This window comes from Molothrus aeneus, chromosome 4 (assembly GCF_037042795.1).
Source record: "Molothrus aeneus isolate 106 chromosome 4, BPBGC_Maene_1.0, whole genome shotgun sequence".
In the NCBI taxonomy this organism is placed as follows: Eukaryota; Metazoa; Chordata; class Aves; order Passeriformes; family Icteridae; genus Molothrus; species Molothrus aeneus.
Window position 1 is genome coordinate 65,064,977 of NC_089649.1, and position 117,122 is coordinate 65,182,098.

Sequence of the window (117,122 nt, forward strand, 5' to 3'; positions counted from 1 at the left end):
AGTTTGTCATGCATGTTGGTACTAAATACAGTGGTACCTTAAAAATACAGAAATAGTAGTTTTACATTGAAATCATGGCCAGTAGCTAGTTGATACATTTATATTTGATTTGAATAAGCTGAGCTGCTGAATCAGTAAGATGCTCATGTGCAAAGCATAGTAAACTAATTTTTCTATCACAGTTTTCTTTGCAATTAACATTATCACAAAACAAATATAAAATACAATCTAGCACTTAATAACTTTTTATAAATTAATCTCCATCAGAAAAAAATAGCTGTAATAAGATTTTAGCAGTGCTGTACTTTGTGACAGCACCAGTTTTCTCAGCACAAGAATTGCACTGGGTAAAAAAAAATTATTATAAATGTGGTGGCACTATTTTTGTAAATCCTGTACAGTTTATGATCTGTACAGGTCTGTTTATGATATTTGTCATATCATACCATTTGTTTAAAAGAAAAATAAGTTTCCTCATTTTGCTAATAATGGATGTTTCAAATTTAATACTTAACATGCAGAGGCTTGCCTTGCCTATTAGGATGAAAATCAGGGTTTTCATTCAAAACAGGTTCAGGAGAGTAAACAATTTTCTAGGAAAAAGAACATATCCCTTTGTGCATTATATTTTTAAATGCATTAGGAGTGGTAGCCTGAACATGTAGGAGCTTCTTGTGTATTTAAAGTACTGAAACCAACAAAGCTGAAGGAAACTAATCACTCTGACCTGCTTTTCTGGGAATACAAGGTCTCAGAATGAAATCTACCATTCCTCTGGAGAGAAGATCCATGCACTTGGCAAAGAAAGCAAGCTGGTGCCAAATTCTTGTCTTCTGACTTTGTTATAATAAAAGTTCACGTGGCACTTTAAAGTTGTGCCTAATCAAGAATACAATTTTGCTCAAAGCAATGAATTACATTTTAGGACAGGGTGTTTCCAAAGAATAATTGTTGTTCCAACAATCTGCAGCAGGGACCTTTGCAATCCTGCTGCTGTGAGCAGATGTGCAGTGTGATGCAAAATCAAAATGCTGTACAGTTGCAGTTCACCAGCTAAAATCCTAATTCCTTGCCTCCTCTGTGTTGATTTTTTTCCCCCAAAACCAAACCACAACCAAAACAAACCCCTAAAGCAGTAACAAGCAAACGAGGTTGAGTTTTTCACCTGACAGATGTATGCCGGTGGGAGGGTTTAGTGCAATGCCTGTGTGGTGGCACTGCACTCCTTGGCTGCTGTGACAGCCTCAGACGATGGGGAACCGAGAGCTCCTCTCTGAGGTGTCAGGCACAATGATGTCATATTTTGCAGTGGAACAAACAGAACATGGTAAGGATGGAATACTGCAGAGCTTGCAGACATCTTTCCAGAAATGTTTATGCCTTAATCTGCTGGAATTCACCATAAAATGGCTTGTAAAGGCAATATGCTATCTAAGCAGCCTCTCCAGTTCTAGGAAACAGATGCAAAACAACTGCTCCTAGAATGGAAAAAAAGGGTAAGGTAAGCCTTAATTATGTTTTGACTGAACACAACCAAAAAAAAAAAAAGATGAATCAGAGGAAAACAATCTTGACCCAAAAGGAGCTGCAAAAGCAAATGCTGAAGGACACGGGTCTGAGGTTGGGTGGGGAAAGGGGTTGTTAGAAATTTTGATGATATATTTGTAGAAGGCTGTTGTTTAATCTCTGCCCTAAGAGCTGATGGATGGTCTAACAGATGAAAATTTGTTTCTCTTCAGAGGCTTGTTCTTTCAAAATGAGAATTTTAAGTGCACAGTGTTCTGACCTGAAATATTTCAATTCTAGCCTGAATTCCTATGCCAGCGGGGATTATGAGATCATGCTGTCTGTCAACTCCTCTTTCGTCCATCTGTTCCCCTCCTCCTTTTCTTGATAACTTCTGAACCTTCTGGCTAATTTTCACCAAATTTGACAAAGCAGAGATAGAATGGAGCCTTGCAATTAATAATCCATGATGAAAACTTTAATGGAAATTCCCATGTCTGGGTAGAAAGAAAAATAAATTATTATTTCCTGCATTGAACATGGCCAAATTGAGCTCTTCCCTGTTTTCAAGAGGTGGCCACTGGCCAGCACGGATGTAGCTCCAAACCTGCTCCAGAATGAGATGTAGTGCTGCTTCCCCAGGTGAACAGATGGGGACATAGGTTTGGGAAAGGCCACAAAGGAGGGGGGACATCATAGCTGTGTGAGTCTGGAAAGAGGGAGAGGAAGCAGCCACACAGGGAACTGAAGGCATCAGTTGCAGCAATCCAGGCAGACAATTTGACAGACAAAAGACAGGCAAACTTTAATCAGATGTATTTGTGGACTTCATTGGTAGAGCTGCCTTTGGACAGCAGGATTTTAGGAATTTTTCTAGGTGTTTAAAATTTGCTTTTGTGCAGGCATTTTTTTACATGAGTTACATTGATATTTATAAAAAAAAAAAAAAAAACCAAACCAAAACCCCAAACCACAACACTGTAAAGCACAAGTCTGCAAAATACCACTGTAGGAGAAGTTCATTTTGGTGCAAGTAACTGACTGAACTGAAACAGCAGGGCATTATGAAATAAGCTGGTGAATGTTTTTGTTCCTTCCCTGTTGGACAGACACAATGCACTCTATCTGCAAGATGATTTAAAAATTCAGCCAGCCTAAGTTGCAGCTGCAGATCAGACTGTAATCTGATGGGGAGGAATTCAACACTACAGCTCTTTTTGCCCATGAGAACTCACTGCCAGGTCAGGGTTTAGTCTAAAAAGGTCTTGCACAGACCACATTATACCAGAAACCAACATTCTGCACTTTGCAAGTGATACAGGTGCTGAATTTGATCAAAGAAGCCTAACGTGAGCTTGCCTTAGCTGTGCTAAGCTGCAAGATTGCTCATTTCCCTGTGTTGGTTCATTTCAACAATTGCATTAAGTGAGATTAGAGAAGCTGGACATTTAGGACAAGTAGTGGGAGGGCTCAACCACCTACATATGGGCTGGGTCAATGCTTCATCAGGGTGAAATGTAGAGATAACATTTCTGGATACAATAAATTATTTCTTTTTAGAATAACTGGCCCTATGAACCACAACAAAAAGAAATGCCATTCTGCATTTAGTCTTCAGCAGTGCAGAGGATCTAATTCAAGAGCTATTAGTGGGTGAGCTGCTCAATAGTAGCAACCACAATATAATTAAACTTAACACTAAGATGAATGCAAGACAAATAAAGCAAATAGATACTCAATTTTAAGAAAATGACTTATGCAAAAATGGGGAAAAATGCCAAAAAAACCCCTAAATGAGCAGTTCCAAACCAAGGAGCCTGCAAACATCCATAAGGCTAAAAATACAGTTCTAGAAGCCAAGGTAAAATGTCTGACATAAATAAAAAAACATGGCGTAAACCTCCTCCCCCCTTGTGTGACTCAATGAGAACTTTAGGGAGGCTGTTGCAAGGCACATGGGGAAGCCCAGAAAAACGTGGCATGAGAAATGTAAAGAGGAAGTGAAGGCAGCTAAACTCGAGGAGTGGCTGATAAAGGATGCTCAGAGCGTTAGTGACAAGTTTACATGACACTCGTTTGAGAGCCAGCCTTTGCAATGCAGAGGTGCTGCCATCCGTGGCCAGAGCGTTCTGGTAACTTCATGGGCAGCAGCAGCCAAAAAGCCAGGAAAAAAACAGGGAGCTTTGTAAGGAAAGCACTGGAAATGAGGATTCCATAGGAAACCTTGGTACACCCATGCCCTGAGGACTCTGGTCTCAGCATCCTGAGCGAGGCACAGCGATGCTGTGAAAGGTTCAGACGAAGCTGCTGGGGACAATGCGGGGAATGGAGCACTGGAACAATGCGGGGAATGGAGCACTGCCTCTACAGAGGCCAAATTTTGGGACTGTCCAAACTAGAGAGGAAAAAGCTAAAGGAAAATGCTCTGGGGGTTTGTAAATTGCCATGAATATCAGGGGTAACGTACATGCAGAAGTGGCAGTGACCAAATCCTGAAATGCAAGTACCAGGATCATTTGATGGGTTTTAGAGAGAGCTATAAAACAATTAGGAAAGTGCCTTTTCAAGGAGCACTTAATGATGTTCTGGGATGTTGCCTTGTGAAGTTATGTATGAGCATGTTCAAAAAGGCACCAGGCAAATCCAGGGACCTTGAGCCCATGAATTACTGAAAAGACTAAGCAGGGTTGAAAACCAGCAACGCTGGGTATGGATATTAAAGTGCTCGCCGCTAGCCATGTCTGGGCTTCAAAGGAAGCTGAAGGGCACAGCGGTCAAGGCTGGACGACATCAATTGCGCTCAGGTCTGCCCCATCCTCCCCTCCCGTGTGCTGGGAAGGGAAAACAGCGAGCAAGGGCCGCGGAGAGGGGAAGGGACGGGCCCGAGGGCGGCTGAGGGACCGCACCGAGTGATCCCGCCCCAGCCGAGCGTCCTGAGGGGAAGGGCGGCTCATCCGTTGGAGCCCCGCCCACATGACGTCACCGGTCAGCGGGCCGCGCGCGAGGCGGAAAGCTGCGCGCGTGCGCGGGAGGCCCAGTGGGCGGAGCGGGCGCGCGCGCAAGCGCGGTGGAGGGAGAGGGGCGGGGACGCCGCGCGCGCGGCGGGCGGTTCGAGCTGCGGGCGCTTCCCTGAACCTCCCCTGAAACCTCCCCTCAGCCTTCCCGCCGCCGCCCCTCACCCTCTCTGAGCTTCTTTCCAACCCTCCCGTAGCCTTCCCTCCGCCTTTCCTCTTCTTTCCCTCAGCCCTCCCTGAGGCTCCCTTCAGCCTTCCCGCCATTTCCCGCCTCGCTCCCCTCCCCTCGAGCCGCCGCTGCGGCGGAGCAGAGCTCTGGGGTGAGTATGGAGCGGTGCTGCGGGCTCGGGACTCGCTGCCGGCGGGGCGGGATCAGCCGCCGCCACCGCGCCCCCGCTCCCCTCCGACCTCTCCTCCCGGCCGGGGTCCCTGTGTGGCCGGAGGCCGCGGCTGCCCCGGGGCGGGACGTGGTCCCTGAGGGCTCCACTTGTGCGGCCCGCGCGGGGCCGGGCATCGCGGGGGCTCCCTCAGGGTGCCGAGCTGTTGTTTGTGGTGTTTGATGGCAGTGGCAGTGCCGCGGTGGCCCAGCGTGCTGCGCACAGGGTTGTGTGGGGGGCCATTATTTCACAGAATCACAGAATCAGTAAGGTTGGAAGGGACCTTTGGAGACCATCCAGTCCAGCCCTGCTGCAGGGTCACCTGGAGCGGGTTACCCAGGAACGCGTCCACGTTGTTTTGGAATGTCTCCAGAGGGGGATTTCACGACCTCTCCGGGCAGCCTGTTCCAGTGCCCTGCCACCCTCAGCGTAAAGTTCGAACTCATGCTAAAGTCAAACTCCTTGTGTTTTAGTTTATAGCCATTACTCCTTGTCAGTGGGCTCCACTGAAAAGAGGGTGGCAGCGTCCTCTTGGCGCCCATATTTATGTGTTTTGAGGACAGCCGTTTTAAGCACGTTGGGCCGAGGACGCTTGGGGCGCTGCCCTGTGACACGGGACTCGCACAACGTTCTGTGGCATCTGCAGTGTCTGAGCTAAGTCAGACACATGGGGAGCTTTAGAGGAATGGCTTTACTTGTTCAGCTCTCCAGGCTGGCAGAGTGGGCTTCTCAGGGGGAATGTATGTTTTAGAAAAAAAGCATTAGGTAGTATCAAACTAAAAAAAGTCCCTTAGTGTTACTAGGGTATTGCAGGCAAGGCCTCCTGACTGTTGATAACTTATCCAATATTCTTTGCTGTCTGTTACACACACTTTAGGATCCCAAAGCTGATTATTTGTCTGCTCAGAAACAGAAAAGCAGCAAACTCCCTTTTCATGTAAGTTGTGACCGTTTCACAAGGGTATTTTTACATTTATTTTAATTTAAATTTTTTATAATTGATAAAAAAATCTGCAGTTTTATGTTGAGGTGTTATATGTTAAAGCATTTCTTGTTCCATTTTCAGAGGAAACTTTAAACCAAAGGTTTAGAAGACAAGATTCTGCTTGCTGTTGGGGTAAAAAAAACCCTTATAGCCAAGATGTTGAAATGCTGTGCAACATCACTGTAGTTTTGTTTTTAGAACAAACTGAAAACCCTGATATTTTGGAAGATTTAAAATAATTGTGGGTGGTTTTTTAAATGAATATGCAGAAAACCATGTAAGTAAAATCACTTTTGCAGGCCAATGAATTGCTCAGTATTAACACCTGTTGCTTTTAAATTAATGATACTATACTGTTTCCATAATAAGTTTATGTGAATTAAGGAAAAACATAGGTGCTTGCAATGATCTGGGATGTAATTGATACAAAAATATGTCCTGATTTAACCAACAAAATATATTAAGATATCTGAAATTAAAATTGATGTCAAGTCTTTGAATAGCCACTTTAGTCCAAAACAGCCTTCAGGGGTTTTTTGTTTGATTTTTGGTTTTTTTTGTGATCTGACACTTCCTTTTTCCTGTACAGACTCATTTTATTAAAATACTGAATATCCATTTTAAATGGCAAAAAAATTAAAGCTGGAATAATACCTCAGATTTTTTCATGTATTTGGATCTTTTCTGCTTACAAAAATATTTCCATCATGAGCTGTGGAAAGGATTTTGTGGAAACTCTTAAAAAAATTGGATATCCAAAGGCTGATGAGCTTAATGGAGAAGATTTTGACTGGATGTTTGAGTCTTCAGAAGACAAATCATTTTTGGAATGGTTTTGTGGAAACCTAAATGGGCAGCACGTGGTACCTGAAGAAGAACTGCAAGATTTTGATAATCTTCTCCAGCATGGTAAGGCTGTTTTGGAAGGAAATGCACTGGATGATGTCCTTAAAACCTTGGAGCCCACAGGTTCAACAAGCAGTAGCCAAGAGGAAGATGAGGAAGAAGTGAAGAAATTAGAGGATGAACTTCAGACTCTTCAGAAGTTAAAAAACCTTCAAATTCATCGGCATAATAAGCTCCAGCTGTTGGTTGCTACAAACAGCCACTTGTTACAAACGTTCCAAAGCAGAGAGGAAGAAGCACGGAAGGAAAGGAAAGAAGGACTGGAAGTGTTTACTGCAGCAAATAATAAGATTGACAATGAACTGCAGTCTCTTATAGCTGCAGTGAAGGAATTTGCCTCTTTCTTCACTGCTTCAGATTCAGAACAAGGGTCAGATGCACATCCACTGTTTTTTTCACAAATTTCTTTGGACAGATATTTGTCTGTGGAAGAACAAAACACTGCAGCACTTACATCACACTTAAAAAAGCTTTTTTATGAAGGTATGCCTAAATGTGCTGAAAAGTCACATGAAGACATCTTTCAGCTTGAAGATTTAATCAAGCAAGTCCCTTTTGATGAGGCTAACGAAATGTGTGAAGAGAGGCAAGAGATAGCCAGGCTCCAGGCATCGTATATCTGTGGTCAGAACCAGCTAATTCAGCTGCAGGCTGAAGAGGAAGGCATCAATTCAGCTATCAAGTGTGCAGAGAGCCTGCTGCAGTCCTTGGACAAGGTAAGGTAAAAAGGTGATACAAGGTGCTGGAGTTCTAAACAGACAGGCAAGTTCCACTGGACCTAGTGAAAGGAATTGCTGAGTGACTGTTATTTCAGTTGTTTTTATGTAGTGAAATTGCACTTGGATGAAGCTTTAGTCTTGCTCACAAAACTGCTCTTGTGAAATATCTTCAATTTCCATAGTTAGAAGTTCTTCAGTGTGGTAGAGTACCTTTAATTCTATTTTTCAGCATTACTACCTTTAAAATCCTAGAATTTATAGTAACTTTCTAGTTTAGTTTAACTTTGAATTTTCAAATTAGACCTGGCTCTTTGTACAGTAACCAGAATCTTAGCTTTGGTTGCAGTTTTGTGGTATCAGGGAGCCAATATGATAAATGTATTCCTGTTTATATTGCACAGCATAAGCTTAAAAAGTTTTAGTTCATTCACTCTGACAACTCAAGTATTTGTACCAAATAAATGAATCTGAGAGTTAAAGCCCCAGAAGTCTTTCAACAAGTGAGTGACAGGCAGATGTGGTTAGTGGAATTTGTGAAGAAATCATAATGAAAGGAAAGGTATTTGCTTATGCCAGACATGGTATAACTTGAGGCATCATGTCAGTTTGTATATTTTCATTTATGGATGACTAGTATATAGGACTTGATTGATTAGGGTAATTTGGAAAAGATTGATTCTGCCAGCAGTGTTGATATCTGACTGAGTATAAAAAATTATGTTTGCTTGTGAGATTTCAGTTAGGCATGCTTGAAACAGGTGCTAGGTAAAATGCAGCTCTTTTATTTTTAACACAATAAACTGTTTCCTGACCCTGTGATAGAATGAAATTACTTTTTACTGAAATATATTTGTTATCTACTTTGTTAATCTGTATTTGCATTATTTTGTAAAATTCTGTAAAACTACTGTGGAGTTATCATTTAATTTTGTAGCTAAATGTAACATAAATACATGAATCTTATATGAACTGAAGAAATGTTTGGGATGTGGCTTGGCAGGAACCATGAAGAAATTCACAAATATTTTGTTTTATGCAGGATATTGGACAACAGGAAAACTTTGATGCTAAAATATCTAGTTTAAGTGCTGAAATTTCAGCAATTAAACAAGATATAGCTCGGATAAATAATGAAGAGCTGCTTCCCCTTCTTAAGAAGAAAGCACAGCTTTTGACTGCACCAGTGGTGAAAGAATACTTAGATCACCAAATTGCTCGGCAGGACTGTTATGCTGCAATTCAAGATAAAATAGGCAGGCATTTGATAAGACAGAAAACATCATTTGAACTTATTCAGCTGGCTTGTGAACTGGAGATGAAGAAACACCAGGAGTTCAGCTGCCAGCTTGAGAATTTGGTAGAATCTCTGAAACAAAGCACTGATGAGTTAGAGCAGAGACTACAGGCGATGGCTGAACAAAGTGAGCAGGCAAAGCCAAGGAGCACTATTAGCCCAGAGGATGGTTTAGCTTGCAGGTAAGTGTTAGAGTCACTGTTGGGCTTTCTTTGAAATAATACTGGGGACATGAAGGCTCAGGCAAGGCAAGCCTTGCCTGCTGCCAAGTTCTTACTTACTTGCTGTAGCTAATTAGAATTTTGAATTTTTCAAGAACTGACGCTTTCAACATGTGAAACTTGTTTCTTGCATGTCCTTTGAAATTCTTTGCAGGTTTGCCTGAGGAAAAACCGTTCAATTATCAGTCTTTTTAATATTGCTGAAGGATTCCTAATTAATATCCATAACATGAAGAATGTTTAACCCCAAGCCTGTCTTATCTAGCACCTCCTGATAACTCTAGAGGTGTAGATGTTAATAGCAGTGATTTCCCAGGCTGTGTGCACGGCCGGCAAAAACCCCCCGTGTGGTAGGAGAGAGGAATGACTCCTTCGGACTGTGACGTGTTCAGCTCGTTTTTGCTTGATTTGCCATCTGCTTTGAGTGTCCTGGTACCCATGCAGGAGTCTGGTTTTTCACCATCAAAATAATTAAGTCTCCTTAAAGTTCAGGTGATACACTTAAGGATGTGTGCTGTGCTGCTCCTCTATCAAGACTAAACCTTTTGATGTGATATATTGTATAATTGTAGGTGTGTTACTGTCAGACTTTTCCTCCTTCTTTAGAATGATGCTTTAAGTGTGTTTGTTTTCAATAAATGATAAGTGATAGCTGAATATGGTTAGGCACAGTGAATAACTGGAAGAATTAGGCAGCATTAATTTTACTCCTATTGTGTGTTTGTGTCAGCTTGTTACATTTTTCTTCAGGTTTATTATAAAGTCTCCAAATCACTGAATATTTCTGGCTACTTTTTTTTTTTTTAGATAAAGAGCAGTTAAGTTGAAAGATTTAAAAACCTTATAGGCTTTGTAAACAGAAGACACTTGAAAGACATTCAGTTACTTCTGAAATATACCTCCTTCTCTTAATAAAGCCAGTCTGATTTTGTATCAGGGATTAGCTCCTGGAGATTTTGTTATGCAGAGGTGGTAGTAACATTTGGACTATGTCAAGTTGTCTGTAATCTTACTGAGCCCATTCCTGATACAGTTATGGGTACACTTTGCTGTAGTGTGCAATGCTGTCTTTTGCATGACTTGTAACTAATTAGAGCATTTCTTAGCAGTCTCTTCATAGAGAGATAGAAAACAGGAAATACTTCAGTAAGCTTGAAAATGTTACAAAGATGGTTCTTATTTCTCATTGGCTGTTAAGTCTGCTTTCATTCAGCGCTTAAAAAAACCCCATCTTATTTTGTTCTTGAAGTGTCAGGAAATAGTTGGCAAAAGCACACTGTCAACTTCTATTTGCATTCATGATGTACTTACTAACTGTTACTTTAATATTTCATTGCTACTAATTTGATATTGAAATATTTTGGATTCCTATTAATCACTGCTATGTATAGATGGAATCCTGAAATCCGTGGGAGACAAAGTAGTGTTGTAAAAGTGCCCTCAGCAGAACTTACCTTACTCATCCTCTGACTTCTCAACACAGACATGTTCTCTTAACTAATGATGATAGAGTGCTTAGGAAAGTTATAATATTTGTGTGTCTAACTTCACTTGTTACAGGCTGTATCAGCTCCTGGAAGGAGGAAGTAAAAAACAACAATTGTTTAAGACATACAAAAGCCTGGAGCAGATGGCTCAGAAGTTAAAGCAGGACTGTGCCTCAGTGGAAGATCAGCTGGCAGCATCTGCTCAGGAGCAGTCTCTCCTCTTGTCCAGCCTAGAGGGCCATGTGGATGCCCTTCGTGGTGCTCTCTATTGTGGAACAAATCGGATCCAGCTCCGCAGTCCAGTGAGCCCTTAATGATTGCTTTCAAATGACTGCATTGTTTGTCATGTTCTTTTACTGATAAAAGGATAGTGTGAAGGCTCTAGACATTAAAACTGTCCCCACTTATTAGCAACAAATTTAGTAACATAATGATGATGGATGCTGAACATTTACATTGTTCTTGGCTAATGTTGGGTTTTTATAAATGCTGGCAGGTAATATTTTTTTGGTTTCTGAGCAAACAGTTGGATCTAACTGAATTTCTTTCAAAGGCATGTGCAGTCCTGTATTCCCTGTAAGTCTGTGGTGTGGGGGATCCTTTGAGTGGGTAGGGTGTCACTGGAAAACTCATTTAAGTTGCTCTTTATTTCATATGGGCTCTCTGCCCTGTTACCTGTAAGACCCCAGTAGTATGGTTTGGCCCCTTAAAAGCCTGGCCATGGCTGGTCATTTGGACAAAATAGAAATACCAGAATTTTGAAGGACACCTGTAGTAGGACAATCCTCCTACACACCTCTCAGGTATTATGCTTAGAACATCTTTTAAATAGGAGCAGGATTTGTTAAATGCACCTTGTTATGGTTTTTAAGTCCTTGTAGATACCTCAAAAATGCATCAAGGGAAATCTTCTGTTACATAATACTTTCTTGGTTAATTATATACAAATATATTTAACATTCATCTGTCAAATGAATTTACAGCATATAGAACAGTTTTTATTTAAAAATGAGACTGTAATTGGAACAGTATGTATTTAGGGATTGCACATTATTAAATAAAATACCTTACTATTGATTTAAGTTACTTCTTAAAATATGACATCTTGTTCTACTGCTACTGTTTCTCAAGGAAAGTAATTCCTTTAATATGGGAATAATGTGCAAGTAGATGATTACTCTGCTTATACTGAACTATTACAGGAATGCCAGCTGGGAAAGTTGTAGCTGGTATTTAATGATTTAATTGCAAAATTGATTTGGCTTTCTGTTTTGCTTTTTTTCTGTTTGTTTGTTCCCTTTTAAGATTTGACTAGCAATGAAGAGTTGTAATTGATAGAAAATGTAATTCACTCATGTCTCTAGGTCAGGTTCAGATTCTTGTGGTCTTAACTCATTTGGTCAGCAACTAAATGAAATTACATTTGCATAATACAATATGAGTTCTGTTACACGGAGCTCAAAAATGATATACATTGAATGGAATCCCTTATTGTCTTTGTTTCTGTTTTTTTGTTATTATTTTTTGGTTACAAACAAATGGCTTCCCAAAGCAAAAAACCTTTCATATTTCTACTTCAGCTGGTATATTAATAATAGAAAAGTAATAATATTTTGTCTTTTATTTTTTGTTAGGAACTTACTGAGCAGTTTCACCAACTGGAATTGGATTTAGATGAACTAAATAATCTCCTTAAGGATCTGGTTGCTGATCTGAAGTCGAAGAGAAGCTTTTTAGAGTCCAATAGGCTGCTTCAGATGGAAAGAGACTTGTATGTGTATTTTTTCAAAGATGAAGGGCAGTTGAAAGAGATGGTGGAGAGGCTTGAGCAGCAGTCCCAGGCTAAAGCCAGTGGTCTGGAAGATGAGAATTTTACAACAAGTGCAGTTCTTAATGTCTAAACAGCAATGTACTCTTTAGAAAGGAAAATGTTAATGTAAACTGTCTACGAGTTTATGGAATAATAAGCATTAGCTTGTCAAGGCTGACACTTACCTGTCACTGCAGTGACTCTTACTGCCACTGTTACCAGCTGAGATTGTGCTGCTCTATGGCTTCTTCTGCCCCCTGAATTCAATCCCTGTTTTGTCAGAACTCTTGGATATGAAGTAATTGTTGGTTGTTTGAAAGAAGTGTGTTCAGGCTGCTCTTCTGCTGGCCTGTGTGTTCATTTCTTCTGCACACAGCATAGCTTCAATAGGAACGTGAACCCTTGAGTCTTTCTGCGTGCTAAGAACTTTTTGAACTGCAAAATGAACATGGAGAAGGCATTCCAGATTTTGGAACAAGGATGTAATGTGCTCATACTGAAGAGGAGAATTCTCAAAGGCAGCAGATATTCCATGATTGTTTCCCTTACAGTTCTTCTAAGAAGACTTGGTTTTGTTAGAAATGTGTTGGAATATGTACCAGAATCTGTTTTAACTACCAAGACCATCTGTTTCAAGACCATTCCAATATCTCTTAATTTAACTTAAGGCCTATCTTCTCCATTGAAACCAGTCTATACTTATTGTGGCTTGTCAATGAACAAGAATTTTAAATTTATCTTTTGTACTTCTGAGTTTGCCTTATAATTTATAATGATAGGCATTTCAATTCAGAGTGCTGATGCTTTCATACTTGTGCTTTCATGTGCATTGTTAGCCCGTTTATCAAATTTTTATATAGCTTCCTAATATACCAATGGAACTAAATAGGCTTTTATAGTATGATAACTTCCAGTCTTTTACATTTTGATGGGATCAGCTGTGCTTGCTTTCAAGCACTGTACATATTGATGAAGGTTAGTATATTTGTTTAAATTCACTACCAGTAGTCTTAAAACTATTTTGATGGCACTCTTTTAACTTCTATGTGATTATAACTTATTTTTAAATGTGTTATTTTTTTAACTTACTGGTTGGGTATCTTTATGTCTGGATTTCATGCTGCTTAACTCTATACTTTGTGTACATTATTAAATGCCAAACTCTATCAATTCAGTTCAGTGTGGTTAATATTTGTGAGTTTTTCTAGGCCTGTTCTCAGGCATGGTGTCTTGTTTGTATTTAGTCTCATTTTGATCTGCCCCTGGGGCTGGGACTGCTGCTTCCCAGCTTGGGAAGGCAGGGAGCTCTTTACCCTCTGTAGGAAAGAAGTGTTGCTCTTAGGCATAGAAGTTGGGAGGAGTTGAGTGCAGGGAAGGATTGTACTTCTGACTCCTGGAATGTCAGGGAAAAGAAAGCCATTGCACCTCTCACTCTTTCCTTCACATGCTTCTAATTAGAACTCGATGGATATAGCCAGTGCTCATGCAGAGTGATGGGTGTTCCTCTGAATTAGATGCAAATATTTGCACTTTTAAGTATTGAAAGTTGCAAGGTACCTGTGGTCTTGAGCCAAGAAAAATATTTCCGTGTAGGCAGAGGGACTGTTGTTTGCTGATGGTTAAGTTTGACAGTCAGTTCATGCACTGGGTCCAGTGGGAGAAGATCAGAGTAACAGCACTCCAGCTCCCCACTTGTATGGGAATAATTGAGCAACAGCAGCTTTTGCTAGAGTGATCGATTTGTACAGCTTGGATCCTTGCAGTACTTTTTAAAATGTTGGATATTTCTCTTGTGTTTGTGACAAGTTTTACACGTTCTTCTGTCTAACTGTCAAACAACAACAAGTCATCAGCATGGACACTGTTACCTGTGATTCTCCAGAGTGTGGTGTACCTAGGGATTCTGCCAAGCATTTTGTAGGTATTAGAGAATATGGACAGGTCGGCTGGAAAACCAGCTCCTGTTCAGAAAAGGATAACAGTTACAACAACAGTAGCTGGGGTCAAAGCTTGTAGGGACTATAAATGTTACTGACCAGTTCCTTAAATTACCAAGTAGCTATTTTAAAGTTATTAATATATGGAAGTATTTGAATGCATCAATTATACAAAATTTAAAAAAGTAGAGGTCTTTTATGATAAATATTTTCTGAAACAGCACATAACCAATGGCTGTATATTGTGATAGTGTTGCTTGTTTCTTTAATCTTGTGTTGGCTTAATTTTGGCAATTACTGGAAAGTTTACTATGTCTTTCCTGATGAAATCCAAGCACTAGTGACAGTAAATGTATCCATGTGCTAGATACAGACTACTTTAAAGATGCTGGGAGGGGAAAAGTATCTCAGACATACACACTTGTTTTATTTGTCAGATTTTATTTTCTTTCAGTACAAGCTAACTGTACTTAGGACTGCTGATTTTTTAATTGGGGTATTAAAGCACTATTTCAAAGAAGTTTGTTTTTATAAATTATATTTTTATTTCAAATACAGTACTGATAGGCATGTCTGAGAGCAAATGTAATTTTCCATTGAGAATGAATGGCTAAACATGTTCACTATATTTTGTCTTCAATTTCAACAGAATATAAGTGAGGATTACTCATGGCCCTGATTAATTCATAATTTGTGTGTTCTGTGTTTAGGTTAACCTTAGAAATGGAGCGGTACATAGGATGTGAGATTTCTAAAGTGCCTTTATCTAATATTGCTCAGAGGATTATGACAGCTTTGCAGTCTATTCCTGTAGAAGCTCAGACTAACAGAGAAAATAACCAGAGTGAGTAAAACTTAGCCTGTGTTTTTCTGTTGAAAAGTTGAAACACAACGGTATCAAACCTTTAGTCCCTGTTTTTAAATAGGTGACAAGAAAAGGTGAGACTTCAGGTTTACAGGTCTAGAAAAGGAATTAAGCTGTGACTGTGACATTTGCTGGGACTTTTCCAATTCAATAATGTTATGTGAGTGCAAGGAATGGTGCCATCAGTTTAATTTTTTCTCTTTCTGTTTCTCCTATGTCGTACAGAATTATATGGGAATTTCAGACTGTCCCTTAAGTACTACAATGTTGTAAATTAGATGCATATGTTAACTTGACTCTGGACTAGATATTTAAAGATCACTGGAGGTACTAGGAACTTAACAGGAAACCTGTGAGCTCTCCAGACTCATGTCTGTCCTTCAAACACATATTCATTAGCAGTGTGCTCCTTGTGAAATTCTAGGGGGAAGAGTGAACAAAAGTCCCAGTGAAAGAACAAATGTGGCAATGTTACAAGTACCTCAGCAGTTCCAGAGTATTGTGGGCACTAAGGAGGTTTTGCAAGGTGCAGGTTTTATTCTCAGTTCTGTGCAAATCACAGGCAGTCAAATTATGGCTCTGGAAAGAAGTAGGAAGTTAAGAGTTTTGCTTACTTTCAGTTGTCTGTTTTCTCCTGACAGCTAGATCCTGGAATATTATCTGATCAATGGGCTTTAAATCTAACATTTATTCTGTGTACATCGTGGTTTTTGCAGCCACTGTTGTATATCAATTGTGGTTCAGGCTCCTCTTTCAGTAAAATATTGGATCAGTGGAGCCTGGTGATGTAGCAGTGACAAAGGTAATAGTCCATCACTGTGTAAATCACTGATACACATTTAAAGAAATGTGGGATGAGTTAATATAAAATGTTGCATTATATATGGTACATCTGGGACCAAAACCCAGGTGATTTTAAAGAAAATTCTAGCTCTTTTTAGCCTCAGCTTGATATTTTACTTCTCTTGCTACCTTGGTCATTGCCTATACATATATATTTATATATATATATGTATATATAGCTTTGGTGTGGGTCTGTAAAAAGAAGTTTATCTCTCTTAAAAAACCAAAAACAACTGCAAACCTCTGATGTTAGTGATCTGTTTCAGACTGCATTTAACTGTATTTTATAGAGAGATTTTGAAATTTTTAATTCTACTTAATGGAAAAAATGTTTGTCTTTAGAAGGTAAATATTGGGCTCAAATAGAAAAGATATCTGCAATGTTGACCTAATTGGTGAAATTCTGTGGTTATCCTGGCTGTGGAGCTCCAATCTTTCCATCAAGCCTTGAGGAGTTGGAAGGCAGGGATGGGTTTCTGCTGCCATCTGGTGACACTTTGGCATAATTCAGAAACTGGAAGTTGCAGATCTCTTCAATACCTGTCATACTGATTGTTGTGTACTGTAGGAGAGAAATGTAATGCTCATCATCTTCTCTGGGGGTTGGATTTGTCAAGGAAAAGTGTCTAGCTTTAAAACAATTAAAAGCACTGAATGTAAACTCAAATACTATCATTCTTAATGTTGTAATACTATCATTCTCATTGTTGTAGAAAGTGTTGAGAAAACAAAGGTAAAATGTTTGAAGCTACAAACACAGCTGTGCCATTTTGGCTGTTCTAACAGCTTAGGTTAGAATTTTGAGCTGGAGCTCAATGTCTGATTATACACTTACACCACCATGCATAAATAAGCTTATTTTCTTCAGTAGACAAAGGTCTTGATTGTCCAGAGAAGTGTTTTTTTAAAAACAGTTCTAGTAAATTGAAATAGGTTACCTTATGCTTTTTTTGATATTAGTTAACACCATTGTTGTTTCAGAAAGTATCTTGCTGCTGATAATGCCAATTCATAGCTGACAGCAGCAGTTTGGTGTTGTACCCAGTGTGGGGAGACAAAACACATACTCTGGCTGTGAGGTGTCTTCTGGCTGGGCAATAGAGAATCAAGAGATAAAGGAATCCTAACTGCAAGCTCTGGGGAGACCTGTGCTTGAGGTGCCTGTTTCTGTGCCCACTGAGATAATTACTGCTAGCCTGTTATCCCTGGCTCCTTCCTTCCAGGCTTCACTTGCTTCTCCTCTTCTTGGGACTTGTGGGCAGTGTTAAGGCAGAAAAGAAATGCGTGTCCTAATGGTTTCACTTGTCATGCCTGTTCTGTTGCAAGATGAGCAATGTGAAAAAATGATCCCCTGCAGGTGAAACATGGTCAGTTTGTAAAGCATGATGTGCTAAACTCAGATACAAATAATGCTTTATAGAATAAAAGTTTTGTGGAATACTGCTGAATTCCAAGAAAACAGTTAAGCTGTGTAAAGTTTCTAGAGTTTGGATTTTTCTTTTTTTTTTCCTTCGTGCTCCTACCCCTAGCTTTACTATGACCAAAATGAGTTGTGTTTCTTTGAAAGAGGCAAATTCACATAATTATGGTATTCCTCTGAATACCATGGAAAAGGTTTTTCTGCTTTGTAGTGCATTTTAAATAATTTTTTTTCTTACTTGTGACAGAACAGTCTTTTAAATATGCATATTTTGGAACCTGCAAGGCTCCTGTCTGCATGAATACTAACTTGATAAATGGTTGTTGAGGGAAATTTTTTTACACTTCTTTCAGGTTTGGTATAACTGTCAGTAATATAACCCTGTATGAAACATAAGATATATGGGCTACTTGCAGACTGATTTGTATTGTGAATTGTTTCTTCTTTTTTAAAGGTATAGAGAAGACAAAGGAAAATAAACTAGGTGATAAGGATGCACATCTGAGAAATGAAAAGGCAAGCATTTTGTAAGATTGAAAACCACTAAAAGCAGTCTTTTGTAGCAGGTTTGAAGTTACAGATTGGTTCTTTCATAACAAGCTTTATCATGATACATTTTATGCAGTCATAGTTCAGGTAACTTCCTCTGTCTTATTTTACACTTGGCCTATATTTACCTATGAGAGTCTGGGCCCAACTTCTGTTCCCTTTTTACAAGAAGTTGGACTTTTGTGACAGATTGATCAGAAATGAGGTTGCCACATTCAGACAGTCAGCAGAGTTTAGAAATGTTCTCAGACTCCTGTTACTGAACAATCATAAAGTGAGCTGATTTGTATGAAAAATTACTTTGTATTAGGAAGCTTAATTTTGGGTTTAATCATTTCTCTGAATTTGGTTTGGTGTGCATGTGAATGAGTGCCAGTGCAGGAGTGGGAGCAGGTAACTGTGGCAGCCCCAGCCCAGGCTTTGCTTGTAAAATCCATCGAGTTGATTGATGAGTTGCAGATGCTGCAACTAATCCCAGCTGCAAATTTCACAACCTTCCTTACTCTGACTCTGCTCCATGTTGCACACTTCAATTCCATTCAGGTTGCTCAGGATGCAGAAAACTGATGCCTTGTGTGGAATGAGATAGTTTCCTACAAATTATACTGGCTCACAGGCAGCTGTGGGTGCACATGGAAAGGAGTGGAACCCCTTTTTGTAATGATGACACTCTAATTTTGACTTGCTGCATCTAATGAGATCTTCCTACATTGACATAAATTATGAAACTACATCCTGGGAGTCATTTTCTCTACTTCCAGCCATGTCATTATTTCTAATAGAAGGTCAGTTCTTCACAGAAGCTGCTGTTTCTCTCTGTGGTTAATTGCAGTTCCAGCTGTATTATTCTGACTTGATAATTAAATTCCTTTGTTTATATTTTTTGAATCTTTAAAAGAGAATTGCTTATTCCTGGTTCTATAATTACTAGAGTGTCCTAATTTAAATTCTGCTGTGTTAAATGATAAAACTATTTGCAGTTTGTCTGGAGAATACACTTGAGAGAATTAGTTGTCTTTCTATGGCTCTTAAACATTTGGCTCTTCTGTGACAGGATTTTTCACCTTCTGGTAACTTTATAGTGCCCACCTTTTGATTAGCATTGCAAAAATCCAATAATTTGTCTTCATTTGGAACAGCTACTATTCATTTTGGTAGTAGCAGAAGCTGAATTAGCTTCCTTTTCCTGTTTACTTAGAGTGTTAGAATTACCTTGTAATTGTACTTTTGCTGGAGTATAATTAGAGTAGATCTTGTGAAGTATGATCTAAGTCTTAAGCCTTTTTCACCACTTGACTCTGTACTTCTAAGGTTTGGGAATATGGGACCTGGTTTGAGGGATATTGTGAAACCCTAAAAAAGCCCCAAACTTACTGGCTTTGTCATTCTGGCTTGCTCAATCAATTCAGATGGGATGGAGGTGGACAGTAGCCTTTGATCAGTGACAAATGTCATCTTGGGGACTGGAGGGAGCCCTGTACAGGAGGACTTTGTGCTTCTTTGAAGGGAGGAGGTCTCAGTTTTTGCAGTGGTAATGACAGCAGATGAACTGAATGAGGCTGGGCTAGAAGAGACCAAAATACAGTAATTATGAGAGATTGCAGTTACTTTCCAGTGGAGTTGATGAATATTAAGCTTATGCATGATGCTCCAACAGAAAATTAGGAGACAACTGCTTTGTGGAACAGTTAGAGAACTCATGAGAAAAATTTGTTTTTATTTGATTCTGTGTGAGATCAGGTCCAAAAGCTTCCCTGCTGACAAGTGCTCTTACAGAGACTATAATCTTTTGGAGACATTGAAAGATAGGTAAGACAGTAATGATTAATTTTCAACAAGAAAACTATATAAAATTGAAGAAGCTTTTAAAAGAAATTATATGGAATTGCCCTCCAAATCCAGAACATTTGTAGGTAGTATAGGGATTCATTCAAAGTAGAATGTTGATGATTTGAAATGAATACTAAATTGTGTCTGGAAAAAGTAGTATGGCTAAGAGGCAGTATGAAGGAGACTACAGAAAATGGCATCATGCAAAATGTGAGCTAAGCAGAATTTGTATTATTCTATACTTGCCTGAATTGACTAAGTTCAATGAAATATACAATGGCATAGTTCAAAATAACTTTGAGGAAAAGCTTGCAAATGCATCACTAATACATGATTTTTTCAAATGCCTCTGGAGCAGAAATCTTGCCAGCTCCTCTAAGGCCTATTTGTGATTGAGGCATAAAAAGGATCGAGGGAAGATGCAAATCTGTACATCTGTAAATAGTTAAACACATTTACCTTGGGGAATCTTGGAAGGGTCACTGATTGCCATTCCAGAGAAATAAAATCAAGGCAGAGGATCTATTTCAGCTGAGGAGTTTGTAGAAGAAACTAGCAAAATAAATAGTAAGAAAGCACTAGGGCCAGTAGCATAGCAAGGAAATTTCTGAAGGAAATAAGGATGGAGGAGTAGAATTCCAGCACTACCATGCAGCATCTTGCTGAATGCTGTTTAGTAGCATGCTGCTTTAGAGGGATCCAGGGACTGTCTAGAGTAGGAAAAACTGTTCTGGGTATAGTGGATTAAACAGAATAGAATGCAATATTTATTCATACAGTTCATAATACTGCAGTGCAACTTTCTTATGTCTTTTTTATGTCTTGCAATCCTGTAAGTTGCTTGAAAGGATTCAGCTGATTCACATACTTGAGATTCTAAAGCAGTCATTAAAGTCCCGTGCCAAAAGTTCTGTAACAAATGAAACTGTCCTGAAAAGTGCTCTGAATGCTGAAGCTAAAGATGAAGGGTCTCTTCCCTCTTCAGACAATAATAACCTTGTCACTATGGAAGACAGGCTAACTGGACTAGATACCTCTTACAGTTGTTAATTTGCCATTTTTAGTGTTGGACTAATAGTAGGTTAAAAAAAGAAGTGGTTGTGGATGCAAATGGTGTATGTCAACAAAATCTCTACTGATCCATATTTGAATTTTGGTTTATGTGATGTGGTTCCCCTAAACTGGCTCTGTTTTGTTAGTATCAACAGTTTTTCATAGAATTTTGCTTTCTTGAAAGCTTATCTAAAGTAACTGAGTGCAATTTTTAGTTTCTCCTTGTAAGTCAAATAGTTGGTTTGCTAAAAATTTCTGATTTTCCCAGGAGGATTATGATTCCAGAATTGCCACATTAAAAACAACTGTCAGCACTGAAAAAGGAATTGCTGGTCAGATGGTCAGGACAGTGCATATGGATGAAATACTTGGCTGTCAAGATACCCAAATATTGAGCTGTTACCAGGATTCAGGCTTCCCAAAATGGGAATATCAAGAAAGGAGTCTTTCAGTAGAAGAAAAAACCCTGAAGGATGGGAAAAACAAAATAGTTATTCCTCTTAAAAGAAAGCAAAATGTATCTACATCTTGTTCAGAGAAAACAAGAAAATTGCATGTAAATACCTCCATGTTACATGAAAGAAGATACAGCTGTACTCCTGGACAAATAAAGTCTTCTGGAAAGTATCCTTGTGATATCAGCAGTTTAGGATGTGAAGAAAAAAGCAAACTCCTTACCACTATAGAACAGGCAGCAGCTTTTATCACTACTATGATATTTCAAGATGGTTCTTCCCAGCTCAGCTCAGAGCAGGTTAGTGAAGGATGGGTTTTGTTTAGAGTCACTTCTGTAGAACCATTTGAATGTGCATGTGAGTGATAATCACAAACCCGTGCTCATTGGCAACACTTTTGTGTATGACATACCAAAAATTACATTTTACATTACATTTTATTTTCAACTACCAAGTAAAACTTAGAGAAAATGAAACCACTAGGATTTTTGTTTCAAGGCTGAAACACTTGCCTGCTCCTCTACTGTGTCAATGGTGTATGTAGTAACTGTAGTGTACATAATAGATTTCCTATTGTAAAATACTTGGGAATTTTTCTTTATAGGATTGCACAAAATCTGTCAGAGGAAACACTATTGTAATTATGCTTAACAGGCCTCTACCTCATCAGTCAAAGGAGTTGTTGTGCTGGTGAAGAATCAGACTGATCAGCCTTGTCCTCCAGGTCACACTTCAACTGGCTGTTCTTGGAATGCTGCAAATGAAAATGATAAATTAATTTATTTAAAAACTGAACAGTCATCTCTCTGGGAACGAGAACCAGCTCACAAGAAATTTTCTTGGTGAGAGCATGAAGGAAAAAATACTCTTGTTTTACTTATGCTTTCAGCAGTAATGATGTTGGTTACCTAGCACAGGCCTGATCTTTCTGTGTCAGGCTCGTTGAATTTCATTTTGGCTGTGTTAGTTCTGTATCAAGTCTGGGCTAATGGAAACCAAATAACAATTCCTTTGGGCTCAGCATATCACTGACTGCAGCCTTTTCAGAACTAGGTTGGGATCCTGGGAGGAACTGTTTACATTCACCTGCAAATCCTTTATGAACTGTTAAAGCTGGACAGCACCAAAGAATATGTTTTGTCCAGGTTTATCTTTCTTGTATTTTATCTTCCATTTCCTGAACTGCATTTCTTAACTACTACATTTTTGATGGACATTATTGTGATAAACACCCTTTCTGAGCTTTGTTAATACTTTAAATCTTTTTAGCACATTTTTTTAATGGTTTTTGACATTCCAGATGAAGTTTTACTAATATTCAGTAATAATACAATATAATTTTGGAAGTAAAGGCTTTGTGTATCTGCTTAATACTTATACTAAATTTTAATAAAAAGCTGGACCATGTTTTAAACTTCCAGTTATTATAACCAAAGTCCATTTTTATTCCTATTAACTTGAAAATCATAACCCAAAAAGGCAAAAATGAGAACTGAATCTGATTCCTAGGTGTAATACTCTAGCATGTTAAAACTCCATCAGAATATTTTATGACTTTCAGTGATTGCTGTCTTATTGTAAACTGCCAAATTTGGATTATTAAATTACAAAACATTAATTTCAAGATGCAGGACTTGGTTCTTAGTTCTAGTTCTACTTGAAATTGTGGCATGAAACAAGGCATGGCTTTGCTTCTCCAGCTGTAATATTGGGGTTACATGACAAGTACTTTAATAACATGTTGTCAGCTTGAATATAGGTTGTTGGGAACTGAGAATAACATATCAGTAAAGCATGTACATGTGAACAGTAAAGATTTGATAAGCTGATTAAGAGTATTAGTATTTAGATGAAACCTGTGGGTAATTATTTATTGTAAGAATAGTGCAATTGTTTAAAAATGGATCTATAATGCATACAGCAATACCTTGTGAGCTGTGTGATTTCTAATATGTCCAAACCCTGGAGCTGTGGTCTCATACCATTAAAATGCTTTATAAAAACTACTAGTATTCTATATTGCCCAAAATATAACTTACTAAAAAAAATTACACACGTAGTTGGTAAATCTATCTACTAATATATATGTAGTTGGTAATATCTATTTAAAAGATCATGAATGAGGGCATTATAGACATTTTCAAGAGGTATGGAAATACTTTACAAAGATGAAACATTTTGAATTTAAACAGCATATTAACACAGGGCAGTTTTGGCAATTTAAATAGTTTAGTAACTTTAAAATCAGTGTTTTATAATGCTATGTCAGTTTATCCTCTGTGATCTTATTTGGGTATATTGGAGCACTACAGGGATGCCAGTTGGTGTTTTGGATTAAGGTTGCACCTCAAGAGTTGAACAAGGATTTGTTTTCTTTATGTACATGTGATAAAGCATATCTGCTAGGATGTTTTAATTTCTTATAGAGCATAGCTTTGAGGGTTACTGAATTGAGAATTTAATATTCAAATGCAGTATTCTGTTCTTACAGGAATAAGGAAATGTCTTGGGTTAACTGTTTAGTATTAGGAGCTAATTAAAAAAACAAAGTAAATAGATTGACTAAATCTAGGAGCAGTATAGTGTGTGTTAATGAACTACTTCTGTGCAGGGAAGTGTTGTTCCAAATGCTGCAGTGCAAAGTTCCAATAATTTGCTTCAATGCAAAAGATTTCCTGAGGACTCTACTTCAAATTTATGGTAATGAAATCAGCTGGAAACAAGGCAAGTATTGAATCTATGATCTCATCCTGTCATCTCTGTGCTATTGGTGTTTCTGTTAAAATCACTGAGTGTAGAAATAACTAAATTTACTAAGTAATATATTACTTACTAAATTAAGTTATATATTGAAAAACAGAGTTTAGTATGATACAAAAGAACACCTTTCTTGGAGGAGGTTGTGACCTTGGCATGTCAAGCTCATGGATTCTTCTCAGAGTAGGAATTAAATCATTGACTTAAGGATAGCTTCCAGTGGAAACAAAGGCTCTCAACACAGTCCTGACTATAGCTGAAAAGGTCAAAGTACTTCATGTTTCATATTTCCTAGGAAAAAACTTCTTCTGCTAAAAGGAAGGGCTAAAATAAATCCCAGAGATGCTCATAGTTGTCAGAATTAGGAATCACTTAAATGGGCCCATGTTCTTTTGATAGAAACAAGTAAGACTCTTTTCTGTGGATTTAAAAGCAATTGCTAACAACAAGCATAAGATGTAAATATAATGTCTTTTTTGTTTTGGTTTTTTTGGGGATTTTTTTGTTTATTTTTGGTTCCATATATCAAATTGTTGAGATGTTAGGGCATGGGTTGGGCTCAATGATCTTTAAGGTCTCTTCTAACCTAGTCATTCTGTGAATTCTGTGAAATTACTGCTGAGTGAGTTACAAAAGTACATGTGACCTTTCAGGAAGGGCTGTCTCTATGGAGAATCATCAGCTTGTGTTCAGCATCTGAAAAGTTTCATTAAATCACAGTGAGGGTCTGTACAAAATCCAGCACTGGGAATGGCAAAGGTGGAAAGGAAATGCTGTAATGGGACTGGCAATAGTGACAGTTAATAACTTGTACACACAGGAAGTATTTGATAGTACCTGATCCATGGGATTTGAATCTGAAGTTTCTAGTAACCAAACCAATTTTTGTTTAGGCTTTTAAACTTTGAAACTTCATGCTTCCTCACACATTATTTCTGCTATGAAAAAAACAAGCACACAAAGCTCCAACAAAACAAACAAAACCCCTAAAATTCTCTTTAGAGTAGTCCTGTAGCTGTAACTGCATTATGGACATGACAATTTGCTTCCAGGTAACTGAGTCTACAAGGTTGTGTAGCATGGAGTTCTCTATAAATGTCCCTGTAGGTCATGGTTTGAATTTAGTTAGGAGTTACTGAAGAGGATACTTAGGTTTATTTTTGAACATATCACAAAGCAGTCTAGTTATTAGTTTCTCCTGTTCTTTGTAGAAGTGCAGGACACATGTTGAGATTGTAGTTCAAAGGAAAGTGAAACAGCACTGGGCTTGGCCCATCCTATCCATCTGTGTGAGCATGGGGGTGCAGTGTAAGCACATATGATGCTAAAGGACAAAAGGTTCTGAGTTTTGGCAACAGGGCGTTGTGCACCCATGTGTGAATTCATATATACATTAACAGTCTGGGTCTGATTGCTAGGAAGTAAGTCTCTCCCTGATCCCCAACAGCAATTTTGTGGATATCAGTCAAGTTAACAACAATAAGAAAACTACCAGAGGAAGACTCATAAAAAAACCTTCAGCTTGAAGTTTTTCAGTTCTAAGAAATGAAAGTTTTTACAGTAAATCTAAGGAGCCAAAAGTTTACTTATATTTGAAAACTTGAAAAAAATCAACTAACCAAAAAAATCCACCCCAACCTCACAAAACAACACTCTTCAAAAATGTGCAATACTACACTTTCTCCTGTGTAGTCGTGTTATTGACTATGTGTTACAGCTGTGAATTCAATATTTGATATTTTTGTAGAGTAAATACTTGTCCTTATGGTGTGTATGTGCAGGAAAGATGGGCAAAACTTTACAGCTATTTTTCAGTATGGGAGGTATTTTAAATATTTTGAATAACTTGTTTTTGTAGTTGCCAATAGTGTCGTGTTAGATCCAAGGATTGCAGCATGGCTGATAAACCCCAGTGACACAGTTCCTTCCTTTGAGTGTTTAATACAGAAGTATTTTGAAAAGCCTTTTTCAAAGGGAGCAGAGAATACAGATACAGGCACTTTGAGAAATGTATCTGTAAGTAGTTTGTTTTCAATTGTTTGGGTTAAAAAGGGATGGGAATGATAATAGAATTACTTTTTCTTAGAAGATATTGCAAAAGAAGATGGATAATGGACAGATTTTATAATGGAAGATTTTATAATGGAAAAGAATATTCTATTAATGTGACGTTGGAAATTGAAAGAAGGGGGAGAAGGGGAGGTTTTACTACATCTACCAAGATGGGAGCTCATTCTCCAGGAACAGCTGTAAAATTTTCCTTTAAAAGTGTAAAGTTCAGTATCAACATGAATTAGTATAGAGTTTTATATTTTTTCTCTTTACCTTCCTGTGAAATGATTTCCAAATCTCCAAAATATCTAATGCTGTGTTTGTTCTCCAGTTCCTGTGCACTTGTAGCCTGTATTTAGTTGATTGTTATTAACAATTTTGCTAAATTTCACAGCTGGTACACACCACATCATAGGCTGAGAAACAGCAGGGGGTCAAATGTGAACCTTCAAGCATTTGTATGAAAAAAATCTGTGAATTTTAATTCTGAGTGTGAGAGAATGCATGATGAATTTTTTTTCCTTGCACTATGGAAAGATCTTCCTGTATTGTATCAAATGTCCTCTGTATTTCTACTGAAATGTATTTCCTGAATGTTATAAAATATTTGTATCTGTTTTGGGCTATGGGGATCTACTGTGGACACATTAGCTTTCAGAGGTTGTTTGAAGGATAAGATGATGTAGAAGAACCTAAATAATGTGATTTTTTTCTGCCATTCACTTTTCAGTGGCCTTGCTCATTCAGACCAAGTATTGTACAATGATTGTAAGACTTGTAGGACACAAATCTGCAGATGCCAAGTGGGCTTGGAGCATAGGCAGGGTTGGTTGTACTGGCACTTACCCATCAGTGTAGACATTTCTGAGAAAAGCAGAGGCAGCTTACTTGAAAGCATTGGCTGTAAACTGCACTTGTTCAGAAGCTACTTCATGAATTAAGTTATTAGTGTAGGAATAGACAAGCAAATAGACAGAAGTTACCTATGGTTCTTTTATGTGTGATGGCCTTGCTGTGAGTCAGCATCCTTAATCTTGTCTCTTCCCTTAGCTTGACTCAGACTTTTGTTCTTCAGATGTCCCATCTGTTGTTGATTATTTTTCAACTTTGTTATCCTGATTTCCAGCTCTGAGTTAAATACTGAAATTTTATTTCCTTCCTGTCCTACTTCAGGTCTAGTTTGTTTCCTTGCCACAGCCATCTCCAGTGACTTGTTCTCTCAATTCCCAGTTAATGTCTCCTTGTGACATCCTGTGACTATTCCCCCCCGCCATTCCTTATTCCTTAATTTGTCACCTGCACTCTCTCACTTCCTTTTTGGCTTCTCTCTCTTTGCTCAGTGAGTTCCAGTTCTTCCTGTGTCTCCTGGTTCTTTGCCAGGTTTATCTCTTCAATCTTCTTGCTCTGTTTTTACTGGTAGATTCCCAACAGTTGTCTATACTGCCAGAGGGATCTGTGGTAAGTGATAAATCATCTTGTGCCTCACTGCTTCAGTGGAGCTCCCTGTCTTGTGCTAGTCTTGTCCACCCACCACAGTACTTGGAATGACTGCTGGTTTATTCTGTAGCCCACAGCTCACCCACACACCTCTAGCACAAGGATGTGCTGCTTGCTGCTTGTCTGTGTATTTGGTGCTGTGCCAAAGTGCTCATGGTCCACACTCCCTGAAACATTTGCTGGAACAGGTGCTAAACATTCTGCTGGTCTTGTCATCGCTGCATTTACTGCTGAGGAATTTTGGTGTCAGTTGAAGCCTGTCACTGGCCTCTCTTCCACCTCCAGGAAGGGATCAAGCAAGCTGTCTGTATTTCACAGACAGCTCGTTTGTTCCAGAACAAGTTGGTATGGACAAGGTTTCTTGGAGACAAAATGGTGACTTTTCACTGCAGTATGTACTAGACTGTTTTAGAGCAAGGATCATCACCAGTGGATCTGCATATCTCAGTTTTGAAGAGAGCCCCTGCATCTTACCTTCCAGGCCTGTTGTTTCTCAGTCTTTATTAAGTTTATTTTTAATGGTCATGTTACTGCAGCTAACAATCTCAGTATTTGTATACATTTCAAATGGTATTCTAGCCAATTGAAGGAGGTGACCTGGTGTTGTGTGGAACACCTCTGGAACAGAAAGGAAGGAAATGAACAGTTCTGGCACAAGAGTGGCAGTACTTATATGAGAAAAAGAATGAAAGGATTTTTTCCTCATTTTAAAAGTAGTAAGGGAACTCTGACTTCAGTGTCAAAGGCAGTTTATCAATATTATATTTCTCTGTACTTGATGCAAAATGTAAATACAGGAACAGGCAAAATCTGGAATGTTCTTAATTAAAAAAAAGTGCTGTGTTCATAATCTAGTGCTGTGATTTGGGTTTGACAGAGATCTAACAATGTTTCTGAAATGTTAACAGAAGGTAGAAAAGTGTGTTTTCACAATTTATACCTTTTGAAAAGATATATTGCTAAAAATATTTAGAGTATTGTTAGCAATAAAGTTATTGATTTGTTTTTATTTATTTATATCAGTATCAAGACTTAGGTGTGAACTTGGAGAAACTCTATAATGTAATGATGGACCTTGCTCATGGCTTAAAGGTAAGAAAAAAAGAATTTGCTCAGGAATAACTATGTAAGTATTGAATTAAAGAGAGTTAATGATGTATTTCTCATTCAAATTAGAATAATAGAATGCTTCAGTCCTTAGTGGTTTACATTGGCAGTCAACATTTAAAATAAATTGCCCATCAAATTTGCCATTTTTTCTAGAAGAAGATGGTGTCAAGGTTAATCTTTAGGAGAAACTTTTCCTCTGCTACATTTAACTAAATGAAGATTCTGAGAGCAGGAAAGGTTTAGAATATTGAGTTTTATTTTAGTATTTGATATCTATATATTACTGTCTAAAAAGTGTTAAAAGAGGCAGAACGTTTAGCTATTTTTTTCTATGTATTCCTTGCTTATGAAAACTCTCAGCATATCTTTTGTTCTAGGTTGTGTTAACCAAGCACTGGTCACATGCTGGGTGGGACAGGCTGCCCAGAGAGGTGGTTGATGGCCCATCCTGTCAGTGTTTGAGAGGCAATTGCACAGTGCCCTTATCATGTACTTTAAATTTTAGTCAGCCCTAAATTGACCAGGCAACGTGACTAGATAGTCATTGTAGGTCCCTTCCAAGTGAACTATTTTATTCTATTTTACCCCTTATTGCAGTCCAGAATGCTTCTCAAGAAATCTGTTGGGGTGTGTGAAAAGTAGATTTCCAGGTATAGAATCCAGGGATAGAATTTAGGGATACACCCAGGTTCTGGTAGAAGAGGCATCACAGTTTCCCTGGGATTGTTTTTGGGGTTGCTGGTAGCAGGTGTAGGGCTTAGACCATGAGGAGATGGAGCCATGTTAATGTGGATATCAGCAGTGTGGTGAGCAGTCCATGAAGGGAGGCAGCAGGGAAACACCAAAGGCCCAGGAACACTGAAGCTGAGCCCACAAGTTTTTAGACAAGTCAGGTTGCTTCAGTGATTAGAAAAACATCAGACTTTCTGTTCTCTGTAAGTAGTTTGGGGACATGACCCTTTCAACTCTTATTTTCTCCCTAATGAAAACAGAATTATGAATTATGAATGGTTGCCTAATCGTTCAAGTGAAGAAAGGAAAAAGGGTAACTGTGTGTCCTATTATAATGAAGCTTGCTTTAAGAATAAACTGTTTAGAAAAAAAATGTATATATATTTCTTTACTAGCATTCTTATACAAAATAGTTACTATTGCAAAATTCATATTCCCCACAAAGAGAAGTGACAGCATTTAGAAACTATAATTTACACTAAGTAGCATTTCATGCCACTGACACGTGTTGTCATGTAAAAAGGGAATACACAGAAAGTGAAATACTGCTCACTGGGAAATACTGAAAAATGTATTTATAACTTACTTTACAGGCTCAAGGTTTGTGGAACTTATTTTGCACATTAGAGCTTCCACTTATCAAAATTCTTGCAGGTATGAAAAGTTCAGTTCAAAATATGAATCTTCACTATTTTCACACAGCTGCTGACTATGCCTAAGTAGAATGTAATTCCTCTGAATATGAAATGTTATCTTAGCCTCATAACAGCTGTGTGAGATTGAGTTTCCATTTTATAGACCAAGAAAAATATAAGATTGAAATTGTGAATTATAAATGTTCTTAACCTAAAATTGTATTTACAGTGATGGAAACACACAAAATATATGTGAACAAACAAGAACTGAAAAAAACATCAGAGATTCTAGGGGTAAATTTTGTATTAATTTTTTTTTCTTGAAAATTATATAGCATCATCTTTGTGCTTTTACTGAGAATAACTAATTAAAAAGAGAAGGAACTTTTGTCACTTTTTATGTAACAGTGTGATGTTTTTAGTATATCATTATAAAGGATTATATTTACATTTTAGGATACTTCCCTATTTATTTGCACAAGTAAAAGACACATTTGAGTCATCAGCCTTACCGCAGAACTGAAATTGCATTGCAAAATGCACAGGTCCTTTTGGGTTATGTGTTGTAGAGTAAAAATGACAATGACTCTTTCTGAACCTACGGTTTTCAGTACCCATCTTCCTGAGAAGTGATAGACTCCTCTTCCTCTTTTGATGAACAATACACTCTTTAAATGAGTGTTCTTTGATAAAAATAGCTGCAAGAGGATCCTATTTTGTAACATAAAATTTGACTAGATAATCATACTGGTCACAGATTACTAATTTATCAGAATAATTTGTATAGCTGTGTTTCTCACAGATCTCTATAGGCTTCAGTAACCTGAATTCTTTAACCACAAATGTTGGTACTTCTTACTACAATAAATCCCCTTCCCTGATCACAAAGCAATATAAATTAAGTAGTGTATAAGCAATCTACTCAACCAAATGTTGATAGCCAGCAATGATTACACAATATCAAGTACTCCATTTTTAAATAAAGGTCCAATATTCTCATTAACCTTGGAAGCAGCAGATATTGAAGAAAATAATAGTGCAAGCAGAATAATTTTGATGTTGTAATTTATAGCTGCGGCTCAAAGAGCTTGAACAGGAAGCTCATGAGGCTGCTGGAGAACGATTCCTTCTGACCAGCAGCTGTCAGCTCCGAGAGGTATCATTTGTTCTGCTATTTCTACTTAAGGTGTATGTTCTAGAGATTTATTGATACAGGAGAACTGTAAAGCATATATATCCTTACCACTTCTGACTTATTCTATATTAATTATTTTCTGGTTTTAATGAAGGACATATCAGTTTTTTGATAAATATGGCAATGTTGAATAATCCGTATTTGAATGTATGTACATAAATTATACTTTTTTTTTAGTAACGTCAGTGCTTCAATAGCTCAAAAATAAAGATTTTCAATTCTGTGTTAGTTCTCTTTCCTACAGTATGCTCTATTTACCTTGTAACCTGTTTTCCGTTTAAGTTCAAGCACCCAATAATTTTCCTTTCTATTTCAACACTTGAAACACTGAAAGATTTATTGTCTTTTTCTTACCTTAGGTACTATTTGATAAGTTAAAGCTGCATACGCTGTGTGAGAAACTTCACAGAACTGAAATACAACAGCTCGTATCCACCTCAGAAGTTGTGGTGAGACAGGGGAGGGTTTTAAAATCAGCTGTATGATTTAGCAAAACTTTTAAGTTATATTCCTGTGAAATCATGATTTTTCTAGATTTTTTCTAATGATTGTGCTTTATTTTTGTATTGTACTATTTGTGCTACAGTTATTGTGCCAGAAAAGAGACTTGCACTTCATGGTGGGGAAAAACAAACCAGCTACTGAAGGTCTCACCTGAGCCTCCTTTTCTCCAGGTTAAACATCCCCAGCTCCTACAGTTGTTCCTTATCAGACTTGTGCTCCAGACCCTTTTCCAGCTCAGCTGTGCTTCTCTGGACTCGCTCCAGCACCTCAATGTCCTTTTTGAAATGAAGGGTCCAAAACAGAGCACAATACTCACTGCTGAGTACAGAGTGACAGTGGTCTGGTCCTGCTGGCCACAGCACTGCTGATCCAGGCCAGCTGCCATTGGCCTTCTTGGCCACCTGGGCACACCTGGCTCATGTTCAGCCACTCTCACCCAGCACCCCCAGGTCCTTTTCCACGGGGCCCTTTCCAGGCACTCTGCCCCACCTGTGGCACTGCAGGGGTTGTTGTGACCCAGGGGCAGGACCCAGCACTTGGCCTTGTTGGACCTCAGAGCCCTGGGCCCACTGATCCAGCCTGTCCAGATCCCTCTGCTGAGCCTTCCTGCCCTCCAGCAGATCAACTCTTCCACCCAGTTTGGTGTCATCTGCAAACTGACTGAGGGTGCTTTGATCCTGTTGTCAGATCATTAAAAAATCATTTTGTGAAGATAATAATAGCAATGGAGAGTCTTCTCAGAAGAGAAAAAGCCTCTGTGCAGCTGCACCTGTTTCTGATTTGGTGCCATGATTGAATTGCTCTAGTTTATATAGGAATTACTGTAAAGTGCACAACTCATTGCTGAACATGAACATCTTTGGGGAAGGTGGAAGGGTAATATTTATTTCTTAAGAAGGAAATTCCACTTTTCAGTCAAGTGTCTGAACTACCAAATATGATCTCCAGTAACCTCAACAGTATAACCATAAAACCCACACAGTACTCAAGGAGAAGGAGGTTTCATAGATCAGACATGTAATCTTGGAGGGTGACAGAGAGCCTTGGGAAGTGGGAGGCATCAGCAAAATAGAATTCATGTCACCTTTTTGTGGGAACATAGGATTTGTAGCTATAATCAAAGCAACGCTTTTATGTAGTCCAGTATTCTCTTTCCAAAACTGCTGAGACTTGGTTATTTAGAGAAAGGTAGGATGAAACTGCAGGAGATAAATAGTAGACAATAAATCTGAAGATATTAGTTTCTCCCTCATAGCAAGAAAAAACCTTATATTTTAAATATAATTTTTAGTACAGTTACATCTTTTTTCATCCTGGGCAATTGTAGTTCCAGAAGTTTTTTTGTTGTACTTATAAATATCCAATCTCAATTTAATAATAATTTAATTCTTTTTCTCAACAGAATTTTTGGCCATTTCCAATCAAAGTAATCAGAAATATCCTTTATTTTATTGGTTTTTAATTTGACAGTTTGAATTTCTCTTGAAGTTTTCCTGGAACTTTTATTAAGGCATGAACAGGAGAAATTCTCCTCTTGTATTGTGTGTATATAAATATGTACATGTGTATATATGTATTATTTTGTCTACTTCCATCATGTTCTTTCTTGCATTGGTGCTGTATAGCACAAAAAACAAACAAAGGGCCATAAATAATACACACACATTTCAAAGTTGCTGTGGAAAAGTTTTTATGTCTATGTGTCTTTTTGTGTCTGGGACAGGAGTGAAAATGAAATGAGAAGGAATAACCTCCATCCTTCCTAATGAAAGCCTCCTTGGGCCTGGGCTGGGATTGCTTGAAGGACATCATCCTTCAGCCAGTATTTTGTCCATTCAGCTTGTCAAGAAAATTTCTTCCTCCAAAATGGATTCTGTTAAAGTTTGTTTAATAATATAACTTCAAGAAAAATATGTCAGTAATTTTCATTCTTGACTTTGCAGCTAAATAAATTGCAAGATCTTCATCCCTTGCCTAAGATAATTTTAGAATACCGCCAGGTGAGCTGATATTTTTTTCACAGAAGGTAGTTGCATTGAAGCAAAATTTGGCAAGACAGATACCAAATTCATAGTTAAATAAATATGTTGGCTCTAGTGAAACTTCATTCAAATACTAATTTGAAGTCAGTATTCTTAAGAATTTTAAATTTTAATGGTTATAGTTGCTTGCTCCATGTTAGATTATAGCTAGCAAACAACTTGTACAACGTTGCAAAGACAATTGGAAAATTTCACTGTTAAATTTGTGTAGTGCTATAAAGCATACTTAGGGCAAAATGTCTATTGTTTGAGTTCTGAAGAAATGCTTTGCATAAAGTGAGAGACATAACTGTTTATGGGGAATTTTGGGATGACAAGCCTCCTGAAAATCCTAAATAAACTAGTTTGTCTGCTCCCACACTTAATCATTAGGTTGTCAGTGAATGAGCTTCCAAGAACTAAAAAAACAAAAAAAAAGTTTAAAAGTTTGTGGGTTTGTGTTTGGTTTTGATTTTTTTTTTTAATTTGTTTGTGGTTTTTTGTGTGTGTGGTTTTCATGTAATTTGTTGACCTGGGGACATAAGATATAAAATAATAAATTCCAATAATTCATTTAATAATATCTGCAAAGCTCTGTCTTTAGATTACAACCAAGCACTTACCTAACTTACAGGAGTAGGTTAAGCTGTCAGTGAGTATAAATCCATTATTTACTTGGATAAAGCTGTCTTTAAAAAAAAGGCTACAAGCAGAATGCATTTGGAAATTAGGAGCTTTAATTTGAAAAATCCCTTATTTTTGTAAGTAAACATTTATCTTAAATTTTATGTATTTTAGGTTCATAAGATGAAATCAACTTATGTGGATGGACTACAAACGTGCATGAAAAAGGTAGAAATATATAAAATAACTTGTAAAATCCTAAAAAGATGTGAAATTATTGCAGTTTACCGTTTAAGAAGTTTTATACATGGAAAACTTAACAGTATTTCTTTTGTATTTTCTTGTTTTGATTGCAGTGAATTTTTATTACTGATACTTATATTAAATAAGATATAGTTCTATGTCTTCATTCTTTATTTTTTTCTGTTTTTCACTTTACTTGATTACAGGGATTCATTTCCTCTACTTGGAATCAAACAGGAACTGTGACTGGCAGACTTTCAGCCAAACATCCTGTAAGTGAGGTTATTGGAAGATTTGCATTTTAATTGAAATGAGAAATAAATATTACTTGTACAAAATATGTAGTATCTTTAATACAGGAAATGTTTGTTTTCATGTAAATCTAGCAGTTGCTGTATTGTATCTAAATGGTGGACAGAAAAAGGTTATTAAAAGGGGATTTTACTGTGGGACATCTGTTCTTAGGCATATTTTGTGGTGTCTGTGATTAGAATTAACATTGTTACCTGTAGTAGAGGAGTACAAGAGCCATGCATGTACCTTGGATATTTCTTGTCATGAATTCTGGTGTTCACGAAGCACTCCTTGTAAAGCATCAGTGAGCCCTGGAGAGTGGGTATTACAGAGAGGAAAGGAAGCTCTCTTCTTCTGGAATTTGGCTTCAGGCCTCATAGCAGGAAAGGGCTCAGCTGGCAGTGCTGGTGCTCTGGAAGTCTCGCTTATATGGCTGTGACACCTGGGCTCTTTGTGCTTCCTCTCTTGTCTATGATGATCTCCATGTACATGCCTGAAACGTGTTTTATTTGACTTTATGGACTGCTACAGGCTTGGGTTACTTTTTGTTTTTCTTTTTTTTTTTCCTTTCCAAAAGTGGCCTTTCAAGGGCTTACTTGAATGTGTTCTATGATCCCATTTCTCTTGGTGTTTATGATACCCACTGACCACTGGCTGTCGGTCAAAGGCCTTTGTGTTCCCCTCTTGTCACAACCCATGGCTGCATGGATGAGAGTGCAGGACCTGGTGTGGGACAAGATTGGGGCTGCAGAGCTCCAGGGGCTCGAGGCATAGGTGAGAGAACAGCAGAAGAAAAGTAGTGACTGTCCATCTGGGGAAAGTTTCTGTTTGGTTTAACCATGGCCTTTTCTGCCAAAGACCTGCCCTCTGTCCCTGTGGGTGACTGGGGACAGATGCAGAGATGGGACTTGTCTCAATAAAGGCTCGAGGGAATCTGTGAGGCTGTTATCCTTCTAACTTGTGCCCCAAAGTGTTGTCAGTTCCTATCCATGCAGATTTGGGTACTGCTTATCTCTGTGCAGGACCCAACCTTAAGCTTCACAGATACAAATGGGATTAGGAGGTTTCTGCAGGCTTGGAGAAAAGCCATGGTGTTCCACAGCTCTTTGTGGGAGCACAGATTTAACCTTAATTTGTGAGCACTTTGCATGGATGGCTGGTGTGGTTCCTGGCAAGTCCTGCCTGGAACGGTGACTTTGGGTTTCTGACAGAAACCTGTTCTGGGGAGTTCTCACCCTCACCACACTGGTGACTTCCTGAGCTTTCCTTTCACCTGTCTTCACAGTTCATGTTTCATTTGGATCTTCCTACCCTCATGGTACATATTTCCACACAATTTGTCATCAAACAATTTATAGGAAGTGCTTATGCTTTTTGCTGAGTAAAAATCAGTGTTTAGGATTCTGAATTAACAACAGAATGGGGAAGTGTTACTGCTGCTCTCATTTCTCATGCACCCAGATGGGAAAAAGTGAGAGGAAGAGATGATCATGAAGGTCACAGTTTGCTGAATTCTCTGGAGTGATGCACAGGCATTTCCAAGTCAGAGCTGAACAAACAGCTGTCTTGAAAAACCACATACAACACAAAGTGACCTTAGGCCCATCATAGTAAAAAGGACATGAAATCTATTTTTCTTAAAAGTTGTTTTTGTTCAAAATAATGCTGCTAAAGTTAGCATCCAGGGTTGCCTAAGGCTGGCTTTTCCTTCTAAAGAAAAACATTGGCATGGCTTTTTTTGTTTGAAATGTTTATGGAACTTATACCATCTGTTTCTGAATAATTTATTGATATGGAAGATATACTGCAGTGCCCAGTCACTTTGCTAAGTGTTAAAAGATTGGTAAGGTTCTTGCCAGAAATCATAAATATTGGAGATATTTTTACGGTTACTATGATATTATGTCAAATTTTAGCTGAATTTTTTGCTGAGGCAATTTATTTTTAACTGTTTTAAAATGCTTTAATAAGTGATTAAAGCAAAAGATAAGTGTGAATCACATTCTTTGAAAATTCAAATGGAAAAACATCCCATATTCTGCAGTGCTTCTGAGAGATTGGACTCCTAACAAAGATTTCTTTATCTTTCTTTTGTTTTGTAAAGAGGATGGATCTATCTGTCCTCTGTCCTTTAAGCCATTTAATGGAGTCCAAGAGGGATTTACTTGTAGGTTTGAGGGGAAATGACTAGACATTGGATACAGAGCAGAATTTCTTTTTTAGATAAACTCTGTCATCTTCTTTCAGACAGTTCCACATTTGATATATGGATGAGGTATATTTTTGGCTTTATGTGGGTTTTTCTCAATAGATAAGTTTATTCACATGAATTTTTATTACTTTTGTGTTGTAACAACTTAGAGGGGGTTTCTTAGCAGCACTTTACTTCAGTGGCTCTCCATGTGTTCATCTATTTTAGTTTAACTTTACACTTCATTTCTTCTCATTTGGTTTCTTCCTGTACAAAATGTGTGCTGTATAAATCATGTGTTTTTCACAAATAACTGTTAATGTATTTTTGCTAAACAATAACATGTATTATTGCATTTGATCTTGCAGTCTCCTGTTACTGCATTGTAGATGTCTATTTGCTACTTTTGGAAAACTTGAGTATCTGAAACCTAAAAGTAATTGTAAACCCTACAAATTATTTTCTAATGTATCCATGTGCTAGTTTGTTGGGTTTTTTTTCTCTGTGATGGATTGCTTATGACTGTTAGGGGAATTTCATTAGGTTTATTATTTGAATGTGTTATTTTCAAATTGTTTTTGTATAAATGTATTAGTCTTGTCTACATTAGGGTGCTTTTTGATTATATTACTCATAGATAACTTTTCTCTTATATATATTTATGTCATTCATAAAAGCTTGTTTATGTTCTCCAAACCCACCTGGAAATATCTCTTTTCAGTCTCTCATGTTTTAAAGCAGAAATAAGTCAAGACACAAGTGGAAAAGCATAAACCCAATTAAGATCAAGCCCCTTTCAGAATGAAAGGAGAGAAATACTAACTTGAGATATAAAGATTGCATAAAATTAGATGTTATAATTTGGTTTAAGATGTAAATTTCAGTGCTAGAATCAGATATTCTGTGTTAAGGTTTCTTTCCTCCAGGCTTCTGCAGCAGAGAGAACTGAAATGCTGCTAATGAGTTTATGCTTCTCTACTTCAGAAGATGTTTGTGTCATTAAATTGAAAAGCACAAAGTGGTGGGCTTCAGGGAGCGTTTCCTTCCTTTTAGTAACAAAAAGTTATGCTGAAGATAAATAAAAAATTTTCACCTTCTTGGAGAAAGTGGGAAAAAAAAGTATTCCTGCCTTTCCTCAGGAAAAATACGTTTATAGCTTGTCCAAGAAGGCAAAGGAATGAAATAATATAACCTATCAGTCAAAGAAACATGTTAGCCTATAATTTGGAAATCAGGAATGTAATTTTGAAAGGGAAACTAATTAGGGCATATTAAATGTTAACATGCTTAAGGAAGGATCATAAAGAACCTGAAATATTGCATATATCTCAATCTCTTCAACAGATATAAGATTTTCTGGCGGTGAATGCACAATAGAGAATTGCATGCTTGTTTATTGGAAAATGAGTGTTGCAAGTAGTGTTTGGAATATGAATAATGAATTTAGCATCTGGTTTTCATTCTAAGGGGAGAGACTCCCTTGAAGTAGAGGCCCCTCTGAGCAATTGCCATCCAAAATGAGTCTGTTCTCTCAATTAACTTAGCAAACCAGTATTTCTGATTAGCCTTACTGTATCCGTGTTATTTCCCCTCTGGGCTGTTTTTTGGAGTGAAAAATTTTCTAATTTTCTCTGAGATAAAATGGAAATGTGGTTTTGGCATAGTTTTGGGATTCTGGACAGTGTGGATGGGATGCTGCTTGTTTGTCTCCCTTTTGTAGCACAATCCCAATAGGTTTTCCATTTTGGCATCCCCACATGTGCACTCCCAGCAGGGTGGTCTGACAGAATTGTGCTACCAAAGCTGTTGTGGCAGCTCCAAATTTCAGGCATTTTGTCCAAGACTTTATTAAGGCTGCAGGCTGATGTGTGCTACTATAAATATTCGTTTTGGAAGTTTGAAGTCTGTGGTTACAATTGGATTCCAGCAGAAACAGGATGTTCTGCAAGGTGTTCCAATAGTGATGTGATTCTGCGCTGTCTTGTTTTATCCCTGCCCCTTTCTTTCTCAGCTTCTAGAAGGTTTGGCAGAGGCTGGTGCAATGTGAGGAATCAGACACCAAGTCTGGGAGCAGGAATATTTTTATTTTTTTTTAACCCCCTCCCCAGAATGAGCCAAGGCCTTGGCTGCTTTTGAAACTGCACTGATAGGAATAAGATTTCTGTAAACTTGCTTTCCAAAACATTTGCTTTCCAAATGCACTGTCCAACTGAGAAGATTATTTACTTAAAATGAAGAAATGATATGGGCTTTAGCTTTTCATTGATCTTGGAGTGTGTTTTCTATTTTTTTTTTAAAGTATGTTTATTGGAAAGCACTGGGGATAGAGACATGTCAGACACATTACAGGTTCATATAAAACATTGTCTAAAACTTCTATAATGTCATCTAGGCTAACAAAATCAGTTTTTGGTAAGTATTCCCTAATGTGGGCTTTGCTTATAACAAGGGTGGGTTGTCTTAGCAGATATGAGAATGTGTCTGTTCTTTCTTGGGCCTTTGAATTAAAGCAATTTAATGCTGTATTTTCTAGTCAGTACAAACCCCTGTCACTCAGATGAGCTGATGTGCTGTTAGAGAAAGCCAGAGTGTGCTTGCTGATTGTTGTGGTTGATTGGTGTTCTCTGAGCATCTTTTGCATTCAGAGCATATTTTTGTGCCATATTTCTTTTCAGTATGTTTATTCCAATACTCTTGAGTCATATGGTGGTTATTACTGCACTAATAGCACTAAAATAGTATCTCATTTTATGAGTAGAGTTATGATGTTTTTATAGCCACTTTTGTTGTTGCTTTGTTTTGGTGGTTTTTTTTTAAGTGATCTTAATGAAGGCCTCAAGAAACTACATTTACAGTTTTGGAGACAGAAATTCTCTATTTCCTCTTCCTCACTCATCACAGCTGAAGTTCTATGTACAGTTTAAGTACAGGAAAATTGTACTTAAAAATGAGTGAATGGGCATGTTGACAAGACTTTGGTCCAATGACATTTCCAGGATGAAATTTTGCACTACCTTAACATTGCAATAGAAAGTTCTTAGGTATCACTGTGGCAGCTGTAGTGTGGAAAGTCACTGTTGGTCACATTGTAAAACTCATATCTGATGCTCCAGAACATCATTGTCTTGGTTTATTACCCAAATGCAGAAACAAGGTTTGCTCTTTGTTCTCTCAGCATCCTTTTCTATGATATATGCACATCTTTGGCATTCTTTGTTCTAGTGCTCCTGTTTTGTGTAGATTCATTTACCTCATGGTGAGTGGGTGTATCCAATACATGGACAACATTTTATAGCATAATTTGGCTCACTAAAGCTTGTAGCATCATCTGGGCTGTCATTCTTTAAAACAAGCAGTTCAATCCTGTCCTCTTCTCTTCTGTTTGGGATCATCTTTGCATGTATAATTGTTCTGTGTATTATTTAAAGAAAGGTAATGTGCAGCTGGTATAAATCTGCTTCCTTGCAGTAATAGCATAAAAGATACTTGCATTTTGTTTATGCAGGATAAGGTAGTCTGTCATTATTTCTTCTACAAACTAAACATAAGCACAGAAATAAACAGAGCAATTAAAATTGGCTGCTCAGAAATGAAAGATTCTATACAACTTGGAAAAATATCAGCCAGAGTATTTTTAGCACATTATGAAATATTGATATGGAGGCTGAACTCTTCCTTCACCATCCTTTAGTTTCTGGCAAAAGAAATTCTCACAGAAGCTTAGATTTGTAGAAATGGGGAAAAAAATGTTCCTCTAAAATCTTCCTATGCTTGAGAGATGACAGCACTGCATACTTCCACTTGTTTCTTTAAAATTAGAAGCTAATATATTTCAATCCAGTATGTATAAATTAAATTGTCAGCACTGACCATTTACTTCTATTGAGTGGGCATTGCTAAGGTTGTTGATTATGTGCTGATTAATTTTATCCTTTAAATGACCTTTGCCAGTGATCTTTTGGGAGTGCTCCAGGTAAAAGCCAAAGCTGTGATCATGTTTTAGAAATTCGTCTTGGAATAAAGCTACTGCCACTGCCAGGTTATTTTTCTCTATAATATGATTGGAGCACAGAGCTAACGAGAATCAGAATTAAAATCATCCTTGCTAAAAAGCTTGTTTTGATTAATGTAGCTTTTACTACCTTACAGATTCAAAGGTGTTTTAATGTAAAGTCATTATAGTAATATCTATTACTGGAAGTATTCTGTTACATGAGTTAGTCTATGCACTTTGGGGTGTTTCTTGGAATTTTATTAAGTCTGATTCCATGTAATCTGAGAATAGTTTAAGTGCAATATTAGCATGGAGTTCAGCTTGCAAGAAACAATTAGCGTCATTCACTGATGTCTGTAATAGTCATTGTTCTGCTGCTGCTTATCCATTCATATTTCAACTCCTGTCTGGGCACTTCTCTAGTGCCTGAGGCTGGCATGTGCAGCATCCCCTGATGTCCCCACTGGTCACAGTCACTGGGCCTCTGTAAGCTCTCAGGAGTTGCATGGAGCCCATGTCCTGCTGAGGTAATTTTTACTGTCCTCATCCATAAGACATAAGATTGCTGAATCTTCAGCAATGTGCACAAATACATATGTGATCCTTATATTAAATATCTCTGTGTCTATTTGTTCTTAAGTTTTCTGTTGGAACTTCTTGAGAATTGATTAAGATTTTAGAAATTCTGCCTGATGTTTTTTTTGGTTTTCATATGAAGCACTCCATTAGAGGGAGTTTTAGACATACACTGTAGGAACTACTCAGGGCTTGGAGACTTATGTTCTGACAGGACATTTAAAATAAAAATCTCAGACACACAAATTATGTCTTGTCTTACAAGCTCTCAAAAGGAGGAAGTGTTACTATATTTCTCTGATGGTTGCATTCCTGTTTGCAAAGACAAAATACAGTCTTAACTCCATCTCAGCATAGATTTCATGTTTGAATAGAGCAAAAGTATTTAAATAGTTTATTTTGCTCTGTAGTGTTCTTCTACTGTACAACTGTCTTCCAATTTGTATCTAGGAAAAAATTAAAATATCTGAGAGGTCTGACAAGAGCAGAAATGAAGAATGATTAAAAAATGGTTTATAGGGGAAGATCAAAGGTTACATAGATTGAAAGAGACTTCTTGTCTTGGATGGACCAGGTTTCACACAGTGATGATTTTCCAAAGCTTTGTCATTGGCATTCCAAAGAAATTCAGGAAAATTATCTCAGTAACTCTACATTCCTATTATATTCATCTTTCTCTGCTGACAATCATTTTTATTTCTGTGTCATTAATTTTCCATTAAGTGGAAAATTTGCCCATTCTTTATTTCCTCAGCAACCTTTCATAAAGCCTCAGGAAACTTTGTGCAGAGTTTTGGATATGGATGTGCTCTCTCAAGTTGGGAACAACAGTGGAAAAAACCAGTGGTTTGGATAACAGTTGCTGAAGATGGACAGAATAGGACAGAGTTCATCTTGCTGTCACCCCTGTGGCCTTGCTGTCCATTGTTCTTCTGTCCCAGCATGACCATCCTCTGACTCTTGGGAATTTACAGTTAAGGGCCACCTCTGTAAAGTCAGGGACTGTCCTTCCCTCACTGGAAGCAAACAGACATTACTTAGATTTCCTTAACTCCTTCAACCAGCCTCCTGTTCACAGCCTTTTAAGAGGAATTCCCTGCTAACATATGGTCAGTAAATTCCTCAATATGTGGAACAATCTTGTTTGAGATGCTAAATTTTACCCTTTTCATAAAACAACTGTTCCATCTTTGCTTTTAACAGTAAATGCTCCAACCTGGAAATCTTGTAATTTTTTGTGTGGTTAGAGGCCTGGTATTTGTACCTATGGACAATATTCCCTTGACACTGTTTGCTTTAAAGCTATAATATGCAGCTAATCTAAAACTATACAATATTTACTATCCCCAGCTGCCACTCAAGGAGTTATCTCTAAGCCTTAGCACTGTTTTTTTCCACCAAAACCAAGTCATATCTCCTTGGGGTTCATCCCAGAGTTTGATCTTCCCATATTAATGAATATTACTGTAACAGAGTTAGTATTCTGTGTATAATTTTCTTTCAGGAAAATAACATTAAATAAGTAATAAAATATAGTCAGTTTGTATATGGGAAACAAGCAGTCTTTTTCTCTTGAAAGATACAAAGAGCTGTGTATATACAAACTTCCTTGCTTGCTGTGCAAAGGTGAAAATTTGTTACAGAACACAGATTTTAATCAAATCAGTGAGTAATTTATTTTTTTTTATTTTAAAAATAACTCATCAAAACCTTTTTCATGTGCTGCTAAATCTGTATTACCTGAGATCATTGTCAGGTGTAAATTTCAAGGAATATGGCAGAAAGATAATGAGTTGTAGGAAATCAAACACTATTCTTAGAGCCTACTCTCTGAAGTAAGAAGTCACGAATTTTGGTTGCCCTTTTTCCCTTCCTTATGATCACATCTTTCAAAGCTGATTAAGCTTGTGGGAATGGGATGAATAACTTCTAAGTTTCCCACTTGTCTGATGTCTATAAAATCTTGATAATTCTTTGCTGCTGGTAAGGCAAGAGGGTAGTGCCCTACCTTCGATTGATTATTCTCTGCTGAAAAGTGTAAACTAGTACCAAAAATGAAGGAATCCTTTTCCAGAAGTCTGTGTGATTCTGTGGTTTTTGACAAGGAAAATAGATGTCCTTAATTTTCCCCAAACCACTAGATGGCGATTACAGACAAGCCAAAGTTTGCTAAGGAATTGCTGTACCCATCCATACCAGGCTGGCATTGCTATGGTGACTTTGTTCATTTTCCTATTTTCTGTGTTTATTGAGATCCATGGCATATTTTAAAAATTAGATCTTCAGACTGTCTTGAAATTGTGTTTCATATAGAAGTCATAAAAATAGCTGTTTATTCCTTTAGAACTATTAATTAATGCTAGTGTGGGCAATAATTAAATGTGGCAATTTTCCAAAAGGTTTATTTAAATTATTTTTGCTGTGTAATTTCTCATGAGTGAGTTGCCTCCAGCTTTGGAGGTGCCAGATAAATTGAGTGAGTTTGATGTTGTGAGTGGCCTCAGGACTCAGTCTTTTCATTCTGCATTGCAAAGATGCTCTTCTAGGCAGGGTGCAGTTTTCCTTGCTAGTTCTCCAATACCTCTGGCCTTTAACAATGGAGCAAGTGAAGTGTTGATGGTCAAGGAAGCAGTTCACTGAACCTGTGCTTAAAATTCTTCTCAAACTGATTAAATGAGATGTGAAAGCACAATTTATCACCAGGTGTGGTCCCATTTAGAACAATGAAAGACAATTGAAAAAGAAGGAAAAGGAGTGAGAGAATTTTGAAGAAGCAAATAAACCAGAGGAAAGAGTAAAGAATAACAAGAATTAAAAAAAAAAAGGCAATTGGAAATAAAAAAAAAAAAAGGCAGATAAAAATGTGTAATGTAAAGCTCAAAGGAGTTGTCATCCAACTATCTATTAGCATTGTGATGAAGTCTGGTCTTACAGACCAAAGTCTTGCTTCTGCTCTAAAAGTATTACAGTGCTAGTCATCAAACAGATGCTGTGGATTTAAAAGCTTACTTTGTGTTTCATTGTGTAGAGCTGAGTTGGTGTTCAAAGAGAATAGTTGTGGCCTAATTATTCTAATAAACTTTCTGGAGAAGAAGTTGCTAATAGAAATCACAGGAACTTTTGACTTGTAATGCTTCAGTTTTTGCTGGACTGCTATATTTCATGAGAAAAACTAGAATTTTGCTGTTCTGAACTTTTTTCAAATGGAAAAGAAAATCTGTGTATTTCTCAAGTATGAGGAAATAATTGGTTTCCTGAAGCAACATCTATTAGAGCTATTAAATCTTAAAAGATCACAGTCCCAGTAAATGTTATTGTTTACAAGAAATGCAACTAGCTTTTGCTCTTTGTTGGCACTGGTAGCCACTGTAAAACAATAATTAATTCCTTTATTTTGCTCTGGTGTTTGGCACTGTGCCTCACTAACAGCAGGTGGATTGGTCACCACATCAAAGGATATGTACATAACTTTACCTGTCCAGCTCCTTCCTTCTATCTGTTTGGTCTAACTCCTTGGCTATTTTTTAACTTCCCTTGTGACACATCCCTTCTGAATACATTTATAAATGGGTATTCTTATCTTAGTAGGAAGTTTTGTCTCTGTTCTTATTTTTAAGTAAGCTCTTAGAACAGTGAGGGAATTAGAATCAAATGCCCACAGAATAGTCAGCAGCCACCTCTGTGCATGCCCATTTATTTCAGTAACTACCTGTTACATTGCTTTGTTCCCTTCCCTGCAGTTTGTAGGGCTCCAGAATGACATATTCCATAAAGCTTTAGAAATGCAGATCTGGGTAATTATAGATTAGTGAGCCATTTTCCAGTAAAAAGAAAAAAAGCTTATAACTATTGATGCCTTTGTATACAGACATGGATGTGTATTCTGAGTCACTAGGGTTGACTGAGGTTACTTGTTCAAAATAACAATTTATGCTATTAATAATGTAAATGGGGAGGAGGAGAGATGTAGGGGTTAGCTGAATCCCTATAAAAAACTGAAAGGGGAATCAGAGTATAGGAAATACAAACAACAACCCTACTTGATGTAGAGTAAGAATTGAAATGCACCACCAGCCTCTGTGATTAGGTGAAATCTAACTTCACTGACTTCAAAGGTAATTTATCTAATATATGTCTGTATACTGTAGTCCTTGGAAGGAACTGAAATAATATACTGGTTTTAATCTAGGAAGGAATGAAAATATCAGTGGCAAATGAAGATACAGAATTTTGGATACCAGAAATAGAAAGCTCAGCAGAGTTGAACTGACTGAGAAGAAACTCATAAAACTGGGGAACTGCTTGTTTGATTTTGATTAGGGATTGTTTCATTGGTAATTCTACTCTCCTTGCATATAGTAACTTTCCTTGTGGATTAGAGCATTGCTTATTGAGGCTTGAAGCTGTGTTTGTCAGGCTTCAGCCAAAATCCTTCAGTTCTGAGCCTCCTTGCCAGGACTGCTGGAGATTGTCTATTGAGGATTTGAATATCTCCAAGGGTAGAGCTTTCAGAACTTCTCTGGGCAGCCTGTTCCAGTGTTTGACCACTGACACAGCAGAAAAGTTTTTCCTACATTCAAGTGGAATTTCCTGTAATGGTTTCTGATTGTCACCTCTTGTCCTGTCATTGGGCATCAGTGAGAAGAACCTGGCTTCATCCTCTTTACATGCTCCCATCAGGCACCCCAAGGAGAGGACAAGGATCAGTCTCTTGGCCTGCTGGTGATGCTCCTCCTGATGCAGCCCAGGGTGCTGTTGGCCTTCCTGAGTACAAAGCTCATTGCTGGCTCACGTTCAGCTTGTTCTTCACCATGATCCACAGGTTATGTTCTGCAGAGCTGCTTTCCAGACTGAGAACCCTGTGGGACCCCGACAGCCTGTGTCTCCAGCTGCCTGAGGTCCCTCTGAATCACTCATCTGCCATGTCAAGCACTGCTCAGGGTTTTGGATTGCCTGCCATCTTGCTGAGGTTGCATCGGTCCTGTGATCCAGGTCACAGATGGGGCTGCTGGGCCTTATTTGCCCCTGGGCTGCTCCAGCAGTGACTGACCTCGAGCTGTGTGACTGCACCTTTGTGCCACTCACCAAAGCCATTTGGAGCTGCAGTTCAGCTGAGTTTCAGTCCACCTCACTGTCCACTATCTAACTTGTACTTCAGCAGCTTCTCTGAGGCTTTTATGAGTGAGTGTTTTGAAAGCCTTGCTGGAGTCAAGGTAAACAACATCTGCTGCTCTCCCTGCATCCACAGAGCTGCTTTCTGCATTGCACAAGGTGTCACTGCTTAAACATGATTTCCCCATTCTAAATCCATGGTGACTACCCCAGATCATCTACTTGACTTTAATATGTTTGCAGATGTTTTCTAGGTTCATTTGTGCCATCATCTTCCTGGGAACTGAGGAGAAGCTCATTGGCCTGTAGTTTTCTGCATCTTCCTTCTTATCCTTGTGGAAGATAATAGTGACAGCTGCTTTCTTCAGAAATCTCCTCTGATCATCACAGCCTTTCAGACCTGTTGAATCTGGGATTTGGGCTTCATCTATCCTTCTGTCAGTTGAAAGCTAATTTTGGATTACAGTGTTGTTTTTATATGTTTTTATTTTTTTTAAAAATAATGCTAGGACTTTCTTGTTAATTATCTACTAGAATAGCTTAATCTTTTTTTTTTAAACCCCTACTCAGAAACAGTAAAGAGAGGTATTATAATAGTTAACTTTCACAACCATCTTTTCCACCACACCTTTTCAAGCATTCCTTCTTGTCTGTTGAAACATGATTTTTCAGAGAGGGCAATTTTGTTTCTTTGTATGTTCTAACAAGATGTGGATACCCTTTTTTAACAATAGGGCATAACATTCACATCTCAGATTGGATGATCTGTGAAGTTTTTGCAGAAAGACTTGAAATGTACACATAAAAACAAAACTACAGGTTATATTATGTAGCCCAAAGTGGTTGTGATCATGTGCCCAAACCACATTAATTTTCCACTTTTGATACAGTAAAAGAGTCACCTGACTCAAGCAGAGGAAATCTTGATATTTAGAAGACTCTTGTGAGATTGTCTCCTTATTTCTCTATTCCTTTAAATGTCTGGAGTAAATTAATTTAATAAAATTTGATCTCAATATCAGAATACCTCATGTTCAGGGGAACCTTAGGAACAACTTGTCAGTATTTGTCTTATACAGATAGGTTGAACTATCCACCTGGAGATTCCTGTCCTGGCTGTAGATTCTACCCTCAACAGCCAGTAGAGGTAGAATCCCTGGCTGTAGAGGGATTTTACATAGCCTGTTTAAACCAGCAACTTGCCTAAAATTAATTAGTCTAAAATTAGACAAGAGGGATGTGCTAAACTATTCCAATAGCTTAAAGATGAACATTACAACTCTCATGTTTCTTGAGTTACCTCTTTTCCAAAGATCTAGTCAAATTATGAGGTGTTAACTAATTTACAAGTGAAAAGACATTTTGCACTTGTAATTACTTACTGGTGTTTTCCAGAATTATTAATGACACTTTTAAAACTGAGTTTAAGGTAGACTTTGTTCATATGCCCTCAATGTAAATAAGATAGCAATGTACTGATTGATTTTTACAATGTTGATAGATTTTGAAATCCTTTTTTTTTTTTAAATTCACTTTGTTCAGGATTTTGAAGCTAATGAGACAAGGAAAAATATCAGTGAGAGTAACTAGAAACAATTTTAACCTGTGCTGGAAATTACCTGATTAAGTACATGTCACAATACCAGTGTAGAGTCAAATGAAAAGCCCCTCTCCATCCTCTGTTAGAATGGTTCTATAAATCAGAGTTAAAATATATTTTAATGTGTGTAAAATTAGGCTCCCACATTCATTCATGTCCAGGTACATAGTAAAGGACTAAATTTTCTGAGTTTCTGAGGATCTACTAGATTCCATGGCCACTTGGACTGCATATTATTCATAGGAATGAGCACTGCTTCTCCCCAGCTTCTCATTACTAGAAATCAATAGCTGCCAATGGGAGTGTTAGTTTTGTGTACAGATTAAATAACTGCTTGCTTCAAAAAATGATTTTAAAATATGCATTACCATAAGCATTGACACAACTGTATTTTTAAATGTTTCTAGATACTAAAAAATAAAAAATTCCAGTTGGCAAGTGTTTCTTCTGAGTATTGATGGACTGAGAGCAGTGTTGCTAGTTTTTACCCATGCTGTGAAAATATTCTGTATTTTGTGTGGTATTTTCCTCTCTCTCTCTGTAGGGTGTTCAACTTGAATACATTTAATTGTACATCTTTAAGGGTGCTACTAATTCTAGGAATGGCACTGTTGTGGTTTGGGGGTTTTGTTCTTTTGCTTCTGCTTTAGATTTCAATAGCTTTTGCTGTCTGATTACATCCCTCTTAAGTTTAAAATAACAATTTTGAGTTGAAAATTGCATAGAAAATGATCATTCTGATTTGGAAATTATATAGCACTATTCCCACTCTCTGAACTTTCAGTGTTACATAATATTAATATGTTCCTCTAATTCCTGAACCACTTGCAAATTAATTACATGGAATGACAAAATCAGAGCTTGATACACATTCTCTTGCCATGTGTTGCTTTTCTAGATAAAGAGGCATAATGACACAAAATAACAGCAAGGAGTTGTTGTGTGCATCTTTGATGCTTTACTGGAGGTGTATGAACCCAGATCTTGAAAAAAAATCTGCTGCTGATCCTAGACCTACATGTTGGTTGATAAAATTAGCTCTAGTTTTTAACCTGTACTGATGTGATGTAGACAATAAATGGCTCCTTATTTATCATGCATTTAAAAAAAGTAGAAATAGATAACAGAAAAAAATCTTAGAGGCTGAAGAATATTCAGCTCCTTTAGCCTGCAGGCAAGATTCACATGTGTTCTTTTCTCAGAAGTAATGCAATATAACTAAAAGACACAGGTTAAAACAAGAAGAAAATTCTTTTTTTATTGGACTGCTAATTATCTTCTATGGTGCATCCAGAGATTAGGCTTTGAAATGGCCACAAGTGAGTAATTGTTCTTAGAACCCTCCAATTTTTATGGAAGAGTAAATATTCAAAAGTGTATACAGATGCAGAGTGTGAAGATTCCTTGGAAGGCAAAGTGGTTAATCTTTCTTATTATATGGGGAAAAGTTGTTGGCACTAGTATCACTAATGCTGGTAATAAACTGTTCCTAAACATATTTTAATGAATTTTTACTTACTAAGCATTTTTATTCTTCCTGTTTGTAGAACATTCAGGGTATCTCTAAACATCCAGTTACAATTGCAAAGAAACAGTACATAAAAGGTAAACTGTGTTTTTATTAAGGTGAAAAGACAGTTTTATCTAATTATTTTACTGTGTGGTATTACATTTTGAAGCAAGCTGAGAGGTCCAGCATTAAATATCAGATGATCAATTACATTAACATTTAAACCAATTACTTTTTCTGGTTGTTCCTGAAAAAAAATATTTGGTGTTTTAGCCCTGATTTAAATAGTTACAAGCTTTTAGATTTATTTTGCTTCCCTCACTTTTTCCAAATGAAATGATACATCTTAAATATCCTAGGGATGATTTTGTGTATTTAGCTCATAAGGCTTTGCCTGAGTCAATGTTTAAGCTGGGCCATTTTAATCATACTCACAACTAAACACCAGTAGTTAGTCAGATGTGTTGTTTTTGATAACAGATGTGTTAAGGCAGATGATTTAAGGCAGATGGTTCAGAGAGAATCAAAGTGAAGTCTAGAAAAGCATGAGCCAAGCGATAAAGAGAGAAGCCCACAGGAGCAGACTCAAATATGAGAAAGGTTTTGGAACACACGTTCTCCTCCTGGAATGCCTGCAGCCACAGCTGGCCAGTGCTGCTCAATGTTTCTCTGCTAAGGGCAAGCTTTGCCTTTTCACAGCTATTCACTCCCTGTGTTGGAAATAATACAGGTCATTAAACAGGAGGCTAGGGAAGATAATGTAAAATTTTGACAGCAGTTTTATTTTATCTACATGAGTCATTTTTATAAGTATTTTTTAAAAGTTGCTATTAAAAATTGTGTCAGCAGGGGCAGCATAAACCTGAGGTGCTGGACATAACTGTAGCATATGAAACTTTCTGGAGACTTTGTTAATCATCTTATATGCTTCTCAAAAATGAATTTCTAAGTTTTTCCTGTATCAAGACACATTTTTTCTATTTTCTTCACTTTTATGCTGTCCAGATTCTGTCACATTTCAAACCACTATCCCTCCCTACACTATGTCAAGTGATATTCCCTGGATGCACTCAGTTTCTAGTACCTTGTGTTAGTGTTTGATCATATTATTGGGGATTTCTGTCATTACAGTTTGGATGCCTATGACAGCTGTATGTTCTCAATATTATATTCCCCTACCATCTCAGAATTTGGTTATTATCACATTGCTGCAGCATGTTCAAAGATACAAAAATACATTTTTTTACTTATTTTTCTAGGTCATTCTTTATGAGCATATCCTTTATTAAGTGATCTGTGAATAATTTTAGTTATTGTATATATTTGATAGCTTGTGTTTAGGAAAGGTTTTGGATTTGAGAAAGGAAGTAAGCAGTGCTGCAAAGAATGGTGGAGGTAAAGTTGTACATGACTGATACAGTGAAATAATTGTGGTGCTGGCAGTTGGTGCTCTGCTAGTTTGCTTACACTGCCATTTCTCTGGTGTCAGCTGTGTATTTGGTATAAACCTTCTATGGTTTGCAGCACAATACTTTTGAACTGCAGTTTGGGATTTAAATGTGTATCTCCTCTCTAGGAAAAGAAGAGGACATAATAACTATTTCCCCAAGAACTCTGTTTGTTTCAAAAAAAGGATGTACATTTTTAGCAGCAGGTAAGAGAGAGTGAATTATTATTCTCATACATATTAATAGTCACAGTTCTCTCATGTCTTTTTCCCCTCTCCTTTGGATGACATATTTTACAAGGCTGTCAAATCCCTGAGTAACAATTAATTTTGTTATGTGATGTGTGTTCCTTATTATGTTTTGGAAGTGGATGATGTTTTAGCCTTGTGAGTAGAAACAGCTAATAAGATTAATTGACACATGAAGATAATGAAGGATTGAGACACTTTGTGATCCATAGCTGGAATATAGCATCTTCAGGATGAGCTTCTTACAGGCATTTGCCTTTTTTGAGAATGAAGAAATGATTGACTACTCCAGGCTTACATTTTAATTTGCGATAGACTGGTTAAAATGCAGGTATGTTTTTATTTTAGAGCAATAGATACATTTTAACACTGTTTTCTAGACTTTTCCCATATTGAGTTAAGGATCCTTGCTGACTTATCATCTGAACCAGAACTTCTGAAACTGTTCCAAGAACCTGAAATCACTGATATCTTTACTACACTGGCTTCTCAGTGGTAAGATTAAATGTTGCATATTTTAATAGTAATTAGACAAAATATTAAGAATAACCTAAGCTATTGTATTACTGCATAATGATAACAAAAGACAGTATTTTGTTACAGTATCTATTGTTCATACTATTTTAACACTATGAATTCCCTTCTGTCTTTTTGAGCCTTCTGTTCTCTACATATCAAAATGCTGCAATCCGACTGGCCAGTATGAGCCTTGTGGCTAAAGCTGATGCAATGAAATATTGTGAAGAGTGGTTGCTGATAACTTCCTCCTTTTATCATTTTTAACCAATTCTTTTAAAAAATCCAGAGCAGCACTTAGAGAGGTTATCCATCTGAAAAAACAGAACTGCTTTTCTCAGTAGATGTACAAGCATTTTTGAAATTTATTTAGATATCCAATAGAAGTATTGGAATCAAATTATATGTACTTAAGAGACAGAGACTAAAGCTCATGGGATTTCTTTTGAACTAATAGGGTTTAGTGCTTCCATAATCTGGAATGATTTGGAAAAAGTGCTACACCAATCGTTCAAAAAAAGGTAGATTAAAAAAATCTCCATATCTATATAATTGTTTACTGATCTCTTCAGTATGCCAATTAAAATATTAACTATCAAAAAAGATAGAATATTAGTCACTTAGCTGTTGAAGGTATTTTATATTGTTGTTTATATCATGGTGATGCCTAAAATCCTCACTTGAGACTACTACTCCATTGCACTCAAAAGTGCATGAGCATTCAATAAGTGCCAGGATAGATGTCAAGAAACTTTTGGTTTCAACAGATAGGTCAGAAAAAGATTGAGTAAAATGCTGTAACATAAAGCTGTTTGAACAAAATGAAGTTCAGGTAAATAGTTTGCAATTTACTTATTTTCTTTGTCTCCCCCTCTCTTTTATCTTTTCATCTCCATTTTAGTTGGATGATTATTAGCTGAAAATGCAAGCAAAAATACCTATGATTGATTGAGCTCAGTTCTCATCCTACAGTTTCTAAATTTTTGCAGGCATAGTCTTCCCAAATATGGTATTTCCTACACACTTCCGTAGTTCACAGAATCTTAGAATCCTAGAATGCTTTGGGTTGGAAGGGACCTTAAAGACCACCAGTTTCCAGTTCCCCTTCCACAGGCAGGGACACCTTCCTCTGTCCCAGGTTGCTCCAAGCCCCATTCAAAGTGGCCTTGAATGCACCCAGGGCTGGGGCATATTTGTTAATAAGCTCTGAATTTGTACAAAGAAACAAAATGGAGCTCATATTTTATTTATTCTGCTGCCAACAACTGAATCAGTGCTTGAGACACGTGCATTCTGGGAGAACAAAACTCCAGACCACAAACATTCCATCAAATATATCTATGGAAAGATCACCTTTCTTTTAAAGTTTCTTAGAAGCTTCTCTTGATACTGTAATCAATTCTTAGCTCTAACACGGTATCGCTGGAACCTCATGATGGAGGTAAATCCTTATTTTAGTTTGATGATTTATTGGAAATGTATGCATGAAGATGAGTCAAATTTTGTCTCAGCTCTGGGCACAGCTCCAGAATACCATTCTATTCAGCAATCTCACGGCTCTTGGCAGCCGTCAACCTCTTGCAGTTGCTACACGGTAACTTTAAATTTAATGAAGAATTACAGGCAAATATTTTTATCAGACAGAATTGTCATGGTGTGCCTACAAAATCATTACATAATGATTCTACTGACTCTACTCTCAAGCTTCAGTAAAGCTAATGCTTGGAAGAAACTTCCTATTGAATCTGTTAGATGACTTATGAATCACAGAAACACGAAGGGCATGTTTAATCTCATCTAACCTTGGACATCTGTCACATACTTGGAGAGATTCATTTGGCAGACTGCTGATATGCCCTATGTAATAAGATCAGTTGCACAATAAAAGCGTTGAGTTCTCACCATTGAGAACAAAGTAGGTCTGGGGTGGCCATGGCCAGCTTAAATGTGGGCATCTGTATTTGTTCTGACAAATTGAATTCCTCCTGTTGGGTCAGTTCCTGCTGAACTCAGCTTGGATTTTTGAATGTTGTCCTTAATTTCTTTGGCACCAAAGAGAAGATATAAAATTACAGGCTTCACAAATGCTTTCTCATTCCAGATATCTATTCATCTTTCATAGTCTGCTATTGATAAATAAAATCTTTAGGGCCAAAAATTAGTCAATTGACTTTATTGTAGTTGATTCTACTGACTGGTATTAGAATCAGTTATGAGAAGAACAAAATAAACAACAAATCTTTTATCTCTTCTTGGTCATCTGGTTTTCTCTGGGTCTTAATCCTTTAAAATCTGTGCAACTGATACACCAATGGCCATAGCAAAAGTTTCATTCTGTTTGAAGGAATTGCATGTTGTTACTATTTGTAAGTCTTTCCTGACATATTTTGTACAATTGGAAAAACCTTTACAAAAGAATGTTTTTTCTCTACCAGATCTATAAAGAATGGATTGGTTTCTGGAGCTCCCTCTCCAAGGACAAAAAATTAGGTTAGTGTTAGTATCTAGTAGCATATCAGCTTCTGAATGCATGTCAGGTGGTATCTTTTAGCAGGTTTTCTGTATCTAAAAATCCTTAGTCTGATAAATATTAAATCATAAATAGATAAGAATACATTATTGGATAGAAATCTGAGCCACACTCCAGAGTCCAGCCAAGTTTTGTATCAGTTTATTCACTTATTTTTTCTAAACTTCATAGCTTCTTCACTGAAACATGACTCTGGTCCTTAGCTGCCTTTCAGCTGCCTTCAAATGAAATCCAACCTTTTAAAAAACTTTCACAGGCTTTTTATAGCATTTGGCAGGAAATACACATGGGTGGGCAGTTTCTGCAAAGAGGTGAACTCTATGAGTTCCTGATTAAATTAAGATCTCTTATGTATAAAGGCTTTCCTTTCACAATTTGCTTTGGTATTCTGTGCTGTGACTCAGCCTGTCTCTGGTGCCTTAGAGATGCATTTCTCTTGGAACCCTGCTGGATCCATGTTTCTGCTGAGCATCATTCATATGGAATCTTTACCCTGGTCAGCAGAGCAGGTAGAGGTGTGTGTGTGTCAGCCCAGGCTGTGTCTGTACATGGTAGTAAAGCGCTGAGTGCCAAGCTAAAATTCACTCATGTGCAACACACTACCCAAACCAACCCCAGTGAGAGGCAAGGCTCCTGCCAGGCTGGGCTGGGATCTTGTGCTGCTCTGGTGAGCTTGCAGAGACAGCTCATTTCAGGAGTAACTCAGCTCCAGCATTCTGTGCCTCCCTGCTCTGGGCTCAGCTGTTTGCTGGAGACACTGCTTGCTGTAGAGTGCTTTTGAAGTGTTGTGTATTCCCTTCGGCAGAACTGTCTTGAAGTGGCTATTCAGCTAAAACTGTCAGAAGCTGCAGTTAACTTCCACAGAACCACAGAATGGTTTGTGTTGGATGAGGCCTTTAAAGATTATCTAGTCCATCCCCTTGCTATGGGCAGGGACATCTTCCACTAGACCAGCTTGCTCATCTCTGCCTTGTACAGCCAATACATTTTCTGGTCATCTAACGTAGTTACCCCAGCTAAAACTAAGGTGATAGAGATTTTGATGCTCACTTGTATATGCTTAGTGCTCTTCCCCCTGTTTTCTGTGATGATGATTGTAAGGCATTACCAAATTATTTTACAGTGAGTCCTCTGTTATGTCCTACAAAGAAAAAGCCTTAAAGACAGGTCAACACCTGCTATTACAACAACACCAAGAGTGCATTACGTTAATGACACACTGAACACTTGGCAAAGTTTCAAGGCTTGCCTAAACTTTTAAAAATTCATTATATAATGGATTCTAGCTACCTGCAAGTTCACCTTGCGTTATGTTGCCTTGATGCCTTATGACAGTCATAATTCTTTTCCATCCAAATCATCATCCCAATGCTGAAGGTGATGAGAGCTGTCCTGGCAGCTGTCTGACCAGCCAAGAGACCTAACTACCATTAGACATCCTGATGACAACAAGCCTCAGTGTGAACTTTCTCTCACTTCTTTAGCTTTTACAAAATAAATGAAAAATAAATAATTGTATTTAAAATGCTGTTGATGTGCATATCTTAAAACCACTTTCAAAAATAGATGCTGAAAAATAAATTTAGTCTTTTAGCTAATCTGTACTTTGCAAAATTTAGTAATTCCTGGTGTAATGATTAGCTGTCTCTTTCAAACTGTTCTTTTGTCACCCTTCTCAGTAGGTTGTTGTTCCTCCATCATAGTATATACTCATATTGGCAACATTGAGTCAAAAAACAGAAGTATCTTGATTTAGCTAAGCACTTAAACATATCATAGTATGATGTATTTCATATAGGGGTTTCATCCTATCTGACTTCTGCCTACTTTACTGCTTGAGTGCTTTTTTAAATTAGGATAGTACTGCTTCAGAGTTGCTATGATTGGAGCATTCATTCATACTTAAAATATTTGGGTAAGTCCTTTCTTTGTTTCTTTAGAATTTGTCTCTGACAACTGGAGATCCCTAGTAGTGACAAGCTCAGCTGCATCCAGCAGAGCACAGTACTGCCCTCTATTAGGGGTCCTGAGGGCAGCCTGGCCATACAAATGCAACTCTGTTATTTATGGCTCTGAACAAGCTTAGTCAATTTAAGCTTGAAGATGTTGTCACTGTGATCCATTATTTGCTGCAGATATTCCTAATATCTGGAAAGTATATTTATGTTCTATGTTTTATGTTCTGAAGCCTGAAATAGAACACTGATGTGTCTGTCATAAAGGGCCTAGCAGATTTATGAGACCATTTTGCCCTTTCTAAACTATAACTATGAACTAAGATGGTAAAACTTGTAGACTTTATATTCTCATAAACCAAGAGGTTCAGAGGAAAAGACCCTGTAAGAAGATTTGTTGCAAATGGATTGAAGTGAAAGTCCAATACTCCCATATCCAGAAATTTAGGAAAGGGAATACCCAGGTGAATTATAGTCTCTAGGGATAATACTAGCATATGAAACAAAGAACATTCTCTTGACCACATTACTTCTCTGAGATTTAATAATATTTCTAGATTGTTTTTATTGATTTACTGCTATCTTCTCATGGTAAATATACATTTTCTTTAGATGATATTTGCTATTTGAGAAGGGGAGAAATTAACAAAGATATTTAGTAAGTTGTTTACAGTATGATCTACTTGCAAGCATGAATTTATTACTGCTATAAATGGTGAGTGTTTAATTGTGTGAGAGTAGAAAGATAATTGTCCCTGTGCACAAACTTTCCCATGCCGTGATAAATTACCTGGGTATTTTCTGTGCTATAGATTTTCTGTAGATCCAGTGTAATGATACCCAAGTTGGTCTATGCCTCAGAAAAATGCCTTTAATAGATAACATTGTTAAACAGTTGTACTCTAACTCTTTCAGTATGGAAATCAGAGAACACACAAAAAGTTTGCCTGTTTGCAGCGAGTTTTCCTTAAATTCTAAAAGTTAAAAGAATAGGGGAGTAGAAAAATTTAAATAATCTCTATATAGTAATACTTACACATTACTATATAGTAGAGGAGTAGGTCTAATACTGTTCAGTATACAGATGTGTTGTGTATTAAAAGCTATAATAATCTGATACCTGCTGCCATTCCAGTATGAAAATGGGCATCCTCTTTAAAGTATCAATGTCTAGCTCTGAACTGTAATTTAACCTATGCACATTAACTACTGATAGTGAATTAAAGTAACAAGGTAGTTAGTGCATACTCTTTAAGGGTGGTATTTGCTCTGATTGTACCAATGAAAGGATGGTTTGTGGCAGTTGTGTGCAAAGCTTACACTCATGGCAGTGTTTGAAAGAAGGCTGGAGAATTTGATAGTGGTCTAGTTGCTCCTGTTTCACATTGAGATCTGAGTTTTGTAAGATCCAAACCACAATACTCCCTTCTCTCTCATCTGTCATCTGCTCCCTCATATTCATGCTATTAGTGCTTTCTTTTGTGTGGTGATGGAGAGCAGCATGAATACCTGTGCTTCTTCCAGGTATTGAATTTACCTTCTAGTAAGTACTGGACATAATAATTGTTCACCTGAGTCTGTGTGGCTTTCAGAGAGTTTAAGAAATTGGCTCCAGAGAAGAGGATATATCTCATTATGTCTTTGTAGCCATAGCAGTTTATATCTAAAATAAAGAAATGTGTAATTATCCTGTAAATATTCCAAGGGATTTATAAATTCTTTACCACCAATCATTTTGAAAAACATTTATTTCCATTTTTATAGTGTAAGCTTGGTTGGCTGATGCTTTTAAGACATGGAAAGGTCTTTAGCTTATACTATCCATGCCACAATGAGAGGAACTTGAACATTTCAAATAACCTTGGGAACTGTTTATGAAATGTTCTGAACATGAAAGTCCATCTCTCCTCAGCTGGTATTTCTGTGGTATCATGGTGATATCTGTTCTGAACTGTTTTGTTAGAGACTGACATGCTGGTTTTGGAAATTACTTAAGAAAAAGCCTAGAGAGAAACAAAGCACAGAATTACTTGAAATTAGCATATTGAAAGAAGAAAAGGCTTTTTGTTTTGTTTTGGGGTGATTTTTTTTTAATAAGTTCAGCCATACTTGTATAGAAAGACGACAGTGTAGGAAGATTTGGTTTGTTCACAGAATGTCTTCCTGCAGGAAGTGTGGAATTTTATTTCTTTACCACCTGCAAAACAGAGGGCTCACAGAGCTGATTATATCCAGTGATGGCCAGGTGAGCCAAACTGTTGCATACTGGCAGTTGGTCTGGTAGGAATTGGGACAAAATAAGGACTCTTGTTTTTCCAGCCTCTTGGCAATTCAGGATACTTCCTGACAATAGCTCTATATCTGCTGATGCCCTGCTGAGTTCTGAAGAACACAGGAAATAGGCAGAGGTATTTTGAATATTCCTGAAATTAATCAAAATAAGTCCCCATGGGCTGAATCGTACAAAAAGATAACTGGGTCTGTTTGGAAAAGATAAGGTCAGGTATGCACAAAGGCTTGGTGGTAGGCTGACTAAATATATACACACCTGCCCATATCCATTTCATATGACTTTGTTTCAAATACCTTCTTTGTATTAAATAGATTAAAGATTAATCCTCCACAAAATAGTATTTTTTCAGGTTAATTCATATAACTGTATGGTATAGCAGATATGGAATTCAGTTGGGCTGCCTACTCAAATAGCAAGAGGAAAGACCAGTTAATCAGGGATAAGTTAAATAGATTTCTGGGAAGTGAACACCACATCTGCAGCTGAATAGTTTTTAAACAGATAGGAGTATTTGTCCTTCTATATTAATTTTATGAAAATATTATCAACAAGCTTGAACAGAGTCATTATTAATCAAGAGATGTCACCTGTGTGTTTGTTAGGTGATTAAGGAATAATTAAATAATCATGCTTATCCAGGTGGATTTCTACTAAGGAAACAGGAAGAGCTTTAGCTTTCCTCCTGTCCCCATTAGCAGACATAGAGTTACAAGCTGCAGCCACAGGGTTACACAGCTCCCTATACCCCAAGCAGAGCTCTTTTAGTTTTGTTCTTTGTCTAAATAATGAGCTATACCAGTTTAGGGTTCTTAGAGCCCCATATTTGTCTAAAGATTTTTTAGATAATCCAGGCTATTTCATACAATTGCTATTTCATACACTTCTAATCTAGGACATGAGGTCTCTTGGATTCATTCATTTCTTCCCTTTTTATGAACTTAATGTCAAGTCTGAAATGAATTTGAGTTAATTCATTCCACTTTATCCATTGCAAAATGGCAAAATCTTTGGTTTTGGAGTTGCAATGAAGAAGAGACATTCCATGCCACTGAGTACATATAAAATGGTGGAACTTTTGCAGTATTAAGACAAATTACAATCATGTCTACTCTTTACTGGGGAGTATTTAGGGTACTTCTAGAATCCTTTAAAGAGAGTGGAGAAAAGTTTTCCTGTGTGTTACATGGCAGCCCCCTTAAATAAGTGTAACTGAGCATCTCTGCTGAAGTCTCCCTTTAGAAGTGTGTGACTGTTGTGATCCTTCAGCTCTGAAGTTTGGTTCTGTAACTCAGCCTGTATTGATTCACTGTAAATCAGGAGGTGCTAAGCTCAGTGCTGCCTTCTAGGACACTCACTAAGGTTTAATATAACATTTCTTTCATTAACATTTAATTGGCTGGCTTTCTAATCCTGTTACAATTTTTAGTTAGTTTCAAGGCTTCTACTTACTTTCCTTTGGTGAAACAGATTCTGAAGAAGCATTTTTTGCTATATATATATAATTTCTATTCTGATCAATAGCTAAGATATCTCTCATCTTGTATCTTTATTTAGAGTGATACTGATAAAAAGTGTGGAATCAGTAATTTTTTTCTTATATGCTGTTAAGAGAGACACAATTTCAGTTTGAATGGGAAGGCATGCTCTTTCAAATCAAGTCACAAATTCAGGGACAGGTACTATGTACAGGTACTTTTCATTATGAATCTGCTATTTAATAACTTGTTTGGTAAAGAAGTTGTGAGTGAGGCTGTACCACTTGCGGCTCCTGCAGCTGCTGTATGTGGTAAAAGGGGAAGATGTTCACTTTGCCTTCTCAGAATCAGAGTTTTAAAATGTTTTAAGCTCCAAGTTCAACACCTCATGAGTGTTGGTAGGGAATATTTTAACAGTGTCACTTTTGCAGCAAACAGATTTCTATGTGTTTTGAAAGCTCATTTGCAGTACTTGATATTAATGAAATTTAACACTTGTCTTACTTTGCACTCTGACAGTCTGTATGACAACCTGTGGAAATTTCACCTTGTACTTTACACTGCCTTGTAAAAGTGCAACTGTGGCTTTAGTTTAGACTGGCAGATGAAGCAGAGGGAATAAAGTCTTCAAGAAGCATAATGGTTTTTGGTTTTAGCAGCTTTAAATAAATCAGGCAGTTAACTATAAGTTTAAGCAGACAGCTTAATTTTAGGTCACATTGGGAGCTTATTATTATTGCACATTAAATGCTTTCTTAGCCTTCTAGAGTAAATGAAAAATAAAGTTTTACAATTGCCACCACCACAACTAACACAGAAACTAGAGAGAAAGCAAGCTCTGAGGAGGCTGGATAGTCCTCAGCTGTTTTGTGGTGTCTGATAACTTTTGGCTTTGCTTATTTCATAGAAAGGTTTTGTTGTGTATGAAACTTATCTGCAAACAGTCATGTCCTTCTAGAGTGACTTTGATAAAATGCTCTGTTTTATGAGCACACTCCAGAGCTCAGTAAAATATTTCCTTTTATTTCATTTAACTCAACTTCAACTCTAGTGCCAAGCTAAATTTTGATGAAATCAAGAATGTCACGGCAATTCATTCTTCACTTTTACTTTTGCCTTTAGTTCAGTGTTGACCCAAGGCATAGCAGAAATTTAAGCTGAAAGAGGTGTTTATAGAGAAGATTGAAAAAGATGGGATAGGAAGTTTCTTATCCGTCTCTGCAGAATTTGTTCAAGACCCTTATATATAGCATGACTGATTTCTTCCTTTTTTGATTGCCTGGCCAAGATGTTTCAAAGTCTGTGTCTTATTTTTTTTCTGTATTGTGTGGATGCAGTTTGTTGTAATATGACATCTCCTCCTTCCCCTGCCTATTTTTCCTGAGCAAACTATACATTGTTGGAACAATATGATAACTCTATATTTTGTTCTGTGTAATATCTGAGATGGCATTAATCATCTTTTGATTATATGTTAAGAACTCAGTTCTTTCTGTTTCACTTTTCCAGTATTTATCTAAAGGCTGCTCTGAAGTCCCTCTATTTCTTTGAGACTTTTGATAGGTCCAAGATGTGTAATTATTTGATGCTCTGCTGCAGCTGCCTGTGTCATCTCCCAAAATGGCTGCTGTTCTGTCGTAACCATTTGAAGCTGCTTGAAGAAAAGCTTTAAAAGTGATTTGTGATAAGTAAAGAAAGAACTCCAAGGGCATTAATTTGCATTTGATCCCTGTTGTTTTATATAAATGGCCTCTGAGTAATTTTATGCCATCCCAGTTTGCATAGACCTCTTAATCCATTAACATTTATTTGTTCTTTCAGTGATGGTGCCCATCACTGTGGATGCTCACACGAGCACCTGATGTGAGGACTTAGTTACCCTGACTTCCTTCTCTTCTGTGCTCATAGACCCAGAGAGACCCTAAAATAAGACTGCCTTCATGGCTTTGAAATAAAAAAAGGCTATGGATATGTGAGGTGAAAGCCCTTTTTTCTTTTTTTCCTATGGGGTGAAGGAGAGACAAGGTGAAGGTTGCAGGGTAAAGGTGTGCTCTATGTCAGTGTCAGGGACTTCCTGCTCCAGCTGACATATGTCCAGAATCGGGCATTTTTACAGAAAAATCTTCTAAGTGTCCTTTTTCTAATGAAGAGCACTGAAAACAAGTGCTGTCTAATTTATCTCTTCAGTATCTGATACCTGAAACAGCAGCATGCCAGTAAATATCTTCATAAAGATAATGGATCACTTCAGTCCCAGATTAATCTTTCAGCAAGTTGTTACTGATGATAGCTATAATTTATGACATAACCTTGTTGCAATTGCTTTATCTGGTTCCCTGCTACTTTAAAATGTAACAACAGAAGACTCCTGACCCTCTTGGCAAACTGCAAAGTAATGTCTTTATCTTCTTTAAAATACATGAAAGTTAGATACCATGCTCTTTAAAAGGAGGCTGAGGACTAATGAAATAAATCTTCATGCAGTGGATTATAGAGGCTACTCACACAAAATAAATTATTTTATGATTAGCTACTGGAAGAAGTTTTAAAATGCTAAAGTGCTTCTGGATTCTTGCAAAAGTGTTTTATAGGGGTTATAAAGATTTTCCTGGTGCTAAATACATATAAAAGAAATTAAACCACAATTTGGTAGGGTGGCATATCCAAAGGGAAAAGAGACAAAATGACAAAAATGTTTTAGAGTTTGCTGTAGTCTGGGAAGGAGGACATCAAGCTGACAGCTGTAGTCTTTAATTCAAAGAAGCTGAACACAAATAAAAACTTTTAAAAAACCCTCTTAACTAAATGAAACACAATGTTAAATTCCTGAATTGTGTGTTGTGACTCTCTCCCGTCTGACCCATGATTACATGACCCTTACATTTATGTGGAAGATCCTCCAGCATGTGCAGTGGCTCCTGCAAGACAGCTCTGCCTCTCCTGATGCCAGGGTAGGGTTAAATATATATGGATATAAATGTAATACTATGTAATAGTATGTATTGCCCTTCAGGTGAGGAGGAAGAGATGTGAGGGATCTGGTGTCCTATGCTGTGAGGAGTTTCTTGGTGTTATTCTGTAACCTTTTATCTCACTTATGCAAACCAGGTAATGATAAAATTGCAAATACAGGCATTTGCCATAACCTTTGAATCAGACATGAGAAGTGTTTAGAAGTGACAGATAAAAAATGCAACAAAGAACTAATATATACTTAGGTTACAACAGAAAGGTTTATCTTTCTGTTACTCTTGCCCTGCTGTTTCCCTTCTGGCAAGATGTTAGTCTGCATTTTAGTCTTTGTAGATGCTTTTTTTCATAGAATCCTAGAATCCTACAATGTTTGTGTTGGGAGGGACCTGGAAGACTATATAGTCACAGCCCCCTACCATGGACAGGGGACAACTTCACTAGGCCAGGATGCTCAGAGCCCATCCAGCCTGGCTGTGAACACCTGCAGAAATAGGGAGTCCACAGCTTCTCTGTGGAGAGGTTTCTTTCATATTTTTAGAAAAGTATCTTAGCTGTATTTCCACTCTTCTGGGCAGTCTAGAAAAATTTCATTTTTCATCCTGCTGTCTCCATGCTCCTGTGTGAAAGATAATCTCATTACTCTTTTTTGAACATAGTTGTGTAAATGCCTCATAGTTATAGAAAGCATAGAAACCATACATTTTACATTTCTGTATGAAAAAAGATGGGCTAATTTTACATATCTTATGTCTAGCTCTTGATTGATACAACACAAAAGTAGTGATATATTTTGATATGACAATGTCTTCAGGGAAACTGTTTCCCAGCCTCTTCATTTTCTGTATTTTGTAGCAGAGATTAGCCAGGCAAAAGTAATTCCAAGTTAGCTTCTGCATATTACCTTACAAATATCTGAGACAAAGTATGTCTGAGCCTTGTCAGCATTTTCCATGAGTCATGGAATAGCAGCTTTCAAAAAAATTGTTTATTCTTGCTCATTGCATTAGCAGTGGATGAGCTGGGTTACAGGTAGCCAATTTTTTTTCTGTATGTCTTGAATACTCATATACTTTGTTATATATATATCTCTGTTATATACATATAAATATATATATGTGAAACAGAGTATATGTATTCTGACTGTCTCAGATATAAGGTCTGCTAAACTGAAACAGTGAACTTTCAGAATTTACATGATGTACCCAATGGTGATACTGCTGTAAAACTGGGCTTTTCTAATTTTTCTGATTACGTAAAATTCCATACCTATTTCATATCCCAACACAAAGTTCCAGCCACAAACTTACAGAATATAAAACTCTCATCTGCTATTAAACAGCAACAGGTGATGGAAAATGAGATTTATATAGTTCACTGATGAAAACATAAAAAGCTGTAAGAGCCATCAGATGAACAAATGTGTACTCACTCATACGTTGACTCATTCATTGGACATTAATGACCGCATATAAAATGAATTTTATGCCACTCCATCTCATTTCCCACACCAACAATTCACAGCTTGGACTTGGATGAATTGGCAGATGCAAGAGAGCAGCCAAGGGTTTGTGGCTATTATGAGTGAGCATAGCTTGGCTGGAGTGTAATGCAGATCAAGGCAGCACATGCCTGCCAGATATTGTGTTTGAGGAGTTTGTTCTGCCTTTTCCTGTGCATAAACAGTTGCCTTCCGTCCCCACACAGCGTTTCCCAGAAATTCTGGAATGTCTTATCGCATTCTTTTAAGACTGATTTCCTCCCATTTCTACCTGTTCTCAAGGTTTTATTTTGCCATTGCTCATACATTATGCCCTGTGGCCTCTTTAATCTTAATGGGTATTTTATGTGTTTATGTTGTGTGAGCTCATTTCTGTATACTAAAATTCATGTTAGTTTTTTAGTATTCCATACAGGTAAAAAATTAATCCATTGAGATGTCTACTCTGTATTAAATGTGCTGTTCCAGTTTGCAGTTAAACTTTGTTAAAATTACAGCTATGATTGCTGTATCTTTTTTGGGTATAAAGAAACTTGGTGTTCATATGTATTAGAGACTTAAGACTGAATTCAGTAGAAACTCTTTGACGTGTCCATTAGACCCCATTAATAAATGAAAATGTATAGTGAATTTTGGAGAAATTATGATAATATTCAAAGTATTTTCTCTTAAAAAGTAAGAAATTATATATTCTTCCTTTTGTTTCGTATCTTAACTTTGTTTCTTAATCATAATTTCATGTTATCCTTCTTCACTGTTTGCTAGAAAATTTTTTCTCCATGTTTTTTACTCTCAGAATTAGGCAGCTATTCACTTTTAGACACACAGTCCAGTTCTTACTAGAGCCACAATTTTAAAGACTTTGTGTATCTGTACTCTCACTGTGTTTGTTAGATATACTACAATTTTTGTCTGCAAGTTGTTTGCTGCTCTTACAGACCTTCCCAGATTGTTTAGCTCTGCTAACTCTTTTCCTAGGATACTTGGAGAGAGATTTGCCAACCTGAGCATGTCTTCCAGCACTGAGGGCTGTTCTTTATTCAGCCTAAGAGATGTCTATCAAATAAAATACTGTAAGGCAAAGTACTTGCAAATCAGTGCTAAACAAAGTAAAGGACAAACAAATCAGAGATGTGGAAATAGCCTGAGACAAATATGCAGGCAAGGACAGGAATGCAGAAGGTGAAATACTGCACATTTGAAGATTTGAAGATGGTGAAAATACTGATTATGAGCTTGAACTTTTCCCAGCATATTTGAGAGAGAGTAATGAGAAGGGTATACTAAAATGGGAAAATATGTTTCATGCTAGAACTAGTAACTGCATATTTATTTCCTGCAGGCCTTCAGGAATTTTGCTGTTTCCACAACAAAATCTGCAGCAAATTCTTTTTCCTCCTAAGATTTTGTCTGTATCAATTTCTATAACATTTCATTTACAGTCTTCTTCTTACTCCAGCTGTACAGAGAGTGCTGGCTGGGCTGGAGTCACAGCCTCAGTGTCACTGCCCAGCAGCTAAGATTACTTTATGCCCATTCACCTTCCTTTTTCAGATTCAAGTCTATTTAAAAAAATGCATTTCTACAAAAGATCTATGTTACATATACCACACTTCAGCACTGAATATTTTCATGCCCTGGATGGCTTGCTAAAAACTTCTTATGCAATTATGCAGATCACAATGTCTTTTTATCAATATTATGGGTGTTCCATGATGAGTCCAAAGGCAAAATAAAGATTTTATCATGAAATAGCTTCTCACAGTACCCATTAAAACAAATCAATTATCACAAACCTGAATTAGTTTGTAAAGGAAACAGGATAAAGCAGAAAGCCCACTGGGGATTTCTAACATGGCTGCTGCAGTTCTGAGAAACTGCACACCTCCCCTTTAATTTTATTGTTCAAAGGAATAAACAGCCTTCACCTCAAACGTAGGAATGCCTCTCTGAATTATAGAAGGAATCAAACACTCTAGTAGAAGACAATAATTGTCAATACAAAGAGAAAAAACCCATTTATTAGGAAGAAAAAAGAATAGTTATGATTAATGACTTCTGTTTGCTCAAGCAGTTTTGATTTATATGGCAATTTCATACCTTATAATTATGTATTCTTTCATGTGGTACATAAATTTGCAAATACTCGGAGTGGTAGATGTAATGCCTCTCTGTCCAGTGCTCACATTTCCCACTGACATGCTCAGAGGTGTTGACTGACCATTTTGGTTGTAACATTATATTGAAGGAAATACTTAAGATAAGGCTCTGAAATTTTTTTTTCCATGTGTTTCATGACTAATCACAGACCAGGAATTACTAAGTGACTGTTGGATTGCCATGATTACATGATGCATGTACATCTGCACCAATAACTGTGTTAGGCAAGATTTTATTGTGATTGCTGACCCTGCCAGTCATCATTACAGCAATGAGACTATTTCTGTTTTTTCCAGTCAGCCCTCCAAGCTGAAGCTTGGGTAATGCAAAATCATTATCAAAGTTCTAGCAGCAGTTCCAGTTGTGCACAAATCCAGTTCTGGTGTCTTCTTTCACTGCTAAAACTTCTCTAGAGGCACCAGTCCCTCCCAACAAGTCTCACCTTGTGTCTCCCTCAGCACCATGGCCTGATGAATATCTATGTTCCCCTACAGGTCTCCACAGTTCTTACCCACTGTGTCCTTTATGTTGTAGCCCTTCTTTTCCAGAGAAGTGAGCAGCTGATGTACCCACTGCCCTCAGTTGTCTCTAGCCTCTGACTTCGGTAAATCTGCAAGTAAATTCTGCTGCTGTTCTCCCATTTCTTGTCTTGTCCAATCCTCTAGTTCAAATTATGCAGTATTAGGAAAGCAGCATTACATTTTTAGGGTTTCCCCAGTTTCAGCATTCCCCAGTCTTAGTGTTGCATGTCAGAAAGGTGATATTTGCTCTTACCAGATTATATTTTCCCTTGGGATCAATGCTTTCTCAAGTGTCTGTGTAGTTCCCTGCCAGGTTCTTCAGGAAATTCCTGGAGTCTTTCTGCTGGAGATTGTTTCAGGAAATCCTTAATAATGTCTAGTTTCCTAATTCTGCACTTATTAGCTCTTATTGCCACTTTGCCCTTGTATTCAGGTACAACTGGGAATCTCAACCTATTGTATTCAAAAAGATCCATGAACTTTTGACCTGCCACAGCTAAGAAAGTAAATTGTGAGAGTCTCAAACTAGCAGAATGATTAAGTGGGAACAGTCTTCATTACAGGTGGAAACACTATTAAATTACTCCTGTTTCTCAACTAAACTGAGCAGTGAAAAGTTTTGTTTTATCTTTGAGCAGTTAGTAGTAGTCAAAGGAACAATGTGAGCTTCTGCAAAACCAAAGACTTTTTGTCCAATGAAGGCTGGAAATTATATTCAGTTTTATTTTTCCTCTTCAAAAATCTGTACAGCTGTAAAGAGTTGCTTAAATCTGATTTCGTCCAGTGTCTGCCTGTTTCTCATTCAGAGTGCCTAATTATACCAGCACTGAGCATAGGCTTGGCTAAAATCAGTGTGTGAGGTAAGCAAGCAAAAATTTGTGGCTCTGCTGATTTTCTAGAAGTTTGAATATCTTAATAGTGTTGAAAGACTTTCCTTGAAGAAGATTCAGAGAAATACACCATCTTCTCTAAGCTCCTCAGCTAAAACCTTCACAACAAGACATCTTTAATGACAAAAAAGCTTTTATAGCAAAGCATAGAAAACTTTAGTTTTAAAAATGCAACCAGACTCATGAAAAAAATTGACAGTCTCATGGGGAGACTTTTCCCAAATGGTGCAGCTATCATCAAGTATCTCTGATAGCAATTAATCTCCATGTTTCAAAAACAATTTTTGTAGGTATTTTTTTTCAGAGAGTGAGTGTATGATTTCCCCCAACACCCTTCCATTTAAACCAAATGATCAATATTCTTCAGTGCTTTCAGTTGTTAATAATTTCAGTATTCTTTCTGAAGCTGCATTTTGATAAGGAAAACTATAGGTGGCACATACTTGATTGCAGAGTCATAGCTTTTCATTTTTCACATTGCTAAATCCATTAGCATTTTTGTAGGACTGTTTTATGTCAGTGGGGAGAGAATGGGAACTGGGATGGAGGACACTTGTCTGGGAGTAATCTGGATGCATTCTTGAGTTCAGAATCAGCCACTGCTGCTGTTTTATGGAGCCTTGCTATTGTGGAGCTCTGTAAGGCATATGGAGCAAGCAATGCTTGCTTCTATCAGTCATTTCTTGAAAAAAGGTTGGATATTTCTGTTAGTGAAGCCCTGATAATAATCTTATTTAAACAAGCTTTAGGTCAGACTTCTGCTTTGAGTCTCTAGACCCTCACATCTTGAAGAAATGCTGCTGCTGGAAATAATTAACTTTTCTCACTATTAAATCCTCCTCAATCTGAAAAACTAGTAATATAGTAGTAGGATTTTCCTAACCAAGAATTTAATTGAAAAGGAAAGGGGAAGATTAAAATTAAAATTAATAATTTAATTTCCTATGGACTATCACTATGAACATTTGTAAAGAAGTTGTGCATTCCTGGCTGAAAACAGAAGCCCTTAAGCCCATATCTTACAATTTTGTAGTTATTAAATTATTATTGACTTTAAATAAGTTTTCTCTGGGGATAACTACTTAATTTTAAGAGAAAATATATGATTTTTGTTTGTCTGTTTAGGAAAGGGATTCCAATTGAACAAGTGAAACATGGTGATAGAGAGCAAGCAAAGCGCATCGTTTACTCTGTGGTTTATGGAGCAGGTAGGCATTTATCGAAAAACCCAACCACTGTAAATTTATACTTTATTCATCATTTATATAAGTAGAATGAAATTATAAAGGTGAGTAAAAGTTTGTAAGAGTATTGCATTTATATTTTTAACCAGTATTATTAAATTATCTACTCAGTATAAAAATTATGAAATTAATGTAGTTGCATTGCCATATACAAAGATTGTCTGGTTTTGTATTTATTTACTGCTGATATAACTGAAGCATATGTCTAATTTTGAGTGGACTTTTTAATTAACTAATTAACTAGAAATAACTAATTCTCTTACTATATAGACAGAGATGAGAATAACTGCAATGAAATTTTTAAAACTCCATTATTATTTGAAATCACATTTATAGAATCAGAGAATGGCAGAGATTGGGAAGGACCTCTAGAGGTCATCAGATCCAGTCTCCTGTTCAACCAGGGCTGTTTGCCCAGGTCTGTGTCCAGATTTTCAATGTCTTCAGGGCTGGAGAAAGGGCTCTTCAAGGCTCCACAGCCTCCCTGGGCAACCTGTGCCAGTGCTTGCTCACTCTCACAGTGTAAAAGTGTTTCCTTACTTTGAGTCTTAATGTTTGCTGCCATTTCTTCACAACTGCAGAAAATTTGCAAAAATCCACTGTTACCCATTCTGCCTAAGTCTTGACCAGGTCCTAGATAAGTCAAGATGTTCTTCACACTTTCCAAAACTGCCTGCTAATTCTAAATGGTGCCCAACTCTCCTTATACTTCCTACATGCCTTGAGTTACCTTTTCTAGGGAGACAGATGCATGTATGTCATCAGCCTAGAAGCTCTTGTGAATTGGTTTCAGTGAGCACCTGACTAACTTTCTTTACAGAGGATGAGTTCTTGAAAAAGTCATTTAGGAAATCAGAGCCCTGAGCTGCAAACTTTATGTAACTTGGAAACACTTAATGCTACATCTTGAGTTCCTGGTTGTGAATGCTTTCTAAGCCATCTTTTGCACTGAGTCCTTGAACCAAAGGCAGGATCAGCCAGGGTATTCCATTTATCATTTATGGTATTCAGTTGGGAACAAATGCATCAAATTCAGCTCTCCTGAGTATCTATTTTATGTTTAGGGGTGTATGTGTGTGTGTACATATGCATACACATCTGCATTTTTACATTAAGCTGTATTGCATTTGAAACCTCTGTGTTTAAAATCTGTATTTAAAAAGCCCAGCATTAGTACCCTACACTGTAAATTTAGACCTGTCTGTGCTGAGACTGGAATCAAACCTTCCATTTCCCACCTGAATAGTTTCATCACTGGGTTATTTTACAAAATGGCAGCATTGTGACCCCTGCCCCTTGGTCCATGCAAAAGGTCCACATTTCCTATCTCTTCCCTTCACTGTGGGTGGAACAGGCAGATATCAGATGTAATCAGAAGAATCTCCACCAGTTTAATGCCCTGTAGTTCTGTATATAGTCAGAAATGCCTCAATTCTTGGGGCTCAGTGGATCCTATGTCTGTCTACTAACCTATAGAGAACTTTAATGTTTACATTTAAGCACAGTATTGGCACTCCCTCACTTGCTCTGAACCAGGCACTAAAGATTTCAGTGCTTGATATAAGTGTCTCCATTTACTCGTTTGCTTTGTGTCCCTCTCTCTCAAACAAGGGCTGTTGAAGCACCTCAAAGATAATAAGAAGTTTCCAGTTCATTAGAAGTGTGATCAGATCCTAATTAAGACATGAAATGATATCATTAAACCACTTAAAAGGAAACTGGGCTGACAAAAAGTAATTGTTAGATACCTGAAATTGATGGTCTGAATTCCACCCACAGTTTGTCTCCCTTCAAAAGACAGCTGACTTTTCATAAATGAGACATTTTTATACAACTGAAGAGTGTGAATAATATTTCTTTCAGGATTGAAAACTACAAAAACACTCCCTGAGGAGCTTGCCTGTATTATGCTTACAGGAGCTAATAAAACCCTTTCATGTAGTAAATAGTAATCTTTTTATTTTCTTTTTGTTTTCTTAGGTTGTATGTTTTGTTTTCTTAAGTTGCACTTGGTTCATGCTTTCAAGGTCTTTTCTTTAATTCTGAAGGATAATAAAGGAAAAAGAAGATTGGTAATTAGGAAAAAGCTTTCACCCAGAGAGGTGGTTGGGCCCTGGAACAGGCTCCCCAGGGCAGTGGTCACAGCCCTAAGCCTGACTAGAATTCAAGAGGTGTTTGGACAACATTTCCAGGCACATGGTGTGACTCTTGGGGTGTCCTGTGCAGGCCCAGGAATTGATCCTTGTGGGTCCTTTCCAGCTCAGAAGATTCTTTAAGTATTTTTGGTTGGTTTGGAGCAGTTCAATTCACCTGCTTCTGCCTTAGTCATCTTGTAGAACTAAAACACAGGCAACTTAAACATCTGTAAAATAAGGAATTCCTTCTATTCGATGGCAGTATGTTCAAGCCCTGGACTGACACAGAGGGCTATCACAGTGTTTAAATGAAAACTAATGCTATTTTCATTTTTGAAAGATGATATTGCAGAATGGAGAACACTGAAGCTCACAGGCTGCTGCTGATAATTACCCTGGCACAAATAACTCAAGAAGAGTGCTCAGGGAAGATTTAGTCCATCCTGGGCTTTGCCTTGCGTGGCCTGTGCTCCTGCACTGTGGAGCATGATCTGACACAATTAGGTAGCTGTTCATTCCCCTCTTTTTGCTTCCTGGGAACTGCATTTCCCTGGGACCTTCCAGATGTCCTTGCTAATATTGTGCTTTAATTTTCCTAGTATTTTATGCAATTGTTCTGTATATTAATAGTTCTTTAAATGGATAACATGGACAAACTTAGATGTTACAGTTCTCTAAGGAAGCTACAGTAGTCTCTTAGCTGTTAGCAACGTGTGCTTTATCAAATAGATTTGTCATTTGCTGACCCAGGAAGAAAACCCAAATTAATTAGATGTCAAAAAAAAAAAAAAAAGAGAACAAATCTATAGTAGCTCAGCAAATGTCATCCTGGATGTCTGGGTGAATTTCTTCCTCTAGCACCTTGTCCAGACTGGTGTTCTTGCAGCTCAGTGCAGATCCTGGCGTGACTGAGAACAAAATGCTACAAGAATTGTTCTAAAATGCACATCAGCCTGACAGTGATGGCATTTAGATGGCTGCAATCCTCTCTCTTTTTAAAGTGCCAGACAATTTTTCTTGACAGTCTTACTGTGACAATGACTATTCCGTGCCTTTGGTGCCTTGAGATGTCTCCTCTCAGCTTATGCTCTTTGCAGACAGTGCTGGTTCTGTGTTGCTGTGCAGCTGACATAAATATATCTGTCTTTCAAACTTCATATGAGTAATGTTGATGTATGTTTTATTTTTTACTGGAACTTTTTGATTTATAAGTGGATTTAAACGGTAACTCTTAGTTTATATTTTAACACTTTGGAATATCTTCAGGTTTTTTCCACATTTTCTTATAAATGCTCTTAGATCCAGCATAACATATCTTGTGCACCTATATCCTGTCCAAAAGCTATTATTCCTTTCTCCCTCTGTTGGAACATGTTTTCTGTTTTTTCTTTTCCCATTTTTTTATTTTTCCAACTCTTTTATCTCAAAACTTGGACCCCAATTTCTACTGACATTGAGGTGCCTAGGACTCTGAAATCTGTGGGACCCAGCCTCCAAACATCCTTTCTAAATTCAGACTGAATTCTAAAGCTTCTAGCTAAATTTAAACATCTCCAACCTTTTTTAGATCTTCAATATATTTGTGTTTGTTAAAAGTTAGTTTCAAGTCTTTATCTGCTCTTCAAAGTTTGGAGATTGCAACACTGATCTAGTAAAATGATACTTAAAACAACAGCATTGCTCTGTGAACAAAAGAGATTTCAACCACTTTATAGGTATAAATTTTAACTAGGAATTTCTTAATTACATACTTCCTATATATTTCTTACTAATTATATACTTAATCCAGTAACTTCGGTAAAACATTCAAGCTCAGGGTTAAACATTTATTTTGCTGCAATATGATTTTAGTGTATCAGATCCATCCTCTTTCATAGAGGTAAGTAAAGTTAATTAATTCCACTAATTGTGCATGAAAACAGTGCTATTGTATGTAGTGGTTTTCTGTTCTGCTTTATTGCACACAGAGATAATTTCTGTACCACCAGGTAAAGAACGTCTCGCTGACTGCTTGGGAATTACTCCTGTTCAAGCCAGTCAATTTATAGAGAGTTTTATGCAAAAATACAAGAAAGTGCATGAATTTACAAAGAAAACCATTGAGCAGTGCCGGAATAAAGGTAATCCAAAGTCTGTGACCATATTTTGTTTATTGATCTGCACTGTGTGACAGTGGTGAGGACAAAGATTCAACTTGACCCAAATTCAGATAGTTACAGGACAACAGAAAAAGATGGAATATCCTTTCTTGGTGAATCAGGTTTGGGGTTTTTTTCTTTTTTAGCCCTAAAAGGAGCTGGTTAAGTCTGCCTTTTCTCAGAAAGACACTAACAGAATAAGACATCTGTTCTCAGAATGAACCCCACTTAATGTCAAGTTACACTGCATCATTTTGACATATAATGTACTCCAACAGAAAAAAAGCCCAAGGAATCTTCTACCTAATAAATTGGGTACATGGCTGCTGGACCGTGGAAGTTCAGTCAATTTACACAGCCCATTTTTTTAAACTTATTTTTTCTTTGCATCAATCAGAATTTATGTTCTTGAAGTTCAGGTGGTAGCTGTAGTGACAGATGTGCACAGAGTGCTTCTGGAGCCAGCAGCTGCAAACTCTTCTTGCACCAAATTTGTTTTTAGTCTAAATATTCATTTATATTTAGTGAATCCTAGGAGTGCAGTAATTTGAGAAGAGAAAACATAGCTGCTTGAAATATTGTCTTTTAAAAGCTAATCAGCGGAACTGTCAAAATTGAGTTCTTTGTTTCTTAAAAGGGCAGGCAGTACTAAGACATTTTTTATAAATAAATAGTAAATTTGCAATATAATATTACCCATCACTGTATGGGTGAGTGTCATGACAGAAACATATAATTCACTTCCAGTCATGAAAATTGGTAGTATTAATTTTTTGTACTTTGTAGGTTCTCAAAATCTACTGGAAGTATGAACTGTCATTGTGTAACACATTTGCATTCCTTTGTTTATTAATATTGCTCAAGAAAAGTGAAGTTACTGAACATCCATTTTTAACTGTAATTAAGCCAAACGTAACATACTTAGTAAAATATTACACATTTATTATTTATTTATGATATATTTAAAATAATTTAGCATTCTTTTCTTTAAAGTGAGTGAATTTCAATGAACAGACTTCTGGGCAAGAGAATCTCCTTTATGAGTTCAGTAGACAGGAACATCATGACTAATACTCTCAAGTCATCACAGCAGCCTTGTCTAATTACTTCTTACTCCTTCTTACATTCCTGCCTATCAACCATTTTAACCATTAATGGTAGAAGGGCAACCTGTTTAGGTTGTACAAGCTTTAGAAATCTGCAGCAGATCAATATTATTTAATATTTTTCTTGTTAATCCACCTTGGATTCTAACTTTCCAAAAAAAAACCCAAAAAACATTCCAACCTATTAACCTATTGAGCTCATTAGAAGGTGATTTTTCTTAACTTATCTGCAGTTCAAGGGTGAGCAGCACGGCTCTGACTAATATTTTTTAAGTGTTATGAGTGTCTGATGCTCCTTGTAGACAACAAAAGCATAAAAATAGTTCTGTTATGAGGAAGATATTTGTTAGTGTATATATTACTATCCTGCTGTTGTTTTTATGAAATTACTGACATATTGAAAAGACCACATTAAGGCCTCATTCAGGCATGCATTTGCAGATTAACCATTGACACCAGGCACCTTCTTTGCCACTGTTACATAAATGATGGTGCTTGTCTGGGGATGCTGCTCAGTTATGAGGAGTCACTCCTCACAGGAATCAGGATATTGCAGCAAATCTGATTTTACCTAAGAATACAATGTTTCAAGAATTCCATCTTTAAATGCTGTTTTTCATGGAAAATGTTAGTTAAATTGGGAAGACTGATTTGCCAAAGAATACCCTAACTTCCTGATAATTCAGTTTCTTGTTTCAAAACTGGTACTTTTGGTATCAGCCCTCCTGGAAATGCACTAATTCACAGAAAGCTGAATTAATTCATCCTCTGCACACAAGCTTGGGTATGTGTTGTCCATAATAAAGTGATAACTTTTTGTTTGAAGAGGTCTCCTCATGGCTTGTGCTTGCACAGCAGAGGAGATGAAACTATGTCAGTCTGAATTTTCATGGTATCTAACGGCGATTCATGGGTAGTCAAGGTGATCAGAAATATAAAGAAAAGGATGCATTTTTAACATGGATGGTTTTTCATTTTTCTTAAAATAAGAATAGAAGTTTATTTTTAAAGATAAGCTAAGTTTGTGTGTGTTATTTTGACAAGAGGAACCTCATATCTCTTTTCCTATCTCAATTCCTCTCACTTGTGCTCCAAATAGAGTTTTTTTGGAAAACACATCATAGGGCCTAACATAAAGCTTTAACTATGTTTATATGTTTATTTTAAACTAAAAATTCCCACCACACGAGAGTTAAGGAGGTTTGGCTGTGAAAGGAGCACAGAAATACTATATAAAGAAACTGGAAAAAAATATTTTTTTTTCCCAAAAAAACCTATTTTATATTTTTGGGAAATATTAATTACTGATTTAATTACTCTACAAATTGATTTTTCTTTTTTATTCCCAAGTAAACTATTCATTGTGTGGAGAGCTCTAATTATGGCTGCTAATAGATAGCTAATTCTGCTAGGTATTTATAGTTTCATCTCCCACAGAGAGAGTTTGCTGGTTTATCGTAGACATTCCTAATAAAAATTTAACAGCCTTAAAGAACAAAAGTTTTCCTTGTATAGCATGTACCAATTCTCTGAATTAAATAATGCTTACACCAAAATGAGTGTTTAAATAAGCTCTGGTTATTTTCAGTGAACAAAATATTAAATTGACTCAGGCAGCACATAATTACAAATATCTGTATTATTTTCAAAAATTAGTTTTGAAATTTGATTTTAATCACTCTGTATCACATAAAAGTAATTTTTGTTTAAATCCTGCAAGGTTATGTGGTTTCCATAATGGGACGCAAAAGGCCCCTGGCCAACATCAATGCACAGGATTACAAACTCCGCACTCAAGCAGAGAGGCAGGCTGTAAATTTTGTTGTTCAAGGTAAAGATCTGCCTCCCTACCTTCCTCTCTACCCACCTGTCTTTATCCCTGCTTGGCTTTAGTAGGCAACAACTCTGATAATCTCAGAAGAATGAATATTACAGTAGTCTACTAGAGTAGGCGTGAGTTTGCCTGTGAAAAAGAAGTTAAAATTATATATTCCATCTACCTTGGAAATTGCCAGTAAACAGAATAATATAATAATAATGATAATATTAATAACAGCAACAGTATAAATGTCCTAATTCACTACAGTGCTCTGTGATAGTAAAATATAGGTATTGATACAAACTATGTATAGAGAGAATATCTAGAATTCCATTCTTCATTTGTGTATTGTTTCTTTAGACACTTTCCTTTCTGGTTCTTATAATTTGTTACTCCAGAAGGGTTTCAGTGATTCTTTCTTTGATTCTTTCTGTGATTTCTTACAGATTCCAGCTTTTATTTTGCAAGGTAGCTTTAGTTTCAGAAATACAGAATGTTACAATAATTGTGCATTGCTATTATTTGTTTTGAAATCCAGCCCATTCTTTGCAGAAACTTCAAACATAATTCTGTAGAGGGCAAGAAAAAAGGTATTTTTTTTCCACAGAAAACCATTTTACATATAGATTGGAAATGTAAAAGTCAGCATTCTGTGCTCATGTGTTAGTTAATCTGATGCAATAACATATTCTGGTTAGGTCACTTGGAGCTCAGGTGTGTACAGAATTTAGCCACCCAAAGGAAAAAAAACCTGAGCTGTCAGCCCAAGACTGAGATCCCTCCTACCTTGGTGTCACTTAGAAGAATTATTTTTTTAATTGGATGATGCTGACAGGGTTTTCTTTAAGTTACCCTGGAAGTGTACAATTTACAGGCAAGGAAAAAGTGCTTTCTAGACATGGTGATGGCATGCTCCTTCTAAAGTTATTTGAATTTTCCTTTTCCTTAAAGTATCATTTTCTCTCTAAATATTATTCATTTTAATGTTTCATTTTTAAAATGACTTAAGTATTTATGTCATGTTTGACAGTCTGAGTACTGTCTCTGCAAAGATACCTACAGGTCTAGAATTCTAATTCTGATTCTCATTCTGTGAGTCCTGCAGTGCACACAGCGTTGCACTGATAAAGAGACACAGCCCCCTGAGCAGCATTTGCTGTGTCCATCTGTCCCAAGAGCTGGAGCAAGGCTGTCTATGGAACACTCACTTCTATGTAGCTCCAATAATGAGATTGTCAGATTTTGCTGTCAGTTCAAGTGATACTGGAGGACAAATCTGATGAAATATAGTGTAATTGTTACTCAAAATGGAATGTTAGAAGGTGTGGTGAAGCAAGGATTAAAAACTCTAAAATATTCAGTATTCTCAAATTTTATAAAAAAAGTAATTTTAGACTACCATGATGTTTTAATTTTAAGATTTCAGCTATAAGATAGTATTTGAAGTTTGTAAAAACTTTCAAAATTATAAAACTTTTTATCACATTTAGTTTACTAAACTGCGTTTCATATGTGTTTTATATTTATGCCTAATAGTCTAATTTAAGTAGTTTACATTTTGTTTTTAATATCAGCAACTGATAGCAGAACATTTCAAATGCATGACAATATCGAAAGAAATGTAAAATTGCAGCTTTGAATTATTACAATTGGGTTTCTCACATTTCTTTCATAGTGTTTTTTCTTTTTTTGAATATTTCCCAGTTTAATAATTTTCACCATTGTACAGCATATTATTCTTCAGTTGCACCTATTCCTATAGAGCAAACAGTTTGTTTTATCTTTAATTATTTATTTATAATTATTTCTTTTTTAAAAGGAAAATTATTTTCTTTTTAAAATAGGCTACCTCTAAAAATCATATTTCAGTGAAAAATATTTTGAGAAGCCTTTCAAATTTTATTACTCTACAATGTTTCATAAGGAATGTATCTAGAACGTATCTCTTGTGATGGACTAAATGCTCAGTATAGTTTTATTCTCACAATCACTTAGAAGATATTTACCTGACCTTTGCTGAAACAGCCTTTCTTACTTTTTATATCAGTTGTCCCTTTTTGTAACGTGTTGAGTAGTTTTCCACATCATTTGAACAGGAAAACAAGACAGGTATTTCAGGCTAAACCCACAGTCAGACGTTGCCATCTCAATCATCAGCTGAGGGTCTGCATGGGTGCAGTTAATGAGCAAAACAGTCTGTGCATGAGATCCAGAGGAGGCAGTCATAGATGACTGTGGAGAAGGAAGAGATGTTAAGCCTTTGTCCTTGTTCTCTTGGATATTCTTCCCTAGAAAAAAAGGTCCCACTGTATCCTGGGGGACATCAGGCGCAGCCTCCCTGGCCAGTCACTGTCCCACTCTGCTCTGCCCTGGTGTGGCCCCACCTCATGTCCTGTGTGCACGTTGGGTGCCTCCATAGAAGAAGGACATCAAACTGTCAGACTGTGCAGAGTCACCAAGACAGTGAAAGGGGTTGAGGACAAGACTTACAAGGAGCAGCTGAGGTCCCTTGTGTTGCTCAGCCTGGGGAAGAGAAGGCTGTGGGGCGACCTGATCACTGCCTACAGGTTCCTCAAGGGAGGCAGTGCAGGGGGAGGTGCTGAGCTCCTTTCTCCAGTGACAGCTGTAGGACCTGTCACTGCAGGGAATGGCAGGAGGCTGTGCTGGGGAGGTTTAGGTTGGATATTGGGAAAAGGTTCTTCACCCAGAGGGTGGCTGGGGACTGAACAGGCTCCCCAGGGCAGTGGTCACAGCCCCAGGCCTGACAGAGTTCAAGAAATGTTTGGGCAATGCTCTCAGTCATAATGTTCAGATTTAGAGTCCTGCAAGGAGCAGGGAGTTGGGGAGTTGGACTTGATGACTGTCACTCTTGTGCCGGGGTCGGGGCAGGAACAGGCGAGAGGCAGGATCGTAGCAAAGGCAAAGAAGGCTTCATTCAAAAGAACCGTGTGGTTTTTATAGAGTGGTATGATAGATTCTGTTCTATTGGCTAACTAACAGAAACACCTTTCTCACACACTGTCCTTGAGAGGAGTAGAAAAATAAAGTAGAAAAACACCACCTGCAAATTGTTCCTAGTCAACAAGTTATCACATCTTTCCAGCTCCCTAAAACTTCTCACAAGCCGCTGTGAGAAACGCTTGCTGTTTCTCCTTCTCTGTCCCATGGATCCACAGATGATCTCTATGTGTCCCTTCAGGTTGAAGATTTCTGTGATTCTCTGATTACCTCTCAGCAGAGTACCCTTGTCACTTGGCTACCTGGCTGTTCTCTGCCCCTATTCTGAAAGTTGAATCATTTGGAAGAAAAAATTCAGAATTCATCGACTTACAGGGTTGTAAAAATGACCATGATCTAGGACATTTAGGGTGTTTAATGGGACAAGGAGGATTATGGTTTCCATTCTTTACTCAAAGGATTGTTTCTATATTTTATCAGATAAATCTTTTGTGTAAAATGTTTGGATCAGAACAAAGCCCTTTACCAAACTGCAGACCTGGAGAATTATTCTGTCTTGATGACCAGAAATATGTCATTTATTTTGTGCCATGACACTGTTTTATGCACCACTGCTCTTAACACTGTAATGTAATGAATATACTTTACATATACATGGAAATATGAAAAAGTGTAAAATTAAGGCTCCAAATTGAAATGCAGCACTGAAACAATGTTCTGACCTTTTGTGACATTAAACTTTAATTGATTATTAGATAAATTTTAATTAAAGCTTAGAGATAGATAATTTCATACCTTTTTTTATAGAAAGTAATTTTTCAACCTATAGTCGTGAATGACAAATTCACCTTTAATTAACACATGATGTCATATTGTTATTTTCTAGTTTTAATTAACATGTAATTACTTCCTCTGTTATTTATTAATCTTAATGTTTCACTTATTGTATTAATTGGATCCGCTAGTTTTGAAAATTTTTATTATTCAGAATCTTCTGATTTTTTTTGTTTCTATGCCATAGTTTCAAAAAGAACATTTTCTTTTTACATGCTTTAAATTAAAACCAGATCACTTGCTTTTGTAGGCTCTGCAGCTGATCTTTGTAAAATGGCTATGGTGAAGATTTTTGCCTCTGTTGTCATTTCTCCAACTCTAACAGCCAGGTTAGTAATGAATGACTGCAAAACTTCTTGATTTCAAAACAGAATTGGTTTAAATGAATGTGTTTCTGGCATTTTAAGCAGCTCTAGGACTACCATGTGTACCTCCAAGTCTTTTAACAAGCAAGGACATGCAGAATGCTTTTATACATTTAAAGTTATATCTTTGTGCTTAAATGGTTGGATCTATAAATGCATCCCAAGGCGTTGAAGTGCCCCAGGGTCATTTAAGCTCAGTCAGATCGAATTCAGTGGTAGTTCTGCACCTTTGAAATCAAGCCTACTGATCATATCCTTCCTGTATTTGAGTGTATTGTACAGTGGGAATCGAACATTCAATGGGCTGGGAAAAAAAACAGGAATCAGGAAACCAGTGCTCAAGCAAAATAAATGAACATTTTTTCATTCTTATATAGATGGCTTTTCTTTAAAGAAAAGCTTGGTCATCATGATTCTCTTCTGTTCTGACTGCTCAGAGTTGGGTGGGAGATCACAGAATGTCCTCAAAGAGTTTTATGCCAGTAGCAGAAATAATGAAGTCTACTTTTCCTGTGGAGAAGCTGGTCCAGACAGCCACTGAACATTATTATTTGCTGCAATAAAAAGAGACTTTGAAGTCAAATATGTAGAAAAAACTCCAAATAAGTGGTTTCTCATCTTTGGTAATGCAAAGATTTTGTAGCAAACAATCCAGTAGAACATGAATTGGTGCAGTAGAAGTTCAGACAAAAGCAGAGTAGTGCAAGTAGGGCAGAACATCAATGTTTCTGTTGGAATCTAGAAAGGATGATAACAATTTAGCTGTAGCAATCATGCATTGAGGACTTCTGTAAGTGTGTAACTCAGTACAAAGAAATAGGGTTTATCCTTCTGAATGTACTTTTATGGGTATTATCTAATCCTATAAGTAATTTGTGTGTATTAGTGTGTGTATCAGTTACACACAGCAGTGTTGTCTTATCTGATCAGTGTTTGAAAATACAATTTCTAATTACAAATAAAAGTTCAGTTTGTTGAATTCAAAGTAGTTGGATTCATTCCTATGCTAAAAACACAACAACTTCTGAATAACTCTTAAATGTTCTTGCAACTTTTTAAGCAAAATACCATTGAACTATTAAAAAAAAAATAAAGTAAGTGACCCACTAGTACAAATCTGAAAAGGGAAATTGTTCTTTGGTGGAGATCCTGCCTGCACTCAGACAATGATACATTTATGTATTAAATGTTGGATGATGCACTATCACATATTGCATTGTACACTGCCAGGCAGATTGCCTGCACTGATTATAATTCATTTTGCTACCTGAGTTGAATGAAGAGCCCAGAATCTGTCAGCTGTGGCATGGATGAAAATTTCTGTAGCAGTAGCAGGCATAACTGAGTTAGATGAGTGATAGAGGAACAGCCAACAGCTTTTAGTGGAGGAGGCAAGTGGAGGTGGTGCAAGGGCAAAGGACATACTACATTCTGTAGTTCCTGCCTGGCACAAAGATCTTTAGGTTCAGCAGCTGCCTGTTTGTTGTAATTCTGAGAAAGCCAAAGTTTTTTGCTACTAATGTCATGTCTGATTAAGCTTGTGAATGTTTTTTTCTCTCAACAGAAAATTTTACTTGGGGTTTTCTTTCCTAAAATTATTTATTTTAAAGAAGTAATGTCACCAAATGGCTAAGAAGGTAACAGACATGGGGAAGTATTAGAGCTGTACATGTTGAAATTCCTGGTGTTGTGAAAGCATAGGGGAATGGCTACACCAGATAACAGAAAAATATCACTGCCTATCCTGCTTGTTCCTATCATAAATGTCACAGCTGGGAAAGACCAACACTGCAAGGGCATTTAAAAAGGATAGACTGTATTAAACAGGGTTTTTGAACTTCTGCCAGCCATTAACAACTGGATGGCTTTGCTAGAGGAGAGTGTTTTAGTAGTCAATAATGGCTCCTTGCTGTAATATTTAGTAGGTACTTACAGACCAGGCTTGTCAGAAAAGCACAATCAATGCCTTTGTAAATTCTGTAAACACTTCCCTGCTTGGACAGTGGCATTTGAAAACGTCATAAGGATCTTGCCAAAAGAATATGGGACTGAAACTCGAAATATTGTGTTTCTGCTTGTCTGCCAGGTGACATTCAGTTGGTTTTTTCCAGTGGTCTGTTTCTTGATTTTCTTATCAGTCAGGTCAGGATAATGATTCTAACATCCTTTATAAAGCCTTTTGAAAAATATTGTTGAAAGGAAGTGTGGACATAATTGGTGCTATTGTAACAGTGGGAATGTACAGTAGCTCTTCCAAAATAAGAAACATAATCAATCTCTAATTATCACTCCATCAGATCATATTCATTCCAAAGACAGCACACAGCTATCTTTTCTTCTATCTTCATACCCCTGTAAGTGTCTTTATTTCCCTGTTAGAATTTCTAATTTTGGAAACAGGATTTTCACTTTGAACAGCATATCAAAGGGAAATATCATTTTTACATGCTTTAGAAGTGATTATGAACATTTACCCTGGGAGACAGTATTCTATTAAGCATAGCTACGTTTTGGCTAACACTCAACATTTTGTCTTCCTTACCTTAGAAATAGAGAAAAAATAATTCTAAATAAGTTCTTACAGTTTTTAGTGTTAGTTTGCAGGTATGCTTGCAGTCTTCACTCTCAACACTGCATTCATTGTTCCTGTGCTGGAGGCTGTTCAGCAGTGAGCAAGCTCTGACCCAATAGTGTGAAGCTTCATTTTTGTGTGACTAGCAATCAGTAGATTTTTAGTTCTTGTTTGCACGTATGACACTGTATTTGGAAGTCAGGAAAGGTGATTAAGTTACATTTTCATGATGCTTCATCAGAGAGGTGTTCTTGATGAAACAGTGTGATCAATTCTGTCAACTAACAATCTCATTTTTCTCTTTATGTTTCTTTATCTTCTAACTCAAATACTAGCCTAGCAGCTTATGCAGTTGACAGTAACAAGGCAATCAATTACTTGGAAGCAATTTTACAGAAATCAGGAAAAGTAGTATTAAATGTAATATATATGATACAGATCTAATATTAGTGTGGGTTGACTACTGGCATCAGTGTTAATATCTCTGCATTTTGTGTGGTGCTGACAAGTAATCAAAGGTTTTCAGACTTCTCCTGTATTACCTAGATCTTTCTTAATATGTTCTGCTGCTGCTGTCCAAGTTGCTCACTGAAAATGTGCTGCTAGCATAAATTATTGAAGTGCCAGCTTTTACCCATCTGATGCAATCCACAGAACCTCCTCATGATGTTTCCTGCAGGCAGATGATAGCAGAGAAACTTTTGAAACGAGATCAAGGCATACAGTAGCAGCTGAAAGAAAGATTTGTGGAATTGATGAGAGTGCAAAGGTGAACTTGGTGAACTCATATGGACAGTTGTATTCTTTTCTGTGTTTAAAACATCACTGCAGTGAGAGTCACATGGAAACTTACTGAGAAAGAAGGGTGCTGGCAAATTGTGGAAGAATTGCTGCCTAGAGCATTGCTTGTACATATTATCATTTTGTAAGCTGAAGAAGCACTGATGTTACCCAAAGTCTACCAGATATTACATGGACTTCTCAGTATCTCAACAACATGCACATGAATTTTAACAAGTCTACAGAACTATTGAGTAATTTGGTGTGAATCCACCAAATCTGCTTTTGCACGAAATTATTGTTCCTTCAGCACTGGACCTGTGCCACAAACACACAGCTTTACTTCTCAGCATGTCTGGAGCCCAGTTAAAGAGACAGGTTCAACCACAGGCCAAATATAAATGAGTAATCTGAAAAGGAGAAACCATCAGCAAATAAAAGGAAAAGGTTTATTTTCTTGGTTGATCCCAGCTGCTTTTCAATAGCAGTGGATGTTGGAGTTTTGTATGTCTTCCTCAAGGAACACCTTAATCAAGCTAATGATTTTCTGTGCTGGTGAACTGTAAATACAACTCACTTCTACAGATATCTAAATTAGTTAGAAACAGCTCTTATTGTCCCAGTAACAAGTATTGTTTTATGTGACCTGGATTTTTTCAGATACAAGTCATGTGATCAATCAAAAATGATTAATTTCTTCAAAGTGGCTTTCAGTTTTAGTACAACACAAGAATCTAGCAGCATTTTTATAAGGTGTGTAGGGGTTCAATAATTATTACTTTATAAACTGCTTATAATCTCTCAGATTCATACAAAAGGGCATATTAATAAGCCCAACTTCCTGATTGCATCACAGTTTCAAACAAATAAATGAAGTAAAATTCGTAGTGCTGCTGCTATGTGTGTTGATCATCTTTAATTCTGGGCTTAAAAATTACATCCGTCTATCTGTTTCTTCAGGAGTGAAAGAACTGTTTTTACTCATGTTTCTTCTCTTGCAGTTAACCAGGATTTTCAAATAAATGCTTTTTGCTCTGGTGTTCTGCCCACAATTCCCACTCAGTATGTGCCCAAACTTCCTTAATGTATTAACTGTAGCAAGATGATTAACTTTTATCCTTAGCCTGATACTGGAGAAATTGAAGTACAAGGAAAAAATAAATTCTGGATTCTGCTTGAGAGGAGAATAAGATTGTTGTTTCACAGACAAATGCTTTTGTTTCTGTAGCAGAAGGAAATTTCTGAGGTCATATTGCACTCTCAATAGCTGTTGTCTAATGTGTAGCTCTTTGCCTCCCAAAGAAGCCAAATAACATTGAATTTCTATGCAAGCTGTAACTTTAAAAAATCATCACTTTCCTCAAGCAACCAAAGCAGTATTTTGCATGTATCCACAAGATGGTGAGCTGTTACCTGAACACTTCATGCTCAGTGAGCCAGAGCAAATCAGACTAATTTATTCTTTATAGAAAGAGCCAAGTACATTTAAAATGCTGAAATATCACAGCCAAAAGGGACACGCATGATTTAGCAGGTTTTTCACTATTCCTTTATGTAAGACATTCAATACAAATAAATATATTTCATTTATAAAACCTTTTTGTAGGTCACTTTTTAGATTTGTATGTTTTCAAACATTTTGGATACATGCAAAAATTCTATTATCTTTAATTAGCCATCTGTTCAGTTTCCTACTCTTCATGATGTAGCTGCTGAGAAAACCCATTTCACAGGCTGGCTGAATTTTTATGGTAAAAATTTTAAAATAATTTGGTCTTTATAATGAAAACACTGAGAGAGGTAGCTTAAAGTTAATGCAAGTAACATCTATTCAGGCATGATGTATCCTGAGCTATGACTTTTATATTACAACATTAGGAATCCACATAGGTGCAGCCTCAAAAAAATTTTTAAAAGGGAAAATTCTACAAAATATTACAATATGCTAATAATCTTGTTCCTTTCTTACATGACAATAGGCATTGTGTGCCCTGGAATCTGTGGGCTTCTGTGGGGAAACTGTGGCACAATTACCCAACAGGTAGTGTTAGTAGTATCAGAAAATAAATGAATAGTGTTACAGTATAGGGAGCATGGATATTTCTGAGAGGAATTGGATCCAGCTTCCATCTGGTCCATTATCACTGAGTGTGGCCAGTAACAGATGCTCCAGGAGGGAGGTGTAAGATCTGTAGAGAGTACAAATGTCTGTCTGTCTGTCTGCAGATTTTCATCTTCCTCTGCTTGTGGGGATGAGTCTAAGTTCTGAAATGTAGGATTTAAAAGCCTTCCACCAAAATCATTGTATGTCATAATTTCTAAATCTTCTTGACATCCATGCAAGTGTTTTTTAAATGAGTGACCATTCTGGCTTTTTCTGGCAAAGTATTTCATTACGTGCCTTTTTAGTCAATATTTTATTTTATTAAAAATTTTATTTTATTAAATATTAATTTATTAAGTGTGAATGTGTCAATTTTTCAAGTGATTAATTTTTTTTTTACTTTAAAAAACACGAAACATATTTCCATTTGTTTTTTGGTTTTGATGGATTGGGTTTCATTTTTTTTCCATATTCCCCCATTTGTCTGATTTTAAAATACCTTATTGTTTTAATCTTTCTTTTTTTTCCTAACCACTTAACAGTTTTTATGCTTTTTGGGTTTATTTTTAAACTTTTTACACATAGCTTTTAACTGTGTACTCCCATATCTGCAATTTTGAAGTCTCCCATTAGGCATTTATAGGTTTCAAATTCAAAACAAAAAATGTGGTGTTACTAGTTGGATTATTATTTTATTGATTGATTTGCTTATATCAAAAAAGGGGAAGATCATAGGATGAGAGACAAAGATAGTAATCTTTGGGATATAAAATCTGATACTGTTGTATAACCTTCATTTCACTGGTCAGAGACATAGTGCTTTTTTAAATGAGATGAAAACCTTGTGAGAAATAGAAAAATAGCAATATTTTTAAAATATTTAAAAAATATTTTAGAGAATATTTTAAAGAAGTATTTCAAAGTTTATTCTACCAAGTGATCATTAATGCCCTATTTAAAGCGCTGTACTTTTAGTAACTCTTCAATGTTTATATTTTTATTGTTCATATATAAATACTTAACTGCTAACATTGTTTTAAATTCTCAAGATTTATTATAGTTTTTTATTCACTAGAATTTTTTACTCCAACCATTAAGTTATAATGGATTTCAAATAATTAATCTTCTTCGCTCCTTCTCCAAAGACCATCCTTTTGTTTTAGGAAATCTCCTGTTCAAATATGATTTAATTTTCAGTATCTCTTCAAGTTAAAATATGTCATATGTTGTGGAAATTTTACACTGGTGTGCTCTAGTTCAGAATCAGACCTGTGACCTTGTCCTGCACCACTTTTTTCTGAAGATGTAGGAGTGTCCAGCAGGAACCATCTTAAACTTTAGTCTGGGCTCTCAGCTTGAAGGCTCTTGGTGAGAATAAGGTGCCCTCAATTCCTTACAGAATTATAGTATCAGTTAGGTTGGAAAAGACCTTTAAGATCATTGAGTCCTGCTATGTTGTGCATGATGATCAAACCCTCTTTTTTAAAGCTTTTCCACTTGCCCAGTTTTAAACCTTATTATAATTTATTTTCTATTCAAATTCTTAAAACAGACAGCTCAATGTAATAATCATAGAATCAGTTAGGTTGGAAAACACCTCTAAGGTCATTGAGTCCAACTGTTAAGCTGGCACTGCCAACTCCACCACTAAACTGTTGGTGGTTTATATTTTATCTTTCTACAGGCCAATCTGGAAAGCTAAATCATGTTATGCTTTGGTGTGTTGCTAACAGCAGTAAAAATTTCCCCAGTGATGCAAAAACTATATAAAAACTGTACAGAGGGTTAATCTCTGCCTAACTTCAGGTAACTGTTTTGGGAGGTGGCACTGCCACAAAGCCACCACACAGAGCTGGGGTTTTCCAAGTGTGAGTTCAGAACATCTAGGTCAGAACCAGCCTTAGTCCCTTGTCTGCAGAAGAAGCATGAATTTAATTAGTTTGAGCATCTCTTGGCACATTCCAACATCCTGAAGCGCTGCATGTTGCTGTTAAAAACCTCCTTCTGATGAACACTACTATGATAATCCTCTCTTTCTTTTTTCCCCTCTCCTACACTGGCCTCTTCTAGTGAACATACCTGCACTGGAGCCTGCAGCATGTCATGCCACAGTGCTCTTCTTTTGAGTTTAGACAGAAAGTTGTTTCTTTTATTGATAAAGAAAAATGCAGTTGCTCACTAATAAGGTAACAGCTGTTTTGGTGAGGTCAGTTCAATAGTGTAATAATTTCTAGGTGTTTGAAGTAGTCATGGAAAGCCTTCCAATTCTGTACTTTAGAAGTGAATAGTCCAGACCTGGAATATATTGATTTCCAGTAACAAACAAAATCTTCATTAGTTGTTTTATTAGACAGCTGGCCTGGTACTACAGAAAGATTTGCTCTAACAATATGGCTTCATAAATAGAATACTATGAAAAAATCTATTGAGAACAGTTTAATTAGTTTTGGCATATATAATTTATTAATATGATTATGATACAGTAGTAATGGCTGGGCTGATCCACTGGAGCCTGAGAATTTAGTCTCTGTAATGCTTTATAGGAAACTGGAAGAATGATCAATGTAGTGTTAAGAAAATGAAAAATATCTTCTTTTAAAAATCCTATAGTGCAGCATAATAGTTTAAGATGGCTGTTGTATGCTGGGCACACTAAAGTGGTGTCAAAAACCATGTTGAGACTGGCACTCACATAAATATTTCTGCATTTGAAGGGTCAGGCTGTAGCACTATTTCTAGTTCCACACTACAGGCATGCTCAGATGCAAGTCATGTTTCTCAGTAAAGGAAATCATATGTGTACTCATCAATAATGATGCCTAATTTTTAGTCAGGCAAGAACATAGTTAATAAAATACTAGTTTCTAAATCAAAGGCATTCTTAACATCTGTAGAATTAAAAATGTACTAGTGTCTGCCTGGTTTGCAGTTTCTAATCCAGTTGGCCATAGCTTTTAGCACAAGATAATGAGAGGAGCTTGCTATTGCAATATTCCTTCAAAGTGAAGAGGATTCAATTAAGCTATTAAGCAAAAGTATAGGAGCTTTTTCAAACTTCTTTCACTCAGACTATGCAATGGCTAGGTGGGTGCATGCAGAGGAATGGTGAAAACTGTAAATTTTGAATGTACAAATTGCTTTGAATTTTTCTTTCATCTTTATTGATGTCACATTGAATGCTTCCTTCTGTGGAACAGCATATTGCATGAAAGTGTTATTACTTAAGCAAGCTTGAAAAAATGCAGGTGGCCTTGTACTGCAAGACCAGAACTCATTATTTGCTGTGAAACATGTAAGAAGAAGAGATAAAACATCATCAAAATTATCTATCTTGTTTGATGAAGATTAAGGAGGAAATAGTGTGTACTATTTCATTATTGGCATCAGTCTAGGAAATCATGTTTAGTGTTAATTAAATCTTCTGTAATATCTTTCATTTGAAAATAGAAGTGTATTAGAAATACTCATTCCTTAGATCTCAGAAATATTATTCCCATTTTCTAACTGAAGGCATTGGTTAGGAGAGCAGCAGAGCTAGACAGAGAACCAGCAATGCCAACTTCTAGTTCTGTATTTAGCAGAGAGAACATGGTCCTGAACTTCAAATGAATCACTAGATGTGTAAGATGGGGCAGATGCAACTCTGCAGCTCCAGGCAGCTCCTGAGTTAACTGGCAATGCAGCTGAGCTGATGGGCTGTGATGTTCAGGATGATGTGCATGAGAAACAGAAATGTCCTTTAGCCACGATGGAGAGCTAAGCTAAAGGAGCTGGGCTGCATTCATTTGGTGAACTGGAGCATGTAGAGTTGTGTCAAGTCTATTTTGCTGTCCAGAGAGAAAATTTCAGGTAATTTACATTGCTTCCACAGGTTTTTGGACATACATAAGATAGCACTTAATTCTGGTCCAAACCTGCTCCTCCTGTTTTACTTTTAGCATGGAGGTGAGGTGATCAGTTGTTACAATGCTGAGATGTTTTGAAAATCCTATTCTTTCATTCCTAAATCCTGAAAAATTTATAATTAAGTTTTTATGTATATTGTAAGTTCTTCTAAGAAAGGACTTTTCCTTACCAAATATTCAGAATATATGGTGCTTTAATCCTGACTGAAGGCATGAGACACTACTCTGGAACAAACAATAATTCTCTATTGTGTTTTTATTGCACTGGTTTAATAAATGCAATTATTTTCACTTATTCAATTGATTGACTGTTTATTCATCTTTAATATTCACTGTTCTGATTTGTACCTTTTGCATGTCATTTCAATGGTTATCAGGATATTCTTGTTTTAATTAATTTACTTGAATTAGAAATTACAACTTTTCATGTAACTGTGTTCTCTTGCTACAGATGATCCTGGTCTTTTCATCTATTTCTTTTTTTGTGTCCTGTGTCCTAATTTCCTTTTAAAAATATGTTAATCTGTTTCATTCTGCTTCTGACTGTGTTGTAAGTGACTAATAATTTAAGATCTATTATTAGAGCTCACCACACTGTTAGTCAATGTCACACTGTAATTTAAGGCAGTGTGAAACTATCTTAAGAAGCTGTGAAAAGTTATAAGTCATAACCATATTGATGTTTCAGCCATTTGTAAAGAATTATTTACTTGAATAACTGCTATTATTAAGAAAAAGTATTAAGAAAAGTCTACAAGTGACATTTAATTTAAATCATGGAATCACAGCATGGTTTGCATTGGAAGGGACCATAAAGACCACCTTGTTCAACCCCCTGCCATGGGCAGGGCCACCTTCCACTAGACCAGGTTCCTCCAAGTTCTGTCCAACCTGGCTGTGAACATTGCCAAGGGTGGGGCATCCACAACTTCTCTGAGCAACCAGTTCTAGTGCCTCACCACCATCATGAGGAAGAACTTCTTTATATCTGATTCAAAAAAACAAACTATATTAACAAAACATTGTCTGTCTCCATAATTTCTTGTATTTTTCTGCAAATTAGGTTGGTTTTAAGTGATACCTTGTTATGGCATCAAATCCCTGAATGACATTTATAAGCTGGCAAGCACAATTTGGGTTTACAACTACGGCTTTCATGTTTCCAGAATATAGGGAGAGGCAATTCTTAAGTCCATTAATGATTTTTAAATTTTCTTTGGATGTTTATTTTCACTTTAACTTATCCATGAATGGAAAGCACTGTTAAATTTTTTTTGCATATATTATCTGATATCTCTGAAATTTTTCAGGTTAATTGCTCAGATCCATGACGAATTATTGTTTGAAGTAGAAGATTCTCAAATCCAGGAATTCTCAGGTAAATACAATCTCTCCTGCTCTTTTCCTCTTAGAGAATAAAGAACTAATGTAGTGAGAAGAAGTGCATTGCTTCTCACAATTAAGAAAATGTATACTAAGCAGATTTTTCTGAATGTCTTCCACCACTGGCTCGTATGTAGATAAAATGTGATATACTCATTTGGAATTCATTAGCATGATTATTTGTATTTAGTTTTTTAATCAAGATTTCATCATCCACTGTGTGAATCCTGTAAAAGTAAATAGTATTTCCTCCAAGGTTTTAGAGGGAAATAAACCAGTTTGAAGTACTTTAGATTAGGGGCTGTTACATAAAGAAGTATTCCATTCTTCATGTAAGATTATACAACACTGTAATTTCTAAGTTAGTTTACTGCTTTTTTATATTAAGAAACCTATATGATGGCACTCTCAAGATTAAGGTTAGTAAAAGTTTGTGCCTAAGTTTCTATCCTGTCATCTGGCTTACTTCCAGACATTATTCCCTAAGCCAGAGTTTGTGTCAGCATCTGGTACAAATTTAGCAAGTGAGGGCACATAGCAGACTGCTGGGTCTCTTCTCCAGTAAATTGGGGATTTATTCCTGTAGGCACCAAGTGTTTGTTCACAAACATTGGCCTAGTTTGAAGCTCAACAAAATGTTTGGCTAAACTCATTAGCCAATACCAAAACTGTTTTAAATTAACCAATACAAGAAATACCTTCCATTATAGCACAAGCATTTAATAAAAAATTAATTTCACCTTCCCGTGCTGCATTCATTTGAACAGTGCAATTTGCTATATTAGTCTCATTTCATCACTGATCCCTCTTGTGAATATTAGTTCAGAATGAGAGCATTAAAATTCTATCTAATCTAAACAAACTACCTGGGAAGTATTTCAGCTCAATATATTCAGGGCATTGTAATGAATTAAGTTAATATATTAACATTTGACCGCTAAATACAGGAATTAAAATCAGATTTAAAGTTATAAAAATATATACAATTTGTAGGAGATTGCAATATCTGTTCAGAAAATGTCTAAAAGTGACATAGTTTCAGAGTTAGGAAGTGTAGTGCATTGAAAGACATCTGTAGGACAGCATAGAAGGATTTTTATTATCTTATTTTGCATCAATTTGCATAAAGCATAGAGTTAATATTATACCCAAAATATAAAAATGATTCATGGTTGATTATACATATAGAAAATCATAGATTCTGCCCCCATTGGGTCAAATTTAGATCTCCATTAGTAGTCTGAATTTGTAGCAAGTTCAGAAAAATCAATACTTTTCAAGTATAACAGAAAAAAACCTCTAGCTATCATATGAATAATAGTAATACATTATCCCACTATGGAAACATGATGACTGGAGGCTTTTTTCTGAAAATGCAGAAAGACTGCAATTCAAATACTCATGTTTAGACTGTGTAGTAATTAGTTTGCTGATCTCCAGGTCTAGCTGCAGGGTGCAGAACAAACATACCTGTAAATTCCTTCTTGTCCCTCAAAGTTATAATCCTATAATTGAAGTTGCTAAGATGACCTTTATAAAATGGACTTGGGCAGTCTTGAGGTATGAGATACTTTGGAAATTGTCATTGCACTTAGCATAGGCTGCCAAACTTGAGTGTTCAAGATGGAAGTTTGTTTCATTCTGCTGATTGAAGACTGACTTTTCAATTTGTCTCCACTTTGCCCTAAGAGCCAAAGAAAAAAAGGAAATTCTGCATTACAGGAACTTTCAGATATACTCCTGTCAGAACAGAAGAATGATAACTTGTCTTATTCTTTACACAAAAGACCAACCTGAGATATTGATTTCCTTCCTTTTTATTCATCACTGGGAGAGCCTTACTTGGAGTACTGCATCTGGTTCTGGGCTTCCCAGTAAAAGACTGAAGCAAGTGCAACAAAGGATGACAAAGATGATGAAGCATCTAGGGGAGAAGGCAGGCTGAGACCTGGGACTGTTCAGCCTGGAGAAGAGAAGGCTCAGGGGATCCTGTTAATGTATATATCCTAAGGGAGTGGGCATAGAGGAAGTGGTGGTGCCCAGTGACAGGACCAGAGGCAATGGGCACAAACTGAAACACAAAAGGTTCCTTCTGTAGATCAGGGAACCCTGTTTTACTCTCAGGGTGACTGAGCACTGGCACAAGTTGCCCTGAGAGGTTGTGGAGTCTCATCCTTGCAGATGTAAAAAAGCCATCTGGACAAGGTCCTGGGCAACCAGCTCGAGGTGCCCCCTCTGAGCAGCAGGGCTGGACCAGGTAACTTCCAAAGGTTCCTTTCAACCTCCCTGACCATGGTTTGCAAGTAGTTCTGCGACTGGTAGAAGAACTAATCTAAGGTGTCTTAAAAGGGTCCAAATCTGGTGATTCTTCAGTCATTAATGAGGATTTTATTTGATCTGAATAGCAGAGAAAGTGTGGATCTGCACTGGCATCTCACTTGCAGCCAGCAGCAGTGCTGAAGCACATCTCCCTATTGTCCCAGTCCTTGGTGGGAATGGTTTCAGTTCACATCACAGAGCAGCCTGAGAACAGTTGACCTAGATTCCTTTCAGATGAAACTAAATAGGAACACTCTTTTCTCCTAATATTTTCCAATTATTTCAGGAGCTGCTAAGTAAGGTAACAGATTAGATATCTGAGAGTTAAACTAAAGAGGAGTCAGTAGGATGTGTGTTCCTAATTCACTTAAGTGCTTTGAAAGTCCAAATAGAGTTTTCATCTCTTTACCAAAAGTTCTCTCACCCTTTTTAAAAATCCTTACTCTTTTTGCTTTTATTTGCCAATAATCTTTAGCTGTCAGCTTTGTCTTTACATATCTAATGAGCTTTTGTCCATTCAGAAAATTTAAATTACAGAATCTGCTGACTTGCAGTTTCCAGCCAGCAGTTTAATGATCCAGAGAGAAATCTCAGTTGTACAGTCACAAAGCTCAGTAAAGGGAAGGACATGGACTTGAAGCTAAAGAGCAGTGTTGGAGGGTTTTAATGGATTACACTTCAGTGCTGTGTTATTCTCCTGCATTTAATGTGATCCAAGAAGTACTGGTCTACTATTCAGCATGCTTGCATTCTGATTCCAGTCATGCTTCTGATCTACTATTTCAGGAAAGCATCAACAAATATATGTCTCCTTTTTCTTGTTTGTAGAATGAATATGAAACTTAAAATATTTTTAAGATTTATAAATTAAGAACATAAAGGTAAATAGTATTATTTCATAAGATCTTAATGCAGGATATAAGCCTTCTCAGCAGCATTTCCCTGATGGAAGAGTCTCTTTTGAATTGCTTCACAACATTAAAATGTCCTTTTGCTTCTTAGATTCTCTTGAATGGCAGCTGAAAATTGCCACAAGGCATTGTAGTATTGGCACATTCTTTAGTCTTGCATAGGACTTCATATGAGAATTCCCAGGACTTTACAATATACAGAAATGCCATTTATAGTGCATCTAATAATGCACAAATGATTTGGAATCTTCTGAATCTAATAAACAAGAGGACAAGCAAACAAGCAAAGAAGTGTTCTTTTTTTCTGATCTACTTCTGCACAAAGTACTGCATGAGGTGGGTCATCTCAAGGTCTCATCTGTATTTTGGAAGAATACCTTCTTCAAAAAGATTCCATTGCCCACAGTTTTATAGTACACATATGGCTCACTCTGAATGGACAAGGCAGAACATCATTTATTTATAATAAGATTTTGACTAACCAAGCTTTGACATACTTTGAAATACAATGAAGCACATAGTACTCTGAATAGTGCAATTTTCATCAATGATATGGAATATTGTTTCCTTCAATTCTCTGTTTAGGGCAAGAACATGACAGCAAAAGAGCTTTTTAAAATCCTAATTTCCTATTAGAGGGTGCTTGGGAAGTTCAAATCAAAACATTTGGCAGAAATTCGTTTTGCTTGGGCAGAAGACTCTCAGCTTTACCATCAATAATCTGCCTGGTTTCTGGCCAGCTTGCCTGTCTGGCTTCCTCACATCTTGAGCTCTCCAGCAGCCCAGGAAGCAGAAAGGCAGATGATATTATGGGAATGCCAAAAACTGGGTTCTTGGATCTAAGAAGGCTCAGTGTCTCTGAATCCTGAAGTCTGTGTAATCAGGTAGTCAGTCTGTCCCCAAGGCAGACTGTGAGTCTGTGTAGAGACTCTGGAAGAGTATTTAGGATTGGCAGAACTCAATTTTTCATTTTGTGAGACTGTTTCTGACACTGGTGCTCCATGCCGTGTTTGAACTGCCTCTTTGGCCTTGGATTATGCTGAATGCATTACAGCTAAAAGGGGGAACACACTTTGTGGGGAAGAAAAGCCAAATTTATTTTTTTTTACGGTCCAGGGATACCTGTAGTTACAACTGTAGAATCTGGCTTCTAATGTGTGTTCCATAAATAGCTGGTGAGTTCGAAACGTGAACTTTGCCAGTGGCAATTACTGTGGACTCTTCTATGCCTTTCTCTCTGCTTGATTGCATCCATTAGTGATAATTAAATGAAAGATACTTGGTACTTGAAATAATATCTTTTTGGGGAAATAGATGTATTCCAGTGCTTTGTGTTCAATATCAAAGTGCATTAGAGTAATATTTAAAGGTGGTTTTTTTTAGAATTCATTTATAATTATGCAGTATTGATAGAATTAAAGAATTTCTGCATCTGTTTGTATTCTTGATACATGTACAATGTAGAGTTTGAAACAATTTTTCTAATACTTTACCGGGTATGAAACATTTCAGCTGAAGTTCTTACCTTAAATTTAAGAACACTTAAGAAATGACCAGTCAAAAAAAAAAAAAACAACAAAAAACAACCAGACCAAAAAACCAAAAAAACCCCAACCAACCAACCAAAAAACCAAAACAAAAAAAAACCCAAATAACAAAACACAACCAAAAAGAAAAACCAAAACAACAACCAATATCAATTAAACCTATTTATGTTGGTATTAAGATCACTTGCTACCCAAAGAATACTATCTTAGACTTTTTTTTTAACATCTGCCAGTACACATTTTTGGCTCACATACAGATTACATGAAATTTCACTTTATTCTGCTGCCATTTTATGCTTACTTGGTACTGAGGCAACTGCATAAAAACGTGCACATGTTCAAAAGGGGACTGCAGGAACAGAAGAACAAAAGAATGAACTGGTCATCATAAGTTAGTGACATTTTCTGTCCTCTGAGATGCTGTTTTCTAGCATGGAAAACACTGGTGCGTAAACTAAAGATGCCTCTAGATAGCTTTCAATTTGCAAAAATCCCTGTTCCATAGATCATATGTCTGGCCAGCTTTGACATGTTTCTAGAGTCATAATTTCATAGGTGAGTGCACTTGAAAAATGTCTTCAGTTTGATAGGGACAAATAAGCTTTTGTTCCACAGCAGGCACGCGTGTCTTATCTTTGTTCCTATTCACAGCACTTTCAATAAGCATATTTATTCTGGTCAGTATCAAGAAAATCTAATATATAGTAAAACATATGTTAAAATTTCAGTTCCTCTATACTCTTTTAACTTTGCTGTCACCATTTTTTATACACAATATTTTAGCATGTATACTTAGCTTACAAAGCATTTCAAGATGAGTATAATCAACAGCTTTCCTAATTGCTGACTATGGGTTTTGAGAGATAACTTGCAAAGATTGGGAGAACAGCATTTTACAGATGCCTTTGCAGTACATGGCTGGCTGTAAAGGAACATTTTAAAATTAATAATTTATGTGCCCTAGATATACTAGATTCTTGACTGAACAGAAATAATCATTATCCCCAAAGTCTCCAGTCTAAATCTTAGAAAAGAAACAGAAAATTAAGAGTGGTAGAGACAGATTTATTTAGACACTGTGGTTCTGTTTTTTAGTGACTACACTCTAAAATATATACAAGATAAGGAAGATATAGTTGTGTATGTTTGATTATTTATTGTGAGCCTTGAGAAAGAGGGAAATTTTTGAGGAGATTTGAGAAAATAGTGGAAGAATCAGATATTATGTACATGGGACTAAAGGGAACCTTTCCTGTGATTACATACCCCCATGCCATATGGTCTCTTTTATAAATTATCATCTTCATATGAAAAATTACTCCCACTAAGGACTATTCCAGAATTTTGCCTCTCCAAAATCTAGAACTTTAAATTTCCAGCCTAAATGTATTCAGCCACTATACCTATTTATTTTTGTGCAAAGACTGTAATGTATTTAAATTCTTTCTTCTTCACTGTTTACAGTCTTAGCAGACCACTGAACAGAAATGGCAATCCAGCTGCTTTTTCCTGATATTTGCAAAGGAGTGGTTTCAAAAGGCTGAAATGCAGACACAACAACTTCAGATTGCTTGAAATGAATGGCTTTACTAAACTCTGGGTAGAGAAAAGTCAGTGTGACATGAGAAAGAGAACAGGGAGCTGAACTGACAGGAAAAAAAGGAAAGAAGAAAATGAAGCAAACCCATGGAGAGGTTTTTAATGGTTGTCAAAGTGAATGAGGAACCATTGGGTTTGTTCACTGATGTGGCCACTTTAATCTGTGCATTTTAAAATTAAGAGTATTTAAGAATGCAGCAGAACTCTGGTAGTGCCAGATGCCTTAGAGCAAAAAGTGTGTGAACTAACAGAGAAAGCTGTTGCAGTCGTTGCTGCCATCATGAACCCCCTTTTGGGGATAACAGCTAAATGGGACAGAACTAGTCCAGTTCAGAGGTCTAAGGAACTTGGGGGAAACAGGTCTAACTCAGTGCACAGGAGGCAGCAGCCTTTGTCATATCTATCCCTCACTTATTTCATCCCAGAAGTGATGCTGCTGACTCATGCTCCATCTTTTACTGTCTGTTGGAACTCGTTTTGTCAAGACCTATTCCTCTCCTTGCCCAAAGGCTCTGCTGCTGTTTATTTATCTACCAACACAAGAAATGTTAAGCTGCTCAGAGTTGAGTGTGCCCTTCATAAGTGTCTGGTGGAACACACAGAGCTGAGTGATTCTGTGTGAGGAGTGCAGAATTCAGGTGTTATCCTCTCAAGAGTTTTGTGTAGTCACAGCTTGGAAAAAATGTTTATCCAGGACTGACTGACAGCACATTGAGCCTTCTGAAGGCATCCCACCTGGCTGGGGTGCCCCAGCACCTGCTGCATTGCTGACCTCCTGGAGCTGACAGCTTGTTGAAATTCAGAGTGGGCTTCTCAAGACAGAGGCAGTCCAACACTCCTCTATTAATAGCCATGTTGACTTGGACTGGATTACAAATGAGTAATTATTTAGGCCAGCACTTCTCTTTTCACAATCTGTGGATTGCAGTGTTTGTTTCTGCTCTTGAAAAATGTTATTCTGTCCCACAGTGGACCATGAAGTACCTCAAAGCTGACATGAAGCAAGTGTACAGGTGTAGCTGTACGTAGATGTGTCAACAAATGTCTTGGTTTCCTCAGCTCTGGCGCTTGATCTGCCGATACTTTGAGTTACTGCATAGTTTGGACTTCATGAAAAGCTTATGACAGCTCATTAGCACACAAATCTGAGTGAGCCAGCATGGTCTGATCACTGTTCAGGCAGAGGCTGGTTATCCTCATCATTATTATCAGGCAAGCCTCGGTGTCAGTGACACGACATGAAACATTACAGACTGCTCCTCATTGCTGGCATCATTAGAAAAGGTTTTGGCAGCAGCCAGAGCAACAACATCCACAGCTTCTTAGAGTTCTTGTCACTCCTTTGCCTCTAACCTCAGCTGCCAAAGAGCTGTGATGTGCAGTGAGGGATGTCTTCAAAGGAAGCTGCTCAGTAATCATGTGGGTTTGCTCTGGCAGCTCATATCACAGCCCCTGCTCCTTCTCAGGCCTCTGAGGCACATGACCACATCCATTATTTAGTCCCCCATCCTGTCAGAGCAGGGCAGGTTCTGGGGCCACCTGGTATTCCTGCTTCACTTTCACTAGCCAAAAATATCTTCCATTTTAAAAGCTGTTGATCCTCTCCTTGTTTTTTATTAGAACAGTATGTGTTGAAGCAGCAATCTTTGTCAAGCAAAACACTAATTAGCAGGACCAGTGATGGTAAATCTGATCCCAGATGATTGTTTTGGAATAATTATAGATGCATTTGCACAGTAATAGTGAGCACAGTGTTATGGCATGATGAGTTGTTAAGTTACATGAATTATACTGAAGTTAATTGTTTAGAGTCCTGATAGTTCCACTACCCCAAAGGGATAATTTTTTAAAAAATTTGGCTCTGATCTTTTTACTTTGAAGGGTAAAATATTTTTTAAAGTTCAGATTCTTGTGGGCTTTTTTCCTAGCTTCTTTTTTAAAGTGAGTTTTATGGTTGCACAAGAAAATTAGAAAATTAAAATATATAAAATGTCATCAAACAGATAGTTATGAGTAGGGAAGTTGAAAACTGAGCACTCACACATGCTCTACATACCTTTATATGTAATGTAGTAGTGCTATACTTCTTTATATATGGGTTATATAAATTAAATCATTCTGCAAATTTTACCCAAAAATTCAATTTAAAAAAAGAAATTAAACTGTCCTCAAGAGATAAAATATCACTTTAAAACAATCTGAAAAAGTTGTAAATGATAATTTTTAATGCAGAAATGCAGGTATTATGTAACAGAATATAAAAACCTATTTTTTAATATATATATATATATAAAACAATTCTAACATGGAAAATAAAGCCGTAGGTTTTCAAATTTACCTTACAGCACTGGTAAAAAGAATAATGGAGTCCCTACAGCAAACCACAGCCTTGGAAGTGCCACTGAAGGTAGGGACAGTTTTGAATTTCCATTTCTTTCTCAGGCATGCTTAGCTTTGTACATCATCATCATCATCATCACATTAGGAATCTAGAAACAACTATTTTGCTTTTTACTTCAATTGTTTAATTTTCATATTTGCAGTAATTGCTTTTTCAAATTACTTTAAAGTTCCAAAGGAAAATAACTGAAAGAAAGGACAGTCCCTTTTGGAAAGTGAGATTGTTGTAGCAATGCATGTGGTAATTTAAAAATCTATTTCATTCATTGCCATGAAACTTCTGTTGGGTGTGGTAGAGTGAGAAATATGTCCCTTTAATGTGTGCCTGCCTTTCTAGATGTGCCAGGCATTCATTACTGCTGAAAAAATAGTGCAAAAGATCTTTCTCCAGTAATTTTCACTTAGAAAATGGGTCTATTTAACATTTCTGTGTGGATGCCTAGCACACAAAGCAAACAAAATCACTGGCCATTGCTAAAGGTAGAGGACATCATCTGCCAGACCAGCATCTGTAGAAAGTGAGTCAGTAACTACACAGCTATCTATGTATTGGACCTAATGGTAATTACATGATAAAATAATTATGTTTTTCTCTCTACAAAACTGGTACCTGTCATTGTAGCCTACTGTTCAGCTTTTGTTGCTTGGTAAAAGGCTAAAGCTCCTGGGAATCCCTAAACTTCAGTGAGCCACAGCCCAAGGGTTTCCAGTGTCCTAACAAATGGAGTACTTGGTGTTGCCAGGTCACTCATTCAGCAGTAATACTCAACAAGATTCAGGGACAGAAACAGCTTTATTCTAATTAGTTCAGAAATGGTTGCAACATACAGCCTTGCACTCATGGAAACAGTTGAAAAAGAAAACTACTTGATAATTTGTCCTGTATTTCTTCCTGCAGATCTTCTGTATCTATTGCAGAATTCCAGCCACTTTGTGAGGCTTTCTCTGGAGGTCTTGCAGTTACAAGACCCTTTATGGGTCCTTAGGGAGCCCATCCTCCCATAAAAATTGAGAAAGGATAATGAAGGATGTCCAAGATCCAAATTACTCTTTCTGGTTCCCATACTGATTTCCCTCCTCACTGTTCACTTAACCTTTGTAAGATTTTACATTCCTGTTAACTAAATGTTAAAAGTCCAGTGAGACATTTTGGCCACACTGGGATTATAAATTTCTTACACTGATATCCCAAGCTTTGCAAAATGCATTTCTGTAGGTTGCTTACATTGTACACCTGTGTTTGCCTTTCTTCTTTTGTAACAAATTCCTTGGGGGAAGGGAGGGTGGGGGGGAGAAGAAAAGCCAGAGTGTTTTCTAAGGTACATTAAATTTAAATATTTTTAATTACTGTATTAGATACCTGGCATTCATGCTGCTAAAAAGTTCTTAAAAATAATCAAATATGGTATTCTTGCTGGCATATAAAGTGATTAGCAACACTATAGTCCTTTCTGGATAGGAAAAGTTTAAGGAGACTTTTTGGTGCCTTTTTCAGAGGTAACAATGTTCATACTTTGTCTGAGGAAGTCATGGTCATGAAATAAATATAAGCACTGTGAAAGGTTTCTAAGAAAGACAAATGTTTACATGGTTACTGAGAGTGTTCCTGGTTGCAGGAGTAGAATATCATTTTAGTGTTACATTTTTCAGACTAACCATTAAGTGGCAGAAGGTTTCAATGTCCTGTGGACAAATGGGACATACCTTGTTATTCACCTCTGTCTAAGGGGTTTTACTGTCACACCCTGGCAAATCCTTCTCAATGCATTAAACAGATGGATTCAAGATGTCATTCCCATGAGAACAGTAATTCTCCTTTAAACACCAACTATGCCTTAATAGGTGAAAAGAAACACGTTCTTAGACAATAAATAGTTATCTGGGGCTTTCAGAGATTAGGACTTTTTAGTAAGCAGTAGAAGTATTTGGAGATACACATTTCATTACCCTTGTTTGGTCTCCTTTTCCTAAAGCAAATTACTGTGGCAGTCCTGACATACTTCTGCTTGTGCAGGTTAGACTACATCCATCATGGAGGTACTTCAGCTTCCTCTGAAGCCTCAAAGAGAGATCAGTGACAGAGGCCACATAGAAAACATAAAGTTTGATCTCAGAGAAGAAATTGAGAGTGATCTTTAAAAAAAAGTCTGGTGTTTTGTTTACGTTGTTTACCCTTCTATACAGTAGGAAAATGTCTTTTAGGATTAGAGATGTTGAAGATGAAAAGATTTTTGTGAAATGCTCCTCCTCCCCTTCAGCAGACTGACTTTAACTAAATATGTATTATGTGCTCCCTTATATATGAATATTATTTCTTAATATGGAGACAAAATGTCACTAAAGTAGAGCACACATATAGTCTTAATGGGGAGAGATCTCTTTTTCTTCTTTGAGGTAAAGGATGTTTTATCTTTGAAGTAGCTTTTTTTTCCCAAAATATAGTCCATGCTAATGAGGCAGCTTTCATGTCAACAAATCTACTGTGTACAACAGCACCAGGAACTGCAAAACAAACTGAAATTAAGCCAAAGCAACAATAAAAATACCTCAGAACTTGAAAAGTGGGGGGTAAAAAACCCTAGTATCTTTATGCATTGCTGACAAAGTTGCTGATGATAAACATCAAAATCATCATTTGTAGCTCTTTTGAAAGCATGAGATGAATTTTGCTTTAGTGTATTCATTGCAATTCACTAACATGTATTTGCAATTTGGAAACTAAAGGTTAGTTTAAATTGTTAAGGTATTTTTATCAGAATTGTAGCAATAATTGAGTATTAATACAAATGAAAAACATTTCACACTGGATAGGCATGGAATCTGGAGCAGTATCCAAAGGGAAAAGCAAAAATAATAATCTTGCTATATGTGATGTGTTTATTTGTTTAAATTTTTATTTTTTTTCCCTGACAGGTTCCCTTGAAAGTGATTCTCACCACTGGGAAATCATGGGGGTGTATGACAGAATTGCAGGAGATGTAAAGCAGTCATTGGGGATGTTATTCAGTACCCAAACACCTCATTGGCCTGTGCTGATTCCTGGCTGAATCACTAGGCAACAGCGCTGCTGGATCTTTCATAAGCACCTAATACTCTGCATGTGAATTTTTTTACTTCATTTTGTCTGTAGCCCTAGGCAACAGCAGTGAGATAAAACTGGTTTTTACCAGTTCATTGTGTTTCCTTTAGCCAAGGTATCCAGCAGGGAGCTGCTTTTGTTCACAGCTAAATTACTACATGTAAGAAATGAAACAAGACAGTATTAACCCTTTGGGAGCATCACAAATATATTTGAGTTACACAGATGTTTAGACTTTATTGTTAAATATTTTGTGAAGTGCTTGTGTAGAAATACTTATAAGCTGTCAGTATTTGAACTGTGTCAGATGCTTGACTGTTGTGTTCAGCTTATTTTGTATTTTGTGAGTAGAATGTACTGCTTGGTGTTCATCACATATTAACTGTCCCATTCCTCAGACTCAGAAAAAGAGTTAATGAACTAAATTTTTGTCTAGAATTTTGGAGCAAAACAGATAAACAAAATAGAAGCTTAAAGGTATTAAAAATAAGGAGATTGTTGTCCATTCAATTAATTTCAAACTGAGTTTGCACCGTTGCCTTAGCATACTTTAGACAAAGTATGACAGTTTTCCCTATCTATTATTTTTATTACTGATATAATGACAAATATTATTTAGATAAATTTTAGAATTCAGCCTTATCCCTTTTTAAGATTCAGGCTTTTATTTCAATGTTTGGATTTTTTATTAATAATTCGTTTTTCTGTAGAGTGTATTCTTCAAATGAGATTTGTTTCATAACATTAGTGTTTTACAAATTCTATCTCTGTGCTTGTAGAATATGAAATTGTCCTTGAAGTCTACTAATTATTCAGAAGTTAAAGTCAAGCACAAAACTTTTAAGAGTTGTTTAGTATGTTTCAGCATTAGACTTCAAATTATCACAATAATACAATTTAAATTCTAGATCTGTATGATTGTAAAGACTTTGCAGCATTTTTAATTTGTATAATTAATTAATCTTACTTTGCACTTAAAGCCATTAAACTATTAAACATTGTTTTCTTATGTTGCTTATTAATCATACATAACCTGTCAGCTGACCTGAGTCAGTAGTTTCTAAAAATTGATTCTTATAAAACTGGCATTGGTCAGGTAAGCAAAGTCAGAACCTGCTGCACATTAATTGGGGTCAGCTTTGGCAGGGGGATCCAGCCTGCATGGCTGTGACACCGTGCCAGGTGCTGGGAGCAGGGGCCCTGATCCCACCTCTCCAGCAGAGAGGAGGTTGCACAAGTTTCCTTCTGTTTTTTGCAATTTTCAAGCCCTCTGTGTTTGCAGTGGCATTGAATAAGTGTGAAATGTTCTACTGTCTCATCTCTTTCACTCCTCTTGAAGATCTACTGGTTTTGGGAGGCCTCTACTAACTAAGCCCTGTTTCTGTAACACTAGATTGCTAACCTTCCTACCATATGGAGCAAATAATAATTTTGGTACTTTTCCCAGCTGATTTTCACCTTGTGCATTTTTCTTAGGATGCATACTTTACAATTAGATGGATGGTGCATTTTTTTTCAAGCCCCTTCAGCCTAACAAAACCCAAAAATACACTTAAGAACAAAAAGAACCTCAATCCACTTGTGTGAATTGACATCTGTTCAAATCTGCAGCTACAGAACTGCAGAGGTCACCACACAACTTTTCAAACAGAGCCCTTCACAAATGACTGTCAGTCACAGTTCCCCAGACATGTGCACTTTGTGTAGGTTGTCATACAAGAGGCAAAGTTGATATTTTATTCTCCTTGTGTCACAGTTTCTTCAGGGTTTTAAATTCCCAAAGAATCAGCTAACAGAAGGAAAAAGGCCAAGCAATAAACACCACTTTTATCACACGTGTCCAAGGGCTCATTCTGTGTGTGCTGCTGTGAGGGCAAAAGGCAAAGGGGCATAATTTTGGAGGATTGTTGCTGACCAAGTCTTAAGATTTGGTGAAGTTTGTGTCCCCCCAGCCGACAGGATACATACCATGAACTTGAGATATCAGTGCTCCAAATTCTCCAGTAAAGAAACTGAGAAGCTTTCTCCATTTGAGAAAGAGTAGTGTTTGCAACTCATTTCCCAGTGAGGTCCTCTGGACAAGGCATCAGTTTTAGCTCACTTGTGTGCTGATCTATGTATAATCATAAAATCTGTGCAGTACAGTTTTTCCAAACCTTAGTTGAGGTCTGAATCTAAAGAGCCATTATAGGAAGCAAGGCCAGTCCTGACCACAGATTTCCTCCCAAATAAATATAGGTGAAAATATTCAGTATTTGATGACTGCCTTGAATTCCTTTGGGTGGCACAATAATTTCACACCACAGAACTCAAGACCCTTATTATAATAAATAACCAGCTTGTCAGGTTATTTTGGTTCTGCATGAAAGGGACTTTAAAACATGGTTAGGCTTGAGCAGAAACAATCATAAAAGCACTTTTACATCCTTTAAGCTCTCAGTTTGGTCTCTAAAATGATTCTGTTTTCCTCACCACCTACAAAGAGGCACTGGGAGAGTAAGAAACAAAACCTTCTGTTTGAATTGCAGAACCCTACAAAAGTACTGATCAATGAGCATGGGAAATCACAAAATAAATGGGCAGGGGGAAATAGCTGGTTGTACTTAGTTCCAGATATCCTTTGTGAGCAGGAATTTCATTAATTGATTCTCTGAACACAGTAATAACACCCTTTTAAACTGATTTGTGTCTGGGTTTAATTTCAGGCTTGTCTTTGATGGCCTGAATCTTCCTTTAGTTCATCTGTAAATCTCTTTGTTTGCCATGTGAAGTAGTGGGGAAAGAGCACTATTTGAAAATCCTTTAGTTCAGTGTCTGTGGGAAATGGAGCAGCTCAGCTGTTTGCTGGTGCTTGCCTGGGATGCCATGACCAATACTTCCCTGCTTGCAAATCTTGGTATGTCCACACACAACTGTGGGACAGCAGGACTCTGATCTTCAGTGCTGGTCACACACTGACCTCAGATTTTATGTGAGCAAGACCTCTTAAACATGGGGAGGGGAAAAAAGTGTGAGTTTTTGAAAAGTAAGAGTAGATTAAGAGATTGAATCTACTAGATCACTCAGGACATAGTTTTATTCATGTTAATGATTAAGAAGAAGCCCTTAAAAATAAACTAATTTTATCTTTTGGAAGTTAACAAAATCTATTCCTCTCATTTTTTGTTTAATCTGATCTTAAGAGGAGGCCAAAGAAGGTTGGTTCAAGGTTGTTGAACAAGGTTCAAGGTTGAAACATCTCTTCTTGCTTCATCACTAGAAGACCAGACTGGACAAATCCCTGAGTAGCCTCTTTTTGACCTCATAGCTCACCCTACTTTGAGCAGGAGGTTGGACTGGAGACCTCCTGAGGTCCCATCCAACCTGACTTTTGGTCTTGTGTCATTCCTTAGATAACAGCAATCACTTGGGTGGAAAACAAACCAGAAATTGCCTTTAAACATTCTGCTGCATCACATTAAGTATATAGTGCCATTCCAGAAGAAGCTCCAGAAGTGTTTTGGAATTTGCCTTCCCACCTGTGTTGCCTCATTCTGTGTCAGCATTTACTATATTCCCTGGCTCACAGGCTCACTTTTGGCTGGCATACTTCCTTTTGGTATTAGCACGTTGTCAGAAACATTCAGGGAGTGGAAAGGAATCATTTTTTCTGCCATTCTGCAGTGGTTGTAGTAGAGAGTTCTCTGGCTTTAAAATAAGTTTCAATTGTGCCCGGTCTTTGCCTTGCTGGGAAACATCCCCAGCCTAATAATCAGCTCATCCCTTCTGGAGACAACAGCCAGACTGTTCTCACTGGTCAGCTGGTTCTCTTGAGACCTATTTGAAGGGCACTTCTACCACCTGTTTCTGGAAGTCCCTTTTTTGTCATCAAGCAAGTTGTTATTATCTGCTCTAAGTCCAGGCAATTTTTTCTGCTATCTGCTTATGTTTTGAATTGTGGAGGTCCAGCTTCCAGCCAATGTTTGCACAGTTTTTGTGCACTTTTCCATGTCACCTTCTCCATTCAAGGCTAATTAGTTGGACAATATTTAGCTCCTTTCTTCCTCAACTTTTGCTTCCTACACTGACAATTTTCCGCTGCTAACCTTTCCTCCCACTCCTCATAGATAACTGTTATTATTTCTAGTAAAAATCTCCCTATCCACTGTCCACAAGTTCAAAAAAATTGCTTCTATTTTTACCTCTAATCTTTGTGCCCTCAGTTCATTGCTCTGCCATTTGGTATGACATTTATGCATTTATGGCATTTTGGAGACTGTTCTCTGGCTAACTATATTTTTACTGTTATTCATTTCATGATCAATTTTTCCAGGCTATCAGAAATCAACTGTAGAAATCCTCTCTGGTTCCCCCCCTCCCTACATTTTTGGCAGTTTCATCTATTGTGCACACTGAATTTCTCACATCTAATTATTCAAAAGTGGCATGCATCAGATTACAATCCCATTTTCCAATTTGTGGGTTAAGCAGAGTACTATAGTTACAGGCTCCTGAGAATCAACCTCCATCCTCACCACAAGTGGCTGCTGCCTTTCTCTACAGAACTGGCTGAGACAAAATTAAATATCTCCCTGGGTTACTTGGCTTCTTTGCACTGATCCATTTGTCCACATCCAGCTGAGTCCAGAAATTAGTTAATTGCTGATTTATCCTAAATGTTTATTGGTATCTGGTTAGGTGAAGAAGGCAAGTGCCCTCAGGACTTCTGCCAGATATTTTTTCCCCTTTTTTTAAACTCTAAGCTATGCCCCAGAGCCTGTTCAGGCTGATGATTGACTCCAAACTGCATGTGAAAGACACCTATAAGAACTTCATTTCTTCACAATGAATAAATTCTGCAGCAGTTTGAAAGCTGAGCCACCCTACTCTCCTGCCAGCAATCCCCATCTCTGTTTATCTTCCCATCCATTCACTTGAACCGTGATGGTAAATTAAATAAGCTTCCCAGGGAGGTTTTCCTTTAAATATAATGAGCTTTTGTAACACATGAGCTGGGAGAAGTCAACATCTTCCCTTGAGGGCTCTGTGGGTCTCAGATGAGGTTAAAAAAGTGTTGCAAATGTTGGGCTGTAGTCAAACTCTCTGGCTGCTTCTGATACTGTGGCTCGTGATAGATTTGATTTTTCTTCTGGAGCTGATTTGTTTTTAGTCCTTTCACTTCTTCTCATACCTGACCTAAAATTTAACCTTCTCCTGGCATTATCCATATCCTTTAACACCTTCCATTCCCTGGAAATCAGGTTAATAAAAACCTCTTTAATTCATCCCACGCCTCCAGTCTGAGTAGACATTTATCATTGCACAAAAAACCAAATATTTTTCTGCAAAGAATCATATATTTCTTTGAGAAGCTCTTGAATCCTGTTTATATTGCTTTTGTACAATTGAAATCTTGCTTTAAATCCTTCTGGCCAAAAGGTTTATAATTCAAAAGGATTTTAACAGGACAATGGAATATTAGTATAAGATGATATAAAGGAGTGAGGATAAATGCAAAGCTTCACACAAAAGCAAAACCAGTTAGCTACCCAAATGTAGGCAACATATTTCCTAAAATGTGGGGAACAGCTAGTTAGGTATCAATTTCAGGAAAGGACCTGGGGATCTGAAGGTGTTTGTAGAAGGATCAGGAGTGGAATAACCAATCCCTCCACTCACTTCAGCCCTAGCAAGGTCTCAGTTGAATGCCTTGCCCAATTTTCAGAAGTGCATTTCAGAACATAGATGGAGCAACAGGAATCCATAGGAGACCAACAGGAGTGATCAGAGCTATAGACAATATCACCTGTGAGGAAAGGCTGCAAGAATTTAAGTCAATTAACCTTGAGAAGACTGAGGAGAAATCTAAAAGGATTCATCCAGTATGAGATGGGCTGTCATAAAGGTGGCAGTGAACTGCTCCATAGGTCCCCTGGGGATAGAATGAGAAAAGAGGGGCTTAAATTTCACCAAGGTATAACTAGGGGAGATGTTAAGCAAGTCTTTAAAAAGAATGCTAGCTATAATTGAACATTTGGAGGGAGTTGAATTGAGCTTTCAGGTATTTATCACTATGCATTTCTAGAGCAGGATTTACAAATGCATGTCACAATATACTTATGTTTCTCTGATCCTTCTTCAGTCCAAGGGCAGAGGCTGAGCCTTTCCAACCCTCCAGCCTTCAGAGAATGCACATACAGCAACAGAAAAGGTGCCATTGGCAAAGCAGACCCTGAGTTTCCATCCCAATGCAAAATGAGGGGGCTTCCAGGGCAAGGTGTGTTACAGGTTCTGGGCAGAGTCTGTACTGTGTAAGAGCAAACAAAGCTCCCTGCCACTCCTCTCTCTGAAGCTGGCCCTGGGGACAGGAGCAGAAGGAACCAGCTCAGATCCTTCCCAGCCTCAGTTGTTCTGTGAGTGCACACCAATGCAGAGGTGGAGCACCCTGCTTTCCTGCTGGCTCATTCCCAGCCAGAGTCCCAGCTGGGCCTGCTCTGCAGTCTGCCTGCATGACAGTGCCAGGTTCTTACTTGCCTCAGAGAAAGAGCCCATCATGGTGTTTTTAATCACTGAAGCTTTACTGGTGTGGAGAAAACTGGGATTTTCTGGAGAACTCTGTCTCAACTAGCACAGACGGATTTTTCTTCATACTGAAACAAAATAGTTAAATTCTGACCTGCCCTTGATCTTTAAAGGATCTTGATCTTTTGATCAAGCAAAAAATAGTAGTGTTCAAACTCTGCAGACTTTGTTGTTTTGCTCTCTCCCCACACATCTTCCTGCCTGCCAGTGTTTACTGCCAATTCCTTATGGATAACATGTTAAGGAATCTCTGCATCAACGTTGCTGAGCAATCTTCATTGGGACTGGCTGAGGACTGGAGACAGGACCCTTTTCCATACTTCTTAGGGAAGCACCTTCAGCTGTGTGAACTGAAACTTGATACAACTTTTATCTGTATCCTTGTAGGTGACTTACTGCTCAGCTGGTTGAGGTTTTGAAACATTTCCTATCCAGGTCATCCCTTTTACATGTGACATGTGTATATGACATATACATAACTCTGTGGTTGTTTAAACACAGCACTTAGGGTACAAATTAGGGTCTTTGAAACAACATACAAGATCAGTAAGTCCTAAGACAGAAAACACTATTCCCATGTTGATTTGCAGACAGCTCCTTAAGACTGACCAAAGTTTGTATTCATCAGTCTTCCATGAGAAATTACTGGATTTCTTTCAATGTTGGGCAACACCTGAATTTTTTAATTAATGAAAAATATTATTTTCATGTATCTTAATATGTTTAAGGCACACAGTTTTGACTTCAGAGGTGATTTTTCCCTCTGCTCAGTTTTGAGGAAGACCTGCCTCTGCAAGCTCAAAGCACAAAATAGGCATAAAGGTTCATAGTCCCAAATACTCCTTCTGGTGCATTTAGAAGAGCTCATCACTGTGAGGCATCTACAGGTTGGTTTTCTCTGCCTGAACACTCTCTTCAGAACTATTGCTGTCTGTTCATTTGGGAGCTTGAAAATAGCAAACCCACACATCTGTGACTTACTCAAAGATGAGCAGGAGCATGTGTCCTTTGAAAGCCTCAGCTCTAGGCAGACATGATCAGGAATGTGGTGGCTTTTGTGTAATAAGTGCACCTTACCCCTGAGGCTGGCCAAAACTCAGTGTTTGTCTATCCCAGCACCACCCTCCATTTCCTGCTCACCTTCTTGGTGTGTCCATCCTTGCCATGCAGGGAGGGGACCTGCTGAGCTGGGCACTTTATCTTTGCTTATCTGGAAGTCAAGCTTGGGTCAAATGAACTTCTGACCCTTCTTTTCATCAGCTGCTGGTGTGAGGATTACTCAGCCTGACAAGAGCAGCAGGAGCTGGCAGACTGTTGGTGTCACACAGCATTTTTAGGACCAGGTATACACTCAGCACTCCACAAAATACCTAAGACCTGCCCCTTGTTTGCCAGCCCTCTGAACAACCAAGCAGCCCAAAACCTGTGCCCAGGGAAGTGATTGATTCTGCCCCTCTGGAGTTTAAGTGCCAGCTTCTGGGATTCACTTCCTTGTGACTGATATCCATGGCTTTTTGTTGTAGCACTGAGAGGCTGTTCCTTCCTTCAAAAGGCAGTCAGAGCAATGGATGTTGCAGCTCCTCCTGTCCTTTTATCTACAAAGTGTAGGAAACCTTTCTCCCTGAAAGGCTTTCAGCATCCACCACCCACAGGAATGCACAAATCACCAGATTACAGGATGTTCTGCTGAGGAGCTTTCTGTGCTCCCTCTTGGAGCTGGCCACTACATTTGAACCAATCAATATTTGAAAAAAAATAATAATAATTAAAAAAAAAAAGGCATGGCTGTCCATCCTCCAAGTTACTGCATCCCACAGAAAAGAGAAAAGCCTGGGCTCTGTCTCCAGTATTCAATCCAAGGAATGCTTCATGTTTCTAAATATGTCTGTGCCTTTAGGTACATCCCAGTGAAATCCCTTCCTTTTGCCCTTGGGCTTTCCACCTTTTTCATCACTCCTGCATTATGGATCCTCCAAGTCCTTCTTCAAGCTCCACACTGGTGCTACAGAGCCAGGAATGTGCCTTCTTGTCCCTGCTTCCCCTCCATCATCTTCTGACTCAAGAGTGGGCATTTCAGCTATTTTTATGTGATTTCTTAGCCTTAAAACTCCCTTCTAGATTCCTCATATTTCAGTTATTTCAATAGATTATCTTAGCAGCAGGTGTTATTCGCTCCCCATCCCACTCTACCTCCTGCTTTTTTTTGCTCATTGATACTTCTGTGCCTAACAGTTGCCAATAACATTATTTTTACTCCTTACTCCAAGGACATTCATCCTGAGCAACAGCAAAGTCTTTTTTTTTTCACTTGTGGGTTTGTCGGTTTTTTTTTTTTATTTCCAAATCTGCCAGCTTAAAACATTGTCCTGTTTGTGGTTCATTCAAACACATTAGTCATAGGGAGGAAACTGTGGAATTGAAATCCCTTTACTGCCTACATGATCCTCACATTGTAGGCTAAGCGTTTAATCTTCAGATACTTCCTTTTCCTGCCTTGGAGAAATAGGGAAATAAGCCATCAAATTGCCTGCTTCATAAAGCCATTGGACCAAAAGTCAATTTTGAAAACACTTCTTGATATACAGTTGAAAAAATGTGAGTTTTCTTCCCCAAAAACCAGTGAAATGACAGAATTCAGCAGATAAAACTGAGCCTAAAGGAAACCTGCATGGAAAAGACTCAAGTAGGGAGATTTCCTGAAGAAGCCTTTGCCTTTCTACTTCCCACAATTAAGGAACAGGAAAGTTTTGAACCCTTTGGTACTGATAACTGAACTTGGACACCACTGCAGGGGGCCAAGGTCTCAGGCCTGCTTTGTAATTTTAGCATCTGTGAGAGGTTTAGAGAAGAACTACAGCTCAGAGCAGCCCTCCCAGTGTGTATCATCTTTAAGTGCATTATGATTTCTTCCCTCAGGTTCTTTGAAATTTCACCTGAGCCATCTGTCCACCACTACTTTCCCAGACAATTTAGTGCTTACAGGCCAAGGCATTCCTCCTCACAGTTGGGAGGGATAGATCTCAATTTTTGCTTACAGAGAAATAAGGTTGTCAGATCACTTCCTTTTGGAATGGTCAGTGGTGCTCTTATTCCCTAAGGCTATGGCACAGGACTGTGAAAATAGCCTCTGGCAGGGCTACCAGTCAGGACACAAGCATGGAACCACTACCAAGGCAGGCTGTATCAAACATTTCATGGGAAGTGTCTTGAATGTCTATTTATTTCTATTTTCCTTAGACTCTGACATGCCTTGTCTGTAAAGCTGATCTTGAGTCACCTGCACAGAACGTGGCCTTTAACAATCCCCCACAAAAGCCTCCAGTGCCAAAGCCACACAGATTTTTCACCTCTTTGTAAACTAAATCAAACCAGCCCCTTTGAAGACCTGGCATTGTAATAATTGGGATAGTTTGTGTGTAGAAGTCATAAATAGGTGAGCAGGATAGACAAAAGGCTTGGCATTTATAATTTAAATGTCTAACTTTGGTAGCACTCCCAGAAATAATAATTAAGTAGGAACTAAATGGCTTTCTTTAATTAAAGCATTTTGCCAGGAAAACAACATTGTCATTATAGTGCAAGAGTTCTATATCATTATATCACAAAGGTTCCATATTACCAGAGTTTTGTACCTCCTTGATGTTTCTTGTAGGCAGCTCCTCCAGGCACTGACTCTTCCTTGTCCTTGCAGCAGCCAAGTGACTCCAGTTCCCCCCAATCCATTCTTTTATAACACTCTTCTTATTGGCTACAGCTGCAGCCTGTTAACATCAGGCCTGCTCCTAATCCTTAATTGGTCCAGCTGCAACTCTTTAGGGGATAAGATCACATTCTATACCACCTTCATTTACCCCTACTGTATCCCCCTACAAAACAACACTGATAGGTACTTCCCTTCCAGGAACTTCACATCCCAATAAACTGACCAAGGGTTACTGTGTTGAGTTTCAGCAAATGCCTCCACAGCCATGGCAGGAACTCCCTGCCAGTGCAGTTTGGGAGGCTCAGTGATGGTGGAGCAGCAGAGAGCACAGTGTGGGCTGCAGGAGCACTGGGCAAGGTGCTGTGGGAAGCTCTGCTCTGTTACTGCCCTGCCCTAACGCCTCCTACAGACTCACAGACCCAGAGGAATTCCTTTAAAGCCCACTCCGTGGGTGTTCCTGAAGTAAAGAGGGGCAAAGATACCGTGGTCCATCTTTTAAAAGGCCTGCAGTGGGCAGAGGTGACCCCACCATGTTTGGGAGCTGCCTGCTGAGGATGCTTTGCAGCAGCAGCCACGCTGGCTTTGAGCATCTTGTTTAGAGCAAGAGCCACCAGTGAAAGTGCCTTGGACTTGTCAGCTCTGCAGCATGAGAATCACACCATCTTTATCAAACTCATTAGCTGTAGAATGAATGTAAAGAGATTTGTGTGACATTCTCTAATTTAGTGGAAAGGGAACAAAGAAACAAATTAAACATTGTTCCTTACCTCGACCTTGTGCTTCAGCTCACACAGATTTTCCACAGCACCAGACATGAGAGCAGGCAAAGCTCTCTGGGCAACCCCTGAGTGATGGCAGAATGAGCTCTACAGCCTCCAGTTCTGTGCAGCTCTTAGCATCCAGGGAGCAGGAGGCTGTTGCACACCCATGGTAAAATAACTCTTCAGTTTAAACACAAAACTCTTAAAAATATTTTTCTGAGAATGAGTTTTTGAGTACAGGACACACTTAGATAAATTATTCTATACCTGCATGCTGGAAGTGTATGAAGTTCACAGTTCTTACCCATCTGACACAGCCTTTTGTAGGGCCTGAGCTTCTGTGCTGTTTTCCCTTAAGACTTCTTTACATATGCAAAAAATACTGAAAATCTGTGTGGAAGCTCTGGTGACAAATCCTTTGAGACTCTGACATGACGAAGGAACAAGCCATCTCAATGAATAATTTTGCAGTTTATTAGCATAGTGAAGTGTTTTGATTACTTCTGCTTAAGTGAATGACAAAGAAACCTTTTTATCACATACCCTGCTCATTTCACTATTATTTGTCCTATTGAAAGCTATCTTTCTTTTTTTTTTTTTCAATTAGGCACAGGCATAGCAAATTCTTAGGACCAGAGGTGTTATGACACTGATATTAATTAAAAGGCTACTATAGAAATAATAGATAATCATGTGATTAAGCTGTGTGTCTCAGATGTTCAGAGTCTAGGAAAACAAACAATCCCAGAGAGGGAAAGGATATTTATATTTTAGCCTTCATAACTTTCAAGTGCTGAAGGTATCTGTGTGACTTGTCCACGTTTGCCATGCAAACAGAGCATTCAATAAATCTTAATGACTCAGCACAAGAGTTAGGGAGAAGACAACAATATTTCTTACCTCTCCAGCTGGTAAACTCTCCCAAAGCACTGCTCACTGCCTGGCTGGGCTCACTTCAAACATCTAAACACAGGCTATCTAAAATGATAGTAGATCCTCATGTTTATCCAGCTGAATCATGTCCTTTGTGTTTCTAGAGGGCATTGCTGTCCATATCAAAATCTATTGTTTCTGTGAGGAGTGTGAAAAAAACAGCATCTGCCTTCACTAAATGCACAATTTCTGCAAGTCACAGGGAGGGAATCTTGCCAGGCTGCCCAAAATCCCAAATACTGGTTTTAAACACTGCAATAGAGCTGAAGCATGAAGAGGAATTGCAGTTCTCCTCCCCAAGGCCAGACTGAAGGAGATGGTGTGTGATAATCCTAGGTGTATTAATTGACATTTAGGAGACTAATACTGCAATAATAAAAAGTTCAGATCTAGCATCAGTGAGAAACACCTCAGCCTTGTGAAAATTTAATAAGCTATCATGGATATTTTCTGCAGTTTAATGTACCCAAGTGCCAGCCATACTAATTTTTCCTGTCTGGGAACCAAACTGGAAAGTTTTCACACTATTGTATTTGCAGAAACTAGCTACAGGTTGATTTTTTTTATATTTTCCATTCATTTCCCCTTCTTTTTAATTTTTTTTTATTTACTCACCCTTTTTTCAGTTCTCCACTTTTCCCAAGACACTGATGTCCCATCTAACATTTTCTGAAACAGAATCTGATGAACAGAGCTACCTTTTTTCTTCTGTGCATTAACCCCTACAAAACTTAATGGCAATGAAGAGAGGGATAGGTCAGTATAATTTTCCCTGTCATTTGAATTCCATTCACCACATTTAGCAATGCCAAAGGAGGATCTCCAGTTCTCCAGCTGGGTTCTTTCTTACAGTGGACTCAGTGGGAGAGCTGGGTGTATAAGATACATTCTTAAGAGGGAAAAAAGCTGTCTTCATTACAGAAATATATCTATATTTGAGTTTTTATATGAATTGACATGCATACAGGCTAATAATGATGCTTTAGACATCATTCTTGCATTAGAGAGCATTTTGAACAGAATGCTAATCTCTGCAATGTGAGGCAGAATCACAGTGTGTTTTTTCCCCTGTGGTTAACCTTGAAGTTAATTTTGGTGGTGTTTTTCTGGGTGTGCTGCCCTGAAATGGAAGGAAGAGCTGCTCCTCTGCCGTGCCCTTGTGTCTGTGAACATCCACGAGGGGATGTGCCCACAGTGGCAGCTGCACCCAGAGCCCTGCTGCCCTGCCCACCCCTGCATTTCAGAGGCACTAAGTCCCCTGGGCTTGGAGCCTCTCACCCACCTGCTGGGCTGGAGGGAAAATCCAGCTCTTAGTGCAGGTTTGACATTCTGCATGAGGTTGTTGTTCAAGGCACGGGGGTTTTGTCTGGCCAAAGCAATCCAAACCCTACAAACACCTCTTTGATTGCTCAGCTCCTCTATCCATGGAGGAAAAAAAAAAGGAAATCAGTATGTAAAGAGAGCATCCAATCCTAAATCCATTTCCTGGGGTGATCTTTTTGGGTCTCAAGGCTGGGCCTCCCCCTTGTAATGACTCTCCA

General features: G+C 37.5%; 2 protein-coding genes and 1 long non-coding RNA gene across 3 annotated transcripts; all 3 read left to right on the forward strand.

The window, feature by feature from the left end:
* Positions 1-1,231: 1,231 nt before the first annotated feature.
* On the forward strand, positions 1,232-2,048 carry LOC136556174 (uncharacterized). Its single transcript, XR_010783582.1, has 2 exons — positions 1,232-1,496; positions 1,807-2,048. It is a non-coding gene; the product is annotated as an uncharacterized lncRNA (long non-coding RNA).
* Positions 2,049-4,636: 2,588 nt separating this feature from the next.
* HAUS3 (HAUS augmin like complex subunit 3) lies at positions 4,637-13,493 on the forward strand. The gene is made up of 6 exons (XM_066549222.1): positions 4,637-4,840; positions 5,775-5,834; positions 6,472-7,504; positions 8,547-8,983; positions 10,583-10,811; positions 12,144-13,493. The coding sequence occupies exons 3-6, from the start codon at positions 6,590-6,592 to the stop codon at positions 12,408-12,410; spliced, it is 1,848 nt and encodes a 615-aa protein (XP_066405319.1). The 5' UTR covers positions 4,637-4,840; positions 5,775-5,834; positions 6,472-6,589; the 3' UTR covers positions 12,411-13,493.
* Positions 13,494-15,027: 1,534 nt separating this feature from the next.
* Positions 15,028-103,794, forward strand: POLN (DNA polymerase nu). The gene is made up of 24 exons (XM_066549223.1): positions 15,028-15,100; positions 17,839-17,900; positions 21,085-21,570; positions 21,926-22,113; positions 23,883-23,995; positions 25,887-26,044; positions 28,601-28,669; positions 30,013-30,073; positions 30,284-30,348; positions 31,127-31,210; positions 31,609-31,698; positions 33,697-33,753; positions 34,573-34,626; positions 34,848-34,913; positions 49,956-50,013; positions 51,495-51,572; positions 51,995-52,109; positions 69,551-69,633; positions 73,793-73,924; positions 76,769-76,879; positions 80,910-80,988; positions 91,696-91,763; positions 100,490-100,551; positions 103,458-103,794. The coding sequence occupies exons 1-24, from the start codon at positions 15,043-15,045 to the stop codon at positions 103,524-103,526; spliced, it is 2,466 nt and encodes an 821-aa protein (XP_066405320.1). The 5' UTR covers positions 15,028-15,042; the 3' UTR covers positions 103,527-103,794.
* Positions 103,795-117,122: the final 13,328 nt, after the last annotated feature.

What these genes read in the sequence shown, in the direction of transcription:
- HAUS3 (XM_066549222.1), top strand. Translation starts at nt 6,590, where the DNA reads ATGAGCTGTGGAAAGGATTTTGTGGAAACTCTTAAAAAAATTGGATAT. An exon ending in TGCTGCAGTCCTTGGACAAG is followed by an intron (nt 7,505 to 8,546) that starts GTAAGGTAAAAA and finishes TGTTTTATGCAG; the next exon opens with GATATTGGACAACAGGAAAA. An exon ending in GGATCCAGCTCCGCAGTCCA is followed by an intron (nt 10,812 to 12,143) that starts GTGAGCCCTTAA and finishes ATTTTTTGTTAG; the next exon opens with GAACTTACTGAGCAGTTTCA.
- POLN (XM_066549223.1), top strand. Translation starts at nt 15,043, where the DNA reads ATGACAGCTTTGCAGTCTATTCCTGTAGAAGCTCAGACTAACAGAGAA. An exon ending in ACTTATCAAAATTCTTGCAG is followed by an intron (nt 30,074 to 30,283) that starts GTATGAAAAGTT and finishes TTGTATTTACAG; the next exon opens with TGATGGAAACACACAAAATA. An exon ending in ACTACACTGGCTTCTCAGTG is followed by an intron (nt 52,110 to 69,550) that starts GTAAGATTAAAT and finishes TTGTCTGTTTAG; the next exon opens with GAAAGGGATTCCAATTGAAC.